The following is a 124,903-nucleotide window of genomic DNA, read 5'->3' on the forward strand; positions in this document are numbered from 1 at the left end:
AGATGAGGTTTCACCGTGGTGCCCAGGCTGGTCTCAAACTCCAGGGTTCAAGTATTCCACCCAGTTCAGCCTCCCAAAGTGTTGGGATTACAGACATGAGCCACTGCACCTGGCCCAATTTTTTATAGTGGATAAATGTTTATTACTTATACAACTCCAAAACTCATTATTGGTCTATTCATGGTTTCAATTTCTTCATGGTTCAACTATGGGAGGTTGGGTATTTCCAGGAATTTATACATTTCCTCTAAATTTTCTAGTTTGTCCACAAAGAGATGTTCATAGCAGTCTCTCAGGATCTTCTGTATTTCTGTGGAATCAGTTGTAATGTCACCTTTGCCATTTCTGATTGTAGTTATTTGGATCTACTCTCTTTTTTCCCTATATCTAGCTAGTGGTCTATCAATCTTGTTTATCGTTTCAAACAACTAACTTTTTATTTCATTGATCCTTTGCATGGCTTTGGGGTCTCAATTTCATTTATTTCTGCACTGATTTTAGTTCTTTCTTTTCTTCTGCTAGCTTGAGTTTAATTTGTTTTTGTATATTTGTTCTTGTTCTTTTGTTCTTGTTTTTCAGGTGTAACATTAAATTGTTATTTTAAGATTTTTCTATCTTTTTGATGTAGGCATTTAGCACTACAAACTTAACACTGCTTTTGCTGTATTCCAGATATTTTGGTATATTATACCTCTATTTTCATTCATTTCAAATAATTTTTTATTTCTCCCTTAATTTTATTATGTACCCTAAAGTCTTTCGGAACAAGTTGTTTAGTTTCCATGTAATTGTATGGTCTTCAGAGTTCCTCTTGGTATTAATTTCTAATTTTATTCCACTGTGGTCCATGATGATGCTTGGTATAATTTCAGTTTTTTAAAAATGTATTGGGATTTGCTTTATGACTGAGCATGTGGTCAATCTTTGAGAAAGTTCTGTGCACAGATGAGAATAATAAATGTTCTGTGGTTGTTAGGTGGAATATTCACTAGATGTCTATTAGGTCTGTTTGGTCAAGTATCAAATTTAAGTCCAGAATTTCTTTGTTAATTTTCTGTCTCTGTGATCTGCCTAATGCTGTTATTATGTTATTATATGGCTGTTTATCTCCTTTCTTATTTCTGGAAGTAATTGTCATATAAATCTGGGTGCTCCAATATTGAATGCCTATATATTTAGGATAGTTAAATCATCTTGTTGAATGGAACCATTTATCATTACATAATACCCTTCTTTGTTCTCTTTTAATATTGTTGGTTTGAGTCCATTTTATCTGACACAAGAATTGCTACCCCTGCTCCTTTTGTTTTCCATTTCAGTGATAGATCTTTCCCTATCCTTTTACTTTGAACACGTGAGATGCATGTGTTGAAAGCAGCAGAGGGTTAAATCTGTTTTTTATCCATTTTGCCATTCTGTGTCTTTTAAGGGGTGCATTTAGGCCATTTACATTCAAAGTTAATATTGATATGTGAGGTTTTGTTTCTATTGTGGTATTGTTAGCCAGTTGCTAGTTGTTTGTTAGTTGCTTTGTAGTTTCAATTATGTAGTTGCTTTATATAGAGTCTATGGGCTTTGCTTATACATGCTTTTGTTGTAGCAGGTATTGTTTAGTGGTGGAGTTCAGATGCAGCCCTGTAGATGGTGATAAAGAGTAAGAGCTACCAGGTAGGCTGATGCCCAGTGTACATGCCCTCCCTGATGGGGGTGGCAGAAAGAGTTCCTGTTGGAGTATGCTGAAGTCTCAGGGGAAGGTGGAGCAGGAAGTGCACCAGATCCTTGTCCTGAGCTGGCAGGAATGTGATCTGCTTCCATATCATTCCCCTGTCACAGGGCTCATGACCTGTTTACAAAGGCTTTGTTCTTTGGTTTCAGGCCACAGTGTGGCTATACACCACAGATTGACCTCTCTGATGGCTACCACTAGTAGGGGAGTCAGGGAAGAACTTCTTCCCCCAGTCCAGGGCAGGAAACTTCATGGTCTGTCCTCAGTTGCCAGGGCACCGCTGCTCTATGTAGGGAGGGGAAGCTGGACCCCACCCTTCATCCCATTGTATTGTTAATGAGAATCTGGTTGTTACCAGCTCTTACCATCATAAACAAAGCTACAATGAACATTCTTATGCATGCGCTTTGTTGGAAATGTGCATTCATTTATCTTGGTATAAATCTAGGAGTGGAATTCCTTAATCACAAGATAGGGTAGGTTAATCTTTCTTAGATATTACTGAAGAGTTCTTCTAAGGATTATACCAGTTTCCACTACCACCAGCAATGTATGAGAGTTCAGATTGCCCCACAACCTTCCCAACTCTGGAATTGTCAATCTTTTTAGTGTTAGTTATTAATATCTTTGTTTTAATTTGCATTTTCCTGATTACTAATGATTTTGCATACTTTTGAAATATATTATTGGCAATTTGGGTAGCCTTGCTTATGAAATGCCTAATCAAATATTTCGCCATTTTTAAAATTATGTGGAATTTTTTTGTTTGTCTAATTTTTTGGTAGGAATTTATATATATTCTGGATCAGAGTCCTTTGTCAAATATACATTGGGCACTGTCTTCTCCCAATATATGGCTGGCCCTTTATTTGCTTAATGGTATCTTTTGATTAATAGAATTTCCTAATCATAATTCTAAGGTAGTTATTTTTGATTTTTAGATTAGTTCTTTTTATACTGTCCATTAAAAAATACCTTGTGTATTCTGAGTTCAAAAGTATATCACTTATTCTTTTCAAGACTCTTTATTGATTTATCTATTATACTTTGGTCTATGATTCATTTCAAATTCTCTATGTATAGTGCCGGGTATTTTTTCCACATGGATATGTAATTGCTTCAGCAACATTTATTGGGAAAAATTTTTTAACTTTTATTTCCACATTTTATTTCCACATTTTATTGGGGTTTTGGTCATAAAATGAAAGATCCTTTTTTTGTGGGATTATTTCTGAATACTTCTATTCTGTTTCATTGATCGACCTGATAGCCTTATTCTAATATCATACTGTCTTAATCACAGTAGCTTTAAAGTAAATCTTAAAATCTGGAATTTTAAATTTTCTGAAGGTCTCCTATTTCACATTGCAAACAACTTGTTAATTTTAACAAAGATGTTTATAGTAAAATTATATAGTAATGTTATAGTTTCCTTAATATTTAATTGAATCTGCAAATCAATTTGGGTGAATTGATTTCTTCACAATATTAATTCTTCCAGTCCATCTCTAATTAATTACATCCTCTTCAATTTTTTCCAATGCTTTATAGCTTTCAGTGTACAGATCATTTAATTTATTCCAAAGATTTTGTTTTATGATTATTATAAAATGTACTATGACATTTTATGTCAATTTTCAATTGTGTATTTCTGGTATATAGAAATACAATTGATATTTGTAAACTGTCCTTTTATCCTATGACAAGGTTGAGTTCATTTAGTAAGGGCTGTAAAACCAGAGCTGGTACTGAGAGCTTACTGAACCATTTGTGATACCTTTGGTTTTTCGATGTACCTAAATGCATAATCTGCAAATAGTTTTATTCTTTATTTTTTATTTTATTTTTTGTCCTAATTGCACTCCATGGACTTCCATATAATGTTGAAAGGAAATGGTGAGAGTGGGCTTGCCTGTCATGTTCCTGACTTTAGGGAAAAGAAAAGTTATCTTTTCACCATTGAATGCTACATCAGTTTAGGATTTGTAAATACTTTTTATTAGATGAGGAAGATTTCTTTATATCTAGTTATATTATAAAATAGACAATTTTTTATTACAGATCAATAAATTAAAAATGCATGTTATAATCCCTAAGGGAACCACTAGATACACATACACGTACACCCTCCCCCGGCCCCCCCCCAACACAAACTAAAAAGTCAATAGAGGAAATAAAGTGGTGTAATAACAATATACCTCCAATTCACCCAAAGAAGGAACAAGAATAGAAATTAAGTAGCAGGTGGCACAGCTCAGTGCCGAGGGAGTCCTTCTTAGCCCACAGTTTCTCTCAAAGGAGAAAATGAAAAGTGAATTACAAGTTTTCTCAGCCTGTGGTACACTGCCCACCCAGAACATTAAGGGGATTAGGAAAACTGAAATGTCTAGGACAGCTAGAAGCAGTGAGAAGAGGAGGAAGTACACAGCAACTGGTGTGTGATTCTTAATAGCTGGACATGGATTCTGCTAAGTGGCTTGAGGATTCTGGCAAAAGGCCCACCCATAAACTCCACACAAGGACAACTTGCTGGCAGACTCCCCCTTTAACAAGCTAGTGCATGTCTTAAACATCCTGTGTGTCCATCCATGGATGTTGCCCTGTGCATCCCTGTGCACAAGGCCTATGTACTCCTGCAAATGGCACATGTATCTGAATAGCAGTTGCAGATTTTAGCAGCAGGTTCAACTCCATTGGAATGTGAGAAGAAGCACACAACCTTGAAAACTTTGGGACATTGTTGGGTAAAATAGATAAGCTCTCAGTACCAGGTCTGGTTTTACAGGATTGAGAGACAGAACATAATCCTAAAACTTCCTCCCTTAGAGGGAACAAGAGGAGTGTAGCAGATGCATCCATAGAAAAGGTCTGAGAGACCCCAGAATCTCTAGTGGGACTTACTGAGGAAGGTCTGTCTCTTGCAATGCTAGAAAGTAGACTGTCATAGGTGACTACTTTTGCAAATGCAAACAAAGAAACAGAACACTTCAAAGAACACAAAGAATCAATGAATTATGGTATTACAAAAGGAACAATAGAAAGCTCTGGTGGCTGACCCAAAAGAAAGAGAAATCTACACACTGCCTGACAAAAAGAAAAAAAAACAGAAAATAATCATTTTAAAGAAGCTTAGTGAGTTACAAGGGAACAGATAGACAACAAAGTGATATCAGAAAAACACTACACGAACAAAATGGGAAGTTCAACAAAGGGACAGAAACCATAAACATAAGCCAACAGAAATTCTATACAATACCTGGCTGAAAAATTCAGTGGAAATCCTCAACAGCTGACTCTATCAAGTGAAAATAAAAGAATTTGACAGCTGACCTGTGAAAACCTGTACAGACTGCTTTTCAAAATGAGTCCCCAATCCCATTCCTCCTCAATGGGCAGGACCTCCCAACCAGGGTCTCCAGCCACCCTGCCAGTGCTTTCTGGCCAACAGAGATTTGAAACCTCTCTAGGATGGAGCTCCCAGAAGGACAGTGTGGCTGCCATCTTTGTTGTTTGGGTGACTTAGCTGTTCTGGCCTTCAGATTTTGGAGAGTCCAAGGCAATCAGGGGCTGAAGTGGACCCCCAGCACAGCACAGCTGCCCTACGAAAATGTGGCCAGACTGTTTTTTAACAAGGACCCTGATCCTGTTCCTCCTCACTAGACAGGGCCTCCCAACCAGGATCTCCAGCCACCTCCTACAAGTGTGTGTGGGCCAGCAACAGGTCCATACTTCTCTGGGACAGAGCTCCCAGAGGGATGGGCAGGCTGCCATCTTTGCTGTTTTGTAGCCTTCAGTGGTGATACCTCCAGGTACTAGAAAATCTGAGGTGACTACAGACTGGAGTGTGCCCCCAGCATACTATGGGAAAGTGGCCAGACTGTAACATGGGTGCCCATTCCCATATCTCCTCATCAGGCATGTCCTCCAGCCCTCAGCCTCCAGCAACCACACCCAACCCCAGAGCTATCAAGCCAGTAGCAACTTGGCAACTCTCTGGACAGAGTCTCCAGGGGCAATTGAAAGCCTCTCTGCCACTGCCTCTGCAGTAGAACTGCCTTTGCTACCCTTGGACTAACAAACAAGCAAAGACCCTAAGTGCTTTAGTCACACCTCCAATAAGCTGCAGTTGACCTAAGGAGAGGAGGCCAGTCCATCTCCCATGAGTCCCACACACCCCTCACTGCTCATCTTAAGAGAGGGAACTCCTGGCTTGGGTCCACAGTACAGAACCTTCATCCTGAGCTGATTGCACTCAGCAACTGCTCACCTGCATCTCTCTGGGGTGGAGCCCCTAAGAGACAAGCAGAAGACCCTTGGCCACAACCACCACTAAGATCCCTTCTTCTGCTCCTTTCAAGTTGGGGAAGGAACATAAAAACTGAGATCACCCCAGAGCTGTAGTGGAGAGCCCAAAAATGCCAAGCCATGATCTACAGCCAGAATCACTCAAGGGGGAGAGAAACCCACACCCTCAGAGCATTGAGAAGGAACACAGTTGCAACTGTGAGGAAACATAGCGGAGACACATAACCAAGTAAGAGTGTACCAACTGACCAATAAGCCTAAGTGCCACCTATTGGATCACACCCTAAAGCTTCAACACCAAAAACACCTCACTAACATACCCCCCTGAAACCAGAGACACTACAAATAAAGACCATGCACAAAGCCATGGCCCAATGAAAACATCCAGAAAAGAAGTCTATTGGCTGTACTCAATGTACACTGCAGTTAAAGGAACACCCACATTCAGAGATGAGAAAGAACCAACACAAGAACTCCAGTTACTCAAATGGCCAGAGCGTTGTATGAGTTTAGTAATTCTAGACATTGTTTGTGATTGAAACAAGATTGAGGAGTCAACCTTGTCCTCCAAACAACTGCACCAGTTCACCACCAACAGTTCTTAACCGGGATGAACTGGCTGGAATTACAGAAATAGAATTCAGATTATGGATAGGAATTAAGATAATCGAGATTCAGGAGGATGGAAAAACCCAATCCAAAAAATAAAAAATAAAAATCACAATAAAGTGATACAGGAACTGAAGGACAAAATAGCCAGTATAAAAAAGAACTTAATGAGTCTGACAGAGCTGAAGAACACAGTACAAGAATTTCACAATGCAATCACAAGTATTAGCAGAATAAACCAAGCTGAGGAAAGAATCTCAGAACTTAAAGACTGGTTCTTTGAAATAAGACAGTCAGACAAAAATAAAGAAAAAAGAATAAAAAGGAATGAACAAAACTTCCAAGAAGTGTGGGATTATGTAAAGAGGCCAAATCTATGAATCATTGGCATCCCTGAATGGGCGGGGTGGGGGGGCACAGGAAGCAAACAACTTGGAAAACACATTTCAGGATATCATCCATGAAAACTTCCCCACCCTTGCTAGAGAAGTCAACAGCCAAATTCAGGAAATACAGAGAACTCCTACAAGATTCTACAAGTAGATCATTCCCAAGTCATAATTGTCAGATTTTCCAAGGTCAAAATGAAAGAATGTTAAAGGCAGCTACAGAGAAAGGGCAGTTCACCTACAATGGGAATGCCATCAAACTAACAGCAGATCCCTCAACTGAAACCTACAAGCCATAAGAGATTGGGGGCCTATAGTTAACCTTCTTAAACAAAGAAAATCTTTGACCAAGAATTTCATAGCCAGCCAAACTAAGCTTCCTAAACGAAGGAGAAATTAGATCCTTTTCAGATAAGCAAATGTTGAGGAATCCTTACAAGAGATCTTGAAGAAAGCACTAAATATGAGAAGAAAATACTGTTACCAACCACAAAAAACACACATGAAGTACACAGACCAGTGACACTATAAAACAACCACACATCCAAGCCAACATAATAGCCAGCTAACACCACAATGACAAGATCAAATACACACATATCAATACTAAAATTGAATGTAAACAGGTTAAGTGCCACCACTTAAAAGGCACAGAGTGGCAAGCTGGATTTTAAAAAAAGCACAATCCTATGGTATGCTGTCTTCAAGAGACCCATCTTACATGAAATGACAGTCATACGCTCAAAATAAAGGGATGGAGGAAAATCCAACAAACAAATGGAAAACAAAAAATGGGCTGCAACCCTAATTTCAGACAAAACAGGCTTCAAGTCAACAAAGATCAAAAAAGACAAAGAGCATTTTATAATAATGGTCAAGAGTTCAATTCAACAAGAAAACCTAACTATCCTAATGATATATGCACACAACACAGGAGCACCCAGATTCTTAGAGCAAGTTCTTAGAGACCTACAAAGAGACAGACTCACACACAATAATAGTGGGAGACTTTAACATTCCACTGACAGTATTAGGCAGATCATTGAAGCAGAAAATTAACAAAGATATTCAGGAAATAAACCCAACATTGCACCAAATGGATCTAATAGACCTCTACAGAACTATCTACCCAAAAGCAACAGAATATACATTCTTCTCATTGCTACTGGCACATACTCTAAAATTAATCACATAATTGGATATAAAATAATTCTCAGCAAATGCAAAAGAACCAAAATCATATCAACTCATGGATTAAAGGTTTAAATGTAAAACCGCAAACTATAAAAACCCTGTAAGACAACCTAGGCAATACCCTCCTGGACATAGGAATGGGCAAAGATTTCATGACAAAGACACCAAAAGCAATCATGAAAAAAGCAAAAATTGGCAAGTGGGATATAATTAAACTTAAGAGCTACTGTACAGCAAAAGAAACTATCAACAGAGTAAACAGACAAACTGCATAATGGGAGAAAATATTTGCAAACTATGCATCTGACAAAGGTCTAATATCAAGCATCTATAAGGAATGTAAACAAATTTACAAGAGAAAAACAACCCCATTAAAAAGTGGGCAAATGACATGAACAGATTTTTCAAAAGAAGACATACATGTGGCCAACAAGCATATGCAATAAAAGCTAAATATCACTGATAGTTAGAGAGGTGAAAATCAAAGCAACAATGAGATACCATCTCACACCAGTCAGAATGGCTACCACTAAAAAGAAAAAAAAATAACTGATGCTGGTGAGGTTGCAGAGAAAAGGGAACACTTATACACTGTTGGTGGGAGTATGAATTAGTTCAACCATTGTGGAAAGCAGTATGATGGTCCCTCAAAGAGCTAAAAACAGAACTACCATTCAACCCAGCAATCCCATTACTGGGTCTATATGCAGAGGAATATAAATCATTCTATGCCCTTTCTCTACCTTTTGATTCCTGCTCTGCTCTGCTGACCTCTCATCTTGACCCTGCCTAGAAGCCCTGGATTGGCAGGTCTCTATGGAAATCAAATAGGTGACAGGCAGGCCTTTTGTTGAAGTGGGCAAGCGATGCCCTGACCAGCACTGACACAGTACACCAACGCGAGGTACATGGAGTCCACCTTCAATGTTCACATGTCTCCCTTTCTGGACCTTCTCTCGATTTCTGGGTGCCCCATAACACTTCTTACTAATTCTAACTAATTCTATACTCCCAACCTTAACCCAACTCACAGGGAAGAGACAGAGAGGTGGTGAGGAAAAGCAGCACGAGGTTCTCCCTGTCTAGTATACTAATGAATACACCTGTACCTATTATAATGCAGTAGCCCAGATCAGGGCAGGGTGGTGACTGACTAAATTACCTCATTTATACCTGGTCGATCCTGCCAGTTAAAAAAAAAAAATGCACCCATTTATCTGTTGAGTCAACACAAATTTGTTGAGCATCTACTATGAGCCAGGCAGAGGTGATTCCGCACATAAGACAAACAAAAATCATCCGTTGTGGAGCTTGTATTTGAGTAGAGAGGTGGGCATTAGTGTATAGTATATTAGGCAGTGTTAGGGAGAAAAAAAGCAGGAAAGGCCCCTCAGAGAAATGACTAGCCAGTAAAGACATGAAGAAAGAGGGTGAGCTAACCATGCAAATGTTTGGTGTTTCTTAACAAATGAGTCCCTGCTATGGGGCAGCATTATGCTTTGCATTTGCAAGGGCATTATATGATTATAATCTTCACAGCAACCCTGAGAAGTATTATATTATAAGCTACCCCTTTCTCTTTTTTTAAACAAATAATGAGTTTGAGGTTCAGGTTTACTGACTTAACCAAAGTTCCCAGAAACCATATTAAGAGAAAACACTTTCTAATCAATTTTAATAATTAGTAGTTTTTAAATTTTTCACATACATAACCATGTCACAAGAAATAAATGCTTGTTTCTCTTTTTTCCTCATCCTTAGGTCTTTTAGTTCTCTTTTCTTGTATTATTATTTTGGGGCATACAATGTTGAACAGAAGTAGTGAAGGCAGAGGAAGGACAGAAGGAAGGGAAGGGAAGGGAGGAAAGGAAAGGAAAAAAAAGAAAAAAGAGAAAAGAAAGAACAAAATGAAAGAAAGGAAAGAAAGGAAGGAAGGAAGAAAGAAGGAAGGGAGGGAGGGAGGGAGGGAAGGAGAGAGGGAGGAAGGAAGGAAAGGAAAGAAAGAAAAGAAAGGAAAGAAAGGAAAAGAGAGAAGTTCCAAGATGGCCAAATAGGAACAGCTCCAGTCTGCAGCTCCCAGCATGAGCGACACAGAAGATAGGTGATTTCTGTATTTCCAACTGAGGTACTGGGTTCATCTCACTGGGTCTTGTCAGACAGTGGGTGCAGCCCATGGAGCAGGGCGGGGCATCGCCTCACCTGGGAAGTGCAAGGGGTCGGGGAATTCCCTTTCCTAGCAAAGGAAAGCCATGACAGATGGTACCTGGAAAATCAGGACACTCCCATGCTAATACTGTGCTTTTCCAATGGCCTTAGCAAACAGCACACCAAGAGATTATATCCCGCATTTGGCTCAGAGGGTCCCACACCCATGGAGCCTCACTCACTGCTAGCACAGGAGTCTGAGATTGAACTGCAAGGTGGCAGTGAAGCTAGGGTAGGGGCGTCCACCATTGCTGAGACTTGAGTAGGTAAACAAAGCGTCTGGGAAGCTCGAACTGGGTGGAGCCCACCACAGCTCAAGGAGGCCTGCCTGCCTCTCTAGACTCCACCTCTGGGGGCAGGGCTAGCTGAACAAAAGGCAGCAGAAACTTCTGCAGACTTAAATGTCCCTGTCTGACAGCTTTGAAGAGACTAGTGCTTCTCTCAGCAAGGAGTTTGAGATCTGAGAACAGACAGCCTGCCTCCTCAAGTGGATCCCTGACCCCCGAGTAGCCTAACTGGGAGACACCTCCCAGTAGGGGCCGACTGACACCTCATACAAGTGGATGCCCCTCTGAGACGAAGTTTCCAGAAGAAGGATCAGACAGCAACATTTGCTGTTCTGCAGCTTCCACTGGTGATACCCAGGCAAACAGGGACTGGAGTGGACCTCGAGCAAACTCCAACAAACCTGCAGCTGAGGGTCCTGACTGTTAGAAGGAAAAGTAACAAACAGAAAGGACATCCATACCAAAACCCCGTCTTTACATCACCATCACCAAGACCAAAGGTAGATAAAACCACAAAGATGGGGAGAAACCAGAGCAGAAAAGCTGAAAATTCTAAAAATCAGAGTACCTCTTCTCCTCCAAAGGAATGCAGCTCCTTACCAGCAATGGAACAAAGCGGGACGGAGAATGACTTTGACGAGTTGAGAGAAGAAGACTTCAGATGATCAGTAATAACAAACTTCTCCAAGCTAAAGGAGGATGTTCGAACCCATCACAAAGAAGCTAAAAACCTTGAATAAAGATTAGATGAATTGCTAACTAGAATAAACAGTGTAGAGAAGTCTTTAAATGACCTGATGGAGCTGAAAACCATAGCATAAGAACTACATGATGCATGCACAAGCTTCAGTAGCCAATTTGATCAAGTAGAAGGAAGGGTATCAAGTTGATTGAAGATCAACTTGATAAGAAAGTGGTGTCTCTTAATATGGAACAGAACCAAGTTGGAAAACACTCTTCAGGATATTATCCAGGAGAACTTCCCCAACCTAGCAAGGCAAGCATGAATTCAAATTCAGGAAGTACAGAGAACGCCACAAAGATACTCCTCGAGAAGAGCAACTCTAAGACACATAATTGTCAGATTCATCAAAGTTGAAACAAAGGAAAAAATGTTAAGGGCAGCCAGAGAAAGGTCGGGTTACCCACAAAGAGAAGCCCATCAGACTAACAGCGGATCTCTCGGCAGAAACTCTACAAGTCAGAAGAGAGTGGGGGCCAATATTCAACATTGTTAAAGAAAAGAATTTTCAGCCCAGAATTTCAAAGCCACCCAAACTAAGCTTCATAAGTGAAGGACAAATAAAATCCTTTACAGACAAACAAATGCTGAGAGAGTTTTGTCACCACGAGGCCTACCTTACAAAAGCTCCTGAAGGAAGAACTAAATATGGAAAGGAAAAACTGGTACCAACCACTGAAAAACATGCCAAATAGTAAAGACCATCAATGCTAGGAAGAAACTGCATCAACTAATGAGCAAAATAACCAGCTGACATCATAATGACAGGATCAAATTCACACATAACAATATTAACCTTAAATGTAAATGGGCTAAATGTTCCAATTAAAAGACGCAGACTGACAAATTGGATAAAGAATCAAGACATCAGTGTGCTGTATTCAGGAGACCCATCTCATGTGCAGAGACACACATAGGCTCAAAATAAAGGGATGGAGGAAGATCTACCAAGCAAATGGGAAACAAAAAAAGCAGAGGTTGCAATCCTAGTCTCTGATAAAACAGACTTTAAACCAACAAAGATCAAAAGAGACAAAGAAGGCCATTACATAATGGGAAAGGGATCAATTCAACAAGAAGAGCTAACTATCCTAAATATATATGCATCCAATACAGGAGCACCCAGACTCATAAAGCAAGTCCCTAGAGACCCACAAAGAGACTTAGACTCCCACACAATAATAATGGGAGACTTTAACACCCCACCATCAACATTAGACAGATCAATGAGACAGAAAGTTAACAAGCATATCCAGGAATTGAACTAAGCTCTGCACCAAGTGGACCTAATAGACATATACAGAACTCTGCACCCCAAATCAACAGAATATACATTCTTCTCAGCACCACATCACACTTATTCCAAAATTGACCACATAGTTGGAAGTAAAGCACTCCTCAGCAAATGTAAAAGAACAAAAATTATAACAAACTCTCTCTCAGACCACAGTGCAATCAAACTAGAACTCAGGATTAAGAAACTCACTCAAAACCATTCAACTACGTGGAAACTGAACATTCTGCTCCTGAGTGATTACTGGGTACATAACGAAAAGAAGAGAAATAAAGATGTTCTTTGAAACCAATGAGAACAAAGACACAACATACCAGAATCTCTGGGGAACATTTAAAACAGTGTGTAGAGAGAAATTTATAGCACTAAATGCCCACAAGAAAAAGCAGGAAAAATCTAAAATTGACACCCTAATATCACAATTAAAAGAACTAGAGAAGCGAGGGCAAACACATTCAAAAGCTAGCAGAAGGCAAGAAATAACTAAGATCAGAGCAGAACTGAAGGAGAGACACAAAAAGCCCTTCAAAAAATCAATGAATCCAGGAGCCGGTTTTTTGAAAAGATCAACAAAATTGATAGACCGCTAGCAAGACTAATAAAGAAGAAAAGAGAGAAGAATCAAATAGACGCAATAAAAAATGATAAAGGGGATATTACCACCAATCCCACAGAAATACAAATTACCATCAGAGCATACTATAAACACCTCTACGCAAATAAACTAGAAAACCTAGAAGAAATGGATAAATTCCTGGACACATACACCCTTCCAAGACTAAACCAGGAAGAAGCTGAATCCCTGAATAGACCAGTAACAGGTTCTGAAATTGAGGCAATAACTAATAGCCTATCAACCAAAAAAAGTCCAGGACCAGATGGATTCACAGCCGAATTCTACCAGAGGTACAAAAAGGAGCTGGTACCATTCCTTCTGTAACTATTACAATCAAAAGAAAAAGAAAGAATCCTCCCTAATTCATTTTATGAGGCCAACATCATCCTGATACTAAAGCCTGGAAGAGACACAACAAAAAAAGAGAATGTTAGACCAATACCCTGATGAACATTAATGCAAAAATCCTCAATAAAATACTGGCAAACAGAATCCAGCAGCACATCAAAAAGCTTATCCACCACGATTAAGTTGGCTTCATCCCTGAGATGTAAGGCTGGTTCAACATACACAAATGAATAAACAGAATCCATTATATAAACAGAACCAAAGACAAAAACTACATGATTATCTTCATAGATGCAGAAAAGTCCTTCGACAAAATGCAACAGAGCTTCATGCTAAAAACTCTCAATAAACTAGGTATTGATGGGAAGTTCTCAAAATAACAAGAGCTATTTATGACAAACCCACAGCCAATATCATACTGAATGGGCAAAAACTGGAAGCATTCCCTTTGAAAACTGGCACAAGACAGGGATGCCCTCTCTCACCACTCCTATTCAACATAGTGTTGGAAGTTCTGGCCAGGGCAATCAGGCAAGAGAAAGAAATAAAGGTATTCAATTAGGAAAAGAGGAAGTCAAATTATCCCTGTTTGCAGATGACATGATTGTATTTTTAGAAAACCCCATCGTCTCAGCCCAAAATCTCCTTAAGCTGATAAGCAACTTCAGCAAAGTCTCAGGATAAAAAATCAATGTGCAAAAATCACAAGCATTCCTATACATCAATAACAGACAAACAGAGAGCCAAATCATGAATGAACTCCCATTCACAATTGCTTCAAAGAGAATAAAACATCTAGGAACCAACTTACAAGGAATGTGAAGGACCTCTTCAAGGAGAACTACAAACCACTGCTCAACAAAATAAAAGAGGACATAAACAAATGGACGAACATTCCATGCTCATGGATAGGAAGAATCAATATCATGAAAATGGCCATACTGCCCAAGATAATTTATAGATTCAATGCCATCCCCTTCAAGTTACCAATGACCTTCTTCACAGAATTGGAAAAAACTACTTTAAAGTTCATATGGAACCAAAAAAGAGCCCACATTGCCACAACAATCCTAAGCCAAAAGAACAAAGCTGGAGGCATCACGCTACCTGACTTCAAACTATACTACAAGGTTACAGTAACCAAAACAGCATGGTACTGGTACCAAAACAGAGATATAGACCAATGAAACAGAATAGAGCCCCTGGAAATAATACCACACATCTACAGCCATCTGATCTTTGACAAACTTGACAGAAACAAGAAATGGGGAAAGGATTCCCTGTTTAATAAATGGTGCTGGGAAAACTTGCTAGCTATATGTAGAAATCTGAAACTGGATCCCTTCCTTACATCTTATACAAAAATTAATTCAAGATGGATTAAAGACTTACATGTTAGACCTAAAACCATAATAGCCCTAGAAGAAAAGCTAGGCAAAACCATTCAGGCCATAGGCATGGGCAAGGACTTCATGACTAAAACACCAAAAGCAATGACAAGAAAAGCCAAAATTGACAAAGGGGATCTAATTCAACTAAAGAGCTTCTGCATAGCAAAAGAAACTACCATCAGAGTAAACAGGCAACTTACAGAATGGGAGAAAAATTTTGCAATCTACCCATCTGACAAAGGGCTAATATCCAGAATTTACAAAGAACTTAAACAAATTTACAAGAAACAATCAAACAACCCCATCAAAAAGCGTGCAAAGAATATGAACAGACACTTCTGAAAAGAAGACATTTATGCAGCCAATAGACACATGAAAAAATGCTCATCATCACTGGCCATCAGAGAAATGCAAATCAAAACAGCAATGAAATACCATCTCACACCAGTTAGAATGTCAATCATTAAAATGTCAGGAAACAACAGGTGCTGGAGAAGATGTGGAGAAATAGGAACGCTTTTACACGGTTGGTGGGAATGTAAACTAGTTCAACCATTGTGGAAGATAGCATAGCGATTCCTCAAGGATCTAGAACTAGAAATACCATTTGACCCAGCCATTCCATTACTGGGTATATACCCAAAGGATTATAAATCATGCTGCTATAAAGACACATGCACATGTATGTTTATTGTGGCACTATTCACAGTAGCAAAGACTTGGAACCAACCCAAATGTCCATCAATGATAGACTGGATTAAGAAAATGTGGCACATATATGCCATGGAATACTATGCAGCCATCAAAAAGGATGAGTTCATGTCCTTTGTAGGGACATGGATGTAGCTGGAAACCATCATTCTGAGCAAACTATCGCAAGGATAGAAAACGAAACACTGCATATTCTCACTCATAGGTGGGAATTGAACAATGAGAACACTTGGACATAGGGTGGGGACATCACACACCGGGGCGTGTCGTTGGGTAGGGGGATGGAGGAGGGGTAGCATTAGGAGATATACCTAATGTAAATGACAAGTTAACAAGCACAACACACCAACATGGCACATGTATACATATGTAACAAACCTGCACGTTGTGCACATATGCGTTAGAACTTAAAGTATAATTAAAAAAAAAAAAAAAGAAGTAGTGAAGGCAGGCATCCTTGGCTTGCTCTGGATCTCAGAGGGAAAGAGTGTAGCATTAAGGATATTTGCAGTAGTTTTGTGTTCTTGTTTACAAATACAAATTTGCTTATAGGTAGATAGATAAATAGATAAACATTTATTCAAAAATGAATGTTTGCTTTTATTCCTTGTTTCCTAGGACTTTTAAAACACATAAATAAATATTGAATTTTATTTAAATGTTTCCTGCATCTATCCCGGCCCGCAGGATAGTCAGAACAGGCCCTGGAGGAGGGGGTGGGAATTTGGGGAACAAGAGACACGAGAAATGGAGACAAGACAGTGCTCTGATCAAGTCTCGTTTAATGGCGGTAACGCACTGCCTTATATACACTTGGAGGGGAAGGGGTTGGGCCAAGGCGGAAATGATCTCATTGCCGAGGGCGTGGCCAGGTTAGTTTCGGTTTCTCCCGCCGGAGGTCATGTTGCGCTTGCGCTATAAAGTAACAATTTTCCCTGGCGCGGAAAAAGTGAGTGAAGAAGAAGCAGGAAGAGCGCCATCTTTAATGAGGTATTAGTACAGGGGAAAAAAGGCAAAGATAGGGAGGAGGTAGAAGGTGGAAATGAATAGAGCTCAGGCGTTTTAATCGTTAATTATTATTTGCTATGGCCGGGGCGTGCAGCTCCGGACATGCATCCATTTGTAATGGTCATGTGACTTTACTCTTTTCAACCATTAATGTGATTTATAATAATTTATTTTCCTTTTTAAAAACCTTTTAAATTTTGCAGCCAGTCACGGTGGCTCATGCCTGTAATCCCAGTACTTTGGGAAGCCAAGGTGGGTGGATCACTTGAGCTCAGGAGTTCGAGACCAGCCTGGGGAATGTGGCGAAACTCATCTCTACTAAAATTACAAAAATTAGCCAACGTGGTGATGCACGCATGTAGTCCCAGCTAGTCAGGAGGCTGAGGTGGGAGAATCGCTTGAACCAAGGAGGTGGAGTTTGCAGTGAGCCGAGTTTACACCACTGCACTCCAGCCTGGGTGACAGAGCAAGGCTCTGTCTCAAAACAAACAAACAAAAAACACCTTTCAAATTTTGAAATACAACACATATTCAAAAAAATGCATAAAATATAAATGTACAGTATAGTGAATAAGCATGAATGGAAACATACTTGTAAAAAATATTCAAGTGAAGAAACAAAACATTGCCCCTTGAGTGATATCCTTGAATCAAAAGCACTACCATGGCTTTTATAGTCAGTCCCCTCACTTGACTTTCTTTATAATTTGCCCAACTATGTATGTATTTCTAAACAATAAAGTTTAGGTTTTGGCATTTTTCTGTTTTGTATATATTGGATATATTTTTTTAAAGCGTTATTTCTTCAATTTAAAGCTATATCCCATTTCTATTATTTTAATGATTGCAGAGGTTCTAACAAGTGTACTTAACTTCTCAAAGTCTAAGTTAAGCAATATCTTTACCCTCTTTCTGGATATTACTACAACCTAAAAACACTATAACACCATTTCCTCCACTCTCAATCTATATGGTGAGTTGTATAATTTAATTATCTCTATATATAGGTTTTGCCTTTTATGATGAAATAAAATGTACATACAGCAAAGCACATACAAACGAACGTACTACTTAATAATTTACTACAAAGTGGACACCTGTAAAACCACCACCCAAGTCAACAAATAGAACATAGCCAGCAATCCAGAAGCTTCTCTTGTGCATCATTGCAATCACTAATTCCTTGGTCCCTCTCAAAGGTAAGCAATAGCCTGACATGTATGGCAATCTCTTCCTTGATTTTTTAAATGTTTTTACCACTAGACCTTCCTGTTTTAACTCTACAATTTTATTTTGCCTGTTTTTGAATTGTATGTAAATTATATTCTATTGTTTTTTCCTGTTTTGCCTCTTTTGATCCACATTATGTTGGTGAGTTTTATCCATGTTGTTGTGTGGCTGTAACAAATACATTTCCATTTATTCAATGCATCCTTTTAGGTAAATTCATTCTGTTGAATGAGTTGTTTGTGATTGGGCTATTATAAATAATGCTACTAGGAAGATTATTTTACATGTCTCTTGGTGCACATATACACATGTGGAGATATATATATATATATATATATATATATACACACACACACACAATAAAATTCCTGATTATGAGTACTTCAACTTTAGTAGATATTACCAAAATAGTTTTAATGTGGTTGTACCAATTTATACTCCCAGTGTTCAGTTACTTCACATTCTTGCCAATACTTATGAGAAAATAAAAGAGTGCTTATCTGAGGAATATGAGTCTTTCTAAATTATTAGGCCCAGAGAAACATTAAAATGGGACAGTATCCTCCCCTTGAGCTATGTACTCATCTCATAGAAACTGCTTGCTATTGCCACAAATAGCCACAAGTTAACCTAATAATGCCCCACCAGACACTATAAACCAAATCCTATGATGCAGGACAGGTAGGCCCCAAACTTATTGCTTAGCCCAAGAGAGTTTGGCTTTACCTAGGAATGATTTCGAGGGCAAGCCAGTGTGGTTAGACAGCAATCTTTTATTGAATGGCACTGCTCCTTCAAGAGAAGGACAAACTCATAAGCAGTGCACCCACAGTCAGCAATCTTCACAACTGTGTTCGTATTTGCTTATACCCACTTTCAATTACATGCAAATTAAGGGGTGGGCCAATGCAAATTAAGGGACAGGTATATTTAGAAATTTCTTGGAATGAGGTGGTAACTTCCAGGTCATTGCCATGGAAAGGGGTGGTAACTTCTGGGTCATTGTCATGGCATTTGTAAACTGTCATGGTGTTGATGGGAGTGTCTTCTGCTAATGAGCAAAAAGGACAGCTGGGGATCACTTTCATCGCCCTCTGCTGGTTCTTTCTGGTTTCTCCACTTGATCCTGTCTGAACCAGATCCTGTTTTGGTCAGCAGCAGTGTTGTGACCAGAAAACAAGCTCTGCCAGTCTCCCACCTCACCTATAGTTTTACAATATATAGCCAATCACTAATCAATATTATTTCTGTAAGTCACTGAGAATTCCTGTTGAACAACTTTGTATCAGTTCACTCTCTGATCTCTGTCCCCTTTTTTTTGCTTTGTTGTAACAAAGCCCCAAAGGAGCTCATTTTCAAGCTTACTTGGGTCTCAGTCTTTCAGCTGTCCTCATTTTGGCTCAAGTAAACTCTTTAAATTATGTTTTAGCCTCTTCCTTTTAGGTCAACTCATTATTATTATTATTATTTTTAAATTAGTTATTCTGATAGGTGTGGCTGTGGTATTTTGTTCTTTAATTCGCTTTTCAATAATTCTAACCAAGGTGTGGTGGCTCACATCTGCAATCCCAGAGCGCTGGGGGGACAAGATGATTTCACTTGAGGCCAGGAGTTCAAGACCAGTCCTGGGCAACATAGTGAGAGTGTTTCTATAAAAAAATAAAATAAAAATTAGCTGGGTGTGGTGGTGTGTACCTGTAGTCCTAGCTACTTGGGAGGCTGAGGTGGGAGGATCCCTTGCGCCCAAGAGTTTGAGGTTACAGTCAGCTATGATTGCATCACTGCACTCCAGCTCGGGCAACATAGTGGGACCCTGTCTCTAAAAAATAGAAATAAAAAAAATTCTAAGAAAAGAAAGCACATATATATTTAGGAATCCCCTTTCATGTAGGGCCTATTCAAATGTCTTGCCTGTTTTTCTATTGGTTTGTTTTTATCATACTGACTTTTAAAAGTTCTTCATATATTGTAGGATGTGAGACACATATAACTTTTTCTTTACATAACATTGGTAACAACTAGTCACATGATTTCACCAGATACAAAGGATCCTGGGAATGTAAGCTAGCTGTGGTGCACAGGAAGAAGAAAAAATGAGATTTTTGAGCACTTATTAGTCACTACAATAATATAATCTAACAAATAAAAAATATTTCCCTATATTCCAAGTTTGCAAGTTTTTATTTCACAAAGAATTTCATTAAAATATTTCAATGATTTTATTTACTGAGATTGTCATATAATTCTCTTTCTGGTCATATGTAATGAAGCCTTGCTACCATGATAATCACTGCTTACACAGCTGACTTGGCTTTGGCCTCCTGACCTGCATAGGATCATCCTTGACATAGGTTAGATACTTGTCCCCCCTCAAATCTTATATTGAAATATAATCCCCAATGCTGGAGGTGGGAGATGATTGTATCCTGGGGGTGGCTTTATCATGAATGGTTTAGCACTATCCTCTTGGTGCTGCCCTCTCAGTAGTGAGTGAGATCTTGAGAGATGTGGTTGTTGAAGCCTTTAACCGTTTAGGAAAAAAAAAGTGCAGCTTGCTGCCAGCACTCATTTACTTTTACATAAACATGTTCTTTGAGGCTAAAGCAAATATGATTGACTTTCAGTGTAAAAACAAAATATAAAAACTGTTCTTGGAGTTATTTCTAAACAGAACTAACATCAGAATTGTCAGAATCATCAGAATTGTCTACTTCAGAAAAATTGGATTCATCAAATTAATCTTCGCCCAACAACTGTCTGAGAATGATGTTAACATCATGCATAGAAACATTACATTTTCTCAAATTAGACATTTCAGAGATGAAGAATTACTATATGTTATAAGTGGAAATACCACTACTAAAAACAGACATAATTCCTTAAATATAATTATGTCTTTTATTTCCAAAGTCGATATACTAGAGTGATAAGAAAATAATAATAAAAGTGAGACATTTCGTGGCAAAGTTATCTTGGCATACATGCTGCAGCTACAAGTGCTGCAGGTTGAGTATTCTCAGTGCAAACAGGCAAAGGGTTAAAAGTGTGTGGCAGTCCTCCCCCTTCTTGCTCCAGTTCTCACTGTGTGATGTGATTTCTGTCATGACTGTAAGCTTCCTGAGGTCTTCCCAGAAGCCAAGCAGATGCCAGCATTATGCTTCCTATAAAGCCTGCAGAACTGTGAGCCAATTAAACCTCTTTTCTGCATAAATTACCCAGTCTCAGGTATTTCTTTATAGCAATCCAAGAAAGGCCTAATACAATTCCCAGTCCACACTGAATGTTCACTTTCCTCTGCAGAATAAAAAGTAGGTATTTCCTGGGCCCTGAACAACAGAAAGCAGAACAAATAGATGCTTGTGTGGTTGTACAGCATTGCTTAGGTACCAGCAGCAGCCTGGCAATGCTCATTCCTCAGAGGTTGGAGCACCATAATGTTTCTTCCTCAAGCTCTACAATGTGGTAACTCCAACCTCTTCACTTTTATCTTCCCAACCATAGGGGTGACTGCTTTCTGCAGATTTTCTTTCTAGGTTTCTACACAGCTCCATTGTTGCTCTTACAGCATTCTAACATGTATGTAACCAATCACTTCTGTTAAACCTGGCATCATACCTGTTTTCTTGATCATATCCAGATACATTACCCTTGAAAAATTCTAAGCTTAAGGTATTGATGTGAACAAATCCTCAATATATAAGTAAAAAATTTGACTGAAATATCTCTGTATTCCAGGGCCATGGGGAGATGTTTTATTTAGAGAGAGAATTGAGTGTCCAAATTAGAAGTAAATAATAAAGGCTGCTCCCTCTTCACTTTATGTATTCTATAACCCAGGTGTCCAGAGACCACAGAAGCAAGCCATAACTGTTTAATCTTTTGGTGGCTGCAAACCATTTTTGAAGTTCAAAAGATAAATAAGTAATTAATTGAAACATGAATTTCCCCATCTCAGGGATGGAGAGATGGGTGGGCAGAGGAAGAAAATAGAAAAGCCAAGAAAGTACCAAGTCAGTTTCAATACCTCATGGAGAGAAAAGAAAACCAGCTAAGACATCATCAAGGGAAAGCCAAGCATCAGTTGTGACAATTTCCATATCGTCAAGAAATAACCAACCAACCAAGGACTTTGTGAAAGTCTTTTAGGCTAGGTGCTTGGTGTCCACAAGTCTTTACGCTGTAAGAATGAAATAGCCTGGCCAGAAGCCAGAGTCAGTTACCTGCAGGACCTTTCAGCTGTGGTAGGGAGACAATTCCCTAATTAGGCTGATTATTAGGACATTAATCCTTTCTCCCTCCTGCTTCCAGTGAGCAAGGTGTTATCACTTGAGTTACACCTCCTAAATCTGGTGAGAAAGTGTACAAAGGCAAATGTCCTTAGGTTCATTATCCCTAAAATAACAAAACTGAGGGAGAAAGAACAGTTTTGCCTCATCCCAGCGTTAGAGACAACTCTTGCTTTGTTTCTCAGAAGTAAAACTCTGTCTAGGCTCAGTCAGTAAACTAGCCAGCCAGAAGATGTGGAAGTATAGTTCTATCTCAATGTTAACAGTTCACATGTAAAGGACTATGTACGTGCATGTATATGTATTATGTATACATATACGTACACACATACACACACAAAGCATGGGTAATATCTATACTTCTTTGTAGCTTATTATTCTACAAAATTGATTGACTGTTCAGATGTAGTTTAGGAGAGGCCCTGTTAAAGTCCAAGAACCCCTTGGACTTCTACCAAGTTGATTTAAGACTTACTGTAGTCCTCTCCACCTGGGTGTAGGTGAGGTAGAACAGTGGAGCTTTAAGATGTATCTATAGACTTGTGATTTATTCAGTTATTTTTATTAACAAGGTATCAGAGTGAAATTGGCCAGAGTTAAGATCTCTGAAAATGCCTGTTTTGATAGATTTCATATTTCACTGACATAAACCACAATTCTTATAAAACCCTCACCCATAATGAAACACTAAAATTATTTGGTAGCTGAAAATACACTGAATTAAAATAAACAAAAACACTTCCATAATCAATTATGAACCATTTCAAACAGGTTAAAACTGTGTCTATGGTTCATGCTACTTTAGGTTACACACTTGTGACATTTGTCTACAGTCTTCAAATTCATTCTGAATATTAAATGTTTCAATAAACACCTGGATCAAAATTAATGTTAAATATCATGTTCCCCTGTAAATTCAATATAAGATAAAACATTGTGTCCTTTCAAGACATAAAATGTATGGCTTTTATAAAAGGATGGGGCAAGATATACGTATACGACTAAACATGACTTTTCCCATAATATTCACTATTGTAACTTTTGTGTTCACTTTTAACCTTTTAACCATCCTTTGGTCAGCATATACTTCATGAAAGGCACTGTTAGTTTCTAGGGATGTATAGATGACTGAGCCCTTGCTTGTGCTTTAGCAAACCTAGCCTATTCACATTTATTGTCTCATAATCCTTAGAATTCAAAGTACTAAGTTATTTTAATTTATTAGATGTTGACAAACATCTATTGGGCATTGGCTGAGCTATCACCAGCCAGAGTTGTGTTTTTCTTTAGCAAAAGAAGATATGTGAAACAGGTTGACGGAGACCAAACATTTCTTTTGTTCTGGTCAGAAAACCACAAGTGTGAATGAAGAATATAGTTTTTCAAATTTCTTAGAATTATTTTTGTTTAATTAGGTCACATAGTATCTTCAGCTATTTAAGTGTGTGTTAAAGATGCATCCATTTTCAGGAATTTTTGTTGGCTATCTTCATTGTGAAAATAACTTTATTCTTACTTCTTTTAGACAGAAAAGCAATGTTCTTTTGAAAGTTGGGTAAAGGTCAAATAGTAGTCATATTTTCTCCTGATTTTTGCCACTTCAGCCACAGGACTTTCTGAACAATTACACTAACCTCCCCTTAAAAATTGTTTTCTAGGCTGGGTGCAGTGGCTCACAACTGTGATCCCAGAACTTTGGGAGGCTGCGGCTGGTGGATCACATGAGATCAGGAGTTTGAGACCAACCTGGCCAACATGGTGAAACCTTGTCTCTACTAAAAATAGAAAAATTAGCCAGGCATGGTGGCAGGCACCTGTAACCCCAGCTACTTGGTAGGCTGAGGCAGGATAATCTCTTGAACCTGGGAGGCAGAGGTTGCAGTGAGCCTAGACGACGCCATTGCACTCCAGCCTCTGGGCAACAAGAGCAAAACTCTGTTTCAAAAAAAAAATTCCTAAGAATTTTGTGGCTTCAAAATCTAATAATTTTGACTAACTTTATATATTTCTTATATTATTCTCAAAGAGATGTAAAAGGATGTATATGGAAGTTAATATCTGGTTTGCCTATATTGGATTTTGGTAGCACTAAAATTACTTTTTTAAAAAGTTAAGAGATTTTTAAATTGTTATTCTTTTTAATTTCGAGACAGGGTCCCACTCTGTCACCCAAGCTGAAGTGCAGAGTGCAATCTTTGCTCACTGTAACCTCTGCCTTCCGGACTCAAGCCATCCTCCCACCTCAGCCTCCCAAGTAGCTGGGACTACAGGCAGGCACCACCACGCCCGGGTAACTTCGTATTTTTTTATTTTTATTTTTTGTAGAGATAGGGTCTCACTATGTGGCCCAGGCTGGTCTCGAACTCCTGAACTCAAGCAATCCACCCACTCCATCTTCCTAAAGTGCTGAGATTACAAGCATGAGCCGCTACACCTGGCCCAGGCTATTTTTTAGACCAGTTTTAGGTTTACAAAAAAATTGAACAGAAAGTTCAGACAACCCCCACCTGTTTCCCTATTAACATCTTGCACTAGTATATTTGTTACTATTGATAAGCTGATAATAAGCTGATATTGATACACTAACTAAAGCACACAATTTACATTAGGGTTCATGCTTTGTAAAATTTTGTGGGTTTTAACAAATGTGTGACATCACACATCTACGATTACAGTATCAGTAGAGAATAATTTCACTGCCCTAAATATCTCAAGCTCCATCGATGTATCCCTTCTCTCCCACCCCACCACCACTGGAACTCTGATCTTTTTATTGCTTCCATTGCTTTGCCTTTTTCAGAATGTCATATAGTTGGAATCAAACAGTGTATAGACTGGCTTTTTTCACTTATTAATAAGCATTCAATATTCCTCCTTGTCTTCTTATGGTTTGATAGTTTTATGAAGTTGAATAATATTCCATTTTATGGATGTACAACAGTTTGCTTATTTATTCCCCTGCTGAAGGACATCTTGGTTGTTTCCAGTTTGGGGCAATTATGAATATAACTGTTATAAACATTTGTGTGCAGGTTTCTGTGTGGACGTAAGTTTTCCATTCATTTGGGTAAATACCTATGAACTTGATTGCTGAATCATGTGGAAAGAGCATGTTGGCTTTGTAAGAAACTGTTAAACTGTCTTCCAAAGTGGCTGGCAATGAATGACAGTATCTGTTGCTCCACACCCTTGCCAGCATTTGGTGTTATTTAGTGTTTTGGATTTTAGCCATTGTAGTAAGTGGTATTTTATTGTTGTTTTAATTTACAATGCCCTTATGACGCAGTCCACTAAGCATCTTTACATATGCTTATTTGCCACCTGTATATCTTGTAAGGTGTCTGTTTAGATCCTTTGCCCACTTTTTAATTGGGTTTATCTTTGAGTTTAAAGGGTTCTTTTGTGTATTTTGGATATAAATCTTATATAAGATACCTACATTTTGCAAATATTTTTCTCAATCTGTGGCTTGGCTTTTTAGCTTTTTATTCTCTTAACAGTATCTTTTGTGGAGCAGAAGTTTTAATTTTTTTTTTTTTTTTTTTTTTTTTGAGACGGAGTCTCACTCTGTCGCCCGGGCTGGAGTACAGTGGCCGGATCTCGGCTCACTGCAAGCTCCGCCTCCTGGGTTTAGGTCATTCTCCTGCCTCAGCCTCCCGAGTAGCTGGGACTATAGGCGCCCGCCACCTCGCCCGGCTAGTTTTTTGTATTTTATTAGTAGAGACGGGGTTTCACTGTGTTAGCCAGGATGGTCTCGATCTCCTGGCCTCGTGATCCGCCCGTCTCGGCCTCCCAAAGTGCTGGGATTACAGGCTTGAGCCACCGCGCCCGGCCAGAAGTTTTAATTTTAATGACGTCCAGCTTCCAGTTTTTCTTCCACGAATTGTGATTTTGGTGCTCTATCTAAAAACTCATTGCCAAACCCAAGATCACTTAGATTTTCTCTTATGCTATTTTCTAGAAGTTTTATAGTTTTGTGTTTTACTTTTATGTCTATGATCAGCTTTGAATTAATTTTTGCGAAAGGTTACACTTATCTCTTTGAATGTGAATGTCCCAGGACCATTTGTTAAAAAGTCTATCTCCATTGAATTGTTTTTGTTCCCTTGTCGAAGATCAATGGACTACATTTATATGGGTCTGTTTCTGGGCTCTCTATTCTGGTCCATTGATCTGTTTATTCTTTCACCAACACCACAATGCCTTAACTACCGGAGTGGAGCTTTATAGTAAGACTTAAAATTGAGTAGTGTTAGTCCTGACTTTGTTCTTCAATGTTGTGTTGGCTCTTCTGGTCTTTTGCCTGTCTATATAAATTTTGGAATCAGCTTGTCAATATCCACAAAATAACTTGCTGAGATTTTGAATGGAATTACATTGAACCTATAGGTCAATTTGGGAAGAAGTGACATGTTGAGTTTTCCTATCCATGAACATGGGCTATTTCTCCATTTAGTTTTTTGATTTCTTTCATCAGTTGTAGTTTCCATCATACAGATCTCATATAAATTTCATTAGATTTATACCTAAGTATTTCATTTTTGCAGATGCCAATATAGATGTTATTGTGTTTTAAATTTCAAATTCCACTTGTCCATTGCTGCTATATAGGAAAGTGATTGACTTTTGTATATTAACCTTGTTTCTTGTAGCCTTGCTATACTTGCTTATTTTTTTATTTTTTGAGACAGAGTCTCACTCTGTCACCCAGGCTGGAGTGCAGTGGCGCAATCTCAGCTCTGCAAGCTCCGCCTCCTGGGTTCACGCCATTCTCCAGCCTCAGCCTCCCGAGTTGCTGGGACTACAGGCGCCTGCCACTACAGCTGGCTAATTTTTTGTATTTTCAGTAGAGATGGGGTTTCATTGTTAGCCAGGATGGTCTCGATCTCTTGACCTCGTGATCTGCCCTCCTTGGCCTCCCAAAGTGCTGGGATTACAGGCATGAGCCACCACACCTGGCCTATAATTGCTTATTAGTCTAGGAGTTATTCTGTCATTTTTTTTTGACTTTCTACATAGACAATTATGTCATCTGTGAACAAAAAAGAATCTGTATACTTTTTATTCCCTTTCTTCTCTTACTCTATTAGCTAAGACCAATGTAAATAGTGTTGTGTTTTTAATTTCAAATTCCAATTGTTCATTCTTGGTATACAGGAAAGCAGCCTACTCTGTCTTCTTGGTTAGCCTGGTTAAAATTTCATCAAATTTGGCCAGGTGCGGTGGCTCACACCTGTAATTCCAGCACTTTGGGAGGCCGAGGCTGGAGGATCACGAGGTCAGGAGATCGAGACCACAGTGAAACCTCGTCTCTACTAAAAATACAAAAAAAAAAAAAAAAAAAAAAAAAAAAAAAAAGGTTGCTGGGCGTAGTGGTGGGTGCCTGTAGTTCCAGCTACTCAGGAGGCTGAGGCAGGAGAATGGTGTGAACCCCGGAGGCGGAGCTTGCATTGAGCTGAGATTGCGCCACTGCACTCCAGCCTAGGTGACAGAGCAAGACAATGTCTCAAAAAAAAAAAATTATTTTTTCATCAAATTTATTGATCTTTTTTTTTTTAAAGTTCCAGCTTTTGGTGTTGTTGATTTTCTCTGCTGTTCTCCCATTTTCAGTTTCATTGGTTTCTGATCTAATTTTCTTTAAGCATTTTGTAGTGAGGGGGTTACTTCTCTTTTTAAAAATTTTTAAAATAAGTTTTTGTTTTAAATTGATACATAAGTGTCCATATTTATGGGGTACAATATGTTTCAATACATATACACTTTTTTTTTTTTTTGAGACAGAGTCTCGCTCTGTCACCCAGGCTGGAGTACAATGGCGTGATCTTTGCTCACTGCAAGCTCCAACTCCTGGGTTCAAGCCATTCTCCTGCCTCAGCCTCCTGAGTAGCTAGGACTACAGGTGCCCACCACCACGCCCGGCTAACTTTTTTGTATTTTTAGTCGAGACAGGGTTTCACTGTGTTCGCCAGGGTAGTCTCAATCTCCTGACCTCGTGATCCGCCTGCCTCGACCTCCCAAAGTGCTGGGATTACAGGCGTGAGCCACCACGCCCGGCCTATAATTACTTTTAAACATAAGAAAAAGTAATGTGGAAACTAAAGTACACATATTTATTTTAAAACATTTATTTTGTCATATTTGCTAATACATTGATAGGGAACAAAGAATGCCTGAATCTACTTAAAAGAATCTTAATCTCAAATTAAGTAAAATATATAAATAATCAGCAAAATTCTTATTAACTTGTAGAAATGTAGTTTATTTCATGCAAAGCTACATTCTTTCCTATATTTTAACAGCTAATCAAATGAACATTTCAAAAAATTCATTACATCACAATAAATTAAAATACTACAAAGGAACTTCAAGTCAATGAATTTATCAAAACCAAACTGAGAGAACACTATGCATAGATAAGGCCAAAGTTACTAATTTGCTTATAGGTAGCACTTTGCAGCTTTTTCCAAATACACATTTGAAAATGTAGTGAGAATCTACGAGAAAAAGGTAGTTTAATTTACAACCCAATGATCAGACAATAAAACATTTGTCATTACATATCAGGTAGCAATGGCTGACTAAAGATAAATTTGGCATCATGCACCAAAAACGACCACAGTAACATTTTGAAAAATTATGATCATATGCACATTTGAAAAGATTTTCTATTTCACCTAATCAACTGAATTAGATAAAGGCAAAATAACAAGTATTTTATTAATGCAATGCAGAAATTAGGTTTTTGGTATATTAATTATTTGCCTGCATATTGGTATATGTAAAAAAATCACTGAAGGGATGTAGGAGTATTTCAAGCTCACACTGGACTACTGAACTTTAGAATACTGTCCTAAGGAAATAGGTCTGGGCAGAACTTATTTGAGACAGATTTTAAAACTATTTAAAAGCAATACTACAATTAGTTACTTACAAAAGCATTTATAAAAATTAAATATCAGAAAGTGAGAACATCAATATTAGAGCTCTGTTGTATCATTCAATGTTACAATTTATAAATACATATTATAGTGATTTAAAACACAGGTCCACATATTTTCTACCTTCTAAAATAAGAAAAATCCTACAACTTGTTTTCAAAATATGAACAAAAACAAATCCATTGGATTGCTTTTAAAAAATAAATACAGTTTCTCCCCTACAACTTGGTATTCTAAGCAGGGAAGATACTTGCCAGCATTGTTGAGACATACAGTTCCAAATTAGTTGGCTAATAACATTTATGTCAGTATCAACTCTAAATGGTGTTGCACAGTCAGTTTAAATAAATTATTTTACCCTACATATGTCTGCAATAGTAAATCATTCTTTCTACTCTTTTGAACTAAGTACAGTAAAATTCTTTCACAAAATTTGAGATCAAGATAATCACAAAAGGAAATATTTTCAGTGAAAAAAAAGTTAATTTTTCCCAAGGAGTGTGTAAAAAACAAACGTCTTTTAGGATATTGATGAGAAGAGGAACATGCCAATATTCTTGCTTTATTAACAGATTTAAAAATTACAGTAAGTCCTCAATTGACCTCAATGGACCAATCTTTTGAAAATAGAAATAAAATTTTAGTTAAACCAGGTTGGGTACGGAAGGAATCAGACGAGTGGACTTGTTCCTGCTGCAGTGGGAAGTAAGACAGAGCAGAACTACGGCCTGCCCTACTGGCGGAAATGGCTCCTAGCACCTTGTCTCCAGGAGTCGGGAAAGGGGAAAGAAAACATTGTCTGGTCTTCCAAGTCTCTGGGCAAAAAGTTACTGAGTTGGAAAGAAGTACCTCATACAGATGGGAATTCATATTTTAGAAGGCCTTCTGTAACCTTCTTCTGTTGTTTCAACTCTCCTAAGAAAAGTTTTGATGATGCATGTTATTTATTAATTCCTTTTCATAAAAAGATGTCTCAATAATCTAAATAAACCCTAAATTTTTGGGGGAAATCTATTTTTATGTAAAAATATTACACTGAAAATAATTTATTTACTGATGTGTCCAAGTTAGTGACCTAAAAGATACACTGAGCCAGCATACTTTACATTTGTATTCAGATGTTGCTTAGTTGTCTAGCAAAATCTATTTGACTACTTTAGGTACAATATTGCTATTTCAAGTAGTGGGATTTGTAGTCAGACTGGTTCCTTCTAAGTGTACTACTCATCAAAAACAACTCTGTACACAAAACAGAAGGAAAATCTTTCAGCAGATTAAAAGTCATACTATACAAACATAGGCCTCAGAAAGGAAGAAAGGTATAAAGGAATGAGAGAGGACATAAGAAAAGAAAGACAAAATCCTAAATCCACTTACTTCTTAACATTTAGAATTTAATACAATCCATTACATTTTATGATTCAAGTATGCTTTTTCAGGGACATATTTTGTCGCTTAGCGCAAATATACTTGTAATTTTTAGGCATGGTCCACTCAAATCACAAGTAAGAAACTCACCTTACTAAACAAGTGAATTATAATATGGGGAGTTTATATTTTCTCTAATATGGTAATCAGCACACCATCAAGAACATTCCCTAAACCTATTAATGCTATAAAAAATGAGGTTTGTAACTGAACGTAAATTAAATTATTAATATGCTAAAATATACTTTTAAAAAAAACCACACACATTCCTATGCTAATTTAATTTGGGCATACATCCAGTTTAATTTCAGAACCAATCATCTAATCAAATAGTAGTCCAAAAAAGTCAACTGGCAGAATGTTTTTTTGAATGTCTGGATTGTCAAATTTTCTGATTCTTTATAAAGGGAAAATCCTTGAATCTTTTGATTTAGTTCTTACCATTTTTGTGAAATGAGGGCCTCTTATGCAATGAGATTATTCAAAAGCCCTTGTATTCATTTGGTAAGAGAGCAAATTTTAATAATTAAACTTATACTTTCTTTTGTTTTTTACAAAAATGTTCTATTGATAACAAGTTATTTATGTTGTAAAAGAAGTTAATTAGTAATTTAGAGGTGATTCATTACATTAATAGATTGTTATTATTTTCTGAAATAGTTATTCTGAATTACTGGCTTACTGAATATTCTTACCTAACAACAATTTAAATAATAATTTGGAAATTTTTAAACAAATACTTACTATCAAGTAATACAGTCATCAAAAATTACCAGAAATAATTCTTTAAGAAATGTACTTTGCATGTAAAGTACGTGCATTTAGTAGTCCTATTTTGCAGTAGATGTCATTATATTTCAGTAAGCTTCTCGAAAGAGAAAACTTGTACCACTACAGTTTTTTACACAAGGTGGTTTGACAAATATTAACTTGGTTCCCCAGCAATAAACTCAGTCTTCCAGGGTCAAGTCATTGCCTTCTGAACTCAAATTTATCCAACAAAATAACATTTTTATATGATTGTAAATAACATTCTGTAAGACAAATTCTGCTTAAAAAGTTGAATACTCTGAATCACTGAAACAACCAAATATTATTTTAAATATAACTTGAAAGTCATAAAGGAATCTATACTGTTTGTGAAGTGTATGCATGTATATACTTCAATTATTATAACCATAAAAAATTTAATACTAAAGAAAAGTGGTAACATTACCTTATACATTCCTACCAATTTATCTTAGGGCATTATAAACGTTAGTTATAAAAGTAATTGGCGAATTTCTTTTCTTTTCTGCTTCTGTTTCAACAACAGCATTTTAATTTCATTACAAAACCTGAAGAGAAACATTATATTTAAGAAATTATTTCAAAGTAAACCCAAAGACTAAATAAAACAACACTAGTTTCACAGGACTTTTGATGAATTAGTCCAAAAAACATTTTTGCTTTAGGGACTTGTAAGCTTTTCTGTAATAAGAAGAAACTGGATCCCTTTCTTGGATGACCATTTTCCCCATCCAATACCTTCAAGTATCACTAGGAAAAATAGCACAGTTATAAACTCCAGTACGTAAACACCAACTCAACTTCCTCACAATAGCTTTGTAAGGTAGATCAGCTGGTAAATAGCAAGTATCATCTGCATTCTGCAAATGAAGGTGCAAAATGAAGCACTTGAGGCACTGAAGAGCTACGTGATTTGCCCAAGGTATTCAATTAGTCAATCATGAAATTACAAAGAGCATCAAAGTATCTCTGCTCCTGGCTTATTGCTCTCTGGTCACACTTCACATGAAAAGACTGTACGTATGTGTTCTTCAGTGTAGTCTATATGACCTTCAATTCAGAGCAAGTCTATCCACTGATAATTATTTTAAAAAGAATCTAATCTCAAAGATCATAAAAACCCAAAGATCAAAATTTTCAGATAATGAGGATGATGCTCTATTCCTTTCAATATCTGCATAGAGCTGTGTTTTTAAAAAACTTACATGATAATATTCATTAAAAAGAAAAAAAAATTTAAATTTATGTCTTGGGGAAAGATTAACTTCAAGTTAGGGGAACCATATAATTCATTTTCAAACTGGGATACTTGAGGGTGAAAGTAATCACTAGTAATAAACAGGATACGAGGTGTTACACTGAGACTGTATTAGGCAAGCTGAAGTATGGTCACCCAATGTAGCATGGATTCAGTAAGAGTTGCAAATATTCTAGGGACATAAGAAAACTCTCTGCAAGCATGCTGCGATCAAATATGTTCACTTTTCAATAAAACACTAGTGCTTTAAAATATAATACATAAATTTAGCTTAAACACAAAGGTTAAAACAATCTATTTAGTAAGAATGTTTAACCAACAAGTTATTACACATTTCCATTCTAATATAGTTTGGTTTTCTATAAATCACAATGTATCAGTAATAACAGTAAATTGACTCACTTTTTACCTTTGAATAACCAATTTTTTTCTCAAAAAGTATGAACAGGTACCTTTAAATATGAAAGGATTTTGTTGGATTCTTTGACTACTAAAAAGAAAAAACACTATTTTCCATTAACGCCTAGGATTTATCCTTGAATGGCATGATCAACATTTAAATCAATAGGTTAAATGATAAATGTGAACATAGTTTTCTGAAATGAAAATCTTTTATAAAGCAATACCAGAAGCATAAAAAAATCCAGTTACTACAAAGACTGAAGGAATACTATTATCACCTGATTACAGTACACATGCTAAATACACACACGCATCAGTTGAAGTATAATCTTAATCTTATACATGCAAAAATCCCCACTAGTTTGCAAACAGATTTGAAAAAGCACTTTTTACATTCAGTTATGTCTAGAAGTAAGCCTTGTTTTAAGACATGAGTTTTATGAATACAGTTATTATTTGAGGTCTCCATTCACTTACATTTCTTTGGGAAATACAGGTTGAATATATTTTTTAGAAGTAACAAAAACGTAAGTCACAATAATCAAACTGTATATAATGTTATTTAGTATGACTTATGGCTTCCTTGAATCTTTAAAATAACTCTCCTGAAAAAAAAATTAATCTGAAACAAACTGAACTGCATGTTCTTAACATATGTTGATCTTTTTTAAAATCCTTCCACTGTAACTGTACTTCTAAGGCAGATGCTTAGGAAATGATATGTAATAAATCTTGTTGGAAAAGGTGATACTCTATTCAATGCACATTAAACTATTATTCCTAAGATATAATTAATTCTCAGTGTCTTTTTTGTTATCTTGACACTTTTCACTGAGTATAGAGGAAATTCTAGGGTACACAGACGTTCATCAAGACTGAACTGATGTGTCGACCTTGGTTAGTGGTCCCACAAACTTTTTCAGACTTTAAACATCATTAAATATATCACTGCGGGACATCGAGAGATATCGTCCACCAGGCTGATACCTAAAAAGGGAACATAAAGAAATGATCTGAGGCATCAAAAATAATAAAGGAAGAGAAGAAAACAAGAATACATTAAAAGGGGGTGGCCACATAATTTGTAAGTATTGTAAAATCTAGTCAGTAGCTGAAAGCAGAAACTCACCCTCCAAGTATATTATCCAAAAGGACTTAATTATAAATCAACCAGCAACTGTTTTAGACCCTAGTATATATGCATGACAGAGTGAGAGATGTAAAAAGAAGGGGTGGGGGATGTAAGACACATCTGGGAGATTAATCAATTCAATAACCACTCTCAATTGTTGCATATAAATATAACCTAGGTTTTTACTGCATAGAGGCAATACTGTAGTAAACATTTTTGTGCACATGATATTTTGCTTTTATTTAATTATGTCCTCATAGGATAATGGCTAAAAGTACAGACTTTAGCCAGAATACTGGAATTTGAATGCCTGACTTGCCATTTACAAGTTGTGTGACTCTAGGCAGCTTACTGAGCCTCTCTGGATTTAAATCCAACTGAATTTGCAACCATACAATTACAATATTTTTGTTAAAGGGCTTAGAATAGTGTCTGGCATCTAGACACTCCTATGCAGCAGTTACTAAATATGATAAATTTCACAAATGGGACAATCAGAAACAGGCATATAAATATTGTTGTGATCCTTTGCTATATATTTCAATTATTCTTTCTTATTTATAATTCCACTAGTATTGTATGAAGATAACAATTTTAGTTACCATTACTGGATGATATAATTTTTAAAATATAAAAGCATTAGAAAGTCTAAAAAGGTATCAAAAGTTACTTCATTTTTTATTATTAGTGAAAATGAACATTTTCCTTTACTTATCACTTGTTACTTTTACCTTTACTTACTTATTTTCAACCTTGTCAAGTCAATGTATTATTAAAATTGTAGAGGAATGCTAGAGCTAAAATGTCACATCCAGAACTTACCTTCCTGATTCAGATTCAAGAGGATCATCAGTGAATGTTTCTGCATTAAAATCCAAAGGTTCTGCATCTTGGAGAAGTTCTATCCGGTCCCTTTCAGTCCTGTTATTAGCCCTGGTATATTTGAATGCAGCTGCAAAGGAAGTGGGAAAAAATGTCTACTTCCCTATTGTCTATTAATTTATGGGTCACAGTCTATGGAGGTACAGAAAGAAAAATCAAAATTCCAAGGAATCTGAATTTTCATTGTGAAGATAAAGAACATAAGAAAAGATAACTACATGGTTCCTTAAAATCAGATTAAAATTATAAGCAGTATAATAGAATATAGCAAGGAAAAGTTCTCTAGCCTTGTAGTTAGCTAAGCAGCTCTCTAAGCTCAGAACCAGATACAGTGCAAACATTTCATTAGTGTAACTCAGAATTAACATTTAACTACGGTATCACAATGGTGAAACTGTTCATTAACAAAAGTAGTTTGAGTTAGTTTTACAGTAAACCTCATTTCTTGGCTAGGACTTTAAGGTGTAATCAGCTCAAACTCTTAAAAAAGGTGTGAGTCTTTTTACCGTAAGGCAAGAGTATGGGTAGCACTAGCCAATAGAAAGAGAATGCAAGCCGATATTTAATTAGAAATTTTCTAGTAGCTATATTAAAAAGTAAAAAGAAACAAGTGAAATTAATTTTAATATATTTAAACACAATATATCCAAAATATTATCATTTCAACATGTTCCAAGTGCTCAATAGCTGCATGTGGCTAATGATTATCATACCAGACAGTAGACAAAGAAAACTAACTTTCCTTTCTCTATGTGGAGAGGGATTTCTTTATAAACAAACCAAATTTTCACAATGTTGTTCAGAGGAGTCCAAGTAAATTTACAACAGCTTTATGATATAGTTCTTTCTGAAAACTTAATGCAAGCCAATTATATCATATTTACATTTTTGTAAGCTTGGACTTTGTCCTAAATGCAAGTCTCTTCATCTTTTCTGTCACTCATTCAGCAAATTGCAATTGCCCAATACATGCTAGATTCTCTCTAATTCATCATCCTATGGCTTTGTGATTCCTCCTCTCTTAAGCATTCTCCTGTCTTGCCAGATTTTTCCATTCTGTAAACTTCCTTCTACTCTGTGGTAAGCAAGCGTCCAAATTCCTTTACAGAATCCTATTTCCCAGTTTTAACTAAAGCTTCAGCCCTTTCCTATTTATTCTACCATAAAGTCCTTCAAATAAATCCTTTTCTTTTCATCTCCAGGACAACTGCCTTATTTTAGGCCCTAATTATTTCTTGACTGCATTACCCAACAGTCTCTGAAATGGTTTCTATATCTCACTTCCCTAAGAATTATGCTTTATACTGCCATTAAATTCATCTTTCTAAACCAAAAATCTTATCATACTTCTTCCCAGATTGAAATCTTACCTTTAGGTCAAAATCCAAACTTTTTTTTCTCTTGTTTTTGAGATGGAGTCTTGCTCTGTAGCCCAGGTTGGAGTTCAGTGACATGATCTTGGCTCACTACAACTTCCGCCTCCTGGGTTCAAGCAATTCTCCCATTTCAGCCTCCTGAGTAGCTGGGATTACAGGTGCGTACCACCATGCCCAGCTACTTTTTGTATTTTTAGTAGAGACGGCATTTCACCATGTTGGCCATGTTGGCCTCGAACTCCTAACCTCAGGTGATCCACCCACCTCGGCCTCACAGGCACGAGCCACAGTGCCCGGCCCCAAATCCAAACACTGGAGAATGACAATATCTGTTCCTCAACTACCTCTGTGGCCCCCTCTCTTATTAGCCTCACCATGCTTAGGCTTTAGTTACAGAGAAAAACATACATTTTCCCAAAGGTTCTCTCATGCCACAATGTCCTGCACTTAGTCTCCCTTCTAACTAAAATACCCTTCACCTGGCTAAGTACTATTCATTCTTAAATACTCAGCTAAACATGTCCTTATTATAGAAATATTTCTTCATTATAAAAACTCTTTCCTAAGATAGGCCCTCTTTTTCCATTCCCCAAGCTGAATTCCTTCTGCATCAGGTGTGCATCCTTCCATCAGAGCTGTCATGAGAAATCTACAATATCATACACAGCCTAATTAAAATATTTTTAACATTTCTATTTAGCTCTTTTGTATAGTTTCCATCTCTCCGGTGAAATTCTATCCTATCTGTTCATTCACATTGTCCAAGCTTTCCATCAGATCATTTAACATACCAATAGGTTATTTTAAAGTCACTGCACTGATAATTTCAACATTTGAGCCACCTCTGGGTCTGGTATATTCACTATTTTATGTTTTGAAAATGGCTTATATTATCTTACTTTCTTGTATATCTCATAATTTTGGGTTAAAAGCCAGACATTATGTGTAAAAGAAGGAAAAGATGGAAAGAAATCATAGTTTTATGCCCGGAATGGGCACACCTCTTCCATTAGATCATCACTGTTGAGGTCTGCACTCAACCTATAGTTGATCTGAGTTTGGATTTGGTTGTTGCTTTAGTTTCCTTAAGTCCCTACAGACTTCACATTTCTCTAGTAATGAAATCCTATGACCTTGTACTTGGTAGGGCCTCAAGTGTCAGATGGTTTCTCTCAGTATTCTTTTTCCACTCTCAGATTTCAGTAGTTCCTGCATGGATATGGATATGAAACAGAGGGAGTCTTCTCCATGTTTCTATTCCTCCTCCAACAATTGACTACTATTGCTTGGTACTCAGTGTGAAACTTGCAGCTGAGTGGGTGAGAGTGCTCAGCTTTTCTCCTCCATCCTCTGTGCACTGAAGCCTCAGCAATCTTACATCTCTCTAGAAACAACCTTTCTTCTATTCAGCTCAAGGTTCTAGGAGAAATTGGTTTCCTAGCACCTCCTAAATAGCTTCTGCCTCATGTCAGTGTGGGTCAGTGACACAGGAAGGTTTCCAAACCCAACCTGGTGGCAGATGGCTTCTGTCTGGTATCAGTCCCTCACTCAATTATGAGCATCCTGAGGACAAGAAGCATACCTTCTTTGTATTGCTGTATACCTGGGAATATGCCTAACTTATATGGGTCAGTCAATAAATTATTATAAAAATGATCAAATAACCTACATCAATTAATAGGAAAGAAAATCATCAAGGTAAATAGTAGAAATAAACACCTGCCTAGAACATACCTGGGATAAGTGCTTACATTATTTAGGGTTAGTATACTTAAAACTATTTATTTGATGCCCCAGTTTCTCGTTTCCCTACCAGAGTACATATTTGAGCTTCCCCTTCCTTCTATATACTGAGGAATGCGAGGGAAAAAAAAAAAAGTCACTGCAAATACACATTCGTAATTCTACAAAGGCATTTCTGGATGAGTATTCTAACACTCAATCTTTATGCAAGCAAGCATAAATAAACAATTTCCAAGTCAACTAGAAGATAAACTACTTACAATGGTTGGTATTAACATCTGAGAAGTTTGACTCTTTGGGGTCAGTATGAATATTTCTGTTCCTAGTGGAATCTTCTCTATTGTGTCCATAACGTTCTTTCCATTCCTAGAAAAGAAGCAAAAATAAATATACAATAAGAGAACATAATAAGAGAACAGAAAATAATCCATTAATGTCAAGAGATTACATATGCAATGTAATATAATTTATTTTCATCAGAAATTCATTAGTAATCAATATAATTATAATCATAGGTCAATGTTTTTATTTTTATATGATTTATTGAAGTCAGTCTCTATAAATTTTAACTTCTACAAATGACAGAGACATTTTTGCTAACTTTGATTGCTATTCATCTATCTAAAATGTAAAACAATATTACTACAAGCTTACTTAGACCATGCAAAAGTTATAAGAACCCATAATGACTAATAGATGTTAACAAAATTTTTTTTCACTCAAATAAACTACAAATATTAGAGAGTTAAAAAGTCAACAGCTAAAGCTGTATACAAACATAATTAATCTATGACTCACGCGGCACTGTGAGTCATCTTAAATGTAGTAAAACCATATTAACTGGATTCTACTCATTAAATTCTTAGAATTGAAAGGGACATTAGAAGTCACCTAATGCAACTTTCCATGCAGTGCAGGGTCTCATTCTAAAACATCCTTGCCAGATGCTTTTTGGCTCTCTGACTAGATAGCATGTAATTTTCTATGTCTGAGAAGCCTATTGCAATTCTGGTAAATCGTGTAATTTAGAAATTCTCATAGAGAAGAAAAATCTATGTCTAGTAACTTCTACTCTTTGGTTCTAGTTCTGCCTTCTAAAATAAAGAAGATACACATATATGAAGATACACAAAGACAACTATTAGTTAGTCTTTGCTTTGCCAGTATATACACCTATTTGTTAAAAATATGTGGTAATTATAATTAGATTTTACTCATTTTTTGCCTTTTCATTTTCTAGGAGGTTAGTTTGCCTCAGAAAATGGAGGCTTAAAGAAAAATTAAGGAGGAATAAAATTAGTATCACAGCACCAAAAAAAAGAGAAACAATTTTAAAGCAATTAAAACCACTTTAATAGCAAGAATACACAAATTTATTTATTCATTCATTCAACAAATATTCATGGAGCACCTACTTTAGGCAAGAAGCTGCTCAATGCCAAACACGAAGTAATGTATTACTAATGACTTTTAGCACAGGTCTGTCAGGATACTTAGTGTATATACCTGAAAGTATTAAAATTCCCTTTCTTTAAAAATATCTTATAACATTTCCCCCCTTTTTTTTTGTCTTTAGCTAATTATTCCAAATTAGTAAGATTCTTAAGAAATATTTCAAATTAATCTTCAGATTACAGAAATTAATACTGTACTTACTCTTCTTCGATTTTCGCCTTCTTCTTGCCTTTGCCTTTTTCTCTTCTCTAAAGACAGAAAAATGATCTCAAATATGGCATAACATGGTTTAATTAGACATAGTGTAACTAAAGTAAAGATATTGGGCTACGACTGATATTTCTTTTAAATTATCACAAAATCAAATGTTATAGGTTATTGCTGGAAAGAATTTGAGAGGTTACCTCACTCAATAGTGAATGCCTTCCGTATTTTTGTTGCAGATGGCCCTGTAGTCTCTGTTTAAATAACTTTAGTGAACAAAGAGTTCTTTCTCACAATGACCTGAAATTTGTTTCTCTGTAAATTCTATTCTCTTTCATTCCTATCTTCTAAGTTAAGTTCATATTTCTCTTCTTTCTGTACGAGTGGTTTTCTTTGTTATTCTCTTTAGGTTACAGACATGATGTTTTCACTTTTTTCCCACAGGATATGCTCTACAGACTCATAATTCTAGCTGTCCTTCTCTAAATACCTTCTAATTTATCAGTCTTATTCTTAAAAATCTTACTCAGGACTGGATGTGCTATGCCATATGAGGTCTAATAGGAGAGCATGTGAAGGCTACACTAACTTACTTTGGAGCTGCAATATATTTTGGCTTACATTCAACCCATAATCACACAAAAGCCCCAGATTCAAGTAGGGAGAATGTCTAAGAACCAATGTCCCAAAAGTCAACTTTTTTTCCCTCCATGCACCATCACTTTGAACATCAGTAAATTTAATACACTCAGTTTTGTGATTTGATTCTACCAGAGTGACATGTATTGTAACAGGCTGTTAATGATCATCACATTCTAAAAAAGTAGCCTTTGCTTGAATGATTTCCCATGCAGTATCAAACTGATGATTCTTTAAATTAATGAGCTTTATAACTGTACAGAGTTTGGCAATTATGTTTCAAGGTAAACATGAAAATGATTCCAAGACCAAACAAGGGTGTTTTCTAGCTGCAGACATACTAATAATTTAAGCTTCAGAATTTCTTAAAGACAGATAAAACAATTATTTATGTTTTCAAATTATTTTTGCTAGGAAGGCTACATGTACATTTTTAGCTATAAATTTGCATTAATTGATAATTTCTTAGGATAGATTAAAAATTATTCACAAACTATACAAATATTAATTTTGTATGCTGAGTCTTAGCATTTAGTATTTTCCCTTCATTTATTTTAAAAGACAAATCTTACCTTTTCTGATTAATTCTTTTCCTTCATTAACTAAGTCTGATGTCATATCATCATCTCCCATAAACTGCTGGAAACCAAGCAGATTCAAACAACGGGTTCCCAAACTAATAAAAGCAGGTTTTTAAAAAAGACAAGCATTATTTCACATTGTAAATATTTAGATGAATTGTTCTTTAGCATTGTCACTCCAAAAGAAGACTATGCTTCATTATCTGTTATCATATAGTTATCTATAGTCACATCTGACATGCCTCAAGAAGTACCACTTATCTCCCTTTCTAAGAAGTGTATGTCCTGTACTTCACTGATTAGGGTATACACTATATTCAGGTTTCTTATAGATGTCAATTAAGTCAAGTTATCAGCATACCTTCAGAAAACAATTACACCAAGATGGTAAAATGATAACTATAATAATGTAAGAGCAACTTTTTCCCTCTGATCTAGTTAACTATTTAAATAGCTTTTATATACTACAAATTGATTACTATATCTTATCTGAAGCCTACTACCTTATATCTTATTTGCTATTTACTTTAAATTTGATTGTTGTACGAGATGAGAATACTGAAAATATGGAACACAAGGAAGGAAACGATAGGTGAATAGGCAGGATTAATATTTGTTTAAGATCCAACCATACATCAGATAATTTACAGATGCCTTCTTATTTAATTTTTACTACCATTCTAAGAGATAAATATCACTTTACAGGTAAGAAAACAGGCCGAAGGGGTTAAATACTTTGCTAAAGATCCCTTAATAAATGACAGACTTAGAATTTAAATCCCAGACAAAACAAAAACCAAGCAGTTCTTTTATTATATTAGTTCTCAAACTTTTTCAATGATGTACTTCTACACAGAGAGGGAGGAAAAGGGAAGAGAAAGTGGTGAAGGAGAGAGAGAGAGAGAGAGACGAAGGGAAAACAGGAAAGCAATTTAGAAAAAGTGAAGCTCTCCATTCCATTTTGCAGGAAAAATGTGTAAATATCTAGCTAATCCATAACATATCTACTTGTTTCATTCATATAAAAAATGTTTATTATGTATTACCATTGGGTAAAATTGGGGTTTTGCAGATGATTATGTTAATTCTCTGACTTCAAACATTTCCTTACCATCTTCCTATCCTTGTGAGAGTACTATACTTCAGGATGAGAAGCTCAGAATTAGATCACTGTCTCTGGGAAGGTTTTATCTTTGTCGAAAGTGTCAGGAAACAACATTACGCTCTCTAGGCAGGTAAGTCTGAATATTCACTCTGGGTGTGGCTGCATTGCTAATAGCATGGGAATTAGACTAATTCTGGCAGCATTTCAAATGAAAATGAACTTATCAAGTCAACCTATCATTGAAATGTCAGTAAGGCATTGCTTTGGGTGTTCTATAACAGAACATCTATTCTGTGAGTTAATCTGAAAATTAACTTTTTTTCCCCTTAAAGACAAAATGGCACTCAAAGTTTATCCTGATTAGAAAGACACTTTTAATGATTATATTTAAGTTTAACAATTTTCCTTTCTCTAGACATAGTGATTCCTTATAGCTAAGATTTTTAGTTGACAGAGCATTATTCTGCCCCATATCACTTGATCCATATAACCATCTAACAAGGTAAGAAGAAATGCTAATCTTGCCAACATAACTGCTAACATTAAAAAAATTTATATATTACAAGTTCTTAATGTTCCACTTTATTAACTTTTCAAATGATTAAGCACATAATAAAAACATAGTTTTAGGCACACAAAGTGTGACTAGACTCTTCTTTTAATACATCATTTTCACACTGTAGATCTGTTACTGTCTTCTCCACCTAAAGAAAACACTCAAAATATTAGATTCGCTATCAGTTCATATTAAAAGTATTATTTTAAGGGAGGGGAACACCCCTTATATTGTCTTATGCCCTATTTCTGCCTATAAAGAAAGAAGAAGTAAAAACTAAAGGGCAGAAATGGAATCCACTGGCAGATAGCCCAGCACCACGCCCTGGGACTGGTAGTTAAACATCAGCCCCTGGCCTAACTGCTTGTGTTATCTATAGATTTCAGACATTGTATGGAAAAGCATCGTGAAAATCCCTGTCCTGTTCTGTTCCGTTCAGTGCGTACAGCCCCCAGTCACGTACTCCCTGCTTGTTCAGTCATCACAACCCTCACGCAGATCCCCTTAGTTGTAAGCCCTTAAAAGGGACAAGAATTGCTCACTCGGGGAGCTCGGTTTTTGGAGACGTGAGTCCACCGATGCTCCCAGCAGAATAAAGCCCTTTCCTTCTACAACTCGGTGTCTGAGGGGTTCTTGTCTGTGGCTCGTCCTGCTACAATTTGAAGTTATAATCTTTTAGTTATTTTACTTATGAGAAAGTAAAATATATTTTTAAAAATTCAATAGAGAATGTATTTTAAACAATATCTGTTTACTCATTACTGTAATGTTAGTAGATATTATCTGTAACAACTATAAAATGGTATTGGAAGATTTAAATAAAGTAAGTAGATAAAATTTATTTTTCTCAGAAGAGTAAGCAATGAACATTTTTAAGTGTTTTTGAAAAAGTGGTATTTTGGGTATGTCATGGAGCACTTAAGCAATGAAAGAGGGCAGAGTACAGGATGAGGAGGCCTGACATATAAAAAGAAGGAAAGACAGATGCTAGAAGCCAAGTACACCTATCCTTTAAACCCTTTTGAATCTCACTCCTGCCTAGATTCTACCATTCATTCTAATTCCATGAAAAGAGCATTCCACGTGCTTTCTGACACAGGAGAAAATTTCTCCTCTAGTCTTAATGTACAGCTTGATTACAATTGGTCCTCAACTGACCCTTTGTTCTGGCCATGGTCTGAAGCATCTAGACACTCAGCAATAATGATTGGAAAGCTCCAAGGCTAATTTATGTCATTAGAAAAAAGCTGGACAGAAGGGTGTTTTACAGGCTATGCTAGCTGTCAGTGTCAAAGGCCAGGACTTAAGAGTTAACACTCTGTAATTAATCCTATCATTTTTTAGCCTAAATAGAATAATGTTAAAATAATATTATTTATTATAATAGAATAATAACTCTACCTCTTTCTTCTTTAAATTTTTTAGAGGGAGAATAGCACCTGATCACTCCAGTAGTTCCTTTGAACTATCCCCAGCTTCTCCAAAGCCACAATAAAACAAATTGAAACTCAATCAGCAAATATTGAAAAGAGTTTTAAAGAGAAAGGATATCCAGATTTAAGAGCAAAAGAAAAAATAATGTTAAGTTTCTTACCTAAAATAAGTAGCAAAGCAGAGAATTACCACCAACATAGGATAATATATATAGAATCCATCTGCAATAAAGGATAAAACTTTCATGGAACCCATAATCTGAAGAGCAAGAAAAAAGTAAGTTAAATTGGGATAGCTCTATAATTTCCATTCCTTTCCTTCATTAGAAAATTTGCCTATAACCAGTCATGCCAATCCATTTGAACTTTTTAAAAAGTAGAAGAAAAGCAGTAAATGGACTTATTTTTTTAAATCTGCTTTTTATTGAGGTTTTCTCTTAAGGAAAATTAATGTAATTATTACTCAAAATTATCACATACATTGACTATAAATATAAAGTTAATATTAGTATAGGTCAGTTCTTTTGATACTGCTCAGTTAGACAACCTATATGAACCAAAAAACATTTTTATCATAAAAGAAGCAAAATCACTTTTATCTAGTCAATAGTAATACATATACAATCTTTAAGAGAAAATTTTACCAGTAACACTATAGAACTTTTCTGCTGGCATTAAAAGAAATTTCACAATAACAGCAACTCATATAGATAGTGAAACTAAGGAATTCCATTTTCTGACCATACTTACAGATGTGTAAGCAGTTGGCTGAGTATTCTTGTGAGAGATAGATGAATCCATATGGGTCAAACCCAAGAAATTAAGACATAAAGGAGGTGTCAAACGGCAAAATAGCCTGCAACAAACATTTAAAAATATGTATATAAAAAGTAAAGCAGCAAAATACATTTTATATTATACTGAGATGTATTAAAAACATTTCAGATAATTATAGCTAAAATTTTCATCTATTTGCTTTATATATACATTGAATTCTTAATGTGACCTGCCCTCACTTACTTGGGAGGTATTCTGAAGATTGCCACATCAATGCCTACATGACTACAGCCTCAAACTCCTTGCTTTTATGGTTTCTGCCATTGCTTTATCCCCACAAATTGTGGAGTGCCTTTCCATGCATCTCCTACAACTAAGTCATCCGTAAAATCCATCTCACAGCATGACAAGGACAGTAACATCCTCAAGGTGAATTGTATTCAGTACATAAAAGAACTGAAGTTGTATCAACATATGTCATTCTGACACGCACAGACATAAAGTTGTTCAATTCTGTCCAAATAAAAAGAATGCCTTACAAACCCACTTGGATAATTGGGGCTGGGGAGAATAAAGTGTGGGTATGAATAAAAAAAAAACATAATATGAGAGAATTCTTTTGTGGTGACAGAACTGTTCTGAATCTTGATTGTGTTGGTGCCTACAGGAATCCATACACACACACACACACAAATGAATGAAGGATTAAAAAGATGGTGAGAACTAAAGTCTGTAGTATATAGTTAACAGTAATGTTTTACTCTCATTTCCCAGTTTTGATATCACTGGGGGTAGAGTGAAGGTTACATAGGACTTTTTGTACTATATTTGCAACTTCCTGTGAGTCCATAATTATTTGAAAAACAACAAAAAAGATGCTTAAAAATACTTTAGATGTCAACTCCTCTACAAAATTATCTAAGTTCATCCTTTATAAATACCTCATTTAACAATAAGAACAACTAATAGATTGTACAATCTCACCCAACTTGAAGATATCTCTCTAAATCCTCTCTAAATTCCTCAGGAAAATTGTTCTTGTTGGTTTTCTCAGTCCTCCTCAACTCAGTGACAGACCACTGAATCTTAGGACACCAGCTAGGTCTGACTTAGTCTCTAAACTCTCCATTGTTTCTACTACTTGCTAATCTCTGGTTGGTAAATCCAGGCTCACTAAGTATGTTTCTTCTGCCTTCTAGCCTAACCCAGCACACCTACTTTAACCTTAAAACTCAAGCAGGAGTTAGCTGGCAATCAACAAACATCTATTTAATATTTAAACCTAATCAATTAGCTGATAGAAATATAGATGTTAGCGGAACACCTGTAAGCAAAAATAAAAGATCTGTAAGAATACACTCATTGATGACATTTCTCTTGTTTCTAAACATAATCCGACTTACATGCCACTGAAAAGAAGGCTATAAGCATCAGTCTGGTGATGTGAAGCCAAGTAATAATAGTTAAATACACGAATCCTGAACACAGTAGAATAAACACAGATACTCAGGAAGAAGATGGAAAGGAAGCAAGCAATCTGGAAAAAAACAAAAACAAAGCAGTTTGTTTAAAACAAACAGACTTTAGCACTTAACAATTACAAGCATTATCCTTCATTTTTTTTTTTCTTTTTTTTTTGAGACGGAGTCTCGGCCCTGTAGCCCAGGCTGGAGTGCAGTGGTGCAAACTCGGCTCACTGAAACCTCTACCTTCTGGGTTCAAGTGATTCTCCTGCCTCAGCCTCCTGAGTAGCTGGGATTACAGGCATGTGCCACCATGCCCGGCTAATTTTTGTATTTTTAGTAGAGACAGAGTTTCACCATGTTTGCCATGCTGGTCTCAAACATCCACCCGCCTCTGCCTCCCAAAGAGCTGGGATTACAGCCACCATGCCCAGTCTAGCCTCCATTTCTAACATTTATTGATGCTCTATAATTGAAATACAGTAATAGAGAATTTTTAAATCACCCATTAAGATTATGAAAAAACCTACATTTCAAACTGTTTAACATCCTAGATCCAAAAGTTTCGAATCTACCTTCTAATGTGAGCACGTTTTCCCATTCCCTTGGCAACTCCTCACATGAGGCCTACAAGTTATGTAGCTTTACTGGCATAAATATAATCAAAGTATTCCCAGGGCCAAGTGTGATGGTTCACGTCTATAATCCCAGCACTTTGGGAGGCTGAAGCAGGAGGATCACTTGAGTGCAAGAGCTCCAGACCAGCCTGGGCAACATGGCAAACCCTGACTCTACAAAAAAATACAAAAATTAGCAGGGGATGGTGGTGCATGGCTGTAGGCCCAGCTACTTGGGAGGCTAAAGTGAGAGGATCTCTTGAGCCTGGAAAATCGAGGCTGCAGTGAGCCATGTTCACGCCACCACACTCCAACTTGGGTGACAGAGCAACATTCTGCCTCCAAAAAAAAAAAAAAAAGATTCTCAGATTTTTGCACTACCTTGCAACTTTTCATCTCTCCTCAAAGAGTTATTAGTTTCTATAGCGTGGGTAAAATAATGAAGCACATTTCTGGAAGTATGAATAACAACACTGCAGAAAACTTCAAGGCTTTCATTTTTACTAGAAGAAATACATGGAGGAAATAGTTAAGGATTATACTACGAAGTGACATCTATTTACGACAGACACAAAATAAACTGACCTCGATATAAATATAATTATATGTTTTTTCTGCCAGCTGTATGAAGACCGCAAAGAGGGATAAGACAGGAGTAGTGCTAAAGAATGTGCACTCTGACCACACAACAATCACGGAGAAGATGGACAGAACCACAGCAAGTATCTTGTAAAACCATGGTCGCAAAAGACATTCCCAGTACCATTCTAGAAGATAAAAGAAAAAAATGATTAGGAAAACTATAAAAGAGTAATGGGGTATTTACATTGTTTCAAAATATCTCCCAATAAGATACTTAATTTCAAAGAGAAAAACAACAATTTAATGGCAGAGAAACCAGGCAGATACCACCCTAACCAGATGATCACCCATGATGGGACAAACTGACATCGTGTGCCTCCTGTTGTGATGTACTGATAGGAACATGACATTGCTGCTGTGGTATTCTTACGAAAAATGCAGAACCTGCATCTAATTTTAAAGAAACATCAAATTCAGGGACATTCAACAAAAAACTGGCCTATACCCCCAAAAACATTTTCTGATATATCATAAAACACAAAGACTGAGAAACTGTGTCAGATGAGAGGAAACTAAGGAGACATAACAACTGAATGCGAAGCATGATCTGGGATTTTTTACAAAAAATATTATTGGGATAATTATAGCAAAATCTGAATAAGGTCTGTAAATAATAGTACAGTATAAATATTAATTTTTTATTTTGATGGCTGTATTTGCCTATGTAAGAAAATATCTTTATTTTTAGAAAGTATACACAGAAACATTTAGGAACAAGGAGGCATCATGTCTGGATACAACTCTAAAATAGTAAGAAAAAATACATACAGATAAAGCAAATCAATATGGCAAAATGTTAACATTGGAGAGCCTAGTTGAAGGGTATATGGGAATATTTTGTACTGTTTTGTTTTATCTTATTTTGTTTTGAGACAGAGTCTTGCTCTGTTGCCCAGGCTGGAGTGCAGTGGTGTGATCTCGGCTCACTGCAACCTCTGACTCCAGGGTTCAAGCAATTCTCCTGCTTCAGCCTCCCAAATAGCTGGAACTACAGGCGAGTGCCACCACGCCCAGCTAATTTTTTGTATTTTTATTAGATGCGTGCTATCACGTCCAGCTAATTTTTTGTATTTTTAGCAGAGATGGTGTTTCACTGTGTTAGGCAGGATGGTCTCGATCTCCTGACCTCGTGATCCACCCACCTTAGCCTCCCAAAGTGTTAGGATTATAGGTGTAAGCCACCACACTCAGCACCATTTTGGTTTTAAGTCTGAATTTAGGTATAAAGAAAAATTTAAAAAAGAAAGCTCAATAAATTAAAAAGCTGTATTTTTACTTCATTTATTGAATAGTTGAGCTTCTGGTTCACTGTAATTCTTTACAACTTTCCTCTTATCATAATTCCTAGTGATTTCAATACCCACATAAATGATTCCCCTTTCAATACCCTTGTCTCTCATTTCCTTGACCTCCTCTCTAATGAGCTTTCCCTCCATCCTACCTCAATTACTTGTTGCTACAGTGATGCTTAAACCTTTTATTATCAGCATCTCCAGCCCTTCCATATAATCGCATTCCAGCATCCTTGTCTCCAAACAATACCTTCATCTAGTACAGTATTTCAACTCCACTGACTGGCCATAGCTGGACGAAAAATCAATTTATTCTATCACATTTCTACTGTTATTTAACACTTTGATGCCCTTCCTTCCTCATGCAGCTCAGATTCCAGTCTTTGAGGACAGTATCACACTTACTTTGCCCCATTTTGCTCCACTGTACCTGTTAAGCTAAACCACACCTAGTTAAATCCAACTCCCTGGCTACTCTGAGCCTGCATCCACACAGCTGCACACTGCAGGAGAAAGACACCCAACCTCGCTGACTGGCCTCACTTTAAATTCTTAATCACTAGCTTCAAGTGGGTCCTCAGTACTGTCTCGCTAGCCTACTATAATTTGCCAGTCTTCTCCGATGCCCACTCTGCTAGGTAACTATTTTGCACCTTCTCTTCCCTCCTCAAATCTCTAAAATCTTCTCTTCTATAATTACTCTCCACATTTCATTGAGAAAACAAAGCGATCAGAGGAGAATTTTCCCAAGTTTCTACCACTACAACTTCTCAGCTAGTTACATCTGTGCCTTACCTCCACCATTCTCTTCATTGTTCACTATTTCTTACCTCATCTCTACTAGTCAGGAACATTGTCCTAGAAATTCTCTATTGTCTTATCAAATTCTCATTTTTTTCTTTTTTTCTTTTATTTGAGACCAAGTCTCACTCTGTTGCCAGACTGGAGTGCAGTGGCACAATCTCGGCTCACTGCAACCTCCGCCTCCCGGGTTCAAGCGATTCTCCTGCCTCAGCCTCCCAAGTAGCTGGGACTACAGGCATGTGCCACCACGCCCAGCTAATTTTCGTATTTTTAGTAGAGAAGGGTTTTCACCATGTTGGCCAGGATGGTCTCAATCTCTTGACCTTGTGATCTGCCCGCCTCGGCCTCCCAGAGTGCTGGGATTACAGGTGTGAACCACCGTGCCTGGCCTCAAATTCTATTATATCATTTACTAATTACATGTGATAATTTCTCTTGACTATGCCCCCAATCCTCTGTCAGCTACTACCCCTTTCCTCTGTTCCCTTTTATAAGGAAAACATTGTTAAGAGTTTTCTAGTCTGTCTCCAATTGCTCCTCTTCCTATTTCTTTTAAATTTCAGTCAGGTTTCTTTATCCTCTCCCCTCACTTCTCTAAAATCCAATGGTGAAGTCTTAATATTTATGATCTTTAATCTATGTGCAACATTTGAAAAGGTACTTTATATACTCTCTTCCTCAAAACACTTCATTGTCCTAATTTTCCTGTCTCACTGGCCCCTCCTTTTCTAATCTTTTCTGCCGGTTACTTCTCATCCACCTAATCTCTAAATTCTGGAGTGCCTCAGACTTGGTCCTCAGACTTTTCTCTTTTCTCTATCTCAATACTTCTTTATTGATTTTACCCTGACCCCATGGTTCACTATACATTGATGGTACTCTAATTCATATCTGTAGTTCAGACTTCTCCCTTGAATTTCAATTTCTATAATCAACTGCCTATTCAGCATCTTTACGCCTTTATATGTTTATTGTCTGTTTTCCTCACTCCACAAGGGTAGGAATTTCTGTCTTTTTAAATTGATATGTACCAAGCTACCAAGCACCCAACAATACATAGCACTAATGTACCCAAATATTTGTTGAATGAATGAAAACAGATACCACATCATTCCTTCATTTAATTACGAAGCATTTTTGTTAAAGTTTTCTGAGATGTTTGTTATAGCCATTAAGTCTTCATACTGAAAACCAAACATGCAAAGGAGAATCAAGTGAATATAACCATTTATTTGAATAAATAAGGTAAATAGAAGTTTTAATACTGTGACACTTTTGTACTTGCATTAAGTTTCTTCACACTAAATTTGACAATACTTGAAGGGACTGCCATAAATTATCAAAAAGGAGAAAAATGATAACTACAGAGTATAGGTTTTATAATAAGACTAATAAATGTAAATAATCAAAGAGGACTATTTAGGGGAATATTTCAGTAGTATGTCAAGACTGAAGAAGAGACTCAAGCTTGTGATGTAAAATTACTTACAATTCTAACTATTTTAAGTACAGTCATGTGTCACATAAGAACATTCCAGTCAATGATGGACTGCATATACAATGGTGATCCCATAAAATTACAATACTGCATTTTTACTATTATCTTTTCTATGTTTATATACACAAATACTTACCACTGTGCTACAACTGCCTACATTATTCAGTACAGTGACATACTGTATAGGTTTGTAGCCTAGAAGTAGCCTAGAAGCCATACCATATTGCCTAAATGTGTAGTGGGCTATACCGTCTAGGTTTCGTATGTACCCTATGATGCACATGCAATGATGAAATTGCCTAACAACACATTTCTCAGAGTAATCCCAGTCATTAAGCAATACATAATTGTATACATTATGCATTATACAAAATATGCTTGATGTATACATTTTTTTATAGAATTTTTATTATTTGTGAAGTAACAGTGGAAACTAATGATTATATGTTATATGATAAGTAAAACAGTTATTTTGGGGAAATGTTACCAGATACTTAATATCACATGGTACAAAATTTTGCATTGGTGAAAACACATAATTTTTTTCTACAGACAACTTTTCATCATTACAGTTTGAAATTTATATTAAATTACATACCAAATGTAGGATTATAAAAATATTGGATAAATCGATTTTCTGGCTCTGGCGATTGAAAGGTGTGAACAAACTGACGAGTAGCACTAGTTTCATTTTTTGCTACATCTTCTAGATAAAATGCTTGTTCCAAAAGAATCTGCCATTGTACTTGAGTTCGACGGTGTCTCTGAACTGAATAAATCACCTAAAAAAGAGAATGGGGGTAGACCTGGCAGTGTTCTGATCCAACAGTGGTTCAGTTCTCCACTAGGGAGCATGTTTTGATTGTCACAACAACGGGAAAGTGCTAGCGCATTTACTGGGTGAGGCTGAGAATATTAAGGTTCTAAAATGATGTAACAGTTTTATATAATGTAACAGTTATGCTCAGTGAAGAATTCTCCCTCCTCAAATGCCAATAGTACCCCTGCTGGTATACACAGAGATAAAATATTTCAAAGAATAATAAGCACAGGATGAAAGGAAGTTTCAATACACATTCACTAAACATTCCTTTTATATGAGCAATGATTATAAGTCTAATTAAAATCATCATTAAGTAAAATACTTACAATTAACAAAGTTACCTGTTTATGCAGTTTTACCAGACTTTTTTCACTTGGGTAAATATTATGCTTTTCATCAAAATCTTCATAATCATCCATGTTTCTCCCCATTTTTTCCTGATACTCTGTAGGGCACTAAAAAAAAAAAAAAAAAAAAAAAAAAAAAAGTAGACTTTTAAAAATCTTAATTGTAAAAAGATAAAAATTTATTTTTATTAAAAATCTTTCATTCTTGAGCAGTTCTAATTTTTTCAAAAACATCTTCCTACTTTATTGTCATCTCTAGTTAGACTTCATCTGCTGATATTTTCTTGAAAATGTCTTAAAAGGTGTACTGAGTTTCTTCTCACCTCTATAATATTAATCTTTGTGTTCATATATACTAGATAGATATAGATGGCTATAGGCAGGGGAACTTACCTACAGGAAGCAACTAGTATTTGAGAGGATTATTCTAAGTAGGATAAATTATTTTTCTAGCTAAAGAATGAAGCAAAATCATGACAAATCCAAGATGCTGAATTTTTGAAAGGCATAGCACAGAGAAATAAATACATGAATTTAAAGTCATCTTCTATACTACTATTCATTTATTACCTATATGAACTTGGGCAACTTAGTTAACCTCTCTTAGTAGTTCTCAAAAAGTAGCAAATGTGAGATAAATAGTTAGAAAAGTGATTCCAATGAATATTATCTTAGCCAAACAGAACACTAGGCAAGAATCAGTATAACAGATTTAAAATATAGGAAAATAAATATTTCTATCATTCTGTGGGTTTAGAAGACAGTTGGGGAACTGCAAATAACCATTTTTGGAAGTATATAAATACCCCTAATTCAATACCAATGCATCAAAACCTTAACTATATGGTTTACTAAATACCTATGCTAACATCACTCATTTTATGATATATGTCATGAATATATTAATGAAAATATTTGTAAAATAACGTGTAGGTAGCTGATTGTAAGATATTACTGAGGCTTTAGTTTATTTTTACAGGAGATATGCCTTTAGTGAACATATACAATGACAGTTTAAAGGTTTATTTCCATCATTGTCATGACAATCCTTATATATTAGTCAACCTCTATCTCCATATTTCAACAGAAAGTACTGCCAATAATTAGTGTTAAACTTGCAGTAATTAAAATAAAATTCCAAGTACAAATGGTATTTGGTTAATATTTCCATGAAAATGAGTTTAAGACCTCAGCTATAGGCTGTTTTCATACTTTTCTGGTACTTTTGGTATAATATATAAGTGTGTATTTCAAAAGGAAACAGATAAAATGATTTCATTACCTTTTTAAGTATTGTATCAACACATTTTCTCAATGGGTGATTATATTTGATGCTTTCATTCACTTTACGAACCTCCTATAAAAACAGTAAAATAAATAAACATATTTCGATTTCTACAGATCACATATTCCAAATGAGAATGCATTAAGTACTATATATTTTCTCACAAGTTCAACTTCAACACAAATTACTTTGCATTACATGAATAAAGGTTCTTAAGAACACAAGTAAAAATACAAAGTCACTGAATAGCTATTTCCATACCCTGAACTTTTCCTTACTTTTTAGATTCACTCTCTCATCACTTCATTACTTGGTGCACAAAAAAGAATAAGCATTATTTAAAAGTCCACAAAAGATCAGACAAACTTTGTGGTCCTAAAAGAACAGGGCTATATTCCTCTGGCTTACTCATCAAGATCAATTATCTCATTATCTAAAATATAGTGAAAAATCAGAGGAAGCAAAAAAGGCTACAAATGTCACAAAGTGCCAGGTCTTTCCTATAAGAGTACTCTAGAGCAGTCATGATTGATTAACTCCATACTTGCTTGTGAGGAGCACACTATCTGCTGGCGGGGCACAGTGGCTCAGGCCTGCAATGCCAGCACTTTGGGAGGCTAAGGCAGGTAGATCACTTGAGTCCCAGAGTTTAAGACCAGTTTTGGCAATATGGTGAAACCCCGTCTCTACCAAAAATACAAACATTAGCCAGTCTCATAACCTGGTCTCTAAATAAATAAATAAAAATGTAAAAATAGAATAATTTAAAAACAAACAAACAAAACAGCACACTATTTGCCAGTACTGTGCTAGGTGTAAGGACCCCATAATCCCTATAGAGGGCAGGGAGAGAAGACAAGGAATTGTCAGTCTTAAAATTTCAGTCCAGTAATGCGATAAATAAGCAATTCTGATTATAAAAGGCATAAAAGGGTTAAAGAGAAGACTCTTTAGAACCAGTAGTTCCTAAGGAATCACAATATTCTATAATATTCATGAAATTTTTAAGAAGCTGAAACCACTGTTTTAGTCAGGTGAAATAGCATGTTCACAGCCTGGAAAGCATAAGAGAACTGAGCAGGATATTTAGAAGAACATTCTGGGGCACAGAGTAGAGAAGGGTTTTTAGGGATATAAAACTCAAGGCAGAGAAGCCATCTAGCACATAGACAAAATTGTGAAAAAATATTTATAATTTATATGACAAAGACTCATCCTTAATATGTGATGAGCTCTTACAAATCAACAGAAAAATGGGAACACATAAAAAATGCCATTGGCCAATAAATGTCTAAAAAGATATTTGAGCTCACTAAAAACAGTTACAGATTTTAAAAATAAGTTTTTTTTCAAAATTGACATTATGTAAAGAGGTAAGACTGTGGGAAAACAGGCCCTCCTATACACCGTAAAAAGTGATACAATCTATTTAAAGGTAATTTCACAACTATTGAAGTTTAGAATATGTATACTTTATAAATAATCTGTACCAGTAGACACTATTCCTGTTAAGGAATTTAGCTTAATGAGAAAAACAAACATAAATAAAAATGATGTGGAAACTACTGTCAGAGAAAATTACGAGGTGCTCTGAGAGGGGAGAATGTAGAGTGGGAGACTTTCTGATTAGCTGATTATTTAAAATGAGATGAAACAAATATATAGAAGTCAGTCAACCAAAGGGAGAGACTAGAATATTCCTGGCTGAGAGAAAGGGATGGGACACACAAAGGCCTCCAGGCCTAAGTGAGCACATTACTTGAAGGGACTGAAAAAAGTCCAGTGTGATTATAGGGAAAGGGAGATTAAGGGTCTGCATAGCACTGGATCAGGCTGAAAGAGCAAGATCAAAGTGATCCTAGAAGCCCTTAATCATGGTTTATTTTGAGGTTAATGTGTGAGGCCTACACATGACAGTGACAAGATAAGACTCGGGTTTTTAAGAGGTCACCTGGAAGCATCATTACATCTATTTTCCATTACTAAGCTGCCTTAAAGTTTCTTGACTTGTTAGCACAAATTTATCATACTTTGAATATGAACTATATAATTTGTTTATATATTACATGTGAAATATCAAGTTTTTTTCTTTACTTAGCCATATTAAAAAACAAGTACTAAAACAATTAACATTTGCTGTATCTGTTATAAATTTAGGCTTCCTTCAAAAGTTCATAATTTTAATAAAGCATGGAAAGTATGTGAAATATACTGTTTGCTTTCTTTATACAAAACAATGTAACTTTGAGCTCTTTCATTACTGTGTCTCATCAAATTCTTTTTTAAGCAGGTTAGACAACATTCATGAAGGAAGGCTAACAGGCAGTTTTCAGTGGAAATAAGTAGCTGTTTCTCCCTCCCTAAAATTCTCTACCTAGAAAAATGACAAAAGGTAGAGGTGACCTTTTAGGCCATCTAGCAAATACCTTTTGAATGATTTGACATAGTTTATAAGTTTTATTAATGCTTCAAAGAAAGGTAATAGACACACAAATGCATATATCAGTTTCAGAGAGAAACATATCATAAAAATACCAAACAGTTTTTATAAAACTAACTACATTTGGGAGATTAAATGGATAGCTGAAAAAATATTTACCAATAAAGTGTTTGAATTTTGTTATCTGTCAAATGACTAGACTTCTCAGTATGGCATTCAAAGCCAAGATATAGCTTTATCTTTCCAATGTAAACTTCATGCTCAAATTAATTTGGTTTTAAAACTTCCTGATATCTGCCTGGAATGTTATCAGCTATCAAAATTCTACCCATTCTGCAAGGCCCAGGCTATCCTTCACGTCCTCTTGACTGTTATTCAGTAGTGATAACCTCTCCATACTAGAGCATTTTCTTTTTATCATTCATGCCACATTTACCACATACTGTAAGGGACTCTGTCCAATTTTCTACTCTAGAAAGTCAGTAGAATAGGAATTTCTATTCCGGCCAGTTCTGCATAGCACTTAACATGGCAGGAAGATAGTATTTTTTAAATGATAAATACGTTTCTCCTCAGTTTATAAGTTTCCAGATATTCAGAAAAGCAGAAAGAATCCCAAAATACCTTGAAGTATATGGCCACAGAAATTCATACACAGGAGGTGGAGCAAGATGGCTGAACAGAATTCTCCACTGATTGTCCTCCTCACAGGAACACCAAATTAAGCAACTATCCACACAAAAAAGTGCCTTCATAAAAACCAAAAAACAAGGTACAACCTCAGCCACTGTTGGGTATAGTACTAAGTGGGCTCTTGGGGCCCCAGATTGCAGGACTTGGCTCTTAAGACAGCATTGTTGAACCTTCGCTGGGCCAGACAGGAGTCCAGTGCCCTGAAGGGAAAGTCCCAGGCATGGCAGCATTCACCACAAGCTGACTGAAGAGATCTTGGGCCTTGAAGGACTTTGTCTTGTGGCTTGGGTGCCAGTTTAGCCACAGGTAGATTCCTATAGTTTCTGGCTCCAGGCCCTGGCTCCCAGATGGCATCTCTGGACACACCCCAACTCAGGGAGAATTTGCCACTCTGAAGGGAAGAACAAAAGCTGGGTTGGCTTTGCCACCTGCTGACTGTAGAGGACCAGGGCCTTGAGCAAACATAGACGGTAGCTAGGCAGTGGTTACCGTGGGCCTTGGGCAAGATGCAGTACCATAACTTCAGGTCTAACCCAGTGCAGTCCCAGTGATGGTGGCCACAGGGGTGCTTGTGACACCCCTCTCCCACCTCCAGGAAGCTCAGGACAAAGAGAGAGGCTCCAGTTGTTCGGGAGAAAGCAAGGGAAGGGAACAAGAGTCTCTGCCTGATGCTCCAGAGAATTCTTCCAGATCTTATCCAAGACCACCAAGGTGGCACACATCTACAAGTCTGCAAGAACCACAGCATTATGGGGTTTCTGGTGTCCCCTAATATAGATACAGCTGCAGTGACCAAAAACTTAGATTACAATACCCAAGTCCCTTCAAATACCTGGAAAGCTTTTCCAAGAAGGATGGCTACAAATAAGCCCACACTGCAAAGACTATAAAGAATACCTAATTTTTCAATGTCTGGACACCGATGAACATTCACAAGAATCAAGACCATCCAGAAAAACATGACCTCACCAAACGAACTAAATAAGGCACCAGGGCCGAGCACAGTGGCTCACTCCTATAATCCTAGCACTTTGGGAGGCTGAGGCTGGATGTCACTTGAGCTCAGGAGTTTGAGAACAGCCTGGGCAACAGTGAAATGCTGTCTCTACAAAAATACAAAAATTAGCTGTGTGTGGTGGTTTGTGCCTGTAGTGCCAGCCACCAGCTACTTGGACGGCTGATGTGAGAGGATGACTTGAGCCCAGGAGGTGGAGACTACAGTGAGCCACAATCATGCCAGCCTGGACAACACAGTGAGACCCTGCCTCAAAGAAATTAAATAAAATAGATAACAAGGCACCAGGGGCCAATCCTGAAGACACAGAGATATGTGCCCTTTCAGACACAGAATTCAAGATAGCTGTTTCAAGGAAACTCAACAAAATTCAAGGTAACCCAGAGAAGGAATTCAGAATCCTATCAGGTAAATTTAACAAAGCTGTCGAAAGAATTAAAAATAATCAAGTAGAAATTCTGGAGTTGAAAAATGCATTGACATATTGAAGAATGCATGAGAGTATCTTAACAGCAGAATTGATCATGCAGAAGAAAGAATCAGTGAGCTAGAAGACACTTGAAAATTTGGCTATTTGAAAATATGGTTAGAGGAGACAAAAATAACAAAAAAGAAATGACAAATGTCTATAAAATCTAGAAAATAGCCTCAAAAGGCCAAATTTAAAAGTTACTGGCCTTAAAGAGGAGGTAGAGTGAGAGATAAGGGTAGAAAGTTTATTCAAAGTGATAATAATAGAGAACATCCCAAACCTAAAGATATCAATATTCAAGCACAAGAAGATTATAGAACACCAAGCAGATTTATCCCAAATAAGACTATCTCAAGATATTTAATAATCAAACTCTCTAAGGTCAAGGATCAAGAAAGGATCCTAAAAGCAGCAGGAGAAGAGAAACAAATAACACATAATGAAGCTCCAATACATCTGGCAATAGGCTTCTCAGTGGAAAGCTTACAGGTCAGGAGAGTGACAGGATATATTTTAAATGTTGACAGAAAACAAAAAACAAAAAACAACTTATCCTAGAATAACATATCCAGTGAAAATATTCTTCAAACATGAAAGAGAAATAAACGTTTTCAGACAAACAAAAGCTAAGCGAATTCATCCATACCAGTCCTGTTCTATAATAAATGTTAAAGGGAGTTCTTCAGTCTGAAAGAAAAGGACATCGATGAGCAATAAAAATCATCTGACGGTACAAAACTCATTGGTAATAGCAAGTACACAGAAAAACAAAGAATATTATTAACACTATAACTGTGGTGTGAAAACTACTCATATCTTGAGACAAACCAATGAAAAATAACTATGACAACTTTTTAAGACACAGATAGTATAATAATACATAAATATAAAAAAAGTTAAAAGTAGAGGGAGGAAGTGAAATCTAGTTTTTATTAGTTTTCTGTGTTTATTTTTGCAATCAATGTCAAGCTGTCATCAGTTTAAAATAACAGGCTATAAGATATTACTCACAAGCCTCAAGTAACCTCAAACCAAAAAGCATACAACAGATACACACAAAATAAGAAGCAAGAAGTTAAAACATACCACCAGAGAAAATCACCTTCACAAAAAGGAAGACAGGAAGGAAGGAAAGAAGAGAATATCACGAAACAACCAGAAAACAAATAACAGAATGGCAGGAGTAAGTCCTCACTTATCAGTAATAACACTGAATGTAAATGAACTAAACTCTTCAATCTAAAGACACAGAGTGGCTGTATTGATAAAAAGACATTACAACTGATACTGCAGAAATTCAAAGGATAATTAGAGACTTCTAATGAGCAACTATATGCCAATAAATTGGAAAACCTAGAAGAAATGGACAAATTCCTAGACACATGCAACTTACCAAGATCAAACCATGAAAGAAATCCAAAACCTGAACAGATCAACAAGTAATAAAATCACAGTTGTAATAAAAAGTCTTCCAGCAAAGAAAAGCCCAAGACCCAATGGTTTCACTGCTGAATTTTACCAAGCATTTAAAGAACACAAATCCTACTCAAACTATTCTGGCAAACAGAGGAGGAGGGATACTTCCAAACTCAATCTATGAGGCCAGTATTGCCCTGATTCCAAAATCAGAAACAGACACATCAAAAAAAGAAAACTGCAGGCCAATATCCCCAATGGACACTCATGAAAAAATCCTCAACAAAACACTAGCAAAACGAATTCAAGAACACGTTGAAAAGGTCATCCATCTGATCAATTCAGATTTATACCAGGAATGCAAGAATGGTTTGACATATGGAAATCAATCGATGTGATATATCATATTAATAGAGTGAAGAAAAAAAACCATATAAGCATTTCTATTGATGCTGAGAAAGCACTGACAAAATTCAACATCCCTTTATGATAAAAACCGCAAAAAATCCCTGAATATACAGGGAACATACCTCAACACTATAAAAGTCATATATGACAGACCCACAGCTAGTATCATACTGAATGGGGAAAAACTGAAAGCCTTTCCTTTAAGATCTAGAACAAGACAAGGATGCCCACTTTCACTACTGTTATTCAGTATAGTACTGGAAGTCCTAAGTAAAGCAATCAGACAAGAGAAAGATATAAAAGGCATCAAACTTGGAAAGAAAGAAGTCAAATTATCCTTGTTTTCAGGTGATAAATCTTACATTTGGAAAAACCTAAAAACTCCACCAAAAAACTATTAGAAGGGATAAACAAATTCTGTAAAGCTGCAGTACACAAAATCAACATTCAAAAATCAGTAGCATTTCTATATGTCAACCACAAACAATCTGAAAAAGAAATCGCATTTACAATCTCTATAACACAAACAAAATACCAAGGAATTAGCCAAATAAGTGAAAGATCTCTACAATGAAAACTATAAAACACTGATGCAAGGAATTGAGGAGAACACAAAAAAATAAAAAGGTATTCCATTTTCATGGATTGGAATAATCAATAATGTTAAAATGTCCATACTACTGAAAGCAATCTACAATTTCAATGCAATCTCTATCAAAATATCAATGACATTCTTAACAGAAATAGAAAAAACAATCCTAAAATTTATATGGAACCACAAAAGATCCTCAACTGCCAAAGCTATTTTAAGTAAAAAGTGCAAAACTGGAGGAATCACATTATCTGACTTTAAACTACATAATAAAGCTATAACCAAAACAGCATGGTGTTAGGATAAAAACAGACCAATGGTACAGAATAGAGAACCCCAAAATAAATCCATACATCTACAGTGAACTCATTTTTGACAAGGGCTCCAAGAACATACGATGAGGAAAGGATAGTCTCTTCAATAAATGGTGCCAGGAAAACTGGAAAACTGGATATATGCAGAAGAATGAAACTAGACCAGATATCTCCCCATATATAAAACTCAAATCAAAATGATTTAAAGACTTAAATCTAAGAACTCAAACTATGAAACTAATACAAGAAAACATTGGAGAAACTCTCCAGGATATTGGACTGGGCAAAGATTTCTTCAGTAATAACCTATAAGCACAGACAATCAAAGCAAAAGTGAACAAATGGGATCACATCAAGTTAAAAAGCTTCTGCACAGCAAAGGAAACTATCGACAAAATGAAGCGATAACCCACAGAATAGGAGAAAGTATTTGTAAACTATCTTTCTGACAAGAGGTTAATAACCACAATATATAAGGAATTCAAACAACTCCACGAGAAAAAAAAAATGTAATAATCTGATTAAAAATGGGCAAAAGATTTTAATTTCTCAAAAAAAAAAAAAAGACATAAATGGCAAACAGGCAAAAACAGGCATTTTAGAGTTTTCATTGTAGAGATGTTTCACTTATTTGGCTAATTCCTTGATATTTTATTTGTGTTATAGCAATTGTAAATGGGGTTTCTTTTTCAGGTTGTTTGCTGTTGACATAGAAATGCTACTGATTTTTGAATCACTAATCATCAAAAAGATGTAAATCAAAGCTACAATGAGATATCATCTCACCCCGGTTAAAATGGGTTTTATCCAAAATACAGGCAATAATGTAATGTAAATTAGTACAACTACTATGCAGAACAGTTTGTAGGCTCCTCAAAAAAAAAAAAAAAAAAAAAGCTACTATGTGTTCCAGCAATTACACTGCTAGGTATATAACCAAAACAAGAAAATCATTATATCAAAGAAATGTCTGTACTCCTATGTTTATTGCAGCAGTACTCACAATAGCCAAGATTTAGAAGCAACCTAAGTGTCCATCAACATATGAATGGATAAAGAAAATGTGGTACATATACACAACAGAGGACTATTCAGCCATTAAATCGGAATGAGATCCAGTCATTTGCAATAATATGGGTGGAGCTAGAGGTCACTATGTTAAGTGAAATAAGTCAGGCACAGAAAGACAAACTTCACATGTTCCCATTTATTTATGGGGCTGGGAGGGGTTATGCGTAGAAGGGAGGGTGGGAAGTGGGAATGGTAATGGATACAAAAATATAGCTAGAGTGAATAATATCCAGTGTTTGATAGAACAGGGTGACTACAGTCAATAATGTAATTGTACATTTTAATAACTAAATGAAAATAATCAGATTGTTTGTAACATAAAGAAAAGTAAATGCTTGAGGTGATGAGTATGTACAAAAATGTTTTAAAACCCCAGAAAAACAAACAAAAAAGAAATTTATACCTGAGAAATCATGCATTGTTTTTGATGGAAAGAGGTTCAGAGTTATCTTGCTGTCTATGTGTACCTACTGCTATTTTCAAAACATTCATTTTTAAAGAGTGGTTTCTTATCTAAAATTTCTTACACAGCTTAAAACCTAAGAATACTATACTAAAATAGCACAGAAGTCACCAATGCCGGTCCTTAATTTTCCACATCTTATTTCTAAGCAGAGGGCTCCTATTTAAAAATAACAATAACAAAATCTATTTTATTCAGACAGCAAAGTTTCGTCTAGGGAAAAATCCATAACTCACATAATACCTGTGTTTATTTTTTTGCAGGAACGTTGAATAAATTAGTGAAATCCAAATTCCTCAAATCTGAAACAACTGAATTTAATACCAACTTTTGGATGGAATACTATCAAATTTAAATTTAAATTAATTTCTTTTATCAAATGTAAGTATCTTATCGAAATATCAGTTTTCAACTATTTCAATTTTTTAAAAAATTCAAAATTTCAAATATAAATGTAAAATTTATCAAATATAAATTATCTTCTTTCAAAAGATGTAATAACATTCATCATAGGAATGTTGAATATAACAGGAAATTTAATCATTTCAATTTAAATAATACTATTTATAGACTCACTCCTACATTTAAATCAATATTTTCTGCTGTAGTTCTTACGTTCTGTAGAGAATAAATGCTGCAAAGCCAACATAAAATTTTCTAATCACAGTATACATTCATTTGTTCATTTATTCATTCACTTAAAAAATGGTTGCTGAGTGTTTAAGAGTCTGGACAACCAGGGAAGATGTTATGGGTTGAACTGTGTCCCCTGAGACCTAACCTCCAGTATCTTAACATGCGATCTTATTTGAAATAGGGTTGTTGCAGATTTAATTAGCTAAGTTAAGATGAGGTTATACTGGAGTGGGATGAACTCTAATCCAATATAACTGGTGTCCTTACAAAACAATGAAGTTTGGACACAGGCACACAGGGAGAACACCATGTGAAGATGAAGGCAGGGGTCTACAAGTCAAGGTATGCCAAAGATCGCAAACCACCAGAAGCTAGAAGACAAACATGGAACAGATATTCCCTAGAGCCCTCAGAAGGAACCAACCCTGCAGATGCCTCAATCTTGAACGTTAGTCTCCAGAACTGTGAGCCAATATTTTCTATTGTTTAAGCCACCCAGTTTGTGGTAGTTTTGTTACAGCAGTTCTAGGAAGCTAATAAAGCTTCCCTGAAGAATTCTCATTTATGTTAAGACCTGAAAATGAAATAGGAATTAGCTGAAGAGAGTGCTGAAAAGAGCATTATAATAGTTTGGGAATAGCATGCTCAAAGATAGAAAAGAAAGACAATGTGTGTAATGATTAAGCACAGGGTCATCAAGCAAGAGCAATTCAGTCCACTACTTGTTCTCATACTGGAACACACCCACACTCATTCATTTATTTACTGGCTATGGCTGCTTTCATCCTACAAGGACAGAGTAGTTGTGATAGAAACGATATTGCACACAAAGCCTAAAATATTTACTATCTGGCCCTTTACAGAAAAAGTTTGTCAGTCCCTGTTAGAGGCAAGACTGCCTGGTTCTTATCACTTCCCAGCCATGTAGACATGAGAAAGTTACTTAATCTCTCTGTGCCTCATATTCTTCATTTATAGAATGGGGATTTACAAAAATCTCTGTCATAAAGTCATGGGAATTAAATATATGTATAGTGCTTAGAAAGTCCCTCTTAGGCAAACAGTAAGTCTATATAATTGTTTACTATAATTATCACCATTGCTAAGTTTGAGGAACCAAAGTTGAGTGTTAGGTAAATATTAAGTCTATAGAATTGTTTATTATTTCATCACCATTAGCAAGTTTGAGAAACCAAAGATGACCAGTGTGAGAAGACAGAGGTTTGGGATACAGCTGGAGAGCTAAACATAGGCCAAATTATTTTTCTGTAGGCTGCATTATAACATTTTGGAGTTTATTTTAACATGACTGAAAAGCCTTCAAAAGGAGTTTTAATTTGGAGAGTATCATCAGCGGAGTAGCATATTTTCCCTGGTGAGCAAAACTGTGAGGTGACTACAATAATCTTTTTAAATCGATAACAAAATTTTTATTTAACACAGAAAAATTTTATAATTTGTTATATATTTTTATGTACAGTATTGAAAGGTATACTTTCAATAACTTTGTGAAACTGGGTTAAGTCATCGAGTAAAATGAAGTGTCTTATTAAGATTACAGATAGGAAACAAAACTTATCAATACAAACTCCCATGCAAATTGTTCTTTAAAGAGGTTTCCAGAATTGGTGGTATTACCTTAGGTTAACCTTTCAGAAATAAGTGTCCTCTGGTCATTATTCTCACTTCTATTATGTTAGGGTAACCATACAATTTATCATTTAATCTGGGAGACTTTTGAAAATAAAAGAGGGTACTACTAAAAGTTACCTCAAAATAATAGGCATAGCCCTGCACTACTGAATATATTTTCCATGAATCCCTGTCAGACAGAAGATGGACAAGACACATCATGAGGCTGAACTGCTAAAAAGTCATCCTGGATGAGACATCCTGAAAGACTGCACAACACCAGTTTTGCAATCTGAAGCCCATCAATGCACTAACAACAACAAACCAAAAGTGACTAAAAGGGGATACACATGCCTTAGTGACTATTGCTTATAAGGTTCAAACTTGCTTACCTCCATGGCATCTTCTAAATTCTCTTCTGCATCTGCTTTCTCTGTCATCAGTTTGGCTGCCTTAAAATACGTTTTCATAAGTAGATAACCCCTTTTTGCTCCATTCCAGTAGGATCGAGGAATTTCCACCAAGCCATAACCCAACAACAACACAAGAAGAAACAGACCCCATGTATTTGCAGCAGCTATCCCAATTGTCTGAAGCTGGTTCCTAAGAAAGGGAAATAACAGATAATATGTACATTTTAATGGAAAGATAAAATGTGACTGCATAAATAGACTTTAACACAGGAGACACTGTTTCTATTGTGTTAAAATTAGCATCTAGAATTAATTCATGGCAATAATATGTATATATTTTCCTAGAGGAAACATTTTTCATTAGGTGATTTCTTTTTCTATATTGAACAAAAGAAGGCTGAAAATGTTTCAAATTAACTTGTGTTGCTGACCTAGCAAATCTCAGGAATACAATAGTGAGACCTAGCACTGCTGATCTATTTCTAAATTTTCAGATGTAGACCTTCACATATGTTAGAAATCATAAGTATAAAACAGATTTCAATTTTATTGAAATATCTAAATCCAAGATAACATTAAGAACAAATATGCCCTCAAATTATAATCAAAACAAAAAACAATGAAAAATAAAACCAGTTATTTTATCATATAAAAATTTTGAAATTCTATCCAAAAATCATAAGGGTTATTAATTTTAATATATAGCCATTAGACTAATCATTAATCTTTTGCCTAAAATCTATATTTAAAGATGTCATTCCATATTTTCTTTCTTAGTAATATGGATTATTCACATATTCTTTTAGGGAAATCCATAAAATATGTAACAATACATTTCTCAATGAAATGTCTTTTTACCGGCACATATGAAGTTAAAAATGAATTTTTAAAAATGCAAACATACATTAAAGCAATGTTAAGAAGACTACTTTTCTTACCATTCTAAATGTAAATGTGGGTTTACAGCTACATAAATTAAAAATGCTCCAAAAATCAGCAAATAGGTACCATAGTAGATTGCATTCTCAATTAGTGCAGTTTTGATCTTTCCAGTGATGGAAAACCCTCCTGATCTTGCATATGACTGCATAAAAGGTAAGAGAATCCTAGATGGATAGAAAAAATATGATTAAAAACCCAAACAACTGATATGTCTATATAATCTCAAAATGCCAGAAATATGGGAATCTCAATTTTAATGAATAGTTCTTCTCACTGATAAATATGTTTATAAGTAATCATGAATACTTAATATACTATAATAGATGACTGAGTATTTTTGTAACATAAAATTTTAGGGAAAGCAAATGGGTCTTTAAAGCTTTTATAAAGAGTCTGGATTGCATTCAAAGAAAACATTTTTGATCAAATTTTAGTTTTCTAAGGCTTCAGCATGGAGAAAGGATAAAAGGGAAACAAAATTGGAACTAGTTGGGAGGGGGAAGGGTGGTGATGGTGGTAAGAAGCAAAAAGGGAGAAGGTCAGTTGACAGCATACTGACTTTGAAGTAGTACTTAGGAGACATCCAAGAGGAGCTGCACACAAACCCAGCTTCAGGGTTCAAGAGAGAGGACTAAAAATATGGATAGCTTCCGGAGTCATCACTGTATCAACGGCACTGAAATAACATCAGTAGAAACTCAACTGGAAGCATGAGTATGGAGAATGTGAAGGAAAGAACTGAGACAGATCTCATATCAACTTTTAAGAGAGACGTAGAAAACAGAAGGAGGATGGACCAGCAAAAGAGACTGAGACAGAACAATAGTGGGGCAAGGAAGAAAACCAAGGAGCATATGGGTTAGGAACTAGGAGAGGAAAGTTAAAGTGGAAAGAGAGAATCAAATGCCACCAAGAGGTGAAGTAAATTAAAAACCTGTATGTATGAGTGGAGGAGTGAGAATAGAAAGCAGAGTACTATGGTTGAGAAATAAGTAAACAATGAGCAAGTGGAGATATCAAATATAGAGAATTCATTTAAGAAGTTTGGCTGGGTAGGATAAACTATGGCATATACATACAATGGGGTATTTTACAGAAATGGAAAATAAGAGAATACTGATACATACAGCACAGCATAGATGAATTTCCCAAATATGTGAGCAAAGAGAGATGCGAAAAAGTTGACAGTGTATAATTCTATGCTTATAAAGTTCATAAACAGGCAAAAACTAATCTATGGTGATGGAAGTCAGAATCATGGTTACCTCTGGGGAGTGCGGGACGACTACACAGGGAAGCATGAGCAAGGCTTCTGAGGGCATTGTTAATGTTCTATAACATCATCTGAGTGCTGGTGTATGGGTGTATTCACTTTGAAAAAAGTCAAACTAAACACAATCTATGCATTTTCCGGTATGAATTTATGCTTCAGTTTTAAAAAGTTTCTAAAAAAATTTAGTTGTGATCAGATCAACAAGGCAAAAAGCTGGAAAGGAATCTGAACTGACAGACTTTCATTTTTGTTTCTGTTTTCTTTTCTAAAGATGAGAGAAATGTGCATGCTTTGTTGAAATTTAAAGCTACAAGTAAGTAACAAGAGCTGAAGGGGATGGATCCATATTTTAGGAAGAAGTGATGGCAGCAGCGGCCTGTCTGCAGTGGCCCCCTGCAAAGATGGTGGCCGCAGTGGGGCAGGACTGGCGGGGGCTGTGCACTCCATGGAGCTAGCAGGAGGTGGGAGCCCCACCCTCTTCTGAGTTGGTAGGGCAAGAGCCCTGCCCTCTTGGGCACAGGTGCAGCTGCCCAGCTGTGGCTGTGGACCCAGGCATCCCTGCACTCTCGGGGACCCAGAAAGCCCCCATACCACTACAGGTTTGGAAGTCCCTGCTCCTGCTGCCTGGCCTCTCCCTGCTCCTGACAACTGCTCTGATTTTGGAGAAAAGTTGTGACTGAATCCAGGCACTGTTGCAACCTAGCTGGGTGTGCACACATGCTCAGGGCAGTGCTGACACACCAGACCCCTGCTGCCTCAGCCCACTCTGGACTTTGGACATCAATAAGCACAGGAGGGAGGTGGAGAGTGGGGCTGAGGGCAGCTCAGCATGGGCCTGCAGGCACCATTTGGCATGAACAGCCTGGGTGCCATAAATGACATGATTGATGGTAGCAGGAGGCAGACAGGCTCCTGGGCAGAAGTGGGCAGGTCACTGGTGAAGCACCACCTTCAAGCCAGGGACAGCCTGAAGCCTGGGGGCCAGGCCACCAGTCCTGTGGACCACAGTGAGAACTTAGGATGCTTTTTCCAGGCCCACCCATGGCCCAATCAGTGCACACTTCCTCCTCTCTGAAGCCCATAAAAACCCCAGACTCAGCCAGACTCAGGCAGATGACAGGACAACCTGACTACAGATAGGAGCTATCTACTCCAGGTCTCCTCTCTGCTGGGGGCTGCACAGACGATTGAGATAACCTGCCTGCAGGTAGGAGCTACCCACTCCGGGGCTCCTTTCCACTGAGAGCTGTACTTGTCAGGATGACCTGCCTGCAGAAAGGAGCTATCTACTTTGGGTCTCCTGAGAGTTGTACTATCACTCAATAAAGCACCTCTTCGCCTTGCTCACCCTCCAGTTTTCCACATACCTCATTCTTCCTGGACGTAGGACAAGAACTCAGGACCTGCTGAATGGCAGAACTGAAGGAGCTGAAACATAAACAGGGCTGAAACATGCCCCTGCCACTTGCCATGTTGCAAGTGACGAGAAGAGAAGAACTGTGGCCCTTCCAGAAGCCCAGATCTGGGGACTCCCCAAGCCAGGTCTGTGACACCCTCTTTGGAGCTCTGAGGTTTCTGGCATCTCCAAGCTTCTGAGTACCACTACATTCCCCTCATCCAGATGCAGGTGCCCACAGCAGAAGCTGCCTGCAGTGTATTTGACCCAGCCACAGGCTTGCACAGAGCTGAGACCTGTGCTGGTGCCTGGAGCTGCCCACCCTGCCACAGCAGTCAGCATGTCTGGCTGTGCTCAGTGGCTGGATCCCACGCTCACTCACTCACACACCCCTCACCACTCCACGCCTGGCTCGCCCTTGGGAGGCATGAGATCAGAGCCAGTAGCATGAGCTGAGTGCAACCTGCCAGGCTGAGTGAATAGAATAAGCTCAGTGGGCCTGAGTAAAATTCGGGCAAAGGTGCTACTGGCCAGAGGTTTCCAGCTGGCAAAACAACACCCCTAAGGATCCTGTGACAGGATTGGCTTTAACAAGCATGACTCTTCTATCTTTGGAGGGGAAATTAAAAAAAAGATGGATAGGTATGTAGATTTGTTGGTGAGAAGCTGAAAGAGCTGCCATCTGATGACTCCTGTTTTAACTGTTGGATGGAAAGTAGTCATCTGCCAAGAGGCTAAGAGTAAAGATGATTTTATTATTGTTGTTAGGGAGTACAAGAGAGAAAGCCATAAAGAGGACAGAAATTTGAAGTGAGTGGAAATATTTCTTGTAGAAAATGGAAAGAAAGCAAACTAAAAATACAAAGAAGGAAAGTCTAGTAATGTTGAGAGCCCAGTTGAATTTAATAGACATGATTTTACAAGAGCACTACTCTGCTATGTAATTTTTCTCTTGCAATGTTCAGTGCCTCCAGTTTTAGAGTGCAGTTGTTTGCAGATCTAAGAGATGCTTAGCAGGCAAGTGGATAAGTATGAGTTTGGAGCACAGCAGAAAGATAAAAATAATGGGTAGAAAGATTCAGAATGCATTATTGGTCAATGAAACCATGGCTATAATTTCAGCTATGCAGGGAAGTCTGATAAGATGACCAAGATAGGACTCTAGGCAAGATCAACATTTAGAAAATGGACAACAGAAATGGCACTCATAAAGGAAATCAGAAGGTTGGGGAAAGCAGACAGAAAGAAAACCAGAGTATATGACTTTAGCAAGGGCAGTTTCATGTAATAATGTGGCTGGAAGAACAATTGGACTGAAGGGCAAAAGAGAAGACAATAACTGAAAGGAAACAATAACAACAAAAACTGTGTTTCTGTTTTCTATTTTCTATTTGTGTGTTTTTTTTTCTTTTTCTTTTTTCTGTAAGATAGGACACACTTGAGAGAGCAGAAAGGGAGACGATAGAGGTTTAAGGAAAAAAATGACACATAAATAAATTCCAAACTATATTGATTGAAAAATGTTATCCTTTACTGTAACTTACCATGTTAAAAATTGTGACGTCCAATACACTACCCTCCAGAAAATTGGCATGATTCCATCAGGAATGTAACTCCATGGCTTGAAACAAGGATGCTGGCTGTTGAATAAAAGTTAAAGCCAATTAATCATAAACAATTATTTAAATGAATTATACAGTTAATTTGCATGTGGCCAAGTTAATTTACATTCAGATTTTAAATTATTGACTCTAATAATCAATAACTCATAAAATTTCACAGAAATTTTAAAATTCAATGTTGACTGCCAAAAGAAAAAAACACACAAAAGCAACAAAATAGTTTTTTCTGAAAATGTCATTTAAGTTTTCAACTTTCAGTGTATTTTTAGTCATTGGGTAAAAAGAAAACTTAAATGTTCAACTAATAGACTAAAAGTGCAACAATCATTAAAAGCAAATGTATTATGAAATAAAATTTCTAATGATTACCTTTAAAATACACAACCCATTCATAGGTTGGGTTTTTTTTTTTTTTTCCAGGTTATAGGGATTGGGAGGGGAAAACATTAGGTGATTAATTCCTGAAAATTGGAATGCTAATTAAATCACTCACTATAACATTGCTTCTATGGAGATGCATGCTAGCATCTATACATAATTCTGTTTAAATTTCTGAAGACATGAGTCTCTGATCATAAATTCTGCCATGTAGCCATATTCCTAAGCTAGAAGGATATCCCAAGAACTTGCAACAATCTGTAGCTGCTGCTGATCTTTATCCAGTTTTTTTTTAATAGTGCTTCAAATGGAAGTAACACCTGCATTTTAAATTTACCTTTTCTCAAGTTAGATTTTTTAAAAATATGCATAAAGAAGCATGCAAATACTACTGAAAGCATTCATAAAGTCTATAGTCAACATATATAAGCTTTTTACTTAAAAATTCGATATTTGAATTCAATATAATCTTTGGACAATTTGAACTTTATTCATTTTTTTATGTAAATCTATAATGCTTTTGAAGGATGTGCAATATGAAAGGAATACCACAAGTACAGAAATACTTGTACTTTATTATAACCTTGTAAATTAGGCAAAAGTGAAAATACATCCCACGTTTTTAAATCTGAGATAGGCTGAGAGGAAAAACAGGTTTTAGAAATTACATACTTGGTAAAGAAGAACCAGGACTGAAAAGTCAGGACTTCTTCAAGTTTCTTACTACCATCTACTGAAGGGCTTTGTGGACCAATAAATATTTAAAAAATTAGATTTAATTAAAATATGATGTAATGAAAAGTCTACTAGGAAAGAATAGAGGTGGAGGGAATTAATAGAGAATGAGGATAACTTACATCAATATAAAATCTGGATGGTAAAAACTTTCATTTTTAAACAATGTGTCTCCTACAATATTTATATATTTTTTAAAAAAGGAAATACCTTGGAACAGGGTTAGCAGTTGCATACAATCCTGTAATGTTGCTATTCTCAGGAGGGCTTGAATTTGCAGCAGCATGTTTGCACCGGTTATATATTGTCTAAAGCAATGAACGTATGGTTTAAAAATGAGAATCAAAACGTTACACCAAGTATTTAAAGGACATCAGAGTTTATAAATCTATCTATCTAAACTTACCTTCCTGGCTATGCTTTTCTTTTTCTTTTCTTTTGAGACAGAGTCTTGCTTTGTCACCCAGGCTGGAGTGCAGTGGTGCGATCTCAGCTCACTGCAAGCTCTGCCTCCCGGGTTCACGCCATTCTCCTGCCTCAGCCTCCTGAGTAGCTGGGACTACAGGCATCTGCCACTACGTCCGGCTAATTTTTTTGTATTTTTAGTAGAGACAGGGTTTCACCATGTTAGCCAGGATGGTCTCGATCTCCCAACCTCGTGATCCGCCCGCCTCAGCCTCTCAAAGTGCTGGGATTACAGGCGTGAGCCATGGTTCCCAGCCCTTGGCTATGCTTTTTAATGATCAAATGACCATATAATCTTTTAATTCAAAATATAAGTACAAACTGTCATAATTTAGCTGTCTTAAGAATAAACATTATTTCCAACATGCTGTATGATTAAAATTTGTCTTTTAAATTGTGAAAATAAAGTTCACTCCTTACCGTACTAACATCCAGAGGCAGTATGAAGACAATAAGAAAGCAGAGATACCAAGCAAGCAGTGTTCCAATAATTACAAGTCTATGCTGTTTCTTAAAGTCTCCATATCGATGAAGTAGAAATAATGCCAGAAAAAAGACAAAAACAATCTCAAGTCCCAAAGCTGCACCACTCATTATTGGATATTTCACTCTCACTAACCAAAGTTATTCATGTACAGGTCTGGACCATATCTATAAAGTGAAAAGAAGGTTAAAATGCATCATTAACATGGGAAATGACATTTGGAAATTTCATATGAATATTTATTAGTACATTAATACATTAATAAACTCTTTGGAGAAATGTCATGCTTCACATTGGACTATGAATAAGATTAAAAGGGTAATTCCTATCCTCAAGTACTTATATTTTATTTTTTAAAGCACACTTAAAAAATTTCACATACCTTGTATTTTCAAAAACTTAACGAAAATTATACTAGTTCTTACAATATTACAAGTTAAGAAGTTCTTATTTTAGATGTCAACAGTTTTAATATAGTGTCATTTAGAGTTTCTTAATAAGTCCTAACAGAATAGTTTATGCAAATAAGCTGTTGACTAAATCCTAAGATATTAGATACTTGATAAAATACATTTTTCTAAGATTATTTATCCTCTACAATTTAAGATTTTCTAAAAGAGAGGAAAGAGAAAAATGGAAAGAGATCATTTAAAAGTAACCTTTTGTTTTTTGAAACAGTATTTTTCTTTTGTGTTAATTTTGCCTAACAACTCAACTTTCATGAAATTCTCACTGCTTCACAAAATGTATTTATCACTTCCCATTTATCTATATAAATCTTTAAACTTACTTTAATAAATTCTCATTTTTAATTTTTCTACTATTTTATATGCAGAAAATTTATCAGACTATTGAATAAAGTCATACATGTGAAAACATTCTTAATTTTATGATACAGTCATCAGCGAATAGTTTATCTGATATCTCTCTACTCAAAAAAGAGTATAGAGATTTAAAGTCTCTATTTTAAAATTTAAAAATTTGATCTCTCTATACTTAAAAAAATTTACTATCAAAGGCAATATGAACTTTTCACCTTTGTAAAATCAATGTTAGACTTTTGTTTACCTACATACTACAATATTCCAAGGAATTGATTAATATCCTAACATAGAGAATCAAGATTGTGATGCAACCCAACAAAATACAATAAGGGGCAGTGGCTCATACCTGTAATCCCAGCACTTTGGGAGGCCAAGGCAGGTGGATCACCTGAGGTCAGGAGTTCGAGACCAGCCTGGGCCAATATGGTGAAACCTCGTCTTTACTAAAAATACAAAAATTAGCCAGGCATGGTAACGGGTGCCTGTAATCCCAGCTACTCGGGAGGCTGAGGCAGGAGAATCGCTTGAACCTGGAAGGCGGAGGTTGCAGTGAGCTGATATCCTGCCATTGCACTCAAGCCTGCGCAACAAGAGCAAAACTCTGTCTCAAAAATAAATAAATAAATAAATAACAAAACAAGGGAGAACCAATAAAATACTTCAAATCAACAAACATCTTTAACTATTTAGAATAGAAAAGAAAGTTTCAGTACTTTAAAGCGTTAAATTTAAATTTATATACAAAATACTCCTACATGAAATATCACAAAAATCACATTTAACAATTTTCTTCACTATTTCTTTATATTGGTAAACAGATTCCATTTCAACTATCAATATTTTCATCTTTCTTTTTTTTTTGAAATTTAGAAACAAATTTTATTTAAGATCTGAAATACAATTTCTAAAATATCAACTTTTCCAGAAAACCGTGGCTACACAATAATGCATTGCCTCTATCATGTTAGAACGTGCATTAGTCTCAAACACAAAAACCATGAAACAAATCACCATCCTTCAACAATTTGAGCAAAGATAGAATGCTTAAGAACAACATAGATGGACTTGCAGAGGATGGGCTGTTTTACTTCAAGCACCATAAAAAAAAAAGAGCACAAATGCATGGGTTTTCAGGTATATACATTAAGTTGAACCTTTGGCACTAGGAATCAGGGCGTTTTGTCACATAGCATTAACACATATTAGAAAATTGTGTAGTGTCAAAGGGATAGGAACCACCAGCATTCAAGCAATGTTGTCAACTAGGCAATAAAATGTTCTACTGTTTCTTCTTTGTTCTAATTACTGCATACACTGGTAGCAACTTTGAAATGAGAAAAGGAGCTTATGCTCCTTTTATTTTCTGTTTAAAACAGAACAGAAAAAAAACTGAAACATAAGCGCTGTTATACATTAACGATTTTAAAGAACATCAATTTTACAAGAAAAAGACTAAGAACAAAAAGTGTTTACAGATACAGGACAAAAATGGTGAGCTGTCTGTAGACGCTCACAGGGCTTTGCGGTGGTACTCAGCAGAAGCCACTTTGTAATCACTGGCAGTAAAGAGAGATGCAGAATTCTTTGCCAGATATTTTAGGAAATCATGCAAATAGCCCAACAATAATGCAAGGCTTTTCTCATCAAGGGGCGTATAGGCCAACATTGCTCCAATTCTTACAAATAATCTCAGTAGGTGTGGGGCTCCATAAACCTGAGACATTGGAGCATCAGGGTGAGCCAAGAGGATTTCAGGATACTGGGGCCTCTCAAATTTGTAGAGCAGCTGAGTGCCCAACATCACATTGAAATATTCTTTTATTCCTGGGTTGGGCACGGTGGCTCACACCTGTAATCCCAGCACTTTGGGAGGCCGAGGAGGGTGGATCATGAGGTCAGGAGATTGAGACCATCCTGGCTAACACGTGAAACCCCGTCACTACTAAAAACACAAAAAAATTAGCTGGGCGTGGTGGTGGGCGCCTGTAGTCCCAGCTACTCAGGAGGCTGAGGCAGAAGAATGGCATGAACCCGGTAGGCGGAGCTTGCAGTGAGCCGAGATCGCACCACTGCACTCTGGCCTGGGCAACAGAGCAAGACACCGTCTCAAAACAAAAAAAAAAAAAAAAAAAAAAAAAAGAAATATTCTTTTATTCCTGCCACAACTTCATTAACTGCATATTCCTTATTATCAACATTTGCCTGTGACTTCTTGCAACTTGCATACTCCTCCAGAATTCCATCTACATTTTTCTTAGCAGGGAGTTGAAACAGCTGCTTCTGTCTGGTTACTAAGTCCCAGTCCTCAATAAGCCATAGTTTTAATTCTTCAGGAATCTTCACTTTAACCTCCATTCTATTCTTAAATGCCTCCTCACTTTCAACAGTCTGCCCAGGCCCTTTTCTTCCGAGGGGGCTGAGGTGCTTCGCTGGTACTGCCACCATCTTTGTTTCCAGGAGTCTTCTGTTTGTTCTTTCTGGTCTTCCTCATGGATCCTGAAGGGGGTTCTCTACAGAGCGACCCCCTCATCTTCCTGGGAGAGCTGGTTCAAGATTTTTCTGCTGTGGACCAGCGGTCTTCTTTCCCGAGGAGACCCCTCTCATCTTACTTCTCTGCATGTTGCTTCGAGTTTGTTTTCTGAAGTTCTCTTCTTCTGCAGATTGCTGTCCACGAGGTTAAGAATCCTGCTTTCTGGAATTCATTCAACCTTGTTTTTATTCCAACCAACAATCTTCCTTCTTTCCCTTCCAAGAACTCCTAGTGATTTCCCAGATGAAATCTTATAGATCTTCTGGGATGGTCTAGAAGGGTGAAGTGGGAGATACAACCCAAGATTCTGTAATCAGGGAAGGTTCTGCAATCAGGATCAGATCTCTTGATCCTCACTATACAGCAAACTTAGCTTTTCTGATGATGACCTGACACAAGAATTCAGATCTTCCCAGCAGCCGACGTGTGATCACTGCCATTCCTCCAACTGCCATGGTCTCATTTTTCTTAAATATCTAAAATTGAACTTCTTTCATCACTCTACTCTCTTATCTTGCTATATTTTCCTTCAGTGCATTTATCCATCTGACATAATGCACATTCTTTATATTTATTGTCTCTCCAAACCTTTCCCCTTACCCCAGATACTCTATGAGAGCAGAGACTTGACTACTTTATTCCATACTATATCCCAGTTATCTGATGTAGTATCTGGCATATAGTAATATCAAGAAATATTTGTTGAAAGAATAAAAAATACTGTGTAGTTTAGTACATACATTATTTTTCTATTACTGCCTACTTCAAAGGCAATGTAAAACTCTTGTAATGGTACACTGATTTAACAAATACTTATTACAACTCAAAAGGCTTAAAACACTGAACATTACCAAATACTACTCAAATTTTCAAATTTCATATTCTGTGAAAAACTTACACCACAACAATGTCAAATCTTATTTTTTAAAAAATAGAAAAGGTTTTGCCTTGTTGCCCAGGTTGGTCTTGAACTCCTGAGCTCAAGTGATCCGCCTGTCTCAGCTCCCAAAGTGCTGCAATTACAGGCATACGCTACAGCACCCAGCCAAATCTTATTTTTAAGCTAAGCATAGATTAAGTAGTTGGCTGAAAGCTCAACACAGAATGTGCTGATGACAAAACCATCTTTGAGATCTAGGGTTTTTTTTTCTTTAAAAAAACCCATTCGATGTGAGTTTAAATATAACATAATTAACTGAAAATCCTTTTATGACTTGAACTACACCTGAAATTGTCCACTGCAAGGAACATGGCAATGATAGGAAAAAAAGACTAAATATTAGAGATTACCAAAGAAAGGCTAAATAAAGTATGGCAGAGCCAAATGAGGTCATCTCATTGTAGTATAAGAAATGATGTTTGTCAGGTCCCAGAGCAAGATGGCCGAACAGGAATAGCTCCAGCCTCCAGCTCCCAGCGCGACCGACACAGAAGACGGGTGATTTCTGCATTTTCAACTGAGGTACCAAGTTCATCTCACTGGGGAGTGCCGGACAATTGGTGCTGGTCAGCTGATGCAGCCCAACCAGCAAGAGCTGAAGCAGGGCAAGGCATCGCCACACCAGAGAAGCACAAGGGGGAAGGGAATCCCTTTTCCTAGCCAAGGGAAACTGAGACAAACAACACCAGAAAATCAGGTAACTCCCACCCTAATACAGCGCTTTACCAAGGGTCTTAGCAAACGGCAAACCAGGAGATTATATCCCACACCTGGCCTGGAGGGTCGCACGCCCACGGAGCCTCCCTCATTGCTAGCACAGCAGTCTGAGATCTAACTGCAAGGTGGCAGCGAGGCTGGGTGAGGGGCGCCCGCCATTGCTGAGGCTTAAGTAGGTAAACAAAGCCACAGGGAAGCTCGGACTGGGTGGAGCCCACTGCAGCTCAAGGAGGCCTGCCTGCCTCTGTAGACTCCACCTCTGGGGACAGGGCATAGCTAAACAAAAAGCAGCAGAAACCTCTGCAGATGTAAATGACCTTGTCTGACAGTTTTGAAGAGAGCAGTGGGTCTCCCAGCATGGAGGTTGACTTCTGAGAATGGACAGACTGCATGCTCAAGTGGGTCCCAGACCCTTGAGTAACCTAACTGGGAGACATCCCCCACTAGGTGCAGACCGACACCTCACACCTCACAGGGCTGGGCGCACCTCTGAGACGAATTTCCAGAGCAAAAATCAGACAGCAACACTCGCTGTTCAGCAATATTCTATCTTCTGCAGCCTTCACTGCTGATACCCAGGCAAACAGGGTCTGGAGTGGACCTCAAGCAAACTCCAACAGACCTGAAGCTGAGGGTCCTGATTGTTAGAAGGAAAACTAACAAACAGAAAGGACACTCACACCAAAACCCCATCAGTACGTCACCAGCATCAAAGACCAAAGGCAGATAAAACCACAAAGATGGGGAAAAAGCAGGGCAGAAAAGCTGGAAATTCAAAAAATCAGAGGGCATCTCCCCCTCCAAAGGAACGCAGCTCATCGCCAGCAATGGGATCAAAGCTGGACGGAGAATGACTTTGATGAGATGAGAGAAGGCGGCTTCGGTCGATCAAACTTCTCAGAGCTAAAGGAGGAACTACGTACCCAGCGCAAAGAAACTAAAAATCTTGAAAAAAGAATGGAAGAATGGATAACTAGAATAATCAATGCAGAGAAGGCCATACACGAACTGATAGAGATGAAAACCATAACATGAGAATTACGTGACAAATGCACAAGCTTCAGTAACCGACTCGATCAACTGGAAGAAAGAGTATCAATGATTGAAGATCAAATGAATGAAAAGAAGCGAGAAGAGAAGTCTAGAGAAAAAAGAGGAAAAAGAAATGAACAAAGCCTCCAAGAAATATGGGATTATGTGAAAAGACCAAATCTACGTCTGATTGGGGTGCCTGAAAGTGAGGGGAAAATGGAACCAAGTTGGAAAACACTCTTCAGGATATCATCCAGGAGAACTTCCCCAACCTAGTAGGGATGGCCAACATTCAAATTCAGGAAATACAGAGAACGCCACAAAGATACTCCTCGAGAAGAGCAACTCCAAGATACATAATTGTCAGATTCACCAAGGTTGAAATGAAGGAAAAAATGTTAAGGGCAGCCAGAGAGAAAGGTCGGGTTACCCACAAAGGGAAGCCCATCAGACTAACAGCAGATATCTCAGCAGAAACTCTACAAGCCAGAAGAGAGTGGGGGCCAATATTCAACATTCTTAAAGAAAAGAATTTTCAACCCAGAATTTCATATCCAGCCAAACTAAGTTTCATAAGTGAAGGAGAAATAAAATCCTTTACACACAAGCAAATGCTTAGAGATTTTGTCACCACCAGGCCTGACTTACAAGAACTCCTGAAGGAAACACTAAACATGGAAAGGAACAACCGGTACTACCCATTGCAAAAACATGCCAAAATGTAAAGACCATCGAGGCTAGGAAGAAACTACATCAACTAACGAGCAAAATAACCAACTAATATCACAATGACAGGATCAAGTTTACACATAACAATATTAATCTTAAATGTAAATGGACTAAATGGTCCAATTAAAAGACACAGACTGGCAAATTGGATAAGAGTCAAGACCCATCAGTTTGCTGTATTCAGGAGACCCATCTCACATGCAGAGATGCACATAGGCTCAAAATAAAGGGATGGAGGAAGATCTAAGCAAATGGAGAACAAAAAAATCAGCGGTGGCAATCCTAGTCTCTGATAAAACAGACTTTAAACCATCAAAGATCAAAAGAGACAAAGAAGGCCATTACATAATGGTAAAGGGATCAATTCAACAGGAAGAGCTAACTATCCTAAATATATATGCACCCAATACAGGAGCACCCAGATTCATAAAGCAAGTCCTTAGAGACCCACAAAGAGAATTAGACTCCCATACAATAATAATGGGAGACTTCAATACCCCACTGTCAACATTAGACAGATCAACAAGATAGAAAGTTAACAAGGATATCCAGGAACTGAACTCAACTCTGCACCAAGCGGACTTAATAGACATCTACAGAATTCTCCACCCCCAATCAACAGAATATACATTCCTCTCAGCACCAAATCACACTTATTCCAAAATTGACCACATAATTAGAAGTAAAGCACTGCTCAGCAAATGTAAAAGAACAGAAATTATAATAACCTGTCTCTCAGACCACAGTGCAAAAACTAGAACTCAGGATTAAGAAACTCAATCAAAACCGCTCAACTACATGGAAACTGAATAATCTGCTCCTGAATGACTACTGGGTACATAACGAAATGAAGGCAGAAATAAAGATGTTCTTTGAAACTAATGAGAACAAAGATACAACATACCAGAATCTCTGGGACACATTTAAAGCAGTGTGTAGAGGGAAATTTATAGCACTAAATGCCCACAAGAGAAAGCTGGAAAGATCTAAAATTGACACCCTAACATCACAAGTAAAAGAACTAGAGAAGCAAGAGCAAACACATTCAAAAGTTAGCAGAAGGCAAGAAATAACTAAGATCAGAGCAGAACTGAAGGAGATAGAGACACAAAAAACCCTCCAAAAAATGAATCCAGGAGCTGGTTTTTTTGAAAAGATCAACAAAATTGATAGACTGCTAGCAAGACTAATAAAAAGAGAAAAGAATCAAATAGATGTAACAAAAAATGATAAAGGGGATATCACCACGATCCCACAGAAATACAAACTACCATCAGAGCATACTATAAACACCTCAACACAAATAAACTAGAAAACCTAGAAGAAATTGATAATTTCCTGGACACCTACACTCTCCCAAGACTAAAGCAGGAAGAAGTTGAATCCCTGAAAAGACCAATAGGAGGCTCTGAAATTGAGGCAATAATTAATAGCCTACCAATCAAAAAAAGTCCAAGAACAGACGGATTCAGAGTTGAATTCTACCAGAGGTACACGGAGGAGCTCGTACCATTCCTTCTGAAACTATCCCAATCAATAGAAAAAGAGGGAATCCTCCCTAACTCATTTTATGAGGCCAACATCATCCTGATACCAAAGCCTGGAAGAGATCCAACAAAAAAAGAGAATTTTAGACCAATATCCCTGATGAACATCTATGCAAAAATCCTCAATAAAATACTGGCAAACCGAATCCAGCAGCACATCAAAAAGCTTATCCATGATCAAGTGGGCTTCATCCCTGGGATACAAGGCTGGTTCAACATACGCAAATAAATAAACGTAATCCAGCATATAAACAGAATCAAAGACAAAAACCACATGATTATCTCAATAGATGCAGAAAAGGCCTTTGACAAAATTCAACAGCCCTTCATGCTAAAATCTCTCAATAAATTTGGTATTGATGGAACGTATCTCAAAATAATAAGAGCTATTTATGACAAACCCACAGCCAATATCATACTGAATGGGCAAAAACTGGAAGCATTCCCTTTGAAAACTGGCACAAGACAGGGATGCCCTCTCTCACCACTCCTATTCCACATAGTGTTGGAAGTTCTGGCCAGGGCAATCAGGCAAGAGAAAGAAATAAAGGGTATTCAGTTAGGAAAAGAGGAAGTCAAATTGTCCCTGTTTGCAGATGACATGATTGTATATTTAGAAAACCCCACTGTCTCAGCCCAAAATCTCCTTAAGCTGATAAGCAACTTCAGCAAAGTCTCAGGATACAAAATTAATGTGCAAAAATCACAAGCATTCTTATACACCAACAACAGACAAACAGAGAGCCAAATCATGAATGAACTCCCATTCACATTAGCTTCAAAGAGAATAAAATACCTAGAAATGCAATTTACAAGGGATGTAAAGGACCTCTTCAAGGAGAACTACAAACCACTGCTCAGTGAAATAAAAGAGGACACAAACAAATGGAAGAACATATCATGCTCATGGATAGGAAGAATCAATATTGTGAAAATGGCCATAGTGCCCAAGGTAATTTATAGATTCAATGCCATCCCCATCAATCTACCAATGACTTTCTTCACAGAATTGGAAAAAACTGCTTTAAAGTTCATATGGAACCAAAAAAGAGCCCGCATTGCCAAGACAATCCTAAGTCAAAAGAACAAAGCTGGAGGCATCACGTTACCTGACTTCAAACTACACTACAAGGCTACAGTAACCAAAACAGCATGGTACTGGTACCAAAACAGAGATATAGATCAGTGGAACAGAACAGAGCCCTCAGAAATGATACCACACACATCTACAGCCATCTGATCTTTGACAAACCTGAGAAAAACAAGAAATGGGGAAATGATTCCCTATATAATAAATGGTGCTGGGAAAATTGGCTAGCCATAAGTAGAAAGCTGAAACTGGATCATTTCCTTACTCCTTATACGAAAATTAATTCAAGATGGATTAGAGACTTAAATGTTAGACCTATTATCATAAAAACCCTAGAAGAAAACTTAGGTAATACCATTCAGGACATAGGCATGGGCAAGGACTTCATCTCTAAAACACCAAAAGCAACGGCAACAAAAGCCAAAATTGACAAATGGGATCTAATTAAACTAAAGAGCTTCTGCACAGCAAAAGAAACTACCAACAGAGTGAACAGGCAACCTACAGAATGGGAGAAAATTTTTGCAATCTACTCATCTGACAAACAGCTAATATCCAGAACCTACAAAGAACTCAAACAAATTTACAAGAAAAAAACAAACAACCCCATCAAAAAGTGGGCAAAGGATATAAACAGACATTTCTCAAAAGAAGACATTCACACAGCCAACAGACAGATGAAAAAATGCTCGTCATCACTGGCCATCAGAGAAATGCAAATCAAAACAACAATGAGATACCATCTCACACCAGTTAGAATGGCAATCACTAAAAAGTCAGGAAACAACAGGTGCTGGAGAGGATGTGGAGAAACAGGAACAGTTTTACACTGTTGGTGGGATTGTAAACTAGTTCAACCATTGTGGAAAACAGTATGGTGATTCCTCAAGGATCTAGAGCTACAAATACCATATGATTCAGCCATCCCATTACTGGGTATATACCCAAAGGATTATAAATGATGCTGCTATAAAGACACATACTCATGTATGTTTACTGTGGCACTATTCACAATAGCTAAGACTTGGAATCAACCCAAATGTCCATCAGTGACAGACTGGATTAAGAAAATGTGGCACATATAAACCATGGAATACTATGCAGCCATAAAAAAGGATGAGTTTGTGACCTTTGTAGGGACATGGATGCAGCTGGAAACCATCATTCTCAGCAAACTATCGCAAGAACAGAAAACCAAACACCGCTTGTTCTCACTCATAGGTGGGAAATGAGCAATGAGATCACTTGGACACGGGAAGGGGAACATCACACACGGGGGTCTATTGTGGGGAGGGGGGAGGGGGGAGGGATGGCATTGGGAGTTATACCTGATGTAAATGACGAGTTGATGGGTGCAGCACACCAACATGGCACAAGTATACATATGTAACAAACCTGCACGTTGTGCACATGTACCCTAGAACTTAAAGTATAATTAAAAAAAAAAAAAGAAATTACGTTTGTTAAGATTATTTAATAACATCAGAAAATTATCCTAACAGCAATTGAAAATTTGGCACATATTTTTATGTAAACATAAAAAAGAGTAAGGTAACAATGAAATATATTAAATCATCAACAGTCTTCAGGTGGTAAGATTATGGGCATAATAAGCAAACAACAGAATCAGTTTTAAACCTGACACTAGCTATTAATGTTTTTACTATGGCACTCAATTTTTCAGTCTGATTCATAGTCAGCACTTTAAAGGGTTGTAGAGGAATAAATAGAATTATGGGTCCTTTATTCTAGTAATAAATGATTTGGTTATATACCTTCGGGTTAGTATCCTACCACTGCTGTAACAAATTACTACAAACTTAGTGAGTTTAAACAACATCCATTTATTAATATCTTATAGCTTCTATAGGTCAGAAGTTCAAACACAGCATAGTTCAACTTAGTTCTCTGCTTAGGGGCACACAAGTTTAAAATCAAGGTGTCAGCAAGTTTGCAATCTCAGTCAGGCTACTGGCAGGGTCTCACACTGTCGTCCAGGCTGGAGGGCAGTGGCACAATCATGGCTCAACATAACCTTGAGCTCCTGGGCTCAATTGATCCTCCCACCTCAGCTTCCAGATAACTAGGACTACAGGTGCACACCACCATACCTGGCTAATTTAAAAAAATTTTTTTTTTTTTTTAGAGACAGGGTCTTGCTATGTTGCCCAGGCTGGACTCAAATGCCTGGCCTCAAGTGATCCTCTCACTTTGGCCTCCCAAAGCACTGAGATTATAGGTATGATCCACCTAGCCAAGCCAAAACTCAGTTATTCATGGTTAAAGGACTGAGATCCTTGTTCCCCTGCAAGCTGACAGCTGGCATTTAACCTTAGCTCTAGAGGCCTCTCCCCAGTCTTTGCATGTGGCTCTGCATATCTTTTAAAATTGTATATATTTAAAATGCACAACAGTGATGTTTTGATATATTTTACATACACAGTGAAATAATCATCATCGTCAAATTAACGTATCTATCTCCTCACACACTTCTCTCTCTCTCTGCGTGTGTGTGTGTGTGTGTATGTGTGTCTGTGTGTCTGTGGTCCTGAATATTTTAGAAGCAGCAATGGCTTGTCAAATTCTCCTCATGCTTGAAATCTGTTTTTCAGGGCTCATCTTATTACACTGGGCCTGTCTGAATAATTTCATCATTTTTACTGGTTCCAGAGATTAGAGCATAGACATTATTAGGGGTTTATTATTCTGTTTACCATACCATCTATTTCTGTTCAGGCTGAACTATATTGCCTTCTTATGACACAGGTTAGGACCGGGAATCCCATGAAATTGGAGATAAAAGTTGGGGTTTTCCTAACTTGAGAAAATAATAGTTTTAAAGTCCATATCTTTAACCTTGTACCAACATTCAAGTGATGAGTTGCAAGGTTTAGGGAAGAAGGAGAAGAAAGGAGATGATAATGATGATGATGATACTAAAATGGGGAGGCAAATGAAAATTCAGTTCCACGTGATTAAGCACCACAGTAGCAAAACTTAATTATACTTGAAATCAAAATGCCAATTCATTAAAACTAACAGATTTTAGTGCCCGATGTGTGGGCATATTGTACCCTTCAAAATACCAGTTCTGAAAGTCTTAAACATTTAAAATCCAATTCAATCTTTTCCCAATCATCAAAATATTATTAAATATTACTTTCAAATGCCTTTATAATGGTTTCACAATTAGCATGTTAATGTTAATGACTTGAAGTACTGTTTCCTGAGTACTTTATGGCTGATAAAAGTTTTTCAGGCCAAATATCCTTTGATGGAACTTTAGAGGTTAAGCTAATTATGTAATTTGAAGAATTCCAAATGTTTTGAGAGAGAGAGAGAGAATGGGTACCAAGTGATCAGAACACAAACAAAACACTGAAAACAATTTTGTCAAAACCAAAGATTCTCAAACTGAATGAAAAATTTCTGACTGGAACCTAATGATTCATCAGACTCAAATACTGTTAACTTAAATATCTGAGTCTGATGAATCATTAGGTTCCAACTGGAAATTTTATCTAACTTCACATATCTGTATTTTTACTCAGATATGTGCAAAATAATAAAAACTAGGAGACAACTCAAAAATCCTAATTATGAAAAATCAAAAGAACCAGAATTAGAAGTGAATGATTAAGTCAACAAATTTCTACCAATGATCAAAATTTAAATCTTCAAAACATAATCGTTATTCACATATTTAAAGATTTCAGGTATGAGAGAGTTCAGTTTTGGACACAGGCTACTGCAAGAGACTATTACTCCCACTCGAAAAAAAAAAAAAACAAAAAACCGTCACAATATTTTTTAAAGGTACCTAAGAGCTGAGTTGGCGAACCAACCAGGTAACCTGAATTCCAAAATGTGACAAGCCCCTGAGGACAGTGGCATACATACCAACTGCTTTACCTTTTGCAAGGCATGAAGAGAAGAGGTAGTAATCATGTAAGCATATAAGAAAAAAGAACTAAAATTTTACTGAATTCTTAAAGATTTCATATATAGAAATTGCAAGACATTTTGATAGAGAATAATCTGTAAAGTCCTTCCTAATAATAATTTAAAATAATGAATAGCTAACATTTAGCATGTGTTCACGAAATTTTAAGCATTGTATTAACATTAGTACCTATCATGCTTTATCAAATTAGACCTCACAACCTAGTAAGAAAGGGCTGTTCGTTTCCTTGCTTAACAGAAAAAACAGCACAGAGAGGTTAAGTAACTTGTTCAAGTTAACAGAGCTGGTGAATGGTAAAGCTGGGACTCAAAGAGAGGCATCTTCACTACAGAGCCTGGATCATAATTACATGTCTCTTCTCTAATCTAGACACAGTTTCTTAATGCAATTTAAATTGTTAATTAATGATTTATTTTGTTCAGTCTTCACAGGGAACAAATTAGAACATTCTCCTGTTTCTTTTAGATATATCAAGACAGAATGCTAAGTCATGTTTAATACAGAATTTAACACAAACTTTTTACCGTACAGATTATACTACCATTACTTGATTTAAGGGTAATATATGACTGTACTCTACATGGGAAAAGTGGAAAACAGAGTAAATTTGAATCCGTTTGTTCTTGCCCCATCTGCCTATCTTAGAGCATTAAATTGCAATGAATTAAAGATCTACTTAGTTCCAAGCATCATTCATTCATTTAGCAAATATTTACTGAACCCCTACTATTTGCTGAGCTCTGTTCAAGGGGCTGGGGATACAAAAATCCAAGCAAAGTCCCTGACCTTAAAAGGTCTAGTGGGAAGAAACAGGCAATTAAAAAAAAAAAAAAAATAGGGGGTGATAAGGGCTATGTAAACAGGTAGCTGCCACCACTACAGAGAATATCAGTTCTGGAAAAAATTATTCACGATTAGTTTGGCTACACGTAACAGAAAAGTCCAATATACCTGAGACTTACACAATGCAGAATTTATTTCTCATGTAAAAGAAGTCTTGAGATAGGTGGTTATGGTAAGTTATCAGATTATCAGAGGCCCAGGCCCCTTCTCTCTAGTCCACATCCTCAGCAGGTGGCTTTAATCCTTATGTTCCAGGACAGATGCTGGAACTTCAGGAATCCTATCATCATCTAGACAGCAGGATGGAGAAACAAAGAAGGGTGGGCCTTCTTCCTTTTAAAGAGATGTAAGAAATGGCTGGGCACAGTGGCTCATGTCTGTAATCCCAGCACTTTGGGAGGCTGAGGTGGGCGGATCATCTGAGGTCGGGAGTTCAAGACCAGCCTGATCAACATGGAGAAACCCCCTCTCCACTAAAAATACAAAATGAGTCGGGCGTGGTGGCGCATGTCTGTAATCCCAGCTACTCAGGAAGGCTGAGACAGGAGAATCACTTGAACCCGGGAGGCGGAGGTTGCGGTGAGCCGAGGTTGCGCCATTGCACTCCAGCCTGGGCAACAAGAGTGAAACTTCATCTCAAAAAATAAAAATAAAAATAACATCAATCAGAAAAAACAAGATACATCAGTAGCAATCACAATACAGTTCTTTATGACCAGATAGCAACCTCTATGTACCTACTAAACTCGTCTTCAATGGATACAATTCCTTATGTTAAAAAGAATCTAATGTACCAATTTAAACTTGCATTTATTATGTTAAGGCAATAGTTATGATTAGAAGGAATGCAAAAAAAAAAATTATTCCCATATTAGGAAGATGAAGTATTTCTGTTACCGGGGCAAACTATTAAACTGATTTTCAAAACTGACAGGCTCTCCCTGAAGTCCTAGAGAGGATCTTGTGTTCACTAATTCAGCTGTTGCAAGTATTCTAGTTCCCCAGGTAACTCCTAGTAAAACCAAGACTGAACAAAGCTATTTCTCATCTTTAAATTTAGAATCATCTCATCGATTCCTATCTATGAGATCTATGTCTGAAGTGGGCTCTCCCAATTATTTTACATCTCAAAACTGTTTATTCTCATTATGGCATCTTAAATATTTTTGTTTATTCTTTCTCCTCCATTAGCTTACAGGCTCTCTCTGTTTTGTTCCCTTTCCTGAAGGAAATTATAATTTTTTGTGTCAAAAATATTTTCTCCTACGAGTTGCAATCTTAAGGGCAAGGATGTAGCTTCAAAGGAAGGCAAATGCTTTCTCCTTAGCCAAAGTAACATAAAGGTCACTTTTTGTAAAACATCAGGATATTGAATTTTAAAATGTTTTCCATACAACATTAGTTTAATGAACAGCTCAGCCTAGTATTCTGCACCTAGTTCCAATCAAAACCAAGTTGTGAACAGATCCCTTCTTTACACCAATCTCACCTTTCAAGAACAAGCTAAAAGTTCATTAATTCCTTCCTCAAGAGGCAGTTACTTTTTCAAGCTAAGGAACAAGCTAAAGAACAAGCACATACCTGGGCAAGGGAAGTTTAATTTCACTATAGAGTAAATCATTTTTTCAAGGAAACCAGAGGGCGTGTCATACAGCATCACTGAATATTCTAATATGAGATGAAGCTGTTATGCTTCCTTATGAACTTTATAAATCTTCATTTTTATGAAGCTTAGAATTCATCCCCCTTCCCTCTTCCACTGTTTTCCCGGGGTCACAGTTGTAGTATAGTTTGCCCAATGGATTTCGCATGGTCATTGTACCTGGAATATGTCACGCTCTCTACTCCAACCGCCCCCAAACTCTTCTCAGCAGAGATAGGCTTAAAGCAGCTTGCTTTTAGGCGGCGACGCAAACACACGTAGCCAGTTGAGCGACAGCAAGCAACCAAATGGCTTTGCTGGAGGCCCCCTGCGTTGCACGGGTAAAGCCCGTTGCAAAATACAGTCCTTTCATTTATTCCTCTGTTACTATTTATGAGACTTGTCAAGGCTGCAAGGGCATGCGCAGCCTTCCCACCACACAGGACCCGCTGGGGTCTCCGGCTCCCCTAAAATTAAACCACTGTCTTTCGTTCCGACTCATGTTTAGCTGTTGTGCGTATTTTACAGATAAAGGAGGGATCCTGTCCACAGACCCAATTCTAAGGGCCGCCTTCTCCCCCACGGAGGAAGAAGCTTCCTGGCAAAAGGACGAACAGGTGCGACGCCCGCATTTCGCAGCCTCTCACCTGGCCAGCGGGCTGGGCTACTGTCCCCACTCAGCAGCTAGGGACGTGGGCCCCGCGGCGGCGGCCACTTGGGGTCTGCCGGGTCCCCTCTCTTTCCGCCTGCGCTCGGCCTCGGACCCCACACTCAAAAGCGCCTCACGCGTTCCGCCTTAGGCTCACTGTCCGATCTCGCCAGACAGCGTCTGGATGGGACGGGGAAGCGGCGGCCGTCACAGCTGTTCAGGTTCTGGGATCCACGCTCAGAGACGACAGCGCTGGTGATCACCAGAAGGCCTGCCGGCTCCCGGGAAAGAAAAATCCGTCCACAGTCCAGCGGCTGACATTTCCCAGTCAGCCGTAGCACCGCCCGCTTCCGCCTCCCCGCCTACCCCATGGGCCGACCAGTCCCGCTCCCGCGGGGGGTTGTGGGTATCTGGAAGGCGGGTAAAGCTGCAAGGGAAGGAAGTTAGGGCGAGCCCGTCGGACTACGAAACGGGACGGAAACTACAATTCCCAGCAGGCCGTGGGGCCTCAGAGTGCGGCCGCGAAGCAAAGCGGGCTGTAGAGTCTTGCGCGCGCGGTGGGGATGGAACGTTGCTAGACTTAGCGGGTCTGGCTCCTGGGGGTCCGAGCAGCACGCTCGGAGCCGCCGCGCGCCAAATCGGGAATCCGGGAGGCGAGCAGCTCTGCAATTAATGCACGTATTTTAAACTCCCGAGCCTGCGGACGCTATGCACAGGTAAACGGATTCAAAAAGGGAAGAGCATGAATGGACCCTCTTAATAATTCTTTTAGGCCGCGAATATCGCTACTGGCTAATATTGTTAGTAATGCTGTTAAGTGAATGGTTGCTTAGCCCCTTCTTGGGGAAAGTGAATGGATGAATGCCTTAGTGCGGGGATCAGCGTGCGGTTTTATCTGGCTTCCTTAATTGGGCTTTTCTGCCACCGTTTTCAATCAGTGTATGATTGCCCTGTCTCTCTCCTTGTCTGTTCCCTCCGCTGGGAGAAATTCTTGAGGCCTTCTGCAGGATCGTAAGTCAAAGAGCCTTCTCGATTTGTTCTTTTCATTTCTTCATTTTCTTGGTAACTCTCCGCGGGCACGTAAAAAAATGCGATTGTGTTAGCTGCTGTGAAGGTTTTCCACAATACATAAACTGCAGCTTCTTTAATGCCTTCCTTGGAATTATTTATGGGTGTGTTTTCGAAAGGAACCGGGGGTATTGTGCACTTCTGCAGGAAGCACCTTCAGGAGATTCCAGACCTGAGTAGCAACGTTGCCACCAGCTTCACGTGGGGATGGGATTCCAGCAAGACTTCTGAACTGCTGTCAGGCATGGGGGTCTCCGCCCTGGAGAAAGAGGAGCCCGACAGTGAGAACATCCCCCAGGAACTATTCTCAAACCTGGGCCACCCGGAGAGCCCCCCACGGAAACGGCTGAAGAGCAAAGGGAGTGAAAAAGACTTTGTGATTGTCCGCAGGCCTAAGCTAAATCGAGAGAACTTTCCAGGTAAGGATATGAGGGTAAAAATGTAAGTTATGCAAAGGGTGGATTTAGCTATGTTGTTGGGAAACCTTTGTTCAGGGATCTTTACCATGGGTTCCTTTTAAGATTGCCTAATTCTGAAGCTGTTTTTTCAACACAATAGGGCAAGTCGTCAAGTATGCAGGAATCTTGGTAGGTATATATGTGTGTGTGTATGTGTGTATATATATGTGTGTGTGTGTGTGTGTGTGCGTTCTGGTGCATAATCACCCTGAAAATTTTAACCCATGAGAAGACATTCCTGCCTTTTTCCTTAGAAGGGAATCTGTCTTCCTAAAGGCCAGCTCGGTGCCACCAATTAATAGAAACATAAAGCAGTGGTCTTCTTGTAGGATTCTTTTGCTTTGTACCCCTGAGTGAGCTTTTTGTCTTAATCACTTAAGTTATTTATCAGTGGACTGCTGAAGTGAACGATCACCTAAGTGGGGGAGAATTATCTCCCCAGGCCCACTCCCACTCCCATATTATCTTCTCTGGTGTGTTCTGTCTCCATTACTGCTGACACTATCTGTTTAATCACCCAACCCAAAAACCTGAGAGTCAGTCCGATTCCCACCGCCCCCAACATCCACTCATTCATTGCATCTTTCTCTTTTCTCTGGTAACTATTTCTCAAGTTCTTATCTTCTCTTGCCTCAACTATTGGAGCAGATTCATAATTCCAACCTTCTCCCCAGATCTATCCCCTAGAACTAGAATGGATTGACTGAAAAACTATTTCTTCCCTCCTTAATAGCTCCCCATCCCCTAGTTTCTCAAGCAGGTGAATGAGTGCCTCCCAGAGTGAACCAGAACCCTGGAGTATGCAAAAGCCATAGGGTAAATAAGGCATTGACCTGGGGTTATCAGTTTTTCTTACTAGTAAGCTATTTAAAACAGTAATGCAGCAAATATTTGCTGAGCACATACCATGTGCTAGGCAGTGTTCCAGGTGCTGGAGATACACCAGTGGGCACAACATAAACATTTCTGCTCTCAGGGAGCATCCATTCTAGTGAGAGAAAACAATAAACAGAATAACTATTTTTATATAATATGTTAGAAGGTGATAAGTGCTATGGCTAAAAACAAAAATGGAACAAGCCAAGAGGGAATGCAGGTCCTGGGGTGGGAAGATAGAGTGCACTTTTAAACCAGGTATTGAGGGAAAGCCTCAACTGGACAGTGACCTTTAAGCAAAGACATAAAGGAGGCAAGGGAGTGTGCCATGCAGATATCATGGAGAAAAGAGCTCCAGGCAGAAGGAATAGCCAATGCAAAGACCCTGGTGCATAAATGTGACACATTTGTTCCAGGAACAGGGAAGCCATATTCTAAGAGTAGAATGAGCAAAGGAGAGAGTTAGGAGAGATCAGGCTGGAGGTAATGTTGAGCACAGTTGTGATGGGACCTGATTTAACCCTCTAAAAAGGACACACTGATGTGTTGAGACTCAACCGCAGGGGTGTCAAGGGTAGAAACTTAGGGTCTTTTTAAAATTTCATATTTTCAAGACAGAGTCTTGCTCTGTCGCCCAGGCTAGAGTGCAGTGGCATTCTCTTGGCTCACTGTCTTCACCTGGATTTGAGAGATTCTCCTGCCTCAGCCTCCTAAGTAACTGAGACTACAGGCATGCACCACCACGCCCAGCAATTGTTTTGTTTTTTGTAGAGTTGGGCGGCGGCGGGGGGGTGGTGGTGGGATCTTACCATCTTGTCCAGGCGGGTCTCAAACTCCTGGACTCAGGCGATCCTCCAGCCTTGGCCTCCCAAAGTGCTGGGATTACAGGAATGAACCACCACACCTGGCCAAAGTTTGGAGTCTTATTGGGGGTGAGGGTGGTCAGATTCCAGATATATTCCGACATTAAAGTCAACAGAATTTAGGAGGCTGTTGAAATCATCTGTAGAAGAGGTGATCAGAGTCTAAACTGAAATCAGGTGGGGGATGATGGTGACGAAGAAACAGATTAAAGATTTAAAGATGAAGTCTTGCAGACCCAAGGTAATTAAGTATATTCATAAATTCCCCCATCTGTTTTCCTTTGCAGAAGGGTTGATAGATTGGTGGTTTAGTTGGTTGGCTGCTTGCTTGCTTTGGCAACACATATACTAAAACTGGAATACAGAGAAGATTAGCATGGCCCCTGGGCAGGATGACATGCAGATTTGTGATGCATTCCACTTTTTTAATTAAAAAAAAAAAAAACACATTTGTTTACAGCCTTTTCTTTAGGAAAGAGAACTTTGCCCAATTTATGGTTTGAGAATATATATCAGGAGTTGGATTAATTAGAGAAGCAGTAGAGGGTCGTAGTGAAGTCAGTTCTGGGTTTGAATCCTCATTCTTGAATTTATCAGCCTTGGAAAGTTATTCGAGCTTTCTGTGCCTTAGTTCCTTTATCTATGAAATGGAGTGCTGTAATAATACCCACTTCATAGGTCATCGTGAAGATTAAATGAGAGTGACGTAAAACCCTTAGCATGCCACTGACACATAACAATAAATAAGACAAAATTCCTGACGCCAATTTTGGAGGCTAGTGGACTTTTATCTTTTGTTTTTAATATTGTTAGTCTGACCCTGTTAGTGTAAATTTTTTTTTTCTTCAAAATTTAGTGTTCACTGCTATTTTTTGTGTCTGGAATGTAGCCCTAACAATTTGGTGCTTGACCAACCAAATGTGGTGAAAGATACTTCCTGCTAAGATGAACAGATTTTTATTAACTTGTCCAGTGCCGATAGCTTTTGACATAGAGTGTGATTGCCAAATGCCCTTCCACAAGTGAAAAAGATTTTTTTTTTAAGCAAGGCACTGTGGGAACAAGATAGAAGTTTCCAGAGTCTTTGCTATCTCCCAGGAATTTGCAAGTCAAGTTCAGGAGAAAATACAATAAAAAATAAGAGCAGTTCACACACAGCAATACATGGAGACTCATAGATTAGCGGCAGATGAGTAGCTTAGGCAGTGAGTGCTGCAGGGGGCCAGGGGGATCCTGTGCACAAATCACCCAAAGTGTCCCAGAGGCAGAGGCCTCCTGCGGTGATTCCCATTCAGGTGGATGTGGAAGATCTTCCTCCTTCCACTCAGCAAAAAAGAAGGTTCTGAGGAAAGAGAGGGATCTGAAAATGGTGTAATCAGTGTCTTGATTGTTAAAGCTGAGTTCAAAGGTATATATCTGAAGTGAGATGAAGTGAGAAGAAAGAATGGTGACTTTTATGTTTATTACCTAAAGAGAGGCCCAGAGGGAAACCAATGTACGTGGACTTACACACAACAGAGGTTGCTTAATTGGTATGGAGTGGGGAAGGGTGAACTCAGTGATGCAGGATGAGGGACAGCTGCTATAGAGGATTCCCAATGGGCCTTTGGAAGCCTGGGCCTCCCGTGGAGCCGGATTGTCATTCCAAGGAGTTTTGTCTGCAGTTGTCAGGACAGGTGGCTACTAGCTTTGCCAGGATTAGGGTAGAATAGGCCACACCTGCTGTACATAGATATCTGATGACTGGTTCTGGGCTGCGAGTTTTTGTTCTTTGCTAAGCAGTTTCTCCCTGCAGGCCCCAGTCCAGCCTTACATCTGGCAACTAAATCCTCTTCATCTGTTTATCTTGGAAGATGAAAGCTCTGTGGCCAACCTGTACTAGAACAGGTCTGATTGGCCTTTGGAGTGAGTGTATGGAAAGAGTTGGGGAGGAAATGGCCCAGCAATGAGGTCAGTATCAGGCAGAAAGGGGACAATTGCATTTTATTTATGGTCATGAAATGCTTGTCCCCCACCCCACCCTTTAAACAGGTGATAGCCATGAAAATGGAGTTGAACTAATTTGTTGATCAGCTCTTCCATGACTCTTAAATGCTTGAAATTCCAGACCCTAAAGTGGTTGTCAGACTAGAGATACTAAAATTTAGTGTATATCAGAATCCCCACGGGAACTTGTTCAAAGTGCAAAATTCCTGAGATTCTGATCCGGGAAGTCCTGGCCTGAGCCTGCGAATGTGTCTTAATACCCTTAGGCAAGCATTTTTCTCCAACTTTTTTTTAACCAGTAAGAAACATATTTTACATTGCAATCCTGGGTATGTATCTGAAACAGCAGTTTTACAAAACTATATTTCCCCTTACTAAGATATTTTCTATTCTGTTCTAGTTCATTCTTTAAAATATATGTACATATATGCTAGTCAAGCTCACTAAATTGATTTCATGACCTATGTGAGTCTCAGTCTACAGTTACTAAAGTCAGCACTGGAAGAGCCTTTATGGGATCTTCACCAGTCATCTTTCTTTGTTCCATAGCTTCCTTTCATTCATCCATTAAGCAAATATTTCTTGAGCACCATTCTAGGGATTGGGACTACAACACTGAACATAACAGGCAAGAGACCCTGCCTCATAGTGCTTATACACTGTTGCATATTTTTTCCAAATCCCAGCTCCTGTTGTTTCTTCATTAGACACCCTACACCTCAGGGTTGAGCAAGTCTTTCATAGAAATAAAAGGTTGTGGAACTGAAAGGGTACATGGGGGAACCCTTGTTAAGTTTGGCTGTGTTTTGTTTTTTCAGTTTTGCCCACCTTAGCCAAAAAAACAAAAACACCCAAAGCTAGCATGGTCTCAAATGTATTCTTTATGGTTTGTGGGAAGAGGAAGGAGAACTCATCTGGGATGGCACAATCTGTTTGTAGTTCCCCAGAAAGAAAGCATGGGGTATTGCTACTTAAAACAAGCCAGCAAAAGCAATCATGAGGTGAGCACCCCCAACTCCCTGAAGAAAATGCACACACACACAAAAACAAGTATGAGTACCAGATCCTTAGTGCACATTTCTACAAGTATTATTTGATTATGCTTAAATATCATCAATTTTTTAAGTCAAAAGTTTGATTATGATTAGGATTACTTTGAATTTTCAGCTTGAATCTGAGTGGAGTGGAGAGATGTTCTGAGAAATAAATATGTCAAGTAAGATGAGTTACCTACACTGCAAAGATGGATTGCACAGAAAACTCTCCAACAAGGCCCTCTTCCCAGAGAATTTCAGGAAGCATGGGAGGTGATAAGGTTACAGAAGTGGGAGGCTGGGTTTGCACCTGAGAAATAATTGGAAACAGTGGTAGGTGAGGGTGATTGTAGCAGGTTTGCTGGTTTGGCCCAGTTTTTGCCCTTTCCTGGCCCTGAAGTACATTTAACTGCTGTCCATGTCATTGAAGACTGGAGACCTTGGGCTCAGTAATTATATCTTTTAATGTGGGGCTGGTATGCAGCTGCAGCCTTGCTGGATTTAGCAGAGACAAGTGGAGAAAAGACCTCTGGATTTTTCCTTCCGCTCTCCGCAAACAGACCAGGCAGCCGTGTCATCATGAATTCAGGAAACAGATGGCTAATGTTTTGAGAATTAAATATGGCGAGGAAAATTAGATTAAGCATATCACAGCCTGGATGCCTGTTACTAGAGCAGCTATTAAAGATAAACTTCTGCCTCATCTGCTGGGACAGCAGCCCATATCAGGCTGTGGCACCCCCACCCAGGGCCCCTAGGATTAGTGTCATTCTGTGGTCAGCTGAGTCAGAGCACTGGGTACTTGGCTGCTAGCTGAGTATGTGCGTTTTCTAGGCCCTTGCTCCTTCCATTTGGTGGTGAACCCATTGATATCATCTTTGTTTTATTTTCTCTCTCCTCTTCCATTCCCTAGCCCTGATTGATTTCTTTTTCCATATCAAGTCGGGTTTAATTCTCACCTTTTCAAAATTTGTACTCACAACAGAGGAGAGCATAGAATGTTAGAACCCACTAGGATGGAAAGGGCATGATTTGAAGTCAGACCTGAGTTTGAATTCCTCTTCTGCCACTTACTGATTGTGTGACCTTGTGTCTTTTGTCATAGTTGCATGTTCTCTTGAAGCCCCAGCCCCCATCTCCCAGATACTACAGCTATACTGATAGAGGACATTCCCTTCTGCTCTGGGTTTTTGTTTTTAGCTTCATCCCCTCCATATGCCAACAGTGCTGTGCACATAGTCGTTAATTGGTTAATAAGGGTTAACCAATCACACTGATAGAGAATTAGATGAATAGCACATTCATCATTTGTATGAAGAGGGCTAATAAATACATTTAGCAAATATTTGTAGCGTCCTGTTATGTGCCAGGGATTGTGTTAGGTAGTGGATGTGCAAATCTGGGCATGGGGCCTGTGGTGATATCCTAGATGGGAATGCTTCTTTGAGCAGGTGCCATTTAAGCTGAAATCTGGAGGAGTTGGGAAGGTGAAGATGGAAGTTGCAACACAAAGTCCTCCAAACTTTGGAGTCTCACATGCAGTTCTTCATGGGTTAGGTCTACTGACCTCTGCATTGATCACTATGCCAGATTTTCCTTTAGCACTTTAATTACCTAGCTGCTATTGCTTTTTTAATTGGTCCTGATTTCTTATGTCTTCCTAATAGAAAGCACCAAGTTAATTTATTTCTCCTGCCCTGTACCTCATAGCAAGATTTTCTAATTTCTTTTCTCCAGCCATAATTTCTGTTGGTGCCCTATCTATAGCTCCTTGAAGCCCACCATTCCCTTAGATGCCAAAGCTCTTGCTTACATGTAGAGGAGCTGCCATGCCTGAGGACTTTCTCTGGGCAGGAATACTGGGGAGTCCCCAGATAGTGACCAACAGCAATTGATGGATTAATACCCCAGCACTCGTGCCCTTGGATGAGACAGCTCTGGGATAGTTTCTAGATGGTTTACTGGAGTCCCCAGAAGATTTGAACCCCAGTTGCCCATAGGGGTAATCTGCTTATTAGCCTACTCCAGGTTGGCTTTCTTCCCTTCCACCTCTGTCTTCTCCACTCTTTCTAGTGCTTCCTGGCATCACTTCCCAAATAAACTACTTGAAGTCAGAGCTTCAGAATCTGCTTCTGGGGGACCCAAACTTAAACAGAGGGCAGATGTGGGGTTTTGGTAAGTCATACCATGCAGACCTTGTCCAATGTCTGCCCATGGGTGAAAATTCAGAGCAGCATTGAAAAGGTCATTGCATGAAGAAAACATGCAGACTTAATTGGGAAAGGAGAGGAATATAGAAAAGAAAATTTTAATCCCTGCTGCATTATTTAATCTTTTCTTGTACCTCACTTACTCTTCACTGAACAATTTTGCGAGATAAATCTGTCAATTTCCTTTCCTGCAGGTAAAGAAACTGAGGCCAGAAAGATTAAGTAACCTGCTCAAGTTCACAGACTTGGGGTACCACAGCCAGGATTCCGATCAAAACTGCTGCTTTCTCAGTCCAGTAGTCCTCAGATGTGTTGAGGGGGCCAAGCACATGGTGTCAGTATGATTTTTACAGATTATAGTAAAATCTCAATGTATTAGATTCAAAATAGCTAAGTATGTTATTGAAGTATAGTTAAGCTCACTCTTCCATAGAGGCCATTTCCTCCAGGAAGGCTTCCCTAACCCCTGCGGCATTCCCATGTGCTGCACAGCACCCTGAATCCTGCTGTAGCCCATCAGGATAGTTGATTGAAATTTCCTGTTGAATTGTTTGCATCTCTCGAACTCAGAGTAGAATAAGGGTCAGGATTGTACCTTACTTATCGTTGCATCCCAAAACCTAGAACAGACCTCCATGTATATAGTTATATAGTACATATATGTATATAGTACATAGTTAATATGTGAGTTTATGACTACACTTAGCCAAATATAGTTATGCCCAGTCAATTACTAGATTCTGATCTAGATATGTAAGAGGCAGCAGAGGTCTGAGGGAGTTGGATTAATAGTAGAAAAACTTGAGAAAACCTGTCATTCAACTTTGTTTTCGATTTGGGGAGCAGGGCAAGAGCCTGGTTTGAGAACCTTTGTCCCCTGCCCATGTTGACTTTGGAGGAACTTTGTGGCCGTGATGAAACAGCTGCCATGTGGAGGAGCCTCCTCCCAACCTCCAGCTGCCTCCCCGGATCAGCAGGGGTGATCTGCCTTTAGCTTTCTACCCCTAGCTTTCAGGGCCTCAGTCAGTCCTTTAATTTTGTCCCCTGAAGGACGAGGGGTGAGGGGAACAGGCATTCATTGAACAACTGTGTATCTCCTACTCATTCTTGAAGAGAGGCCATTTCCTCCAGAAAGGCTTCCTTAACCCCTGTGCCGTTCCCATAAGCTGCACAGCAGCCCGAATCCTACTGTATCCCATCAGGATAGTTTACTGAAGTTTCCTGTTTGTTTCTCTGTATCTCTCAACCTCTGAGCAGAATAAGGGTCAGGATTGTGCCTTATTTGTCATTGTATCCTTAAAACCTAGAGTAGACCTCAGTGTATAGTACAGATTTTATAAATATGGGAGTGGATGAATGTATCAACTTTATGCTAGTTCCTGAAAATACAAAAATTGTAAAAAAAAAAAAAGGGGGGGGGGTTCTCAAGAGCTTCTGGGGGTCCAGAGAGATGAGTAAGTAAATAATGAAATTATGGTACATAAGTGGCCTGTCCTTGTTGATGTCATGGGAGGCTTTCTGTAGGAACTGGGGCTTCCATTTGATTTTAAATGAATAGTAGTTGGAGGCAAGCAAGCATGTGCAGAGGCATTGAGATACGACACAGAATGACTCATTGTAAGAATTACAGGTAGCTCCAAATGGCTGGAACACATTTCTAGATAACGAACCTAGAAAAACTAGTTGGGACCTGGCTGAAAGCCTTTAACTTTGTATTAAGCATTGTGGACTTTAGCCTAAATACCTGGAGTGTACCACTGAAGAATTCTAACTGAGAGAAAGACATGATGGTTTAAAAAGACTGCCCGGGGCAGCAGGTGTTTGTCACACTCCTCGGTGCTTTTCTCCCTCATATCCTCAAACCCCTTACACAGGGCCTGGTACAAAGGACATGCTCAGTAAAGACTGGCACCTTTAAATGCTAGTGGGAGGAGAGAATATCACCACAATTGTTGTAGAAGATCCATCAGAGGTGGAAAGCCGAGGAAGGCAGTCATTGAACTCATCTGACCATTTTTTAGGATTTCTTCATCGTGCATTTATTTCCTTCTTGGCAATTGTTATATTATCCTGACCTTGTGGGATTGTTCTGTGTATTCATATGTAAGAGTTTCATACTTGTTGAATATTTAGAGATTGCTTCTATGAAAGAAAACTGCTTTTCCTGCATCCACCTTTCTCCTGTTCTAGACACAGCAGCCAGAGTGATCCTTTTTGAACTTATCTGAGAGCCTGTCACTCCTGTGCTCAGAATCTTCTAGTGGCACTTCATCAAATTCAGTGTCAAAGGCAAAGGCCTTTATCATGACATAGGAAGCCTGCATGACCTGGCTGCTCTCTGATTTCTACCCACCCACCTTGCTCACTCTACTGCTCTACACTGGCCTCCTGGCTATGCCTCAAAACACACATGCTGTTCCTTGCATCCAGAACACATCCCAGATACTCACAGGGCTCACTCCCTCACTTTGTTGAAGGCTTTGCTTAGTGATCATCATCTCAGTACGGCCTTCTCTGACCACCGTGTTCAAACTTAATAACATCTGCCCTGAACTCTCTGTTCTCTTCCTTGCCCTGTTTAATTTTTCTGCACAGCACAGATCAATTTTACTATATCATATAATGTAATTATTTTTTGATGTGTGATTGTCTGTTCCCCATTACTGGAATGAAGTCCCACGAAGATAGTGTTTTGGGTCTGATTTACTACTCCTTCCCAACACCTAAAATGATACCTGGTACCATAGTAGGAGCTCAGTAAATATTTGTTGAATTAAGAAATGACAGCACCCTTTTGTATTGCTCTTTTAGGTAAACTGTGCTTTTTGTAAACCTGAAAGAAAGTATAGTCTGTTCTCATGCTGCTAATAAAGACATACCCAAGACTGGGTAATTCATAAAAGAAAGAAGTTTAATTGACTCACAGTTCAGCCTGGTTGAGGAGGCCTCAGGAAACTTACAAGCATGGCAGAAGGGGAAGCAAACATGTCCTTCTGCACATGGCAGCATCAGGAAGTGCAGAGTGAAGGGGTTGGGAAAGCCCCTTATAAAACCATAAGATCTTGTGAGAACTCACTTATCACCAGAACAGCATCAAATTACAGGGGCGGTTATCACCGGGTAATCGTCCCCATAATTTGATTACCTCCCACTGGGTCCCTCCCGCAACACATGGAGATTATGGGAACTACAATTCAAGATGAGATTTGGGTGGGGACACAGCCAAACCATATCAGAAAGGGAAGAAGATTTATTTGCCTTTTAAATAAGGTCACCACTGAGTCCACATCAGAGAGAAACAAGGCCTTCCTTTGCACCCAGAAGCACCACAATATCTTATTGATGTCAATGAATTGACAACATCATTGAATGACATTTGAGAGGGTGGGACTTGCTCTGCACCACTGTTCATGCCCCAGCCTCCGATTGGCTGGCTAGAGCTGAAGAGAAGAGGAATAGGAAAAGTGTTGTTGGTTTTCTCTTTTTCATTTGCTGAGAGAGTGTGGTGGTCACTTCAGGGTACATAGACGATGGAATGGGGAATTTAGCACGAATGAAATTACTCATCACCACGATTATTTTTCTGTTCAACAAAGTTTTCAGACAAAAATAATTGTGAGGATGAGTAATTTCATTTGTGCTAAATTCCCCATTTAAGCTAAATGTTGTATATTTTTTATGTGATTGGAAAGACTCAGTAGACTTGGTAGGGTAAAAGAATGGTGATGGCAAACACTTGTTTTCCCTCCAAAGGTGTTTCATGGGACTCCCTTCCGGATGAGCTGCTCTTGGGGATCTTTTCCTGTCTGTGCCTCCCTGAGCTACTAAAGGTCTCTGGTGTTTGTAAGAGGTGGTATCGCCTAGCGTAAGTATTTTTCACCCCTTTGGCATACGTAGGGGAGGAAGAGGAGAGGAAAGTTATTTATTTGTTTTGGTCTCATGAAACTAAAACCCAAGAAAAATAGAGCAGCACAAAGCAAACTAGGTATCTTCATATTTTTATTAATAAGTGTCCTCATTTCACAGTGGAAGAGGAATTTCCTGGAAGGGGTAAACTTACCAATGTCTGGAAACCTCTTTGCCCTGTATTTAGTGCAGCATGTGTTTATTGGATGCTGACTGTAGGCCAGGCGGTGTGCTTTAAGTGCAGAGGGAGTTACAGAGGTGCATGCAGACAGCGATTCCTCACGCTGTTGGGCTGAGCAGTAAGCACAATGGGGAGAGGGAACGCAGACTTGGTGTTAGACCCGAGTGCACACCCAGCCTCTGCTGCTTACGCTCTGCATGACCTGAGCGAGTTACTTGACAATGCTGAGCTTCAGTCTTCCCATATGTAAATGGGGATAATGGTTATGAGGAGGAAACCATTGGTTATGAGGATGAAATGTGAAGATGCCGGTGTAATGCCTGACTCACAGACATGTTCCGCACAGAGTAGCCATTGGTGGGGTTGTGCCTTTTTTTTTGGCAACACTTTTGAAGTGTGGAAGGTGAGTTGCATGTGGAAAGACTTGGTGAGCTGGAAAGGCAATACAGGCCTGGAGCAAGAAGAAGGCTATGTTTATGAACTGGAACTTTTTACTATCGTCATGCCTTCTCATCCCTATCCTACCCCCTGGTCATTCTTTGCTTTGTGTTTAAAGGCCATCCGTCTGGCTTCTCCCTCCACATACTTAGAACTCCCTGTGTGAGATAGCAGGAGGCTCTTGCCATCAAGGGTGTGCTGGTATTTACAGGTGTGGGTTGTTTGCTTAGAAGAGCCGCAGAGAGGTTTGCACACCTGGAATGCTGGTGCAAGTGGCAGGCAAGTTTCACGTACCCTCACCGTGCTCAAGGAACCCCACTTTGGTTTTCTTTTTCTGCCAGCTATGCATTTGTCCTCTTCTTGCAGAGTCTGTTAATCCCATTTAAAAATTTTATTGTATATATTTAAGGTATACAGCATATTTTGTTATATGTATGTGAAATGGCTACTATAATCAAGTACATTAACATATTCATTATCTCACATAGTTACCCCTTTTTTTTGTGGCAAAAGCACCTAAAATTTACTCTCTTAGCAAAAATTCTGACTACAATACAGTATTATCAACTCTAATCTTCCTGTTGTACACTATATCTTGGGATGTGTTCATCCTGCATATCTGTGGCTTAGTATTCTTTGATCTACATCTCCCCTAGAGTCTGTTAAACTTTTCATCTCAGTTGTCATAAAAGTAATAACTGACATTTATTAAGCACTTGCTATGTGACAGTGCAGTGTTTGCAGTTTAATCCTCTATATGATTTTAAGTGATGGTGTTTGTGTCATCTCAGCTTCAGAGATGAAGAAACTGCAGGGTCAGGAATAGTAGGTTGAGAGATAAGTGGAAAGGCAGGAAACTAAAGTCTGGCTAACTCCACAGTCATGACCATCATACCATATCTGGTTATGCTTGGCTTGGGGTTTAGGTAGCTCCCGAATTCATTTTTTTTGTGAGATGTTCATCTTCCTAAAAAATGTATATGATTTGGAAAGAAAACGAATTGTTCCAAAACTTTTCCCAGATTGTTATTGAATGCTGGTTAAGCTATAGTTTGCCTTCTTGCAAGAGGAAACATCAAGCATGAGATTCAAGACAACCAGAGCAGTGCTGATCTCGTGTTAATACCTTGGAGGCCAAAATGGATTTCTGTCTGGTCAAGAAGATACAAAAGTGTGCCACTTTCTTAAGGATATCTTATCTACAGTCCACCTTTTTATTGATAGAGGTCAAATCACACACTGACAATTTTTTTATGATGAAATTATTTCATAACTCTGGCCAGTGGTCCACTTATTTCAAGCACTATTAGAAAATTCTAGTACACCTAAGCATTTAAAATGTTCCTTCATGTGCTTGTCATTTTATTTTTTTAAATTGAATTCAACTATGGGTATTAAAACCCTCTTATTGTGGTATTCAGTACCTTTTTTGAACGTCCCTTTTGTTTTAGAAACACCATCTATAATCTAAGTTATATTTTTCCCTTATTTCTCATTAGTTCATACACACACATATATACACATACATATACATATGTGTATGTTTTAAGCTTAAAGATATTATAAGGCACAGCTGAACTATGACTATTCCTATTGGATATCTATGACAGCCTTATTTCATAATAAAATGCTAACTTTCCTTCCTTTAGTAATAGTTCCATGTTGCTATAGTAATCATGGTAATTGCTTAACAAAAGTGGCAAATAGGATCTTCTAAGAAGTTTTGAATCTATTTGTCTAGTAATATAATTAATTGATTTGAGCAATCATTTTTTAAATTGTCAACTTGAATGCTGGAATATGATTCTCTGGTTCTAGATCACGGCAGTGCTAATGTTCACATTGAACCATCTAAATTGGAAGTATATAGAAAGAGAAAGATGGAAGCTTATCCCTGGTGAGATCAAGAAAAATTCTCTAATGCCTTAAAAATCATAGCTAATTGTATAGTCGATTTAAAAACAAAGGTTCATTTAGAATGTGCTTCAAGGGGATTTAGCAGCAGTGTTCTCCTTGTTAGTAATGTTGTTGAGGACTTCCAGCATTTAGTGTGACCTGACTGGCCAAATTAAGCATCTCTTCTTTTCTAGGTCTGATGAGTCTCTATGGCAGACCTTAGACCTCACAGGTAAAAATCTGCACCCGGATGTGACTGGTCGGTTGCTGTCTCAAGGGGTGATTGCCTTCCGCTGCCCACGATCATTTATGGACCAACCATTGGCTGAACATTTCAGGTAAAGATGAAGAATCCCTGGAAAAGACTATTTCTGAATTTCGAGGTAGAAACAGATCAAAGCTTTCTTTCTCTTTCTTTGTCTTTCTTTGCCTTTCTCTTTCTCTCTCTTCAGCCTTATAGCCTATGGTAGGTTATCTGTGCAGTGTGAGATGTTAATTCTGTACTTTGCTATGGGGCCTTTGTACTGAAAGCTAGCATAGATTTCAATGACACTGTTCCTATTTCACTCAAGGTTACTGTTAGTCTCTTCCCAGGGTGAAAGAAGCACATTTATCTTCTCAAGTCCTCAGCTGATGAGGACTGTGAGTCCCACAAGGCAAGCACAAGTAAAGCACTCACCGGCAGATGCAAGGGTGCCCAGTTACTTCCCCACCGCCCATTTCTTATCAATAAAAAAAGTGAGGAGTCTTTTCATATTTGTAGCTTGGCGTTTATGATTTTTGTCATGGAGAAATTTGGAACCTGAAAAAAATTCCCTCTTTTCGTTTGTTTTGTAGAATATTTTGAAAAAGAATTTTCTGTTACTAGTAATTTTGCAATACTAAGGTTACTGCTATCACATACTTGACTAGAATAACTAGGTACTCAACAGAAAAACAAGCTGAAGACAGCAGAGCTAAAGACAAAACATGTCTCTTGACTCCAGTACTTTTTCCCTTCTTTCTGTAGTCAGAATTGCCTCTCCCACTGCTTTTTATCCTGTTCCTCCTGCGGCTGTTCCTTCTCAGTCTCCTTCACACATGTGATTTCCTTTGTTCAATCCAGGGTCGGTTCCTGGCTGCCACCTTTTTCAAATCCAAATGCTGTCCTTGGACAAGCTGTGTCCTATACACCCACATTTATGCCCAGGACTCTCAGTTCTTCATCTATAGCTTGGCCCTCCCTTTCAAACTCCCAAATTTCTAATTACTTAAAAACTTCTGTACCTGAATTTCTTACGAGTACTTCAATATTAGCATAACTATTATTAAATTTGGTCTCCCCTCTTTTTTTTTTTTGAGATGGAGTCTTGCTCTGTCACTGAGGCTAGAGTGCAGTGGTGCGATCTTGGCCCACCGTAACCTCCGCTTGCTGGGTTCAAGCAATTCTCCTGCCTCAGCCTCTCAAGCACTGACTTGACTGCAGTGCTTGGACTGCAGGTGCGCATCACCGTGCTCAACTAATTTTTCATATTTTTAGTAGAGATTGGGTTTCACCATGCTGGCCAGGCTGGTCTCGAACTCCTGACCTCGTGATCTGCCCAACTCAGCCTCTCAAAGTGTTGGGACTATAGGCGTGAGCCACTGCGCCTGGCCTGGTCTCCCTTTAAAACTTGCTCTTCCACTATCTTCCCTGTTCCATTGCTGCTCACCCATTCACCCCTGCTAGAAACCAGGAGCTGTTATAGTCTCCTTGTCACCCACGTCCAGCTCATTGTTGTGATGCCCACTCATTAGTTTCTAAGTGGGACTATATTAGCAGCAACATCTGTACTTGGCAAAAATCCTTTTGAATTTTAAAATGAATGAAGATGGGAATACACTAGTAGCAATTTGTTTTATGACCTGATAGTTAATGCTTGAAATATGTATTTAGAGTCTTGTTTGTGATTGACTGCTCATTTGGGGAGACAAAGGGGTCTGATTTGATCGGATGTACCTGTGAGAGCCACCTGTGGAGCCCCTTTTTTCTCTCCGTGTTTAGCCCTTTTCGTGTACAGCACATGGACCTGTCAAACTCGGTTATAGAAGTGTCCACCCTCCAAGGCATACTGTCTCAGTGTTCCAAGTTGCAGAATCTAAGCCTGGAAGGCCTGCGGCTTTCGGATCCCATTGTCAAGTGAGTGGCAGCCGGAGTGTCACAAAGGCAGTTGTTTTTATGTGTATGAATTTTTTTCCCTGTATATATATATAACTGGGGTGCCCTTCTAGCCATATCCAGGTGGATACAGAAAATTTCTAGTGCAGGGCTCTTGCTTCTGCAAAACTTTTCAGGACTCATTGAAGCAACAGAAGCTTGAATGCTAACTATATGCCAGGCCCTGTGCTAGTTTCTAGAGATACAAGGATGAACAATGCATGTGTATTATTTGGAAGAAAATGAATGCTCCAAAACTTTTCCCACATTGTTAGTGAATGCTGGTTAAGCTATAGTTTACCTTCTTGCAAGAGGAAACATCGAGCAAGACATGTCTGTTTCCTCTTGCAAGAAGGTAAACTATTTATGAGCAAGACAGATAATTACCATGCTAGTGTGTTTATTAAATATTTCGGTGAATATGTGGCAACACGTGAGGAGCCGCCTTCTTAGAGGAAGGAAGTGACTCTTGAGTATTGAAGATATCTAGGTAAGAGATCTCCAGGTAATAAGATAAAGCAACCAGTCTAGGTAAAGCTTCCTATGTGGTTCTAAACTCTACGTGGTTGGAAGTTACTGGAGCACAGGACTAAGGGAGGGGAATGACAGGAGGTGAGGAGAGTCAGGGACCAGATTGTAATAGGCCCCTGTGCCTTGCTGTAAGAAGAATGGACTCTTCCATCAAGAGGGAAGCATGGGCCAGGTGCGGTGGCTCACACCTGTAACCCCAGCACTCTGGGAGGATGAGGTGGGCGGATCACCTGAGGTCAGGAGTTTGAGACCAGCCTGGCCAGCGTGGTGAAACCCTGTCTCTACTAAAAATACAAAACTTAGCTGGGTATGGTGGTGCATGCCTATAATCCCAGCTACTCAGGAGACTGAAGCAGGAGAATCACTTGAACCCGGGAGGCGGAGGTTGCCATGAGCTGAGACCACGACACTGCACTCCAGCCTCGGTGACAAGAGCAAAACTCCATCTGAAAAAAAAAAGGAAGCATGGTGGAGAGAGTTGCTCTGAGAGTGGAAGGAACACGTCAAGAGTTGAAATTTAGGAAATGAACTTGCCAGGCACCATGGAGGGTCCATCGAGGATAGAAGAAGCTAGAGTAGTTAAGGATACTGCTGTGTTCATTCAAGTGAGAAATTTTGAAGTCTGATATAAAACAGATAGCAATAATAGCAGCTAATGTTTTGGGGCATGTATTATGTGCCAGATAGTGAATTTTGTAAATGCGTTTTCATTTAATTCTGACAGCAACCCCATGAAGTGTGATCTTACCTGTTTCCTTTTTATAGCTGTGGAAACTGAGACATGGGGAGACTGAATAAGTCTTTTCCAGGGTCACACTGTTAGTAGGTGGCTGAACCAAGATGTGAACCTAGTGATATAATATTTCCAGAGTTCTTACTCTTAATCACTAAGTTTTACTAACACAGGGCATTTGGGGATGTAGTAGAGAAGATGGCAAATTTGAGAGATGTATAATCAAAAGAACCTGGTGATTTTACAAGTAGAAGTTTGCAAGCTAATTCTAATTATGGGTGAAATGGATATATGTTTATTCCATTGTGTTTTTAATTCAAAAAGTACATTGATTGATATTCTTGTGTATTTGCTTCGTAGTAAGTCTTTTATCACATTATATCATTTAATCTTCTTGATAACCCTACCAAGAAGGTTTGATAATGCCATTTCACAGGTGAGTAAACTGAGGCAAATTATCCTGTTTGATGTCTGAGAGATAGTGATATACATTTTAAACTCACTGACTCAAAGACCTATGAACTTAACTACACTTGCCTGCTTTCATCTACATGTTGTTGATGAATAGCGTCTTATTGGTCTTTTTCTTCTGACGTTTTTCTCTTTTTCCAGTAATCTCGCACAAAACTCAAATTTAGTGCGGCTTAACCTTTCTGGATGTTCTGGATTCTCTGAATTTGCCCTGAAGACTTTGCTAAGCAGCTGTTCCAGGTATGAAAGATGTGACTTGATTATAGACTCTTATATCAAATGTAAAATTATCCCTCACATCTGTATAAAATTGGATGAACTTTTTGAGCTTTTTGTAACTTTCCAGGCTCTTGATTTGGTGAATGCAGCGTCTTTTGTCCTCTAAACTTTCTGTCCAAACTCAGGAGCCAAGTCAATTGAGTTTGCAAACGATACTTTTTTATCTCTCTTTTGTTTATTTGGAACTATTAAAGTAAGGGAAGTATAGTAGTGTCTGTCAACAGTATATTTGTAAGAAATCAACTCACACTTAACTATACATTCAGGTTTTTTCCCTTATGGTATCTGTAGACCTAACTTACAATTTTTGATCAAATTTTGTGTTTTATAAATATAGACCATAAATTTGGGCAATTCTATTAACAATAGCTTTCATAATAATGTCAGCACATAAAGGGTACAGAGTTACAGATGTTGTTAAGTGAGGGGAATACATGCTTTTTGGAATACACAGTACTATGCATATGTGTGTTTTTAAAAAATATCCCCTGGTCTCCATGGTACATCTGTGTCTTGTTAATGGTCCATTTAAAATAGATTGCCTCCGGATATGAATGATATCAGTGAGATCAAATGTATAGCCCTATATTTAGTCAGCAGTGCCAGAAGTGGGGAGTGGGGATTAATGGTTGTATTTTGTCTCTGAAACCCTCGTTTTTGCTCAGTTAGCAGAGGCACAGTAAGATGAAGTGGCTTTTTGCAATGTCAGCATCTCTTTTGTGCAATCCTTCAATTGTATAAAACATCCTGAGTGATTGTTCAGTCTGTGTTGGGTGGTTGGTAGTTTGAGAAGGCAAACATAAAAGACTAGCATTTCTATCTGCAGTACTGGAATAAGGTTTGAGCCATCAGGAAGAGAGTGCTTCTCTCCATTTCCAGGAGGAGGCAGCATTCACCAAGGCCCTTCTGATCCCCTGGCAACTTTCAGGGGCAAACAGGGTATACTTAGGAGACTAGAGGTAGCTGCTGTTAGAGAAGCAGGTGTTCTATGCATGAAATGATAAGGAATCAATGGCTTTGCATTTTCTTTGTTTGCGGTTTGAGGCAAACTCATTCCCGTGAGTTTTAATTGGTTTCATGGTTTCATATTTTCTTTATTACCCCTCTTTTGTGCAGACTGGATGAGCTGAACCTCTCCTGGTGTTTTGATTTCACTGAAAAGCATGTACAGGTGGCAGTTGCGCATGTGTCAGAGACCATCACCCAGCTGAATCTTAGCGGCTACAGAAAGAACCTCCAGAAATCAGGTTAGAGCTTCCAAGCCTGAACCACTGAGGCCTTCACAACGTAATAGATGAGATTCATTGAGCTTCTCCTAATCGTTCCTCCACATAAGTTTTCTCATTTAATCCAGTGCATGTGTTAGTCCCCTTTTGCAGATGAGGTGGCTGCTAAATCAGAAGGGTTAGGTGAAGGTAAACAGCTAGTGAGCTAGAGCCAAGGTTTGAATTCAGGATCTAACAGTAGAAACCTTTACACTTGAAAACAATTTATTTTTAAGCAGAAAAACTTTAATCAACTAAATGATTAGATAAACTCCAACATAAAAATACATAAATGTAGCATTTCATTAGTATTTAATAGTGGTTCTTCATTAGTTAATGGGGCTATTTTGTCTGTATGGGGACATTTGTCAATGTCTGGAGACATTTTTTATTGTCACAGCTGTAGGAATGCTGCTGGTCTTTCTTGGGCAGAAGCCAGGATGCTGCTGGACGGTGTATAGGATGGAGCATATTACGCACAATAATCTGGTCCAAACATCAGTTCCAAGGTTGAAAAACTCTGTTATTAACTCTGTTAATAAGTTCATATTTATGACTTTTACTTTTTATTCAGTCCAAGAGGGCAACGAGGTTTTTTAGATGAAAACAGGCCTTAGGAGTCAGAGGTAGCAGGGAACAGTCTTTAAAAACCTTAATATTCAGTTACGCTTTGTTACTGAATGTTAATGAGAAAATCTTGTATGTTACTTGTATGTTAATGAGAAAATCTTGATTTGCAAAGATAAGTGATTACAAATGGCAAGTTTTTTAAATGGCTTCACCGTCGCAGGCCAACATTCAGTTTGTGGGCTATGCAAAACCTAGTTAAACCAGCAACACACATCAACCATATCTTGATGTTAGTACTAGCTTATTTGAGTGTATTTTGTTTATTATAGTTTTTATTATTCTGAAAAAGATTTGAATCAAACATCTGCAGAATATATCTTAAAATTTAAGTAGTATAAAACTACTTCTCCAGGACAGACGTCCTCTGGTAAGATGTATAAAGCTATAGAAAATAATTGCTAGCCTCTCATGAGTGGGCAGAGATTCGAGTCTTTCACCTGTGCAAGGACTCAAATTTGGACTACTGCCATTCCAAACACTTGCATTTTCAGACAAGGTGAATACTTTCTTTAGCAAGCCGTAAAAGCAGCAATCATGTCTTCATTTCTTACCACTCTCCCCACCCAGTATTTATAATTACTATTTTTAAACTGATCATAGCGTTATACAGTCATTTTAAAAAATGCAAAATATAGAAAAACGCAAAGGGAAGCAAATTATCAATAATCTAACATCTTGCTAGGCTTTTTCCTGTACAAACACTGTTTTTTTTAAATGGGACATAGTATATTAAATACTTTGTAATATGCTTTTTTCCCCCCAGATAACCCCATTTTCAGTGGCTACATTATGTCATCATCAGTGGCTATGTGATAGTCCATCAAATGGATATGGAATAATTTATATTAAATCAATAACAATTTATGCAGTTGATCTTCTAATGGACATTCAGAATCTTCCCAGTTTTTCTCTACTATAAACAATTTTATGAGTGACAGAGACAAATCTTTGGATGCATTTCTAAGGATGGATTCTTAAAAGTGGAATTGCTGGGTCCAGCATTAGGTACTATTCTCAAGTTTTGGATAATTTCTGCCAGATTTTCCTCCAAGAAGTTTAAACTCCCACCCACGAGCATCCTCTTGGTGTGAAATTCCATCAGTCTTGGTTCTTCTCTGTTTGTCTGCAGGTGAAGGGAAGGCAGTGCCTTGTTTATATTTCTTTCCCACATCTGGATCTTTCACTACTTTACCAAAAGATTTTCTGACACGAACTGAGGCTGTGGGCACAAGGTTGAGAAACTGCTGTAGGCAAAGTGCTGTTGGTTTTGTCCAAGTTTGGCTTAAAACCGTTCCCTTTGTTCCTCCAAGAAAGAGAACAGAGAGCCTGTTTACCGAGTTTTGGCAGAAATAGTAGGTATTAAAATTCTGCTTGCTAGACACATTCAGGACAGAGAGGCAGAATATAAATTGAAGTGTTAGTTTTTTAATTATACAATGGGGATAAAAAAAAGTTTTTAATGTCATTAACAATAGCACACACCATTTCATTATATATGAGATAATATGGATTTGGTTTTAGCTAATAGACTGGTCCCAGATGGCCTGGGTTCAAATATCCACTCTGCCATTTACTGGGTAGACTTGAGCAAATTGCTAAACTTGCCTGTTCCTTAGTTTTCTCAGCAGTAAAATGGAGATAAGTAGACCCCATCTCTTAGAATTACAGGAGAATAAATGAAATAAGATATGTACAGCATGTGGAACATTTCTTGCCACATGGTAAGAGTTCAGTTACTGTTGGCTGTTATTACTGTTCCTTCCCCCACTACCCCCATTACTACCTTTCCATGGAGCAATGGATGAGGCACAGAAACGTTTTGGTCTTGGATTTGACCTTGACTTCTGCTCACCTCTCCTTTGAATTGACGGGTTGGATTATGTGTTTCTAAGATCCCTTCTAGCTCAGGTTGGGTCTACTGTTTGTGGTGAAATGAAGGGGACAGTGAAAAGGAAACCTTGGCAGTGACTACTCGTTACTAACTACTTCCTGCCCAGGGAGGACAGATCTTAAGTGTGGGCCAGAGAAGGAGATTAACCCACTTTATCCCCTAATGTTTGGTTCTTTCTCCAGTGGTGTCAAAGTATGATTGCATCTGATTTTGCTGATGGCTAGTTGGCTGGCTAGATGATTGGTCCCTCAAAATTTTGTTGTGTACTTTTTTCATTTTTCGGTCATTTGTTAAATACTTATTGAGCACCTACAATGATCGAAGCTCTGTTCCAGACTCAGGAGACGTAGCCTTGAACAGGGAAAATCACCCTTACGAAGCTTACTTTATATGGGGGAGCCAGAAAGTGAACATATTTCATAAATGTTATGAAAGGAGGTAAAAATGCAAGGACGAAAAGCAAAGCAGAGTAACCAGATAGAATATGGCAGAAAGGAGACTACTTTTAGATGGAATGGTCAAAGACAGGGCCTCTCTGAGGAGACTGTACTGGACCCACAGACCTGACTGAGTGAAAAAGGAATCCATATGCATATGTGAGAGAAGAACATTCAAGAACAAAGGACCAGTGAGTGCAAATACCTTGATATGGAACCAGTGTGTCAGAGGGAGCAGGGAGAACAGTGAGAGGAGAGAGATGGCCAAGGGCTGTCTAAGCCAAGGCAAAAGCTTTGAATTTTTTCTAAGTGACATGGGACATGGGAGACCATTGGAGTATTTCAGGCAGAGCAATGATGTGACTGACTTCATTTTAAAAGACTCAGGCTAGTGCTATGTTGAGAAAAGGCTGTAGCAGGGAAGTATGAAGCAGAGAGACTAGTTAAGAGACTAGGGTGGTGACACTTCAGGTGGTAAGAAATGATCAGATTTGGGCACATTTTAAAAACCAACATCATGAGAGTTGGTGACAGAATGAACGAGGGATGTGAGAAAAATAGTCCACTATGATTTCAAGGGTTTTGGCTGAAGCCACTGGATTCGTGAAATTATTGGTTGCTGAGATGGGAGAGAGTTTAGGGAAGGAGAAAATTTGGGGGAGAAACTGAGTAATTGATTTTAGACATAAATTTAGAGGCCTATCGCATATCCAAACAGTATGTTGAGGAGGCAGTTGAAAATGCAAGTCCAGAATTTAGGGGAGGGGATATACCTGTGAGATGAAAAAACCCTCAAATGTTAATGAAGTTTGCCTGTTGTTCTAAATAAGTAACATTGATTCATTTCCTGATTGCCAAGTAGCTTACATGACTTTCTTCCAGATTCTGAAAAGTTGCCTGTAATCCCAACACCCTTGAATACTGCAGTTAACATTTTGGATATATTTCCTTCCAGCGTTTTTTTTTTTTTCTTTTCTTTTCGCTCTTTCATTCTGTGTATGTGTTTGTGTGTAAATGTGAGTTTGAGTGTGTTTTGGCCAAGTTGAAATTATAATGCATTGTATATATTTTGTTTACAATCTATCCTCGTATTTTTTTATGTATGAAATGTTATCAGAAAGCGTTTTCATAATGATTAGCAGTGTATATGGAATGGATGAGGTTAACATATTAAACTAATTGGAGGAGGGGCTAATATAACTGTTGCCACGTTGAATATATTCATACATATCTATGTTTTTCTAAAAGTGGAGTTACTGGACCAAAAGTAAAGTGTATAATTCTCTGAATTCTTTAAAAAAAGAGAAAAAATCAGTTTACTATGCAAAAAAATCAGTCCGGGGTTCAGGCTCCTGAAAGCCTGCAAATAAAATTAAATATCTACCTGTGGTGTATGAAAGACCTACTTTATAATAGACCTACTTTATAATAGAATTTTTTTTCACTTGATGGCTAAGAAGAAATATTTCTAATTTTATTTGGTATTTCTTGCTCCTTTTTATTATCTTGGTATTTTGCAATGTAGATTTGTTCATGTTCATTGCCTTTTTGATTTATCTTTTTTTCTCTTTATATAAGATTAGCTCTCTGTTTAATGTATGTTGAAAACATTTATTCCCAGTTTTCTGATACTTTCTAAATTGTTTTGTTTTAATATGGTAGAGTTTTAAAATTTTATGTAGTAAATTGATGTGTTCCCTATGTTTTGTTTTATGTTTAGAAATACCTTATCCCAAGATTCAATTAAATAATTACCCTAAATTAGTTAATAATTTTTAATATTTAATATTATCCTAAATACAAAATAATATTTTTATATTTAGAACTTATTATGTGGAATGTATTTAAATATGTTATTTGAGTTGGAGAAATAATTTTTTCCAGTTGTAGTAGCAATATTTCTTTTTACTGATCCATTATTTCTCTTGTTGATCTGAGGTGCTACCTTTGTAATATATTGTTTGCTTATATATACTGGTATTTAATTTTACTTTTTGCTATTGTGAATGGGATTTTTTTCCCTATTGTTTTTCCGGCCTGCTATTGCTGATACATAGATAAGCTAAAGATCGTCATTTTACATAGTTCTCTTTTTCGGGTGATTCTCTTGGGCTTTTTGGGTAGAAAATTTTATGTTCCAAGATGATCATTTTTTCTTTTGAATAGTGTGTGGTTCTAATTGCATTGCCCTGAACTTCCAGCATGATGTTCAATGATAGTAGTGATAACAAATATCCTTGTCTTGTTCCTCATTTAATAGTGACCGTCATGTTTTTTTTGCTTTTCCTAGATCTCTCTACTTTAGTTAGAAGATGCCCCAATCTTGTCCATCTAGACTTAAGGTATTTTTTTGTTTATTTTAGATCAAAAGTTGAAAAATCTTGGTTTCTCATTATATGGGGAAAGGATCATAATGGTGAATTGAAGCAACTAAGCAGTAGGTTATTTCTGTCTTCTTTATCTAGAATCAATGTGTGATTTTCAATATCTTTTTTACTGCCTTCTTACAGTGATAGCGTCATGCTAAAGACTGACTGCTTTCAGGAATTTTTCCAGCTCAACTACCTCCAACACCTATCACTCAGTCGGTGCTATGATATAATACCTGAAACTTTACTGTAAGTATGTTTTGTGTTTAATGCTTAATAGAAGGCAGGAAACAGCAGAGATGCCCCTTGGTGTGAAAATCCATTATTATTAATAGACATATAAAACCGAAACATTAGTGATTAGTATACCACAGACTGGCTGTGAAAGACCAGTAGAGTGTTGCTTAAACTGTCTGGTGAAATTGAGTTGATCCAGATTGTTCACTAAACATTTTGTTTAGCTGTAAGCAGTTTTAATTACTAGCTTGCTGTCTTAGTATCTATGAGACGACTTAGCAGAGAAGCAGAAGATAACCTTTTCCTCCAGGAAACTTGAAGTATAATTGGGAAGGCAGACCCAATGTGGGTTAGTGTCTTTTTTTTTTTCTTTCCAAATTTTTTGGATTAATTCCAGTTGATTCAAAAAGCTTTCATCTGGGCTTAAAGTTCTGTATCTTCTTAGTGATGTGTGTCCTGGATAGTGAAGGAAATGGAAGGATCTACGCCTGTAGATGGTATGTATTGTAAGTCTGATGCTATTTTTGAAGAGGGGTGTGTTAAGGTCTGAAAGGTGAAGTGACTTATTCAAACCCTGATGGTGAGTTGGTGGCTGACCCGAGTCTAAATCCTAGGTCTCCTGGACAGAGGCAAAATGGTCGCTATCTAATCCAATGGTTCATACAAGGGTTAGTTTTACCTGCTCAGCAACTTACACAGAATCAAAGAAGTGCAAGAAAGAAGCAGCCTGGTCCATCTTTCCTTTGGGAAACACCATACCCAACTCATCCCTGGGAATCATATCTTTATTGTTTTAAAAGGTTTTCTGTATTTCATCCCAAAGGACTGGCAAAGTCTCCCTAATGGCAAATGTGCATGTGTAGCAATTTTATTAAAAACCACAAGAGGTCAGTATCTTAAGAGTTGATCAGGTGCCCAACATGTCTTGAACGCGGCTGCTGGACTCATTTATGTAGCTCACGAACTAAACGAAGGTTAATTTCCTTCCAGCTCCTACGTAGGAATGGTGGTGAATTTGAACAAAGAATTTTAGTCCTCAGAATCATAGTTTGGATCTTTTAAGTTAGTTTCAAGAATTAATGAATAAATCAGATACTTCTACTATACAGAGTTAACTAGTAGAATTAGGAAATCTGGCAGTTATGCATTTTAATTAATCATTTTAATTAATCTCGGGGTTCAGGGTCTCAGCTGGTATCTCATTTGGGAAAGGACTGCCTAAAATAGGATGGCAGGATTTACTTTCCTGGCTCTCAAATGTTGGGGTTTAAATTCGTGTGCATGAAACTCTTATTAAAATCCCTGCCCTCTCTATTTTCTAGCATCCAGAACTCCTAGGAGCTTCTAGCGTCTACCCAAAAAGACTTCTCTGTCATCCATTCTTTCCTGTCCTTGCCATCTGGCCTCCTGCTTCTTTGCCTGTGCAGCCCCCTGGGGAGTGTGGTGATCATTCTTTTCAGGTTGCTTTTCTCAAGAGAATCTATCCATGTGTCTTGCTTTTGTTCCTTCTCTGCAGAAAGAAAGAAGCTAAGCAGGTAATGACCCAAATGCTTTTTCTCAAGCAGAGGCGAGGGGAAGGCTGTGAGCTCTTCATTTTAGTATTTTTATCCAGTGGGATGATAGTAATAGTAATTGCGATACCTGCATAATAATCACATGGTAATACCTGGAGGCAGTGTGAACTGATGGTTACAAACACGGACCTGAAGTCACAGACATATTGTGAACCTTCACTGCATTATTATTTCTTATTTGTACAAATCTTAGGAAATAAGAGGAACAGGGGCATTAGGAGTTTAGTTACAAGTCAGACCACTAGAATAGAGAAGAAGAAAGATCCCGTCCTTGAACATTAAGGTAAAAGAGTGTATTTCTTTAGGTATTGTGTAAATAGTACACTGATTTGCATTGTGAATCCTTCAAGATGAGTTTGTTGGTACCTTATGCTTAAAAGTTTCTCAAGATAAAATGAGAATTAGAATGACTTTAATTTCAATCATTTTGGCAACTGATATATTTGAGGTTTATAATAAAAATTCCAGGGTGTTTCCATAGTAATTTCCAGAGAGCCACCTATGCTAAAGAACTTAAGGCTATCTATTTCTCTGAAGTGGGAAAATACAATTTGAATGTCTTTCTTCTGTAGTAATGTTTTAAAATACTTGGGAAACTATAAATTTTTCTTCCCCAGGACCTATTCCCATTGTATTTATTCTCTTACTTCTTAATTGGTCTTCTTCTCTATGTCTAAACTTCCTTCTAATTCTTCCCTATTTCTCATTCAAGTAAGAAACCCAAACTGGAGATAGTAAACTAATCTGAGATAAGACTAAAAAACTTCTGTGGTAGGAGCATTTGTAGTTGAGGCATTTAAGATTTTATAAGGAAAACAGGATTATTGTATAGATAAGGTAAAGAGCAATCCTGTGAGTTCATAAATATCTTTTATTTTCTAAAATTCGATATACATAAGACATTGGTGTTATTTTACACTTCTTACATTAGAAATAAAGCCTCTTGAACTACTTATTTCTATTTGCTATCCCTTAGTTTGTTCTTCAGTCTCTTCCATTGTAGTTTTTAAAAGATGCTTGCAAATTTTTTATTCTGAGTTGCACATACCAGAAGGCTTTGTTTTTTGTGTATTTTTTTTCTCCTTAAAATCTTAGACTTTCTGGATTTTTGACTTGGGAACTAGTTCTTCATCCATCATTTTATCTTATATAACCCCCTTATATATAACACCCGAGTGTGTTCTGAGAGTCTGGTCTTCATTTCTTTCCTCACCAAATCTCTTTCCCAATGCTGTTGTAAGAACATGTCCTCCTCTGCCATCTGCCATTCCTCCTTTTCTTACTCCACCTACAGTTTCTTCCCTTAAATATTCTCCAGCGCAGAATGGCTCACAATTTGGCTAATTTGGATATACCAGAACCAGAATTCTCATAGTAATTACAATGTTTCTCAAATTTCACATGGGGGATTCAAAGTTGGAGCTGGATTGCTGTCATCGTAAGTGATTAAGTATCTGTGTATTGTGATCTTACTTTGATACTGTTTCTGCATTCCAGAAAGCAGTTTACTTAATGACAGCAATTTGTTCTTTCCGATTTTCTTTGGTTATATGCCTTTAGATCTTACTGTCCCCTTGTGAACAAGCATATTTATTTCATTTGGATAGTGCTTTTATTTTGTAAATTAGCCTTCATCCTGTACTCAGCTAACGTATATTAAACATTTGTGGGGTTTAAGACACCTTGTGGAATGTAGAATAAATACATTTCGGGGAGTAGTGGGAAGACTGGAAGAGCAGGTTAGACACGGAAGGTCTTCAGACTAGCTGAACAGCCTGGGTTCTGTAAACACGAGAGAAGCATCAAAGGTTTTGGAGCAGATGAATGACTAACGTGAGCTAGGCTTTAGGAAGATGCCTTGGAAATTAGTATATAGAACAGGCTAGAAGGAAGAAAGACTGGAGGTCAGGTGACAGTTACAAGGAAGGTTTGGGGCTTTTTAAAAGTAATTATTGACAATGTGAAGATATAAAGGATGTTTCTGACTTTAGGTCATTGAGGTGCTCATTGATCTGTAGTAGGACTTTGTTGAAATTCCAAAATAAATGTTCCCTTTCCTGAGACTTTGTACTGTGTGTCCCAACCGTGAGCAAATACAGATCAGAGAGTTGAATTTCTAGGCACATAGATCTGAGTTAAGAAGCAAAAAATCATTACCAACACCAAACAGTATTTACTTTGGAGAAACAGAATTTGAGAAACTGAATTTGTGAAACAGAATTTCACTGTTAACAGGGTTGAATTTCATCTAATGTGAAATACCTAAAGGGACTGGCTTATCTATGCAGAAAAAGATGGTAATACGTAGGGAGGTAAGATGGCTATTGCCTCCTATAAAAGGTGTGATTTTTAACCCATTTTCTCCACCTGTACCCAACTACATAACCCTATCTAAAATATCTTAGGGAAGTCAGTGGTAGTTTTCATCACACATAATGGACTTGTTGACTATGAACCATTATTAAGAAGTTCATCAATCCTGACAACATCTCCCTTTGAGAGATGAGCCTAGTTCAAATAAAGGTCAAGTTCATATCCTTAATTTGCATGTAACCTGTGGTGGTTCCAGCTGGTGCCACAGTCAAACATTTGCTTCTACCATCCCTCACTTGCTAGTTTCTTCTCACAATACAGTAACCCTATTCAGATCACTATATAAATCACAACAGGAGAAAGGAAGCAAATATGGTTGGATTCTTAAAGAAACCTGAGTTTCTAAGGTTATTAGGAACCTCATTCAATAAAATGCAGCAGTGCGTTTCCTAATGCCTGTTGCTCAAGCGATATGGTCTGTGCTTTCCAGTTTAATTTGCTATTTTCTCAAATCATTTATTGTAAATTGTATTTTCAGACTGCATTTTGTAGATGATACAAATTGTAAAATTTGGGTCATATAACTCTAGTCAAACAGTTTCCATAGATACTGCCATTCTGAAAGTCTTTTTCTTCCTTTCCAGTGAACTTGGAGAAATTCCCACACTGAAAACACTACAAGTTTTTGGAATCGTGCCAGATGGTACCCTTCAACTGTTAAAAGAAGCCCTTCCTCACCTGCAAATTAATTGCTCCCATTTCACCACCATTGCCAGGCCAACTATTGGCAACAAAAAGAACCAGGAGATATGGGGCATCAAGTGCCGACTGACACTGCAAAAGCCCAGTTGTCTATGAAGTATTTATTGCAGGATGGTGCCTCTTCTTTAGAACAGGGAAAATAAGCAGGAAGCCCAGTTGCTGGAGTACTTAGCTAGTTTTATTCTTGGTTTTCCCTTTGCCTTCATTCTGCAAGTATACTAGTGAACCATTTGAGGGGGAAAACTATGAAATCTTGCTTTTTGAAATGATTCTAAAAGCTTCTATCACTGCTTTGCTCTTAAGAGCCAAAGTTGTAGGCCTTTTGAAATTTTGGGAGAGTGAGCCTATAATTTCAAGACACCTTAAAGAGCAAAATTTGAGCCACCTCTTCCAAGTACCCTTCTTATTAAGTCTATTCAGAATCAAGCTTAAAAATTACCACCAGCAAACAATCTTCATAGCCCATATAACTTTTATCTATTTAATTTTATAGTATTGCTTTATAAGACAGCTTAGAAGAACAATAAGCTATTTGTATTATGAGCTGAACAAAAAGAGAATCATAGGATAGTAGCGTCTAAGGCCATCTTTTCTGGGAATAGGAAAGAGAAAAATGCATTTTAATTTTGCCTTTAGATTTGAAATTAGGTTAATAGAAATAAGTAATCCCATGTAATTCACCTTAAAACTTACAGAAGACTAAACATTACAAAACCCAGAGGTATAGAATTGGTGTAGGATTCGAAGGCCCAGGAGACAGTTTTCTATGACAGGTTAATTTGAAGTATCCTGTAATGTTCATTAAGTTACTGTTTCCAGAATCTAAATTAGATGAGAAATATAATTGTGGTTTTCTAACTTGATAATCAAATTATGTTAACATGGGTCCTTTAGCTTTTAAAATGACTTGCTTTGTTTTAGAAAGGTGGTATTAATCCAGTCTGTATTCTTGAAAATTTGGATGGAAGAATTCTGAAGTTGCCTGCTGTTTTCCTTTAGCGCTGAGGTTCTTAAGGTTACTTTTTTATTACTCTGGAATCAAGTTTTTAAATTGTCTTTTTTTTAATGATCTCTCACCAATAATTGTTTGAAACTATCCATTTTTAAGGTCATCAGACCTACAGTTCCCTAAGAGGAACTGCATTTTCTCTTCAATCAGAAATAATACAATAGAAGCAGGTATATGTTCCATGGAGTTTCAGTAGTAAGCACTACTTATACCTACATAAGAGTTAAAATCCAGATGTGGGACCTTTTGATACCATCAGTGATACATATATTTTCTAAACTGGTACAGAGAAGTGAAAAAGATCAAATTCTACTTCTTAAAAATCACAAAAACTAGTTTAAATTGATGACTTCATATGTTCAAAATGTAACGACAAAAAAAAAAGCCAAAACCTGTCATTTGTATTAACTGTTTTTTTTTTTAATCAAAAATTGTAATGTTAGAAACATAGTATGAAGTGCCTTTATCTGCTTAGACCTAACGAAGATTTTAAAGTTGGGTTACACAGGAAATGATTATGCTTCAATTTCTTAGTAGTTAAAAAGTGCTAAATACTACTTGAAATTATTGTTTACAGGTTAGTGACAAGAGCTGGGGTTAGGATCCAGTTGGACTCTAACATCCAGATGCCCTCAAACATACAGAACTTCCAAACTCAAGTCCAGCCATAAGCTATTTTGCCAACATGTCAGAGCAATCTGTATTTTTGTATGTGATTTCTACTTTTATAGACTTGTTTTAAAATAAACACATTTTTATAAAAATGAGTACTTAAGCTAAGTTGTATTCCTTTTTTCTTTAAGTGTTGTGGTTAAAATTTGAAAGCATTAAGTGTGGTGTGCCATTTGGCTTAGATACCTCTAAATAAGACTCTTCAAAACAGAGCCCTGTTTTGACCTTTCTACTTCATATGCTTATTGCATTAAAAAAAAAAAAAATGCCTTTTTAAAAGGGGCTAATACAGGCTTATCTTTAAAGTGCTTCCAGTAGTGATATACTTACAAAACCTTTGAATTCAAGTGACAAAGGAGTACTATCAATAAAAGTCAGCTAGTAGCATTTTAAAAATATATTTGATTAGGTTATACTATGTATTTTATTGTCATTCAGAAACTATTTGAATGTTCACTGTATGCCCAGAGGTCTTCCAGGAATTCTGTTCCTTTTGAACCTTTCCATTCAAATGGTAGAATGGTGATTCTTGAATATCACCCAATTGTCTTGGTCCTATCACCACTATGCCTTTTTTAATGATGAAAAACGTCAAACATATGCCAAAAAAAAAAAAAAGAGAGAGAATATGATGGACCCCATCATCCAGTTTCAACAGTCAACTCCTGGCCAATCTCACTTAATCCATGGTCTCAACCATTCCCCTCCAATACAGATAATTTTGAAGCAAAACCCAGACCATAATATCATAACTATTTCAGTATAAACCTCTAAAAGATAGGGATTCTCCTGCATGAATCCTGAAGCATGGTATATCAAGATGGTGTGGAAAACTCCTCAGTTATCTCGTGTTTTCTTCAGTGGGTTTATTTTGCTCAGGATCCAAACATGGTGTACCTACTGCATTTAAATTCTCTAAATCGTAATCTTAAGAGTTTCTTCCTTTCTTTCCTTGTAACTTACTTATTGAAGAAACTATGTTATCTGTCCTGTGTTCTACATTCTGGATTTTGCATCTATCCCTGGAATGATAGGTTAATCTGTCCCCTATTCCTATAAAACGGTAGTTAGATCTAGCAACAAAAAGCTCTAGACCAGGGGTGATTTTCTCCCACCCAGGAGATACTTGGTAACATGTGAAGGCATTTTTGGTGGTCATGAGAAGTGCTACTGGCATATAAGCAACAGAGGCTAAGGATGCTGCTGACTACAGGACAGCCCCCCACAACAAAGAATTGTCTTGACAAAATGTCAATAGTGTCAGTGCTCTAGAGGCTTGTATCATCAAGTTTTTCTTCTTTTTTTAATCAAGGAGACACCTGATAAGTAATATTCTGTTCTATTCCGAGACACACCTGTTTCATTTTTACTGCTGTCACTTTACCTGCTCTTGCGCTCTTGATTCCTAATAGATCCTATCCACAAGCTCCAGAGACATAAGAGACACTGGCCAAGTGCAAAACTTTATTTCTGGATAAAGCACTTGTGTCCTATCCTGGTGAACCCAATTACACTTCAACACTTATTGACCACCTACAATGTGCAGGATACAACAGCCCAGGAGAAGATGCAGAGCCTATGAGGAAAGAAAGGCAAGTAGTCTAGAGACTGGGCAAACTAGAAAGAAACCTCTTGTCACTGCTTACCCTAACCATGGAACAAGCAAAATGACAACCTCCTCTTTCTTTACTATTCCAATCCCCACCTAGCCAAATATCCCAGAAAGTCAAAGTTTTCTTCACCAAGAGACTAACCCTTCAAGATACAAGTCAAAGACCTAAAAGCCTGTACTAATGATAACTCAAAACATAACTGCTTTGAATTACTATGTTTTAGCAAATCTAAATACTAAAATGCTGATATTTTTACATTTCTCTAAATACCAGATATCTAAATTATAATTTTGAGTATTAAAATCACTATATTTAAGGTATTCATATTAACACTTACAATATGCTCGTCTACTTTAGCTTTAGTCAGTGATTTTTAAAAAAAAGTCTTAAAGTCCGTAAGACTTAAAAACTCTTCACACCTTAATGCAGAAAACTTAAAAAGCCCTCTCACTGACTTATGCCCTAATCCCTTGAGTATTTTTACTGTTAAAGTCAAGAATAAACAGCCTTTGAAAAAATAAAATTGAACTATTCTTTAATTTGGCAATTCATTAGTACATTTACTCTTACCTCCCCAACCATTATATTTAGGTGTTGCATTATCCCTGAGATCTTTTTTTTTTTTTTTTTTTTTTTTTTTTGAGACGGAGTCTCGCGCTGTCACCCAGGCTGGAGTGCAGTGGCCGGATCTCAGCTCACTGCAAGCTCCGCCTCCCGGGTTCACGCCATTCTCCTGCCTCAGCCTCCCGAGTAGCTGGGACTACAGGTGTCTGCCACCTCGCCCGGCTAGTTTTTTGTATTTTTTTTTTTTAGTAGAGACGGGGTTTCACCATGTTAACCAGGATGGTCTCGATCTCCTGACCTCGTGATCCGCCCGTCTCGGCCTCCCAAAGTGCTGGGATTACAGGCTTGAGCCACCGCGCCCGGCCCTGAGATCTTTTTTGTAAAATTGTCTTGGTAGATGCTATTCTTAAGTATAAGGATGCATAAATATTGGTACAATTGAATGAATTTAAGTGATTTAATTTCTAAATGTACATTATTTTCACAACTGAGCAAAATATATAACGGATCCTTAAACTTGTATTTGACAACTTTTTCAACTCAAGTGGATATTTTACAATAAAAATGTGTTCACAGGCTCTTTCTGCTTATTAAAAAGTGAAATCAATGCAGTAAAACATGTAATATGATTTAATGTACAGGGGCCATGAATGTAAATACACAAAGAGTATCAAAAATATTAAGTCAAAATTATCTGAAGAGTCTACATTGACCAGGTAAGCACTTCACCCTCTGATTTAATAACTAATCATTCTATGTCAAATGTTAACAGTCAATGAAGTAAACAGGGCACAGAATAATAGTACACAGCGGTGGGGAAACACTTCTGAAACATAACATTTTGTGAAAACTAGTTTTCAAATAGTGACCCTGGAGAGTTAGGGAAATAAGAAATGTTAAAAAGAAGAGGTAACGGTGTAATTTTATTCACATAGGGTTGCCATTAAAAGGTTAACTCACTCAAACACATTTTTGCTATGCTAACATTCCTTTGCCTCTCATTTTTACAAATAAATCCCCACCACAGAGCAGAAATGTTAGAAATTTTATCACAAATGGAGCACATTATTTTTAAAACCTTTTAGAATATGGCTTAAAATTTTACACAGCAAGTTACCTATTAATATGTTACATATTAACAGATCTATTTGGACAATCAGATTTCCTTGAGATTAAAGACGGAGCTGGCATTTTTTCTTTAAGAAGGCATTTTAAGGTCGGGCATGGTGGCTCATGCCTGTAATCCCAGCACCTTGGGAGGCTGAGGTGGGCAGATCACAAGGT

General features: G+C 37.7%; 2 protein-coding genes and 2 pseudogenes across 7 annotated transcripts; 2 read left to right on the top strand and 2 right to left on the bottom strand.

Annotated features, from left to right (window-relative positions):
- Positions 1-32,999: 32,999 nt before the first annotated feature.
- On the bottom strand, positions 33,000-89,593 carry LMBRD2 (LMBR1 domain containing 2). 2 transcript variants are annotated; one of them, XM_050794507.1, is made up of 19 exons: positions 89,176-89,547; positions 73,841-74,074; positions 72,607-72,837; positions 71,932-72,029; positions 70,531-70,626; positions 66,314-66,481; positions 65,355-65,565; positions 53,808-53,882; positions 52,520-52,633; positions 51,954-52,137; positions 47,705-47,886; positions 46,443-46,576; positions 45,013-45,118; positions 44,424-44,521; positions 41,160-41,263; positions 39,946-39,992; positions 38,550-38,655; positions 35,111-35,240; positions 33,000-34,143 (listed from the first exon to the last, which is right to left on the bottom strand). In XM_050794507.1, the coding sequence occupies exons 3-19, from the start codon at positions 72,778-72,780 to the stop codon at positions 34,083-34,085; spliced, it is 2,088 nt and encodes a 695-aa protein (XP_050650464.1). In that variant the 5' UTR covers positions 72,781-72,837; positions 73,841-74,074; positions 89,176-89,547; the 3' UTR covers positions 33,000-34,082. The 2 variants fall into 2 exon arrangements, with proteins under 2 accessions (XP_050650464.1, XP_050650463.1); XM_050794506.1 differs by lacking the exon at positions 73,841-74,074 and having other exon boundaries at positions 89,176-89,593.
- On the bottom strand, positions 74,107-76,284 carry LOC126957094 (mortality factor 4-like protein 2; annotated as a pseudogene). Its single transcript, XR_007726640.1, has 2 exons — positions 75,658-76,284; positions 74,107-75,343 (listed from the first exon to the last, which is right to left on the bottom strand). The product of XR_007726640.1 is annotated as a mortality factor 4-like protein 2 (transcript).
- A 15-nt stretch (positions 89,594-89,608) lies between the features above and the next one.
- Positions 89,609-121,537, top strand: SKP2 (S-phase kinase associated protein 2). 4 transcript variants are annotated; one of them, XM_050794524.1, is made up of 10 exons: positions 89,609-89,893; positions 90,393-90,664; positions 101,426-101,537; positions 104,288-104,431; positions 106,117-106,251; positions 108,146-108,244; positions 109,400-109,530; positions 114,797-114,848; positions 115,017-115,124; positions 119,644-121,537. In XM_050794524.1, exons 1-10 carry the CDS (start codon positions 89,886-89,888, stop codon positions 119,855-119,857), a joined length of 1,275 nt encoding a protein of 424 aa, XP_050650481.1. In that variant the 5' UTR covers positions 89,609-89,885; the 3' UTR covers positions 119,858-121,537. The 4 variants fall into 4 exon arrangements, with proteins under 4 accessions (XP_050650481.1, XP_050650482.1, XP_050650484.1 ...); XM_050794525.1 differs by lacking the exon at positions 119,644-121,537 and adding an exon at positions 116,435-118,119 and having other exon boundaries at positions 89,703-89,893; XM_050794527.1 differs by lacking the exon at positions 89,609-89,893 and adding an exon at positions 90,804-90,832 and having other exon boundaries at positions 90,567-90,664.
- Positions 92,769-92,869, top strand: LOC126957708 (uncharacterized; annotated as a pseudogene).
- Positions 121,538-124,903: the final 3,366 nt, after the last annotated feature.

Source organism: Macaca thibetana, chromosome 6 (assembly GCF_024542745.1).
Source record: "Macaca thibetana thibetana isolate TM-01 chromosome 6, ASM2454274v1, whole genome shotgun sequence".
Classification (NCBI taxonomy): Eukaryota; Metazoa; Chordata; class Mammalia; order Primates; family Cercopithecidae; genus Macaca; species Macaca thibetana.

What these genes read in the sequence shown, in the direction of transcription:
- SKP2 (XM_050794524.1), top strand. An exon ending in AAAGAACCTCCAGAAATCAG is followed by an intron (nt 109,531 to 114,796) that starts GTTAGAGCTTCC and finishes TGCTTTTCCTAG; the next exon opens with ATCTCTCTACTTTAGTTAGA. An exon ending in ATAATACCTGAAACTTTACT is followed by an intron (nt 115,125 to 119,643) that starts GTAAGTATGTTT and finishes CTTCCTTTCCAG; the next exon opens with TGAACTTGGAGAAATTCCCA.
- LMBRD2 (XM_050794506.1), bottom strand. Translation starts at nt 72,780, where the DNA reads ATGAGTGGTGCAGCTTTGGGACTTGAGATTGTTTTTGTCTTTTTTCTG. An exon ending in TGGTAAAACTGCATAAACAG is followed by an intron (nt 52,138 to 52,519) that starts GTAACTTTGTTA and finishes TCTCTTTTTTAG; the next exon opens with GTGATTTATTCAGTTCAGAG. An exon ending in AGCCTTCTTTTCAGTGGCAT is followed by an intron (nt 45,119 to 46,442) that starts GTAAGTCGGATT and finishes TGTTTGTTGCAG; the next exon opens with GCTATTTTGCCGTTTGACAC.